The 115,239-nt window shown below is 51.2% G+C and overlaps 6 protein-coding genes across 16 annotated transcripts; 3 read left to right on the top strand and 3 right to left on the bottom strand.

Annotated features, from left to right (window-relative positions):
• Window positions 1-6,387: 6,387 nt before the first annotated feature.
• Window positions 6,388-34,893, bottom strand: CDK12 (cyclin dependent kinase 12). 3 transcript variants are annotated; one of them, XM_042787322.1, is made up of 14 exons: window positions 33,235-34,893; window positions 26,166-27,050; window positions 22,003-22,179; window positions 20,327-20,466; window positions 19,497-19,667; window positions 18,561-18,750; window positions 17,587-17,643; window positions 16,922-17,023; window positions 15,466-15,543; window positions 14,855-14,971; window positions 14,121-14,252; window positions 13,133-13,347; window positions 10,884-11,333; window positions 6,388-8,375 (listed from the first exon to the last, which is right to left on the bottom strand). In XM_042787322.1, the coding sequence occupies exons 1-14, from the start codon at window positions 34,284-34,286 to the stop codon at window positions 7,684-7,686; spliced, it is 4,458 nt and encodes a 1,485-aa protein (XP_042643256.1). In that variant the 5' UTR covers window positions 34,287-34,893; the 3' UTR covers window positions 6,388-7,683. The 3 variants fall into 3 exon arrangements, with proteins under 3 accessions (XP_042643256.1, XP_042643257.1, XP_042643258.1); XM_042787323.1 differs by having other exon boundaries at window positions 6,388-8,348; XM_042787324.1 differs by lacking the exon at window positions 6,388-8,375 and adding an exon at window positions 9,550-10,009.
• A 338-nt stretch (window positions 34,894-35,231) lies between these two features.
• Window positions 35,232-52,141, top strand: MED1 (mediator complex subunit 1). Of its 2 annotated transcripts, XM_042787386.1 has the most exons (18): window positions 35,232-35,426; window positions 37,347-37,453; window positions 38,258-38,336; window positions 38,786-38,840; window positions 38,969-39,101; window positions 39,844-39,872; window positions 40,276-40,347; window positions 40,660-40,734; window positions 41,340-41,413; window positions 41,796-41,885; window positions 42,626-42,737; window positions 43,056-43,180; window positions 43,392-43,510; window positions 44,154-44,355; window positions 44,578-44,673; window positions 44,781-44,886; window positions 45,739-45,879; window positions 46,057-52,141. In XM_042787386.1, the coding sequence occupies exons 1-18, from the start codon at window positions 35,399-35,401 to the stop codon at window positions 48,986-48,988; spliced, it is 4,575 nt and encodes a 1,524-aa protein (XP_042643320.1). In that variant the 5' UTR covers window positions 35,232-35,398; the 3' UTR covers window positions 48,989-52,141. The 2 variants fall into 2 exon arrangements, with proteins under 2 accessions (XP_042643320.1, XP_042643318.1); XM_042787384.1 differs by having other exon boundaries at window positions 45,739-52,141.
• Window positions 52,142-52,631: 490 nt separating this feature from the next.
• FBXL20 (F-box and leucine rich repeat protein 20) lies at window positions 52,632-96,683 on the top strand. Of its 2 annotated transcripts, none has more exons than XM_033006478.2 (15): window positions 52,632-52,856; window positions 69,213-69,274; window positions 77,516-77,570; window positions 79,878-79,952; window positions 82,312-82,406; window positions 82,875-82,943; window positions 83,127-83,222; window positions 84,520-84,646; window positions 86,668-86,742; window positions 88,339-88,469; window positions 89,904-89,964; window positions 90,501-90,545; window positions 91,918-91,974; window positions 93,051-93,263; window positions 94,116-96,683. In XM_033006478.2, the coding sequence occupies exons 1-15, from the start codon at window positions 52,815-52,817 to the stop codon at window positions 94,221-94,223; spliced, it is 1,311 nt and encodes a 436-aa protein (XP_032862369.2). In that variant the 5' UTR covers window positions 52,632-52,814; the 3' UTR covers window positions 94,224-96,683. The 2 variants fall into 2 exon arrangements, with proteins under 2 accessions (XP_032862369.2, XP_032862370.1); XM_033006479.2 differs by lacking the exon at window positions 52,632-52,856 and adding an exon at window positions 53,660-53,851.
• A 2,883-nt stretch (window positions 96,684-99,566) lies between these two features.
• On the bottom strand, window positions 99,567-105,266 carry LOC116959684 (transcription factor CP2-like protein 1). Its single transcript, XM_042787109.1, has 14 exons — window positions 105,235-105,266; window positions 104,955-105,106; window positions 101,890-102,225; window positions 101,703-101,809; window positions 101,461-101,613; window positions 101,119-101,229; window positions 100,952-101,040; window positions 100,808-100,862; window positions 100,582-100,675; window positions 100,400-100,490; window positions 100,203-100,282; window positions 99,977-100,122; window positions 99,757-99,808; window positions 99,567-99,689 (listed from the first exon to the last, which is right to left on the bottom strand). Exons 1-14 carry the CDS (start codon window positions 105,264-105,266, stop codon window positions 99,652-99,654), a joined length of 1,536 nt encoding a protein of 511 aa, XP_042643043.1. The 3' UTR covers window positions 99,567-99,651.
• Window positions 105,267-106,432: 1,166 nt separating this feature from the next.
• On the top strand, window positions 106,433-109,800 carry STAC2 (SH3 and cysteine rich domain 2). Of its 7 annotated transcripts, XR_006164835.1 has the most exons (12): window positions 106,433-106,557; window positions 106,948-107,140; window positions 107,262-107,359; window positions 107,738-107,819; window positions 107,923-108,002; window positions 108,102-108,171; window positions 108,268-108,323; window positions 108,594-108,691; window positions 108,806-108,857; window positions 108,975-109,112; window positions 109,262-109,457; window positions 109,631-109,800. XR_006164835.1 is itself a non-coding variant. In XM_042787513.1 (11 exons), the coding sequence occupies exons 1-11, from the start codon at window positions 106,474-106,476 to the stop codon at window positions 109,355-109,357; spliced, it is 969 nt and encodes a 322-aa protein (XP_042643447.1). In that variant the 5' UTR covers window positions 106,433-106,473; the 3' UTR covers window positions 109,358-109,800. The 7 variants fall into 7 exon arrangements, 6 of the variants coding, with proteins under 6 accessions (XP_042643447.1, XP_042643445.1, XP_042643443.1 ...); XM_042787513.1 differs by having other exon boundaries at window positions 108,271-108,323; window positions 108,669-108,691; window positions 109,262-109,800; XM_042787511.1 differs by having other exon boundaries at window positions 108,271-108,323; window positions 108,657-108,691; window positions 109,262-109,800.
• Window positions 109,801-110,800: 1,000 nt separating this feature from the next.
• On the bottom strand, window positions 110,801-113,443 carry RPL19 (ribosomal protein L19). The gene is made up of 6 exons (XM_042787507.1): window positions 113,308-113,443; window positions 112,851-112,957; window positions 112,312-112,434; window positions 111,970-112,090; window positions 111,562-111,672; window positions 110,801-110,993 (listed from the first exon to the last, which is right to left on the bottom strand). Exons 1-6 carry the CDS (start codon window positions 113,310-113,312, stop codon window positions 110,870-110,872), a joined length of 591 nt encoding a protein of 196 aa, XP_042643441.1. The 5' UTR covers window positions 113,313-113,443; the 3' UTR covers window positions 110,801-110,869.
• Window positions 113,444-115,239: the final 1,796 nt, after the last annotated feature.

The following is a 115,239-nucleotide window of genomic DNA, read 5'->3' as shown; positions in this document are numbered from 1 at the left end:
GCGCAGGGTCAGGGCCAGCACACGGCGCCCCCCCCCGCGTGACGTGCCACCAGCCGTCCCCATCGCCCCCACGCCACGGTGACATCGCAGCCGGTGGCCTGAGCACGGCGGGGGGGAACCCCCAGGGACACACCCCCCCCCCCCCAATATGTGGCCGGTGGCTTCGAGGGGTCGGGGCTCGGCCTCCACCCACCCCATTTCACACCCCCCGCGCCCGGGGGGGGGTCGTGTGTGTGTGTGTCCGTGTCCCCATCCAACGTGCCCCCCCGGGGGCAGGCAGGAGGGGCGGGGGGGCCCGCGGGGGTCCGGCGGTGGTGGCCATCCCCACGGGCTGCAGTTCACATTCCAGCGCAGGAGGCAGCTGTGCCACCCCCCCCCCCCCCCCCCCCCCTTCCGGCACGGCCCCCCCAGCGCCACTAAATATTAATGCCTGCCCTACATCGCACCGCGGCACCTGCCACGGGTGAACCCCCCACACCCCACACAGCCCCCCCCCCCCCCCCTCCCGGCTCCTCACAGGGCTGGGCAGCTGCCCTGGACCGCCCCCCCCCCCCCCCCCATCCCCAGAGCGGCCCCCCCCGCGGCTGTGCCAGAAGGTTGAGGGGGGGGATGAGCCTGAACCAGCTGTGCCCCCCCCCCCCCCCCCCCCGCCATCAGGGCTGGAGGAACAAAGCGAGGGAGGGGGCACGGGGGGGGTCACTGGGCACCAAGAGCCCCTGCGGTGGGGGAGGCTGGGGGGCAGAGGGGCTGTTGGGGATGGGGCTGGAAGGGGCTGCCCGCCCCCCCCCCCCCCAGCGACCTGGGGGTCCCAGCAGGTTCAATCAGGCAGCAAACTGGGCGTGGGGGTTTACTGGTGAACGCCACGGGGAGAGCAGCTCCCCCCCCCCTCTTCCGCCGCCGCTGCCAACTTGCAGCTGAGGACGTGCAGCTCATCACACGTGTGCCAGGAGGCACCGGGAGGGGCCGGGGGGGGGGGGGCACCTTGAGCCCCAGCCAAAAGTCCGGAGCCGAAAAGTAGGGGGTGATTGATGGCGGCGTTTGGCGGGTAAGCGCACCCCGCGGCCCAATCCTCCCACCGTCCCCAATTCCTCCCCTGCCCCTATTCAGAGATCGTGTTGTCTCATGTTGGTCCCAGAGGCACCATTAATTAAAAATACATCCAATTAAATGGCAGGTGAAAGCGCGGCAGGCGCAGGCCCTCCCCCCCTCGCCTCGGCTCAGCTGCGCCGGCGGGGAGGGCGATGGGCCGGGTCGGGGTGCGCTGCCAGGCCCCCGGCCCCGCTGCCATTCGAGGGTCCCAGCCCCGTGGGGGCACCCGCTGCGGTCCCCGGGGTGTGGTGGGTGGGTGGGTGCGGGGGGGGGGGGGGGGGGGGGGGTCACCCTGTGCCTGGGTCCCCCCTTCCCAGCTGGGCAGCACGTGGGGCCTGGCAGGAGGGGGACGGTGGTGGCAGCGGGCACGGTGGGCGGGAGGGGAACGCTCCCCAAAAATGAGACGCCCGAGGTGGATTTTCCGGGGTGCCGCCACGCATCTGGAGCCCGAGCACGCCGGGGTGAGCCAGAGAGCTGGCCTCCCCCCCCCCCCCCCTCAAGATTCGGGGGGATGCAGGAGCTGGGAGGGCTGTGCTGGATCCCCAAAATATCGGGGGGGGGGGGGGGGGGTGATGGGAGCGCTGGGATGGGGACACAGGCTGGAGCAAGGCCGGGGGGCTGCCAGGCACAGCCCAGCCCGGCTGCAGCACCCCTGGGAGGTGGCACTTTGGAGGGGGGGGATGCGACACACGGGACGTGGAAGAGGAGGGGGGGGGGGGGGGGGGGGGGGGGGGCTGGGGAACCCCCCGGGCTGCGGCGGCTTCGCTTTCCCGCTAATTGGAGATGTTAATCTCGGGCGCCTTTCCGCTCGGGGTGCTGGCAGGAGGCACCAGCTGTGCCGCGGCGCCCGCGCCGCCTTTTTAATCAAGCTGCCAGGGCAGGGAGGAGGGGGGGGGTTACGGGGAGGGGGGGGGGGGTACGGGGAGGGGGGGCTCACCGGGCCAGGTGGCCCCGTGGCACAGGGACCGTGTCACCCCGCTGCCGTCCCCCGAGGAGCGGGGAGAGGGCAGGATCCTTCCCAAAGCAGCCCCCCCAATCCCGCCCCTCCATCCCCTGGGCCCCCCCCCACCCCCCCCAGCAAAGCGGGGTGCGGCCTGGTGTCACCAACCCCAAATGCCACCAGTGCCTGTGAAACGTGTGTGTGTGTGTGTCCCCAGTCCCGCGGGGACCGGGAGGCGCTGGATCCCGTGGGATGGAAAGCACCGGGGTCCTCACACCCATCCTTCCCCCCCCCCCTTCAAAAAAACCCCAACCCCCTCCTCCATCCTCCACCCCCGGCCTCCCAACACCTCCGCAGTTTTGGGGGGTGGTTTTATCCATCCCCCCTCCCCTCCAGTTCCTTTTCAATCCTTTTATTCCCCCCCCCCCCCCAAAAAAAAAAATGCCAAGGGAAGGTGTTAACGGATTTTTGGAAGGAAACGTCTAAATTGCAAGAAAAAAACCCTTCCACGCCGACAGCCGGAGCAGCTGGAAGGACAAATATAGCCGGGGAGGAGGATGGGGGGTGTGGTGGGAGGCGGTGGCCGTGCCGAGAGCGACACCTGGTGACTGGCATACACGGACACGCGTGAACACGCGTGTGCTCGCGGGGCGAACGCACACCCCATCTCCCTGGGCCAGCCGGCGGGAGGGGAGAGCCGCAGGTGGGGAAACTGAGGCACGTGGGGAAACTGAGGCACGGCTCATCCCGCTGCCCGGCTCCGTGGATCCGCGGTGATGTGCAGCACCTTGGCGGGAAGGCTCCTCCTCCCCCTCCTCCTCCTCCTCTTCCTCTTCCTCTTCTTCCTCCTCGACCCCTTTCCAGTCCATCTCCACCGCCCAGCACGTGTCGCGGTGGATTTTCCGGGCACCAACAGCCGCCGCCCCACGGACACACGTGGAGCTCGACCACGTCGGGAACATCGAAAACGGGGGCGGGGGGCGGCCGGGGGCGGGGGGGGGACACACGTGGGAACCGGGAGATCTGTGCCCGGATCCCACGGCTCGATCCAGGCGACGGCACCGCGGGGATCGAGCGGAACCCAGCGGGGAGGAAGCCAGAAGTGGAGATTTACAGCCATTACCCCCCCCCCCCCCCCCCCCAAAAAAAAAACCCCAAACCAAACATTTGGCACAGCAGCTGCTGCCACCGAGGAAGTTCAATGCGAAAATAAATTAAAAATAGAATCCCAAGGCCCCGGTCACCTTCGGACGGGGCGGCGAAGGGGGATGCCGGAGGAATCGGGGGTCTTTGTCTGCCGGCGATGCCCCAGTGCCGAAGGGGGGGGACACATCGCTGTCCCCCCTCCCGCCCCGGGCAGGGACCAGGCGGTTGGATTTGGTGCTCAGTTGCCGGCCCGGTTTCCAGCTGCCCCGCTCGTAAATCAGGAGGAAGGCAACCGGGCCCGGTTCGGTGGCTGGGCTGGGGGGGGGGGGGGGGCTGGGGGGGGGTTCGCTCCTGCTTTCAAAGGCGAGAGGAAAGCACGCGGTGCCCCCCCCCCCGCCATCTGCACAGGGATATATTTTAAGACGTGTCAGCGGCGGGGATGCTAAACCAGGCGAAAGGAGAGTGAGAAAGCTGGGGCTGGAATTGGGGGGGGGGGGAGGCTAGGCTGCAGTGCAGGGACATCCCCCCCCCGCCCATTCACCCCCCAGCAGCACCCCCTTGCTCGGTGGGGTCACAGAAGCGGGGGATCCCCCCCGTCAAGGGGTCACTAAAAGGAGCGAGTGAGGGTCTGTCTGAGCCCCCACCCATCAGAAAGCGGCTGCTGGGGGGGGGGGGAGCAAAGGGAGCCCCCGGAGCAGGACCCCCCCCCCCTCAAATCTTGTGCCACCCCCGATCCCTCCCCTCCTCCAGTCCCCCCCCCGCCCGGGAGGAGCTGAAGCACCGGCAGAAGGGAGAGGGGTGGACGGATGGGGGGACACAGACCCTGCGCCCCAGGAGCAGGATCGGGCCCCCGAGGCACCCCGGGGGTCCTCTGCAGAGCCCAAGAGAGGGGGGGCCAGGAGCTGGGGGAAAGTTTGGGGACCAACCCCTGCCCCCCCCCACCCCCTTTCCTTCCCTGCAGCCGCCCTGCTCCAGCTCGGGCATCACCCACCCAGCCGCTCGGCAGCACCCAGCTCGGGGGGGGGGGGACACACACACACACCCCCCGAGGCTGGGGGCCCCGCTCCCAATTAGCGTGAGCTAACGAGCAGAGTGGAAGGGGGGGGGGGGGGCTTACCGAGGCTGCAGCCTCGAAGGGCAGAGGGCCGGTGATGCTGAGCCCCGGCAACTGGTGCTGAGCCAGCACCGGGATGAGGGGTATTAAAAAAAAAAAAAAAAAAAAATGTTTTTTTAAGGGAAAACACAGTTACCGTGCGATTTGCAAAGGCTACAGCGAGCAGCGCAGTAATTCAGTGCAATGGAGCAAAAGGCGATACAGTAACAGGAAATATTTAATTTTCCAATCTCCACTTTCCATTTTTATAAACTGAAAAGAAAAAATTTAATATATTACAAAATATCTGTACAGAGACAAAGGTACAACCAAAAAAAGGCGCGCTCAGTCTCAAAACGAAACTCAGGAGAGGTACAGTAAGAGTCTTACCAGACGCTTCTCTGCTGGGTAACTGGCTACAGCGTGTTAGACATTGGCATGAAACCCAAAAACGATCCGTGTGGAGGAAGAAAGGAGGGGCGAATTGCCATCTAATGACTTGTCTGTAACCTGCACCACATTTTAAATCCTTTTAAATGCAGGTTTCCCACCCCCGCCCCCCAGTAAATCCTTTTGTCTTCTTTGTACAGAGACCCTTTAAAAACAAAAAAAAAAAAAAAAAGAAAAAAGAAAAAAAAAAAAGAAAAAAAAAAAGAAAAAAAAAGAAAAAAAAAAGGAAAAAAAAAAGGAAGAAACAGGAAAAAAAAAAGGACAAAAAAAGGAAAAAAAAAAAAAAAAGAAAGAGTGAGCTGCTGGGGGGTGAGGGGGATGTGAGCAGCCCCCCAGCCCTGCGATCAGGGGGGGTCGTGTCTCAGCCTGGCTCCCTTCACCCCTGCGGGGATGGAAATCCCCTTACTGGGACCAGTTCAGAAAAGCCCCTGGAGCCGTGGCCCCCCCAGCACCCCAGCTCTGCCCCAAACCTCCCCGGGGTGCTCAGGGAGGGGTGAAAAGCACCTCCCGGCCTGGCCTGGGGGGACAGACACCATCCCCCCCCCCCCCCGAGCAAGGGACAGAAGTCTGGGACGTCTGTCCGTTGCCCCGGGTGGGACAGAGAGAGGGACAGGAGCCCCCCCCCACTGCCCCCCCCCCCCCCCCCGGGGTCCCCAGCACCTTCCCAGTCCCGGCTGCAAAATAAACGGGGGGGGTGGGGGGGCAGAGGTGACCCCGCCTTTTGCTTCACCAAAAACTGGGCCAGGTCACCCCCAAACTGTCGCAGGGCTGGGGGGGGGGGGGGGGGCACAGGCCCCGCTCGGCTGCGCGGGGATCTGCCAAATCGCAGAGCCAAGAGCTGGGCATCGGCTCCCGCGGAGGATTCAGCCCTGGCACACGACTTCTCCATCCAAATCGGACGGGCAGGGGAGGAAAAGCCACAACAACAACAACAACAAAAGCTCCACCACCGACCGGAGCTGGCAGCTGCAGGGTGGAAAGGGAAAATCTAGAAATTCAAAAAAAAAAAACACCCTCAAGAGGTGACTGGCTTATTTAGTGCACTGCATCTTACAGAACTTTTTTTTTTTTTTTTAAATCCTGCACATCAGGCCTGAACCGGCAATTAAAGAAGAGGAAAAAAAAAAACAAAAAAAACAAAAAAAACAAAAAACCAAAAAAAACCCCAAGCACCACCAACAAACCAAAACCCAACAAATTTATACTTGGAATTTCGCAAAGGGTGTCGCTCCTCGGTGCTGACTCAACACTACGAGAGCTGCTGGTCCCTGCTCGCGCAGGGCCCTCGCACTTCACCAGCACTGTGTGGACATATACATGTATATATATATATTTATTTTCTCTCCCATCCTTCCTCCCACGGCAAAGCTGCTGGGTGCAGCCGTGGGTCTGGCTGTGTAAGGCAGGTTTTTTTTCCCCAGTTAGAGAAGCACCACCTATTTAGGTGCTTTTTTTTTTTTTTGTTTTTTTTTGTTTTTCTGTTTTTGTTTTTAAATTTATCTCTCTGTATAAAAAAGAAATTAAATCAAATCCTGTTAGTAGCAAGAAGGTCTCTCGGCCCCCTGGACTCCCACCCGTTTAACACCTCAGAACACTGTCATCTCTAAAATGAAAAGAACCACCGTCTGTTTTCCATAGGAAAGGCCTACTCAGAAAAAAAGCTCATAAATATGTACCTTTGTTTTATTCATCTCTTTTGTTTAAGTCTCATTGAAATGGACAACATCGCAAGGTTCTGCGGGAGGAGAAAATTCATTGTAAATACTTCCTTGACAACAACAAAAATATATATATGCTTATAGAAATGATACATTAACGCCTGGTAAGCCTCAAGGTACTGAGATGCTGCTGGGGGAGCCCGACCGACGCGGCCGGGACACGCAACGCCCGCCCGGGGGGAACGCGGGTACAAAGGACACTCCTACCTGGCGGTGACCCCCCACCAGAAATTGTTTTTTTTTTTTTCCTTTTTTCTTTAATTAAGTGTTTCGGAAGATATGAATTACAAAGAAATATACGTATTTTCAAGGGAGGTGTTCTCTTCGGCTCTTAAAAAAAAAAAAAAAAGGAGGGAAAAAAAAAAAAAAAAAAAAGATTCCTACTGCAAAGTTCTAGCAGGAGGTACAAAACCTACAAAGCCCAAGGAGACCCTCCAGGAAAGCCGGTGGGCCAAGGCTGCTGGCCTGGCCCCGGGGCCAGCGGGACTGAGCACCAGCCTGTGCCACCCCCTGGGTCTCCCCAGCCAGGAGACCTGGCCCAGGCGCCTCTGCAAATTTAAAGTTTTTTTTTTTTTTTTTTAAAGGAAATTGGGAAAGCAAACAAAGAAACAAAAAAAAAAAAAAATTGCTTCGGGAACCAGACTCTCCCTCAGCCCTACCTGAACATTGCCCCACGCTTCCCCCACGGAGAAGCGCCGGTGCCCAGCTTGTGAAGCTTTTTTTTTTTTTTTTTTTTTTTTTTTTAAATTTCCTTCTTCCCACAGGGTTGGGTTTGTTTCATTCCTATTTATTTAAACAATTTCCCCCCCCCCCCCCAACTCTGCTGGCTCAGGGCAGAAAGCTCACCGTCTTTTGCGGTGGTGTGTGTTTTTTTTTTTTGTTTTTTGTTTTTTTTTTTCTTGTTTTTTTTCTTTCTTTTTTTTTTTTTTTTTTTTTTCTCCTTTTTTCAGTTTTGTTGGGTCACTAACCAAGCGCAAGAGGTTTTGGCCAGCGAGACGCCCAAGCGGGGACCCTACAGTAAGTCATGGGAAGGGGAGGGGAGTGGGGGGGCCCCGCCGGCAGCCTAGCAAGGAATACAAACAGGGAGCTTTGCAGCAGCTGAAATGCAAACGAGACCTTGCTCCGGCAAAGAAAAAAAAAAAAAAAAAAAAAAAAGAAAAAAAGAAAAATTACCACCCCCCCCCAAAATAATTAAAGTCATGTCACTAAAGGGGGGGAGAGGTGAGGGAGGGGGGACACCTCGCAGCTCAGTAGGGAACCCCTCGGCCCCGGCCGCCCCGCGGAGGCACTCTGCCAGCCCCACGGTACGCCTTCCCGTACGAGGGAGCCGCCTGGGTCGGGGCACCCCAGCTGGGACCTGTTCCTGCCCCGCTGGAACCGGCCGTCCCCGGTCCCAGCTCGCCGTAATTTTGAATTTTGGCCTCCGGATGTACCAGCGTGTTGTTGCTCCCCTCGGCTTTCGTGAAAGATTGCCCGACCGAGTGGACGGTGACGGGGACTCGGGCGAAGCGGAGGTCCTGGTCCCCTGGAAACTGGACAGATCCCGTGCCCTGGTAACTGCTCGTCTCCCCGAGGTGGCTCACGGAGCCCAAGAAGGTCCTGCTTTTCCCCAGAGGCTGGGCAGAGGGTTCTAGCAGAGTCTGGCCTGAATTCAGCTCCTCGGCACCAAATCCCCCCTCGGAGCCCTCGGCGCTGTAAGTCCTGGAGGAGTGGGACCTGCCGTAGTCCGCGGCTCTCGAGGGCTGGTGGTGTTCGTGCGTCGGGTGGCCGAGCGGCTCCGTCTCTTGCTGGGAAAAGAGCTGCAGCAGCGCGGCCGTCACGGCCGGGTTCAACTCTTGGGCTGCGCTGGAGAGATCGCCTTCGGAGAGGGGCGGCGGCGGCGGCGGTCCGGGGGGCTCGGGGGGTCTCTTCTCTGGTGGGAGAATGCGAGGAGGACATGCTGTGGAAGGGTTACTTCTTTTAAAGACCATCGTAAAACAGCACGCGAGCAGATATAAATGCATTTATATGAAGAAAAAAAAAAAAAAAACAAAAAAAAAAAAAACCAAACCAACCAAACGTCCTACCGAGACAGTCCGCTCTCTAGGACGCGATGGAAAAGGGGCGGAGGGGTTTAGGAGCGGGCGCCCCTCGCAAGATCAACGCACGCGGTTCAGGAACGGCTGCCCCGTCCCCCCACGCCCCCAAACACCCGGCGCCCGCTGAGGGAATTCCTGCTCTGGGATCAAACACGACAGCGCGTGTTCCCCAAAAGCGGGGTCTCCCCCAAAAAGCGGGGTCCCCCCGCCTCACTGCTCCGGGACCAGGCTTCTACGCCGCTGGAGCGTGGCCCTTGACGTACGGGTTTAGAAAACCCAGAGAAAACCAAAACCCAACCCCAAACGCACACATCCCAGCTCCCCACTGCACCCACAGCAGAGCGGAGGGAGGGGGTACACCCTCTCGTGTCCCCCCCCCCCCCCTTTGCTTCTTACCAGAGCCGGCCCCGCTTCACTTGGGTTTTGACCTTTTTTTTTTTTTTTTTTTTTTTACAAAGTACATTTCCAGCGTACAGTCCAAACCAATCTAAACCCACCAATATTTGCATGCAACGTACAGACGGTCCTGGAGCACGAGAAAATCCTTTGCCCCCCCCCCTCCCACCCACTTCTCCCCCCCCCCCCCCCCCCCCAACTCCCCCCACCCCCCAAACCAGACCTGCTCACAAGGATTTCTGTTTCCAAAGGACCCCTCCTAGCTAGAACAAAAGCACCCTTCACCCCCCCACCCCACTCCCCCTTCCCATCACCACACTCTTATTACTTTGTGTTACTGTTTTTTTTTTTTTTTTGAGGCAGCAGGAAGAACAAAGCAGGCGGGTTGGGTGGTGGGAAAGGCGAGAGCAGAGCTCTGGCCCCCCCGGCGGGGAGGACGCGATCTGCCCCCGCCGCCGCGCGCGTCGGCTTCGCTCCCGAAACCAGCCCTGACTCCTGCCGAGCAACACAACTGCACTGACTCCGTCTCGTTCATCGACACAAGGGCCGGCTAACACGGTGGTCAAAGTTATCACTGGCGATGACGTAAGAGGCCACGGACACCTTGTTTGAATCAGAGCCTCAAATCATTTGCAAAACTGGTTATTAAAAAGGTCAAACTTTATTGTGAAAACCAGTAGTCTTCCAGGACCACCCCTCCACCCGTATCAGTCAGTCCACTTTAAAACTAGATTGTATTTAAATCCAGAAAACAATCTTCAGGTAATTTTAAAGCCAAGCTGATTTGGGGACAGCATATCATTTAAAATAATTATAAACAGAGAACAATGTTATTTAATTGAATCTGCTCTACAATAACCTAGTTATCTTCCAGTACTAGGGCAGGAGAAAAAAAAAAAAAAAAAAAAAAGAAAAAAAGAAAAAAAGAGCACGATCACAACTGGCTTGTGGTGGGCGGGTGTGTTGAAGGCACGAGAACACAGCACGTTCAGCTACATTGCAGAGGAGTTGTGTATCGGGCCAAAAGAGGCTCCCTGGAGAGTCTGAGACATACTCAGGAGGCGCTTCTAGAATTGGGTGAGGTCGTCACAGGATGTTGCTAATAATTCAAAAAATCAACAGAAACAAAAGACATGGAGACATTTACACTCACCTTTGAAAAGGAAATCCAAGAGTTCACTGAATACAATCAGGTCTTTTAAACATGCCTCCTACTTGCCCTACAAGAACCAGCCCTTCGGCTCAGCTGCAGAAGTCGCTGGATTTCAGGACTCCTAAAAGTCAACTCTACGTATAGCCAGGCACACCGGAGCGGGCTGTGCAAGTTTATGTACACAACTGCCACCGTCCCTCCCTTCCAGCACTCTCCAGCATTTCAGTTCTCACGTTCTTTAAAAGCATCTCTGCATTTTTTTTTTTTTTTTTTTTTCCGAGAGGGCAGGAAGGGAACGGTGAGAGTTGGGACAAGCAACAAGATGGGAAAATCTACAGAGATTCAACGTCCTGTGCAAAAATCCTACCTGACTGTGTAAACTGACTACTAGAGTACTGGGGGAAGAACTGACCCTCCAAGTTCCCTTTCATTTTTGGGCAAAACCCAAAATCTTTAATCTTCACTGACCCATTCACAGTGGAGCACTAATGGATGTTACACGCTTTGGAGATGTGGAGTAGTGAGTATTTTCGTGTTTTGGCTTTTTGCAGTTGTTAAAGCCTCCTGAGCAGTCCAGCACTTACCGCGGGGAGTGGGTCAGTGTCTGTCTCAGGCTTGAAATCTGAGGCTTGACCACATCCTAGCACCCAGCGTCTTTCCTTCCTCCCATCCACACCCCCTGCCTCCCTCTCTCACAACGCTCCAATGTCTCGGTTCCTCCTGGCCACAGTTAAACCAGAGACACTCGTAGGGAATACTTTAATTGTTCTACCAAGTGCACGGCATCCACGATGCACAAGCAATGGTGGTGATTAATTACCTGTACTTTCCTCCGGGTGCACTGTAGGGGTTTTCCTTGGCCCCCGCTGCTCACCGCTCTTCTCCCCGTTGCTCTCCTCCAGGGTTATAACGGGCTCCTGGCTCTTCATCAGCTGACTCAGCAGAACGGCCAGCACGTTCTGCATATCTCCCTGAGCGCTGGCTGTTTCTGGAGTCGCCTGCTCCTCCGGTAGCTGGGTCTCCGTGGGTGGCTCTTCCACAGCTTCCTCCGCCGCCGCTGCCGCCTGAGACTCGTGCTGCTGCGTGGTGGCTTCTGTCAGCGCGTTGATGGACTGGTTGAGAGCCTCCAGCTGCTGCTGCATCTCTGGGTTGGAGTGCACGTTCAACAGCTGGGCCATCTGTGGGACGCTCAGATCAGTCTGGCTCTGCAGCAAGTTCAGTAGAACAGCTAGCTCGCTCTGATTCAGCTGCTGGGTGATTTCTCCAAGGCCTGCAGGAAACACAAGCGGCATCACAGGGAGGTCAGGCGAAGCTACCTCGCGTCGGTCTGCAAGCGCGACGCTGCACCTACCAATAAACACTTCTCCTCCGCGTCCCCGGGCCGGGGGGAGGCACGGGGGCTCCGGGAGGAGGATTCCGGGGGTAGTTTGCTCAGATTTCCACCATCAGCTTGGCCCCCTCCGGGCTGCGCTCAGCTCCGAGCGGCACTGCAGCAGCCCCCCGTGGTACCGCGCACACACTGCACTCGCCCAAGGCTACAGCCGGGAACCGCTCTGTTAGCCACGGAGGGAGGGTTTTTTCGCCACCCCCTCGAACCCAACCGCTGGTGATTTCGGCCCAGCTGAGCCAAACCTCCCCCCCGTCCCCAGTCCCTCGGTTCGCTACGCGAGGGCATCCCAAGAACCAGACTGGTGGACACCACCAGTTACGGCAGCAAGCCTGAGGACGCGGGGTGAAGACTGGAAACCCCCAGCCCGCTTCCGCGGCGATCGGAGCGGCCCGGCCGGCAGCAGCTCAGCCCCTCCCCAAGCTCCCTGCAGCACCCCGGGGATCTAAAGGGCTCCCTCCTGCCCTGGGAAGCAGGTTGCTCGGGATGGAGCTAAGCTGCTGTCGGGGACGGAGGAAGGGTGTGTTCCACCGACGCAGCAAAAGAAATTAGGTCAGGCAGAAGGCAATTCCTTGCTGAAAGCTGGCCTGGGATCACAGAGGACTCCGTCCTGACCTGCGAGTATCCAGGTTAGTCTAAAATACAACCCTTGAGTGGCATCACCTCCCTCTGCACCGTGCTGGAGCAGAGTCTCCCGAGTGACAAGTGACAAGGGTGTCCCTTCACACTGACACTGACCCTGCGAGTCAAACCTTTTGGGAAGAAGGGTGCAAAGGTCTGGTTTTAGAAGCTTCAAATTAAGCTCCTCTTGGCTGGTAGGCAGCTAAGAATGCGATGCTCACTTTTCTCAGCCGTTTGTTAATCCAACCACCACCTTTTGTCCATCTGCCATGTTTCACTGAACACATGGATTGTGCGTTCCCTGGAGCAAGAACTGTCTTCCTTGTTACTCGTCAGTACAACGTTTGACGCAAAGGAAGCTTTAGCCCGTAGCTGGGGTTTTATAAGGCTTCTACAGAGCAATCAGCATGGTCTGGGCAGCTTTGTGTATCTCTACATTCCCAGGAACCAAAACATCTCCCCTCCAACTATTTTCTAGACACAGGAAGGTCGGTCAGTTTTGGAAACGGTGTACAAATCCTGGCCCTGTAAGACTTTGTGACCAACTGATCTTTTCTGCAACAAGCAAAGTGCAAGAACGTACACTTGCCCACCAGCCTGTTACATCCCATGCCTAATCTTTATATAATTTGATCAACAAGATCAAGCTTCAGCTCATTTACACACCCTTTACATGGCTGCACCTTCCAGCCTATTATCTGTTACTTCGCTGGCTCAAGTGACTCAGTGACTGCTTTCATTATCCTCTGTGAAAGCACACTTCCGAACCAATAATATTAACTCATGGAACAAATTCACAGTCAGCTCATCAGTGACTTTTGAAGAGTAGCCAGAACACTCTGCAGCCGACAGTTTTCACATCAGAGGGGAAAAAAAAAAAAAAAAAAAAAAAAAGGAAAAAAGTCAAGATAGGAAGATTCTAGAATGCTTTTTCTGTAGAAATAAAGGTGAAAGAACCAGACTGGCTTGAAAATAGACATAAGCCTCCCACACCCAGACCAGAGAAGGTGGGGAGGTAACACATCAGGAGGAGCCTCTTACACCCCAGATGAGGCACTGACCTACTGCATCTCCAGCACCAGACTCTGTTTTGAGCTGGGCAGGCTGTGGGTGCACAGGACTGCTGTTGTTTTTGACAGGGTCTGTGCTTGTAACAGAGGTAGTTTCTTTCCGAGAAACTTTTGATAACGGTGGCTCCTCCACTGCAATCCCGCTTTGCCGCTGCCGTCGGCGTTTCTTGCTCCACAGCTCGTGGCAATCCTGCCAGTGAGGAAGGCTAGAAGAGAACAACACTGAGCAGTTAGGAAACAGGGAAAGAAAACCAATTTAATCCTCAAAGACCACAGAAAGTTATTAGCGCCGTTAGAGAAGCAGAGATGTTCCTCTGACTGAAACCATACTATTAAACCAAGAAGGGGCAAATCCTAGAACCAGGCTGCAGGCAAATCATTGAATTTGCACTGGGATCTCACCCCTGGACGGACTGGGGTTAGCTGCAATGCACACAAGCCCAGCTGAACGCAATTCAGCCAAGCTCTGAGAGTCCAGTGGCTTTAAGAAAGCAGCTGCCTTCAGTAACTCTGAAGGAAAGGGGACTCTCAAAAGCTGCCGCCACACTTGCACGCAAAGCGGCTTGAGTGGAGTTTTACAGGCTGCTTGACTGGAGTGGGAGAAGAGAGCTGCAGTGTGATGCTGCTCAACAGCCACTCCAAGTCAATTAAGAAGGAGCATAAATGAGTCCTTCGTGGCACAGAGCACAGGGATATGCTACATGCTACTCTTGCACATCTTCCAACAGGGTTTTAGAGCACCTTACAAGCATTAAGCTGAGCCTTATAAAACCAGCCTGTTATCAGGCAGAAAACCAACAGCACAGGAAGAGCTATTTGCTCAGCTACATGACAAAACGCAAGGGCAGAGTTGAGAAAACCACCCAGAAATCCTAACTTAATTCTGACTGAAAAAAAAAACAAAGCCAAGCCAGTGGCTCCTTCCCAAAGCTCATCAGCAGAGAGCCCGCTGCAGTGGAGGATGCCAGCTGGGACTTACTCTGGAGGTGCCATTTTGCTGAGATCAACATCCTTAAGGAAGTCACTCTGCAAAGCCTGTTCTGCTGTGCAGCGCTTGCCAGGGTCTAGCGTCAGCATGTGGTCCAGCAGGTCGAGAGCAGACGAAGGAATGCTGCGCAGAGAGTTGGAAATATGGCTGGGTTAAGGCCTTGCTCTGAACAGGGGAGAGCCCGCTCTCAGAGACACACCTCAGGCCTAAGAGAAATCCCCACAGTCAAAACTTGTTACTATGTGATGCAGCAGCTCAGACATCAACAGAGCAGGCATCAGGTATGTGGTATTTTCAGCCTAATTTTTGCCATTTATGAAGAGCAACTCTGCTACAAATCCCACAAGATTATCACACAATTATACTCTCCCCCCGGAGAGCACATCTCTGAAGTCAGACAGCCTCTGCACCGTGAGAAAGCCACACTGCCAAGTGGGCTTTCTAGGTGCAGACCCTAGCTAGAGGTGTCACGAGCGTGCAGAGGCAGGGATCCCCTCCAGCAGGCACCTGTGGCAGATCAGATATTTAGAAAGGGGACAGTGACCCCACATTCCAGCCTTCCCCAGATGGGAGAAGGCCTCCTGGAGGGGGCTGCCTGAGGCCAGAAGGGGAAAGCACTGCTTCATCTACCGGGTAGACCAAAGCCAAAGGCTAGCAGATGAGTGGCACAACATAACAGAGGACCATTACCCCCACGCGGCCACTCGTCCTCTAACAAAACTCACAAGGAGAACTCCTCACGCAGGCGCCTTCGGTATTGCTTCTTCGGTTTCATAGTGTTGAAGTAGGGCAACTTGATGACATCCGGCCACACCGCTGGACAGGGGCTCCCACAGAGCCGGCTGAGAACCAGAAAAGCAGAGAAGGCTCAGCAGGCGGAACGCAGCAAGGGGGAGAAGAGTCACCAGCCTGAAGGAAAAAGTCTCCTTTCCGAGCAACTTACTGTACCAGTAACCTAGGTCTGGGCACGCTTCAGTAAAGATTAGGGAACACTCGGGTTAGAAAGGAGGTAGGAGGAAGACGAAAAATGCTTACTTTGAGTTTAGAAGCCATCCAACACAATGGATTTTCAGTGCGAGATGTAATTTAGGTTCATGATTTCTGCACTCAACTAACCACAGCAAAGTTTACTGAGGGTGCATACATTAGCAGCCACGCACGTGACGGTAGGCATGGACACCTGAATGCCTAACTATTCCCATCTGCAGTTACAGTCGTTTGCTGGTCCCATTTTCCAGGCAGATTAGAGAAAGAGGGCTCTTCTAACACAGAGACTGTGTGCATGAGCAGTTTCTGCAGTACCTCTTCTCATAGGCATGCATGTGCAATGCTTTACCTGATTAATTCAAGCTGAGCCAGTTCCAGATTGGCTTGAAAAATAGGCTTCTTTGTAAACAGTTCCCCGAGGATACAGCTGGAAAGAGGAAAAGCAAGAGGTCATGACAGCAAACCCTTGGGATGATCGTTTGAACACTGCAGCATTTCTGTTCAGGAGCAGGTTTGCCTGAGGAGAGTTATTTGCATCAGGGCTTGTAGTTGAGAACTGACAAACTAACCTATGTGTACAGAGTCACCAATTCTACGCAGCTGGGAAATACCATTCACTAGTAGGCTGGTTAACATGTCACAGGCTTCACGCTTTAACTCTTTGCAGGGAGAGGAGGATGTGTCAATAGCATGACAAGAAAAACAGCCAGGCAGCTCATTTGCCTCCAGATCCAGCCCATTTATCTTTTCAACTTCACTGAGGGATATCTGCTGGCCCAAATTATCCTCAGCTGCCAGCAGCTTTTTGTTTGTCATTGCCAAGCACAGGATACAGCCTTGTACACACAATGTTTGTACACGCACACATTTGTCCAGCTGGAAGGGAAAGAAGAGAAGGAGGGAGGGGACAGCTCTGACTCATTCAGTCCTTAACATCTACCCTTAAGCCTTTTGACAGGAATAACAATCAGTGTCAAATATAGCTGTGGGCCAATACAGGCACCTGTCTGCTGGAACTGGGCTACCCCACTCATCTGACACAGGACACGCAACAGCAACCGGACCTCACGGCCGGAGTTTCCAGAGGTAATTATCAGGGCCTGACTGTCACAAACCTTTGCTGTTTGTGTACTAAACTCTCCTGAAAGTTTACCTGCGAATATTGCAACGGGAAGCACGCATTTTGGGAAACCCAGGCCCACTTCTGAACGCTGAATGCTCGAGAGTCTGGTTCTGAATTGCTTGGCAAAGCTTCCATCTTTGTGGCTCAACTGCCCAGACTCCTCCTGTTCATGGGACTCCCTACACTGCTAGAAACCCGAAACGTCTACTTCAAAATGTTTCTAGATTTAACTGAAGAAATAAGGTGACCAACAGAGCAACCTGAAGAGGTTACAGAAAAACTCTCTATTAGGTCATTAGACCCATACCCTGAAGGTATAACCAGCACAGAGTAAGCTCACCACCCCTTCTGATCTTTGTGGCACATCATTATCAAAGGTTGGTTGGTCTGGTTTTTAAACAGCAAGGGTGCCTTTTATGCTCTCACATGTTAATACCAATAGAAGTCTCGTTCTAGGAGTGTTTACTAAATGGTATAGCTTTCGTTAGGTGACACACACTTATTTCCCCAAAGCACAGAATTTTGAAAGTATTCATAGACTATCACAACTCGCTTTGCCTAGCTGGAGCAGCTTCAGGAAATAGCACGACTTAAAGGCTACCTTCCACTAGAACTATTCGGTTCATGTGCTGATTGATATTCACAGCCCAAACAGGACAAAAGATACAAACCAGGCACTTACCCACAGCTCCACACGTCTATGGCTGGTGTGTAACGCTCCTCACCTAGCAGCAATTCTGGAGGTCGATACCACAATGTAATGACTTTATTTGTGTATGGACGGCTGGAACGCAAGAAACAAACACAAACTGATGACAAGAGCCACAAAGCCCTTAACAAACGGTAATTTGAGCTTTCAAATGGCAGAGTTGGGCACGTAAGTAGAAGCAGGGGGCTTTCAGGTGCCTAGAATGCCACAGCACCTGCCCAAGTTAAATAAAGCCGATGGGACGTCACAGATTTTCCAGGTCTGCCTGCGTGCACAAGACAGTTAGTTGTAGGTACCCAAGACTGAACAATTCTGACCTGCAACAGGCAGCAACGGGCTGCTGTGACTGAATAGTGACTGAGCACAGAGCAAAACGTGGCCTATGGCAGGTCCATGGCAGGCAGAGAAGATGTTTTGGTTCCTTATCAGCTGGTTTGTCTAACAAAGGGCTATTAATACCAGCCAGGAGTATGTGTTCTCCAAGAGCTGGTGCTGCATTAAACCACTTAGAGTAGAAATAGTTTCTCAGGCAATGCCAGGACTTCCATGTGAAGGGACTATGTGGATACTAAGAAGGAAGGAGCTCATCCCACCTATGTAAGCCATGTCCCCCCTTCCTCCATCCCACTATGCCTCACCTCTCCTCTGAGCTGTAGAGTCGGGCGAGTCCAAAATCTGCAAGTTTGATTTGCCCACTGAAAGACAAAAAACACTCACTGGTTTGAATCCCAGCTGGGCTCCCACTCTGCAAGCAGTGAAAGGTAAGGAAATCCCCCCATGTAGTAGAAAGGCCTAACAAAGCAATGTTTGCTGCAGTTACTTTTGGATATGCCAGACTTAATTTTCCAGATCCTATTCAACGCTCCAAAGAAATGAAAAGAAAAAAAAAAAAGGCAATAATTCAGTCCCATCTCTATCACAAACCCTCCCCAAAAGGCCAATGTCTCAGAGAAATTCTTTAGATTTATATCCAGACACATGGATGCAATTATGCGCAATATTATTCTCATAAGCTCAAAGTTTTCTGATGGATATCCAGATAAAGACTTGAGAACTAATAGCTAATGAATAATTGTTATGCATTCTGTGATAAACTATGTTACTGCCAAACACTGCTATCTGTAGAAGAGAGAGCATTCACGAAGAACTGCTACTTCCTACCTTAACCCTCAACGGTTTCTCTGCATACAAGCACTTCCAATAAACAGTATTTTTGCCAAAATACCATGGAGACCAAGTGTACACAGAGACCCATTTACTTCAAGTCAACATGAAAGAAAGTTAACTGTAAGGAGCTACAAAACAGCGAGCAGAGGGCCTCACGTGGAGAGACTGCTAGCAACCTCAAGTTAAATAGGAGGTTGTTGGGGCTGCTGACCCGTGCAGCAGGAGCTGTGTTCTCAGCCAGCAGCAGCACCCAGGAAAGCCACTGCTTAATTACAACCCTTCGTCACACCCCGGATGGAAACATGCAGGGCTGCTGTGTGCCTACGGGGGATCAACACCTCCTGTTCCCCAGCATACTCAAGGTGAAGACAACTGTGTGCTCTCAGCTGACCCAGGGAGAGCAAGGGGAAGAGCTTGGACAGAATTGTATCTACTCCCAGGTTACCTGTTGTTCAGTAAGATGTTGGAGCACTTAATATCTCTATGAAGGAAATTCTTTTTGTGACAATAATCCAGACCCTCCATTAACTGTTTCATGAAAGACTTGATATGGTCCTCTGAGAAATGTACCAAGCCAGATTCTAGCAGCCCCATTAGGTCATGGTCCATGTACTCAAACACAAGGTAAAAGGCACCTGGTATAACAAAGAGAGAAATGATTTAAGAGAGGAGAGACAAAGAAAAAGGAGGAATGAAAGGAGATTCAACTGTTGAAATATTCTTTTACGTGCACTGTTGAGTGTGTTCTGTTGGTGTTTTCCCTAATGCAGCCTTGTGATATTTAGGGCTTACTGGGCATCCCAGAAGATTTTTTTTTTTCCTCAAGGGGAAGAGAAAACCCCAAATCATTTAAGTAGCCCCTCTAGTGCATCAAGCTGACATCTGAAATCAAAATATGCCCCCAAAATAAAGTCCTTTGGAATCCTGGTCACGTTTACCTATCTGTTTTTTCTTTCAAGCTAGTTTGAAGAGACTACTGCTATGCATGGCTTGAACTGACATTTGTGTTGTTCCATTCTCTCTCACAGAAGAAAAGGCCCCAAACAAAAGCAAGTAACCCTGGAGAGGTTTGCCTCCCCCTATTTTTTTTTTTTTTTTTTTAAAGGACATCTCTTCTGTGACTCTACAGAAATGCAATACAACCTTTGAAGTCCATGTCTACCTCTGCCCTGCAGTGTGACAAATCATTTTAACTGGAATCTATCCTTTGATGTAAGGCCAAATCCGGATGCCAAACTTGCTGGAGCTATCTATCAAGGAGGAATGCAAAAAAAGAAGATCTACACCAGAGTTTAGATTTTTAGTTTCACACTAAGAATAAACAAATGGAGTTGCATCACCCCCTTGGCTAAACAAAACCACACCCTGCAGCAAACGCTACCTTTGTCCTTCTTGAAATCCAGTGCATCTTGTTTGTCCGTGACAATTTCCTTCATGTTAACAACACTGCGGTGGATCAGCTGCCGAAGGATTTTGATCTCGCGGATGGCCGTGATGGGGAAGCCCTCTTTTTCGTTGTCCAGTCGCACCTTCTTGAGAGCCACCAGTTCACCTGCCAGAACGAGCCAGCGTCAAAGCCCCTGCACACATCACTGCCAACAATTCTGTGGATTTCCAGGGGGAAGCTGAAAGGAGCTGTGAGCACAGCCAACCTCCACCGAGGCAGGGCAGAGCCAGCTTTAGTTACCACCCTGCTCATTTTTGTTGAATCACTCTGTCAGAAGTTATCACACCAACAACTCATGACAGGTGACACCAGTGCTCCTAATCTGCTTCAGCAGAAAGTCACACAGGTGAACACAAACTTACCCTGGAATCCACTCCAGTCCCGTTCACCAGCTCTGCTACAATAAAGTCTGACAAAGGGACACTTAAAAAGCAGGGGTTCAGCTGGCATCTGCAGCTGCCATAGCTGCACCCCCCCCAACCCTCTGACCACACGTCAAACCGTACGCCCAGGGCACACGACTTCACAAGCAGAGGGGGCAGCAGGGCACTAACTCACAGTTTGTATTTCAGAACTTCTGTTCTTTTGCCCCTTTGGAGAACACCTGATGCAAGTGTTTACACCAGGGCAGGAACCATTTCTAGTTCTACAGGTATTCGTCATTAACCATCAACACCACTAAGGCTGGAATGGGTTTTAAGCACACCCACAATAACAAGGCCTTAAAGAACTGGAGTCAGCCTGAAGCCACCTGGCATCCTTACCTGTATCTTTGTCCTTGGCTTTGTACACCTGCCCATATGTCCCTTCTCCAATAATCCCAATGATATCAAACTTGTCCACGCAACGCTTCCCCCAGTCGCTCTCCGTCTGCCTCCTTTCCCCATACCGAGGACAACAGATTCTGAAAGAGGGAAGAGGACTGCTGGGCACCCGAGTGCTCCACCTCACCCACCACCCCGCAAACAAATGCCCACTTGACTGTTTTAAGCTGTACCCTAAAAACAAAAAGCAAAGGTCAGGCACCCTGTCTTTACACTCCTAGCAAGCGAGCGTTCAGTGGAGTGTAATGAATTATGCTATATAATCTCAGCTACTCCAGATACAGGCACTGCTATACAGGAATATTATCCTTCTATTTCATTCAGATACTAAAAGAACACTCTCACTATCAGATCTTCTCACTTTAGTTATGCATTAATCAGCTACATATGGCTAACGAGCAATACACTGTTCCTCCTGGGGAAATAAGTAGCACAAAGCGTGGGGAAGACAAGCAAAATGGATATTATGTCATCTCATTTCCACACACTTTGAGGTGGCAGAAGCATCTTGCTATAGCCTACCTGGGGCACACAGTCAGCTACACAGACTTTGAACAAATATCTCATTACATACCTTTACCTGAGAGTAGCTTGAAGGAGAACCAAACCAGTATCTTTAAAAAATACCAAAGAATTATGCTAAAGTAAGACAAAAATCAGTGTTTGGAATCTTGTGCAGAAACACTGGACGTTTGATTTTTATTTAAAACAAAGTGCAGCTAGCACTCTGTGTACAAAACGCCAAGGGCGCTTCCTCCCCTGACAGCAGCGTACATTTTGGTATCAGGGGAAGTTGTATATACCACGCAACGTGAGCAATACCTCAGTCGTGCATGAAGAAAAGGTGTGTGTCTCCTATTTGGAATAACCAATTCCTAGAAGCACCCACGAGCCTTATATAGGGATGCTCATCAGGAGGTTTCCTTGGCCTGCAGGCTACAGGCTCAATCAAAAGATGAGAGAGCTTTCAGGGCAGATGTGGCTGGAGATGGAATATGACACACTCCAGCAATTTCTACCCTTGAAAGGGCCAAAGGGGAAGACAACAGAATCTGTCACAGCTTCAGGGCAACGCCTGAACCGTAGTCTCCATTGGGTGCACAATTTACACAACCTCCTCTTCTTCCCAAACTGCTGTACTGTTAGTTCTCAAATAGATGGGGCAAGTGGCCTTCAGCTGTCACTGGCCCATATATGAAACAACCCACAGGAAATAGTTAATATACCATAAGAAAAAACAGAAATATGAACTTGTTTTCCCCGCATTTCACTTCCTTCAATAAAGACAGCACTCAGACGAGTCTGGGGACAAAAGAATTTTGATACAACTGAACTAAGTCTGGCTAAAGATTTATAAGTAAGCGCAAGTTAAGTGTTCTCCCCATCCAATAAACGGTGGGGAGGCTGCCGAGAGCTGGCAAAGCAGCTGCCAAATTCAATTTCAAAAATGATTGCCCTTTCAACAGCGCCGTCTCCACACAGCTCACAGGGCTCTTCCAGGAGCGCTGCGGCATACACCGAGACTCACAGCTCTGGAAACCTCGACTGACACCTGTGCGAAGAAACAGAAAACCTAACAACTCAAAAAAGCCAAAAGAAAAGAAAGCCAGGCTTACTTTGGTCTCTTTTTGAACGGTTGCTGAGGTGGTGTGGCTGCCTTTGGTTCCGGGGAGTCGGGAGGAGACGGGTCCCCTCCAGGGAGCTCTGGAGGGAGCGGGAGGTCCGTGAGTAAGTGTCGTGGTCTCTGCTCTCTATCTTTCTTCACAGGTTTTGGAGGAAGAATCTCTTTTGGACTAAACTCCGAAAAGTTAATACAATACAGAAGTCAGACTTCACAGCCAATTAACAAACAAAAAAGCTTACTATAGGACAACAGCTCTCTATTCGAGAGCATAAAGTTATAAGCCCGTGTTTAAGTGCCAAAATTAGCAGAGGCAAGTATAAAACAAAACCGCTTTAAATTTTACAATGATAATACATCAGGAGAGAAAAGTGTTAGGTTTTAACTGCTGTCTTCAAATAAACACACAGCTCTCTGCAACTAGAACTTGCTCCATTTGCATAAATGAGTAGTTATTCTGAGTTTCCTGTAAGACAGCTCAGGCTATCAGCCAGCACCCACTTTCTGACCCTCACTTCCTCTATTTAGTCCATTTATTGTAATGAAGTTAAATGCATGACTTGTTAGGGACCACTATAAATATGAACCCAAAATTAAATCTCTCTACATAAGTAACTTTTAACTTCTTAGCAAGGACTGAAACGTAGCACTCTAACTTGTGATAATTGCTGAGAAAACAGAAGTTGACCTTTTTTTTTTTTTTTAAAAATCAAATTACCAGTGACATCAGAATATTGGTTTAGACTGGCAAGAGTCTCATAAGCAGAATCTAATTTCTCCCTCATGTATGCAGAGGGGAGAATTCCTGGGTCTGAACAGTCACAAATTCTTCTCCGCGCAAATCTCCGCTTCACCAGGAAAAGAAAAAGATTAAGAGATACGAACAACCTTTCAAGGTTCACTTTTAGGGCAGCCAGCAGGAGATTTGCTGTTTGTCAGCATCACCAGGTCTAACGCTTCAGCACAGAGAACTCCGCATAAATGAAGTGATGAAAATAGGTCATTTTCCCGATTTTTTTTTTTTTTTTAAGACACTGCCTAATCTGCAGGGCAATCTCTTGTGAAATATAGTTAAGAAACAAGCAAGGGAATGGAGGATGCTATCCTGGCCCTGAGCTCTGACATCTGTAAGAGCCAGGGGAGCAATGTTATCCCACTGCTGAGGAGTCAGCAGGCGGCTGCAGAACTAAGCACACGTCACAGCAGCCCCGACCTCCGGAGGGAACCGCTGACGGGCGCTCCTGCCAGTGGCACGGATCCTAGAAATGCCAGAGGCCGGAGAGCTGTGTGCGCTCACCCCCCATTAACTGCAAATCCTTAATGTGCAGAGTGACACCCAGCCGGGTCACTTCGCCGAGGTGAATCCACGGTAAACCTCCAAAGAGGTTTTTCAAAGCTGGATCTAGACAGCCAGGGCCCCCCCGACCGCACGCAGGAGGCGAGAGACTTTGTTCCAACAGAGCAGATCAACGAGGCTTTGCTTTCTTTACGGCTTTCATACGTGTATTTGAAGCACTGATCTAATGGCCAGTTCTTACAGGCTGAACGTTCACCGTAACAAAAAAGCAGCTGTTTGACTTTGTGTTTAATCCACTTCTAACTGGCAATTAATTTGTTCCTGATAGTATTTAAATATCTAATATATATGCTGAGCTTGGGCCCTCTGACCTTGGCAAAAAGATTCAGCCTTTTTCCAGACACATCAAAAGACAATTTATTTGCCAGAGTCCCTGGGAAGGACGAGGGTGTGTTTGTAGGTTTAACCTGGGTGCCTGGCCTTCCAGGGGTCCTTTCTCTCCCTCTTACCAACGAGTTACCATTTCCTTGCTGACCCACTGTTATCCATGCCTAGTTATGTACAGCTTAGTTAATCGATCTGCGTATCAGCACTAGTGCTACTGGATGGCTACTCTAACTTTAATCACCCCCAGAACATTTGGACAATTCCACCAGGCATTTCTTTCAAAGTGAGGAAGTCAAACAGACCCTTCAGAGTTGCCCAAGCAGAAAAATGACAAAGTGTGAACGTCAACTGCCTAACAACGACTCCTAGGAGCTACCTCCCTCCTTCCCCTCCCCTGGAATAGCTGGAATGCGATCCGTCAGGTCTGCGTTTTTAACTGTTAGTGCTATGAACAGTCAACCAGATGCTCCCAGGAACCTACGCCACTTCCGAGCGCAACACCGAACACGTACAAAGCTTGTACCACTCGCTTCTAAACAGCTTTTCCTCTCCTCCTGCTAGGTGAGGTGACCCACGGTGCACCCCGACTGCTGTGAAGTCTAAAAGCGTTACAGACAGATTATAAATCCTGAGAGCTCGGCAAGCATCAAGAAAGGTTAAAGAGCCTCTCATCGAATGAGGCATTTTTGTACTTGGGCACTTCGAAGCACATTTCCAAACCCTACTCTTTCCACGGTCTCAGAGCTGGAGCATTCTCCCAGTCTCAGGGCATGAAAACAAAAAGTTAATCCAAAAAAAGTTTTGTTCATAAACACGAAGGCAGTTGATTATGAGTGAGCTTCTGTACAGTCAGTGCCATATGCAACTGCCACTAGCCTCAGCAAAATGAAGCAGGATTTCCCACCCTTTTATAGGGAAAAAGTAAATCTATTTACTAAGCTTAGCAACCAGCTGTACTATCACCCCCGTTCCTAACTAAGTTCATAGTGATGGCAGAGATAAAACACACTTTTACAAAACTAAGTCACACCTGGGTGGTAAAAAAAGGAACTCTAGGTGTGAACGACTGAAAAAATAAAATACAGTACTTGCAGGACAATTTCTGTGTTTGGAAATAAGGGATCAGAGCAGCAAAATCTTGCTTAGATTGGCATTTGAGTTGAGAAAAATCTGCAATCTGTTGAAAGCTACTGCTTATCACAGACACATTTAAACTAAATAGGTATTTGCTGAACAGCATTACAGAGCTTACGAAGGGCAACATAAACATGCACAAGCCTAACTTTTATGTTGATCGCAGTGACAACATTACGCTAATTTACATAGATACCAGGCCAAACCATGAAAATCAATTAAATGAATTGGAGTATGTAACACACTGTGTTCACTTAAACCACGGGGTAATTATATCAAGTCATAACTATCGTGTAACACACTAGTCATTAAAAAAACATGCTTTACTAACCAATGAGATACCTAGCACATCTTTAGCGATGCTTGGAGAGATACAGAAGTTGTTAGGGAACTACAGGCTAAGCAGATCAAGTAGAAAAAAAAAAAAATGTATCTGTGATGACCTTATGTCAACAGCCCTACAACATACTAACAGCTACAAAAGGGAAAAAAAATTCTTTTTCTTCTTCATCTCCATTTTGGATATTCTGTTCCTTTCCCTTCTTCCCCCCCACCAAAAGAAAATCCCACAGTAAGATTGTTCAGACAGTTCGCATTAGAAGCCAAGACCACTACCAGCCAAACCCAGAGCATCGAGAGCTACAATTACAGGACAGAATTAAGTCTGCATGTTTTGATTAGAAATTATAGAAAATGGAAAGTTGAAGTAGGTGTGGTTTCACTCTTTCATTTTCAAACTGTTTGGAACAAACAATACCTACTTCTTAAGCAATAAGAATTGGATTTATTATTCAATAATTAAGACAATACTTAAGTTAAACCAATGTCATTTTTTTATATATAGCCATGGCCAGCATGGTTGATGAATTTGGAACAGAAATAATTCTGGTTTGTGTTCTTGTATTGGAACTGTTAAGATCTTTCCTGTTCCTTGAGTACAGATTTTGGAGGAATTAAACAAAAAAAGCAATTTCCAAATAAGCCGGTGCAAATGGCTGCAACACAAAGGGATGCATAATTCCAGATCCATCTTTCATTACTGTAATAAATATGAACAAAGAGCGATGCGAAACTTTTACTAACCAGCATTAGAACCACAGCTAAACCTCTCTTTCTCACTGAGGTAAGATGTAACTACCTGCACAGGATCATAAAACTCTCCACATAAACCTGACAAGGCCAAAACCAGGAATGGCTGTGCAGTAATGCATTTATACCAGCGGCATAGTCCTCGGTGTGCTCTGCAGGATAAGCTAGTAACTACCAAACTAACCGAAAGAACCCGGTTATCTCAATGTTTTGTTTTTAAATGCAAATGGGATGCTCTTGTGTGACCTTACCTATCCAAGTCATCTTCCCCAACTAAAATAGGGGGGAGCGGAAGCGGAGGCAACGTTGAAGTTTTCAGGTGTGGGATAGCAGCCGTCACAGACACTTGTGTTTTTGTAGCGACTTGGACAGAGGACTGAGAGTTCACCTGAGAGGATAAAGTAGACGTCCTTGGGTGGGAAGAAGATGGCAAAGACGTTGGGGCTGAAGTAGGGACCTGAACGGGAGTCAGTTGGGATGGTGGCAAAGGTGGAACAGCAGGTGACGGAGGCAAAGGCGGCAACGGTGGAGTTGGAGGTGGTGGTGTGGTTGTCGGCAGAGGTGGAGGAGGTGATTTTATTGAGGGTAGTGGGGGTGGAATCTCCTTCTCTGCTGTGTCTGTCTCTTTTGGAGATAGGAGGTCCTCTACCACTGCTACAGGCTTCAAGTCTTTTGTTCCCGTCTGTTTTGAATCTCTAACTGGAACAGGATGTTTCCTCTCAGAGTTCTCCTCTGCCTTGATTTTTGTTGTCTCTGCAGGGGCTTTAGTCTCTGCATTCGTATACAGTAAATTAACTAATTCGGTATCTGAAGATGATTTTTCAGATTTAACAGTTTTGATGGCCTTTTTAGATTCTGTTCCAGACTCCTTAAGTTCAGCTAAGCTGTTCTCCTTTCGAGACAGGAAAACAGGCGAGCCCTTTGCCTCCTTCCCATCCACCTTGGCTGCAGCTGCTGCCGCTGCCGCTCGCTCCTTTTTCTTCCTGCTGAGTTCTGCCCCCAGACTGGAGTTCAGTGGTAGCCTTGTCGGTGATATACTGGAATGGCGACTGCGTGACCCAGACCTCTGCTTTTTACTGTGAGATGACGAGTGTCTTGAATACCCAGGACTTCGGCTTCGGGACTTCACAGACTTCCTGTGGAGAGAACAGGGAGGAGATAAATGAAACGAAGCATCTCAACCTCTGAGCTACTCACCAACATCAACAGCTCTCTCTGATAATAGTTTGAGTCCATTATTTGTCAACTAAGTTCAGAGAGTCTGTAATACCTGTCAGGAGAGACTAAAGCTACTGAAACGAGTTTCTTGACTAAGTACAAGTGTCCGGTCATCGTCCAGCCTTCCAGTGTCAGGACTACCCTCACAATCATACTGTTAAGACAGAAACGAAGGATCAAGATTGGACAAGCCTCAAGGTAAAGATGAGATCACAGATGCACACACTCAACAGAAGACTTCAGCTGAGAGGATGAGCTGGCAGTTTACAAATCTTTCACAGTAATTATGTACAACTTTAAAGGAAACAACGGATAAAATATGGCTGTCCTCATGGGAATGCCGCCTCAGGAAACATCCCACTTCAAGCTGATTTTTCCCCTGGTTCCTTTACTATCATCAGAGCTCAAATTTGCATATTGTGATTCAGGAGAAGGAAAAAAAAAAAAAACAAAACAAAACAAACCCAAACCAAACCAAAAAAAAACCCCAAAAAACAACAAACCCACCCAGGAATTTTAATTCTGTTTCAGGCTTGTCCAGAGGGTCTCAGACTTCGTCTACAACAAATGGGCTCTAAATTAGGTATATATGCAAAAATAGAAAACCACACTGAAAATCTTTGTTGTGATACAAGCAACAAGCAAGGCAGGAAGCACCTCACACTGTCAGGGTACGCATGGCAAGCGCAGGGCAAACCTAGTCAGAAGGCAGCAGTAACCACAAGGTCACTGGAGACTGGTGTGGAAACAAGATTAAAAAATAAAATGGAACTGGTACATCAAAATAACCGACAAGACGGAATTGTTTCATCCACTTGAGGAGGAAGTAGGACTTTGCAGGTTGAGACAGCATACTTTAACTGTATGTGTGGTAGGCTCTGATGGGTTCAGAAGCTGTGTGAGCCAAGAGGAAAATGAGGAAAATTTTGAGATTGGATCCGATGAATACTATAAGAGAGGCTAAGGTCAAAGTTTATTTTTACTCCATGATTTATTACACAGAACATGTCTAGTTTTGAAAATATGGGATTCTCTCAAAACAGTTCCACAGTAGTTATAAAAACACCTAATAGCAAGCAGGTTTAAACACAGTAGATGCTGGCTCACTTGTAACCATACTCAGAATGTAATTAACAAGGTCTAAACCATTCACAGCGCTCCACAAGTTAATATCATCCTGAGCCAACAAACTTTTGGAAAATAAACTGAAGAACTGAGACGGACTAATGCAAAGTTCCTCGCTAGACACCACCAGCACCTTCAAGGGTGGACAGAGCTGTGACTGCACGGGAGGCGAAGGGTCTCGCTGCACGGCGGCGTGGAGTTTACCTGAACCCTCTTCCCTTGCTATTCCAAGCACAAGCATCCTGCCCTCGCACTAGTACAACCCCAAACCTTGAGCTAACAGTGGTCAAAGAACGCTACGGCTGTAGGTAGTTCTTACCTTGAGACTTGTCAAATAAATATACAACCAGAAGGAGAAAAAGTGGCATCTGAAGTTGCTCAGCTATTTTTCTCTTCAACACAGCATTCTGTGATGGGAATGCCGCTTCAGGATTGTCTCTTTTTCCGAGGTTTCTGCTTACTGAATTAACGGTCTCGGACGCCGTTTATCACTTGGATAGCAGTTCACCTGCTGCATCCCAGCGCAGAGTTGCCAGAAGCTGAAAAAGCTGTTACGTTTTCACTACGCTCAAAGACATTTGCAGGCTAAGGAAAACATTCCTAATGAATTCTGTAGGATGTAGTTTACTGCAACCACAAATAGTTTTGGGGTTGGCATTCCCTATTACAATTCTTTCAGGATAGATTGTTTAAGATGCTGCAATACTCAGTTTCCTGCTCCCTGTCTCCCATCCTTCCCCAGGATTAACTCCCAACAGTTACTCCAATGCAACTGGGTGCAGAGCAACATTCTCAACAAGATCACCCAGGAGATCTGATTGAAAGTAAACTTCTCCAAAAGTCCAATTTTACCTTACTTTTAATAGTGCAGCCACCGAGGACACCTGCATGGACACAAGCAAAGGTAAGGTAATGCTGGAGGAAGTGCCGGGGCACACAGATGGGACCCCCTTGCACAAGGGCTGCTGCAGAAGAAGCTGCACCGCAGAACCAGCGCTTCCAAGGGCTGGGGATGACTCCCTGACCTTCCACCAGCAAATATACGTGCTCCTCTGATCCACCAGGAATGAATTCACTTACTCCCCCCCCAGTAGTCTTCCCCGCTCCACAGGCAGCACTCACGCTTTTTCTCTTCGGTTGTCTAATGATAATTACCTACAGTTATTATACAAAGAGCTGCTGTTTCTAAGCCTGTTTTCCAGCTTGGTGTTTATGGCTTCTTTGTCAGACGTGAAAAAGGCACCGCATCCAGAAGCTTGTCTGCTTTCCCAGCTCTATCAACACAACCAGTAACAGACCACGCTACAGCAAACCCTATCTCCTATCACTAGGCCATCAACAGCCCCAACACCACTGCAGCGCTTGCTGAGGGGCCATCTTCCACAGCAACACTTGCTTTTAGCACTGCTGGATATCTCAAAAAAGATGCAATAAGACAGAAGATGCACAGGCAGATTTTGCTTTCTGAAAACACTCTTTCTGTTCTCCAGAATGATCTTTCCATGGCTTTACCTGCCATCAGTTAGTTAGCACTTTTACTCCCCTTTCACACTTAACGTATATTAAGGCAACTCTCTACACCTTGCTTACATTGCTGAGATTATCAGAGATGGGTGGGGGCAATTCAGGCTCACAGGCAGTTCTTTTTCTGGATAAAAATGCTCTGGGGTTAAAAAATACCTTGTCTCTAGCACTGGAAACTGGAAATACAAGATACTAACCGTGATGACTGAACTAACACAAAGAAGTCAGAGATGATGGCTCATCTAAAAACTCAAATAAAAAAGCATTATTAAATTAATTTAACTGATACAATCAAGATTAGAACAGTCTTTGGAGGAGGGAATGCTAGAACCCTCCTGACTTCCTCCTGCTGAAAATGACCCCGGCTAATAGTCGTTAGCAGAGGTGACCCTGAATCAGCTGGCAGAACAAAGCCCCACATCTACACACTTCCACATTACCACTATACAAACTCCTAGGAACATCTACAGACGTTAAAATATTTTACCTGCTTCAAGCCACAACAGAAGTTAAGAGTACAGTAGAAACTAGTATCTGGGAAGCCTGACCACATGCCCCGTGCTCGAACTGCTCAGGAAACAAGCTCGAATAGAAGGCCAACGTTTCTTATTTATGAATGCCCAATGACCTTTTGCCGTGGCAAGGATCTGCGTACCAGTGGCCACTACTACAGCACGTGCACACACTCACACTTAGCTGCTATACTTAGCACAGAGCACAACCCACCTTCAGCATGCTGAAGGACTCTGGAATTTCTTTTTCTAGTTTTAGCTGCAATGACAACAGTTGCTATAAGGAATGGCAAGCCACATCTGTTATTTTCCCTACTGACCAAATCATCCTCATTTCCTCATAAATTGAAAGCATGTTGTTTTGCACAGCTATTTGAAATGCAAACATTCTGTAGTTTCTCCAATCACCACAGCACACTGGTGCAGTTTCCTAATGCTGTATTTTGGACGTGGAGATTAAATAAAACACAGAATGCACTAAAAAATCCCCACCTAACCGTATTGTCAGTCAGTGGAAATAACTCCATGTCCTAGAAAAGCCTGTGTTACCTCCTCTGAAGAATTTAAGCCACAGTCAGATGTTCACTGCCTAAGCGAGTGTGCCAGTTAAAGATGTTTTCTCTCCCAACCTGTTCCTGCCCCTCCACAGGAGCCAAAAGAAGAGCTCACATAGTCACTCCCTGGCTACTCTGGTGCAAAGTCAGCTGCCTCCATTTACCCCCTGGTCTGCAGCAATCAACCAAAGCTGGCTACAGTGAAGCTGGCGAGGACAGCTCAGCCCATCCACTCCTTCAGGTGAGCTCCCCAACAGCCATCAGCAGAGGGGCAGCCCCACCTTTGGCTTCTGGAGCAGGCATTTGACCATAAACTTGCACCATGTGCCTCACCGTACAGGCTTGCAAGTTCAGGGAAGCAAAACCAACAATGAATTACAACTTACAATTTGTCTAACATATGGAAAACAACATGAGAGTCCCTCTGTCCTTTTACTAGGATCACTTCAGGTAGATGTTTTCTGAAGGCACAATCCAGATTTTTTGTTTTGCTTTAAAAGAACATCACACCATCAGTAAGTTACCTGCCCAGAAAAGAGAGTAGTAGGTTATCAATTGAAGTCAGAATTCAGAACAAGACAAACGTAAGCACTAAGTAACCTTTGGAATCCATTTTGGTTTGGGGTCTAGCATTTTGCCAGTGAGTCAAAGATGCCCTTAAAAAGTTTCTTACATGGGTATGTAAGTTCAGGGAAACAGCACAAAGTGCTTCAAAGTTGCTCCCATAATTAAGATCAGGCGGAGATAACTGCCTGATTTCTCAAGTCAGAATCAACTAGCCACTTACAAAAAGAATAAGCTTCAGCTTCTTCTGGGAAGTGGAGTAACCTGGGGGGGAAAAAACATGCCTCTTTGTATATGACTCCAGTTTCCTCATGGTTCCTCCCTGGTTAGGGCTGGATATGGACATTCAACGGGTGCCATAATACACAATTGTATTATGAAGTATAAACACGTCTTCTACTACTGCATTTTTACGCTGCCAAAAGTATTAGCAAGTAACATGTAAGAGCAGTGCCACCAGGGCAAAAAGGATTGAGGGGAGGGAGCAGAAAAACATCAAGGACTACCCCTCAGAACCTCTCAGGTGTACACAGAGAAAAGAGGGCAGCGGAGAATCAGCCTGAAGGAAATTTTCACTATGCAAAATCACAGCAGAGTAAGTAGATTTTACGTAATGGCTTCCAAAAAACCCAACACACCTCTCTCACAGCAAGGACAAAGGCACTATTTCAAGCTCACTATGGAAGACAGTATCCCTGAAGTAAAGAGAAGAGCTCTAGTAACAAAGGCCAAATTCCAAAAGCCCCGGAATTGGGAACTGCTGATCACATAAATGCTTTCTGGAGGCAGCCTCTTCGCTCGCAGCTCCTGTTTGGATCAGAGGATGCAGTACAGCTAACACAGCGCAGAGCATTTCTATAGCTATTACATTCCAGGTCACATCTTAATTGCCATGGAGCTACAACCAAAACTCCACAGCACCCATGGTGACAACTGGAAACTCACTTAACATAAGCTGAAGCTTGAAAAAAAGAATCAACATCAGACTATGTATTTGTGAGTGTAACAGGATGATTAATGAACATCTGAAATAAAACACACAGAACTACCTTCAAATAACAGTTTCCTTCTGTAGCAAGGTTACTACTAAAGAAAAAAAGAGAAAATTATAATTAAACCAGAATATAGCTGGTTCCTACTTGCCCTTCCAGAATGCCCCAATTTCGGAATGGAAGCAAGAAACTCTAGTACTGAGAAAATAAAAGTTTAGGGTAGGAAGATGGAGTTTACATGTGGTCATCTAATTCAAGGGAAGAGAAAAGACAAGTCAGTTCAGAAAGAGCAAAATACACTCCAAACAAGCAACCCACCCGAAAACTGTGATCAAGTTCCCACAATGAGTAAACAGGTAAAGGCTTCCAGAAAGAGATGAAAACATTCTCCCCGGCTGAACTTCTCGCCAGGGAAGCGCATCAGATCCCACACCAGGAGCCGAGCGGCTCCGTCTCCCTCCAGAGCACAACCCTCGCCAGCAGCCTCGGCCCTTCTGCGGGGGCCACCTCCAGAGGTGGGTGTAATTTAATCCCAGGAGCTCAGTCAGCCCTAGGCCGCTGAGAGCCAACATGGACGCTGCTTACCTCCACTCCGGGAGGTGTTTCCCAAAGTGTGAACACCATTTTAAAGGGAATTGCCATGAACCCAGCCGAAGCAATTCCACACAAACCACCCTGCAGCCAAGTTAGGCCACCAGCACCACTGGCCCCACCAAGATGAGGAAGGGGGTTTAACCCCTCCCGTGCCCAGGGCCACCCCAACCACCCCCCCCCCCCCCCAGACACTTCCCCATTCCCCAGGGCAAGGAAAGCCACGCGGAGAGCACGTACCTGGCGATGGGGCTTCGGCTCACAGACCGCTTCGTGGCGAAAGGGCTGCTCGAGCGCCGTCGGCCGTAAGGGCTCGGCGACCTCCCGCTGTACGAGCCGCTGCCTCTCTCGTAGCTTGAGGAGCGCCTCCTGTTATAGGGGCTTATGGACCTCTGCCGCCGGCTGTAAGGGCTGGGCGAGCGCGTGTTCGACTGGTAAGCCACGGGCTCCTTGTAGGGTGGGCTGATGGACTGCCGGCGTGAGGAGCCGCCGGGGCTCTTCCTGTAGGGATCATAGTTACTGGATGTGTGAGAGCGGGGAGGGCTGAGGTCGTACTCCTGGATGTAGGAGGCTCCTGAGGGGCTGTCGTCCAATTTAGGGCTGTCAGACCATTTTCTGTGAGGACTTCTGGATTTCCGCTTCGGACTGTCAATTGTTTTGTAACTTTTTGGAGCATCCCTTTTCCGATGGCTTTTACTGCGCTCTTTGTGGCTGGACTTGAGCTCCCGATCCTTCCTGGATTTCTCCTTGTGCGCTTTGGCCGACCGGGACTCCTTGTTGCTACTCTTTGAGGACAGCGACTTGGGGTGCTCCTCGCTTTCGAGGAGTCTCTTGGAGGATCCCGATATTCTCTCCTTGGCGGACCCGGACCTGCTGGATGCCTCCAGGCTCTTTTCTAACTTCCTCTCTTTTTCCGCCTGTTTGCTCTTCATCAGCTCACGAATGCGTTTGTGCTGGTGGTGCCGGTGCTTCTGTATCCTCTCGCTCCTGTCCGCTTTCCTCTCCTCGTTCTCCCTCCTGTCCAGCTTGAGGGCCACATCATCCGAGAAGGTATCCGAATCCGAACTGATGTCATCATACTCCACCAGCGGCTTGATCATCGCGCCCAAGGGTGCCGCCGTCTCCTGGGCTGCCAGCGGCGACTCCTTGGAGTGCCTGGACTTATGCCTCTTGTGCCTGGAGGCCAGCCGGTGCCTCTCCTTGCTGTTCGAACTCCCGCTGCCAGGCGCGTGCTGCAAGGACCCCCCGCCGCCCCCATCCTTCTTGCCCCCATGTCTCTCCGGATTTGGCATTCCTCCTCCACTGTGCTCGAGAGAGGGGAGGGGGGCAATCCTCCAAAACCCCCAAACTTCAAACTTCCTCAGCGCCCCGCTCCTCGCACCATTCACCCCGGCCTCAGCCCTCCCTGCCGCCAACACCCCCTCCTACATGGGGAGCGGGGCAGGGAGCGCGGCCCCGCGGCGCCTGGAGGCCCCGGAGGAGGCGGAAGCGGGGGGTGGCAGGAACCGGGAGGGGAGGGGAAAGGGCACCGGCCTCACCGCCTCATCCGAGGGGCCCAGGCCCGGAGGGCAGCGCCGCCGCGGGGGCGCCCCGGGAAGGCGGGGCCTGGGCCCGCGATCCCTCCCCGTTCCCTCAGCACCGGGCGTCCCGGGCCCCGCCTCGCCGGTCCCTCAGGCGGAAGGGCCCAGGGGGCTCCGCCGCCGCCCGCACCCCCCGGCCCGCCGCCGCCCCCCGCTCACTTCCCAAAGCGAAACGGCTCCGCGTCCAAGGGGGGGCGACCCGCCAACTCTCGCGAGACCTGCCCGCCTCTCGCGAGAGCGCCTCCGCCCCACCGCCCGCCCGATCCCGCGAGACCTCGCGGAGGGGAAAAGTGTGGGGGGGGGGGGGGGGGGGGAACAACACCCCGCGCCCGTCCTCTCGCGAGAGCCGCGCCGCCGCCGCGTGAAACTTTACAGGGGCCGCTTCCCCCGCCCCCTCAACCAATCGTCACGGGGGCGCCGCCGGTTGTCGCGGCCCGCGATTCCACGGCCGCCCGGCCTGCCCCGGGGCTGCCCGCGGCCGGTAACGGGCGGTGGCGGCGCGGCCGCTTCCCGCCAGCCGCCGCGCTGGGCGGCAGCGGGGAGGGCTGAGGGGAAGGAGGGGGGCGGAGCCTGCCGCCTCGCGCCCCGCCCGCTCCGCCCGCCCTCTCGCGAGATCCGCCCACTGTCTCGCGAGAGGGCGGGGGGGGGGCGCAGCCGCGGCCGGAGGGATGGCGGCGGCCGCCGCCGTGTGAGGCCGGAGCGCAGCGGCCCGGCCGCGGCTGTCCCCGTCCCCGTCCCCGTCCCCGTCCCCGTCCTCCCGCAGCCCCGCTCCCGCCCCGACGTGACGCCGGCCCGTCGCGGGCCGCCCCGTCCCCGCCCGCGGCATGAAGGCGGCGCCGGGCGGCGCCGAGGGTGAGTGCCGCCGGAGGGGCGCGGCGGGCGCTCGGGCTTCCCGCCGGCCCCGTGAGGGGACGGGCGGCGTTGGGGGGGGGGGGGGCCCGGCGGCTCCGAGGCACCGGCGCGGTGGTCTCCCCGAAAAGCAGTGGACGGGCAGTGGCCCGGCGGGGGGGGGGGGGGGGGCATCCCGCGGCCGGGGGCAGCTTCTCCGGCGCCGTGACTCGCTCCCCCGGCCGGGCCTCTGGGGCTTGGTGCTGGCTGTGGGGTGGTTCGGTTTTGGAAGGAAATAAAGTCGAATATTCCCCTGAGGATCCAACTTTGCTGAGATTTGGCAGGAAGCTCCCTGTCCTTTGGCTTAGCGGGGTCTGATCAATGTACAGAAATACCTGGAGGGATGAGGTAACGCAGAGGGAGCCTGGCTCATTTTGGGGGTGAACCAGAGGCCATGGGCTCACACGGAAAGGTAGGAAGCTCCACCTGAGAATCAGGAAACACTTTTTCACTTAGAAGGCTTCCAGAGGTGTGGTGGAGTCTCCATCTTTGGAAATGTCCCGAAGCCATCTGGACATTTCCTGGCTTGGGCAGGGAACTTGGACCAGGTTGATGTCCAGGGGTCCCTTCCAGCCTCAACCACTCTGTGATTCTAACCTAGCTGAGAGGTATAAAGTGCCTGAAAACATCTAACAAACATTCATTTATTCCTGACGCTTGGATTTAGTGGGGTCAGTGTTAGGTCCGTGAACTGTACGTGCATCAGTAATGAAAACAAACCCTTGACATTTTGCAGGTGAGGGCTTCCAGGGTTGCATGCTGTGGCAGTTAAAATGTCATAGACATCTGTTTGCCTTGGACCCACGAGTGCCAGTGACAGGATTTATTTTGGCAGTGATGTCCGCTAGGATTTTTTGACAAATGCAAGTGTAGAAAAAGCTGTGTCTTAACAAGAAACCCCAAAATTATAGTGCTCCTGACACCTGTGTTTTCCTTGTGCATATGTCTGACTAGATAGGGAAAAAATGAACCATTTAATCTTGAAACTTTTTTAGCTAAACCGTCCAACAATAGGTTTTTTACTTAGTCAAAAATCCTGTATTCCTCCTTTTTTCTCATTGGAGGGACATTATTCATAACAGTGAAACTTTCTAAAATATACAGAAGTCAGCTTGTAGAACCACAGGTAGTAGCAGGGAGCCTGTGAGATATAAGTGTTTTGTAAAGGCTGAGTAGGTTCTAGGCAGGTGGAGATCCATGACCCTTCCAGTCATCTACTGCTTCATTATCTCGCAGTGGACGGGGCTGTGCCCTGGCTCTGGACCAGCACTGGGGAGACACCAGCCCTCAGGTTTCAAGCTAGTGTGAGGTAGGAGTGTGCCTGATCAGAGAATTGGTGACAACTGGCAATTGGACTGATTTGGTTGGGGTTTCCGGTGATGGAAGAGTCCGCAAAGGTCTTTATTGTACAAGAGGATGCTGAGTTGGAAGAGTGAACAGTGAAGGGGAATCTAGGAAACGAAGCTTAACCTCTCTTCTTTAATAGAATGTTTTCTACTCTAGCTGTTTCCTGTCCCAGGAAGCTTCATCTTTAGACCATGCCATTGTATCTTCAAACTGTGCCCTGATATACTCCTGTCATGCCAGAACTTGATCTGGTGGGCCCATGTTACTCACAGACCATGTAGAATAGGAGCTGGGCTTTTCCCAACAGGCCTGTAGGCATTTTATGGTCCTTTAGGTTTTGATGGCTTGTGATATATCTTTAACATTTGCTTAACCTTAAGGTCTAGGTCGCAGAGATAAATCCGCAGTAAATAAGTTTTTTGAAATCCTGTTTAGCTTAAAGGTGTAAAGTGTTTTCATTACAACTGCCAAGCTGTTTTATTTGTAAAACTTCAAATATTGTCTTGTTCTTTCTTCTGAATACTCCCCTGTCTGCAGAAACAGAGAAGCTGAATAAGATGAGTACCCTCTTAGAAAGACTCCATGCAAAGTACAACCAAAACAGACCTTGGACAGAAACCATGAAGTTAGTCCGTCAAGTCATGGTGAGAATTGTTGGGATCTCAGCAGGAGGGTTTCTGAAGTTTGCTAATAATTTTGCTGTTGGTTTGTTAGATCTCTGCAAAGTGCTTTCCCTTTTGTTCAAGCCTTGCCTTCCTCCTGGGCCAGTGTTGTTGAGGCGTGCTGGTTGTCACATCCCGCAGCGTGCAGGGGAGGCCGTACCCTCTCTGTCTCGTGAGCCTTTGCCTTAATTACAGCCTCCCCCTCGACAGCCCACTTGACACGGGGCAGTTGTCAGCTCGGCGCCAGGAAAAGGGTCAAACGTGTGGTTTCAGCCAGTGCTGAGAAGCCCAAACTGTTCTGCCACTTGCTGTTTCGGGATGTTGCGTTTTGTAAAGCAACTTGCTCTCCCCGTTCAGCGATACTCAAAACTTGGCGCTGACTTAGTCAAACAGGGGTTTGAAATATTGATCTCTGGGTGGGGGGAAGGAGGAGCAGGAGACAGGAGAGAGCGACATCAAAGGCTTCGGCATATATTTTGATGTTAAAAATTTGCCTGTCTCATTATTTTTCTGTTGTCTCTTATATAACTCTTAGCTTATGCCTATTAAAAAGTTACTACAGTCTGTTCTTCCAGATGAGCGAGTTGCTTAAAAGAAAATAAATCAATTCCAACCCTACTTTTGTTACCTGCTTCCAAAACATACTGAGGATGTAATTTGGGGATGAAATCTAATCTGCTTTTAATTACCTAAATAAACCTCACTTGACTGATCAAATGTTGCAATAATACCTTCTTACTGAGTGATACAGAAAAAGGATGGTTTTTTTTCTTCTTTCTGACTAAGGAAAAGCGAGTTGTGATGAACTCTGGGGGGCACCAACATCTGGTGAGCTGTTTGGAGACATTGCAGAAAGCGTTAAAAGGTTGGTACATTCTGTGTGTGCACTTTACAAGCTGCTTAACAGTGATACGCTACGGAAATACTCCAGATTGTAAAAGCAGGCAAGGATGTTGCAGGCACGTGTCTCACTGCGTTCCTAGTGCGTGTGTGCTCACATTTACATAAGCACGCTCAGCTCAGTGCCGGGCAGCACCACTCGGGATTGCCTGTGTCACTTTGTTGTAAATGCCTGTACCTGAATTCCTCTTGCAGAAGAAAATCCATTCTCTATTTGCAGTTCTGAGGACATTTGGTTTTCTCTATGCAAATTGTTTTGCCTATATTTTGAGTACAGATAATGTTTCGCGTGTGAAGGTGTGAGCAGACATGGGAGAGAGTAACTAGTTGACATCGGATTTAATGCTGATGTCTTATTCCTACGGAAATGTCAAATCATTTCACTAATCCTTGTTTTTTGCTCTCTCCATCTAGTATCTTCTCTGCCTGCCATGACAGATCGCTTAGAGTCCATAGCTAGACAAAATGGGTAGGTCCTCTCCTTTATTTTACATCAAAGGCTTTTCCTGTTTATCTGTACACATCGCAATCTCGCTGCTGGTTTGATTGTTTTTTGTGTGCACCTCATAGCAATTTTTGTTTTGTTTTGTATGTAAGCCTTGGATCTCACCTTAGTGCAAATGGCACTGAATGTTACATCACTTCAGACATGTTCTATGTGGAAGTCCAGTTAGATCCTGCAGGGCTGCTCTGTGATGTCAAGGTGGCTCACCATGGAGAAAACCCCGTGGTATGTATTACTGACAAATATGAGGGTAATGCCTTTGTGTTTTTGGAACTGCCATTTTGGGTCCCTTTTGTTTGAGCAGAGCAAATGGATTATATTTAATGTTCACGTAGACCTAGCGTTACCCCTTTGCTGCTTGTTCTAGTGGAAAGTAAAAGCCTCCATGGAGTAGTCCATTTTTGGGGGTTAATCTGATCGATGTAGTGTACACGTGCAAGGACCGTTTTACTGATGGTCTCTCTTTTTGAGTGGTTTTATAACTGGCAAGATTATTTGAGGAAGTTACCGCTGTGTTTCTGAGAATTTTATTTCTGGAGGAAGGGTGGGGAAATTAATCTTACAAAACTTAGATCTGTGAATGGAAAATACTAAAACATGGAATGCTGAAAGAAAATGACTTTACAGTCTTTCCCTACATTGACCTAGCCAGTCTTCTGAAAACAGACCATTTTTAACATCTCTCTATAAGATCATAGGTTTTCAACCTAAGGCTTCACAACTTGAAAAGTTTATTTCAAATCAGTCATTTAAGAGGGAAGAGTGTTGCTTGAATTTGTCCCAGAGGGGGTTGAGGAGCAGAACTAGAACCATAGCAATGTGTGTAGTTGTGAGCATTGTGTTGCTTCTCATGAAAAGCTGATGCTCAGAAATTTTACTGTCCTAATATTTTACAGTTGCTGTGCTGCACAAAGACTGAAATTGCTGCATTCGACATTGATATCGTTCTATGTTCTTTCCTTTTCAGAGTTGTCCAGAATTGGTACAGCATCTGAGGTGAGCAACGTGAGTTGTTTGTAGCATTTTCTGACAGGCTTCTCTTTGCAGTATTGATCTGATGCTATTTTATGTCTGGAAATGCAAAATATTTCACAAATGTTCCTTCCCCATAAAGGCTCTCTACTTCTCCAGGGGATTTTCTGGCCTTGGTTCAGATACTTCTGATTCTGACTGCTGTGCATGGTATCCTTGAAGCCACAGCACAGCATTCATCAGAATTGTTAAAGCTGGGTCATTTAAAGAACACTTTTTGTAGCTTTCATGTAGCAAAAGTATTTACTCAAGTGACTTAGTGTTTGTATTACTAGTTGTATAATAGTGTTTGTATTAATTGAATTTAAAACAAAGCCTTATCTGCTACAAATCTGAATATGTTACTTTTTCTCCCTCTTCCTTTCAGAGAGAAAAATTTTGATGAATTTTCAAAGCATCTAAGGGGACTTGTGAATCTGTATAAGTTGCCAGGAGACAAGTAAGTCTAGAATATGTATTATATTTACTTACAACCACATATGTAAAGTTAAACAAATCCACAAGCCTTTAGTTCTGTGCTTAAATTTTCATTGTGTGTGATCCTACTGACTTCATCACCATGGCTTGCGTGTGCACACAGTGGGTAGGGAGGATTTAATGTGATGTGGGAATGCAGAATGAAGAGTTACAATTTCTAAATGCTCGATCTGATGGCAAGTACTGCAGCTGGTCAGCCAGCAGTTGTGAATTGGATTTCATTGCACAGTTCTTTTCAATTTTTCTTATGTTTTTTGTTTGTTTGTTTCCCCAGCAAACTTAAAACTAAAATGTACTTAGCTCTGCAGTCCTTAGAGCTGGATCTCTCAAAAATGGCAGGGATGTATTGGTAAGGACATCTGTATGGATTGTTGTTTGTTGTTGGTTTGTTTTTACTTAATAACGCCGCATCATGTTGGCTGATTCTGATCATGCCAAGTGTTGTATATCCAGGACGTGTCACATCAGTGCCTGTATAGTCTGACATTATTGCTAAGAAGTACAATGCTGAGGCTATAGAAGGCCTGTGCTAGCAGGGGAATGAATGGTGTGTGTATACATATATATATAGAGAGAAATCGGAGCTTTCTGAGCAGTTCCTTTTTAACTGCAGAATTTAACTGAGATAAAGTCTGAAAGGTAGAAAGTTTGTAACTAGATGGATTAATGGTAGCGTGTTTGTGCTGGTTTTGGCTGGGATAGAAAGAAATTGATACAGTAAGAAATTGAGAAACATTTGACCATTTTTCACTGCTGAAGATGCAGTGGATCCATGCTGTAGAGAGTAAAGTAGCTTTTGTTTTGCCCATAACAGTGTGCAGTTTAGGATCGCTACCTCTGCGTGACCAATAAGCGTGTGTTTTGAGCTAAAATCTTAGACTGCCATCAGCACATGAATTTTGGCTTCGGGTATGGCTCCGGCTTGTTACAGACCTGTGATTGCCTCTCTTGCAGGCAAGCCACCAATGCAAATCCCCTCGACAAGATTCTTCATGGCAGTGTTGGCTATCTCACCCCCAGGAGCGGAGGTATATTTGATTAACACTTAAAAAAGAAAAGAATAAAAATTACTTTGTTCAGGGTCCCCTTTATGGACGTTAGCTTCACGTTAACTGATTGCAGTAATGGAAAATGCTGATCAAACTGACAGTGGGACAAGGTGGTTGAGTATTTGTAAGTCCCACGTGATCCAGAAAGCCAGCTTTTCTTTACAAAGCTGCACACGGTAGTTTTATGGCAGATGGCCATGCCTGTGTCTTTGACAGCAGAGAAACAATTCTTTCAAGGTTCACCAGCAGCTCTGCACAGCATGTGCTGTTACAGTGCAAGTATTGTGTGGTGACAGGGGTTAATAATGATCGGGTTAACTTGCATCGTCAGGATGCCTGTTCAAAAGCTTCTCTTCCACAGGTCTTCTGATGAATCTCAAGTATTATGTCTCGCCCTATGATTTATTTGAAGATGGCACTGGAGCCTCCGTTATTTTGCATGAGAACAATGGTAGGTTGGCTTCAGAAGCTGGTGTGGACTACTACTGCTTGAAGGAGAGAAGAAAGCAGAACTTCAACAGTTTAGCTCCCCTCTGCTGTGACTCTGTAATAGAGGAAAGTCGTAGGTTGGCTTACAGAGGACACGGGTTTGATAAGCCCCTGTGCACTTGCTGGCTCGGTTGCCCATCTTCTCAAACCTCGTGGCTGTTCTGGAGTTGAACTGGACTGCTACCAGGGGTGACAGGGTGATGGTCTGCAGACAGAGCCTTTTTCCTTAGGGCGAATTTCATCATTAACTTGGGATTTATTTTATTGTGGGAATACTTAAGTGTCTGCCATCTTACTGGAAGATTATTTTTTTCTGCATGTACACAGACATCTGTCTCTCACTAAAATGACAAATCCACCAATTAAAATTGAGTCTGGTCGTGGGAAAGAAGAGCATGAAATTGTCCAAAACCATTGTTTGTTTAGCTGTGTAAAGAGCATATTACAAACTTGCAAATGTATTTGGAAAATATTTTAAGTATTATGCTATTGGTCTACCTTGCAAGAGGAAACAGAGCATTAGCTAGCATAACTAGTTTGGCTGTAGTCCATTTAGGGATAAAGGTGAACGCTGAAAACTGTGTCTTGTAGAGGAAGTAAGATATTTCTACCATAGTGATATTTAATTCATAAAACTTGCATTGTTTTTTTTTTTTTCCATCAGTGTGTGTTGTTGGTTTATTTTCTTGCCTCCTCTTGCAGTTCCTCGGTCTTTGGGTATGAATGTGTCGGTGACAGTTGAGGGAACCATGGCGATGTACAAACTTCCAATTGCACCACTGATTATGGGCTCTCATCCAGTTGACAGCAAAGGGTAAGCGAAGGACGTGCCTGCCAGGCCTTTCTCAGCAGCCTTGTTTAAGTGCAAATTCAACACTGAGTCCTCTGTTGAAGTCAGAGACATGACTACATGACGTCACAGCGTTATCCAAAGCACTCATCTGTTGTCTTTAAGCCAAGAAATACGTGTTTCAGGCGTGTGACGTGCTTCTGAGGGGTGTCTTAATTTTCCAGAACGTATAACAATTTGCTTGTGTTTGAGCAAACAGTAAATGGTATGTCTGGTGCTCATAGCAGAAGCCAGAGTGATGCCCTACATTTAATAAGATCTCGTGTTAACCCGATATTTCAGAACGCCGTCTTTCTCGTCAATCACCAGTGCCAACAGTGTGGATTTACCAGCTTGTTTCTTCCTGAAATTCCCTCGTCCCATTCCAGTGTCTCGAGCTTTCATTCAGAAACTTCAGGGCTGCACAGGTGGGTTGCGGATCGGTCAGACAGATACTCCCTAGGTTTTTATTAATAAATTGCTGCTGATTTTTAAAGTGTGCCAGAAAAGTTGCTCAAAGTTTTGTGCTATTTTCGGTAAAGCCTGGGTAAGTTTCTTTTACTAGATAGTAACACCTTCTCTGCCCCACGATCTCTTCCTGGCTCCCCGGTGCTATCATTCTCTGCTATCTTCCCTCAGGTATTCCATTGTTCGATACGTCACCGACGTTTGTACCTTTGTATGAGTTGATCACACAGTTTGAATTATCCAAGGAGGCTGATCCTCTACCTTTAAACCACAATATGCGCTTCTATGCAGTAAGTATGTTGTTACAGCCAGGGCGTTACACTTGTAGATGACCAGTTGGGGTTTTCCAGCTCTTTCAGGTATCTTTCAAGTAGGATAAAGGAAAATGGTACAGCATTTATTCATAGGCAAAAGCTGTGCTATCCAGGGATTAGAGTTCAGATACAGACATGACCACAGTAATTAGGAGAATTAGAAAATGAAAAATGTATTGTTGTTGAAGTGCAGCTGCAGGGATGACAGTAGGGGTATGGGACTTGAGCCTTCCCAAGTTCTGTCCCTTCCTCTTGTTCGGACTGTGACGTGTGGCTGAATGAATCGCATCACTTTGGGAGAAATCTTAGTTCTTAAATTTGTCAACGATAGATCTCCCGTTGACTTCAGAGGATTTCTCCCTTCCTCAGAAGGGATGCTGTACTGTATGAAACTGGTTTAAGGGGGACGCTGAGTACTGTTTGGCAGTACTACTCCTGCGGAGCCAAAATTGTGTTTTGCTTGTTCAGCTTGGAAGGAAAGCATCTTATTTGCTTGCCATTTTCAGCCAGAAAGGGGGCTTGGCGTCACTTGGGTCTGGGGCCTGCTCTTTCCTTCCTGGATGTCTGTTATTGCCTTGTACCCAGCAGTAATTGGAGTAAAGCAGGAATTGTTTGTCAGGCTCTTCCAGGACAGCAGCACTGTTACTTTCTGAACAAAGATGCTCCTCTCCCAGATGGAAGAAGTCTTCAAGGAACTCTGATTAGTAAAATCGCCTTCCAGCACCCTGGGCGGGTTCCTCTCATCCTCAATTTGATCCGGCATCAGGTGGCGTACAACACTCTGATCGGCAGCTGCGTCAAGCGAACAGTTTTGAAAGAAGGTGGGTACTGCATCAAGTGGCATATCATGTGTGGGTAATAAGAAACCCTGGGTAATTTTCCCAGCTGTAGGAGTAAGAAATGAGGCCTATGCTGCTTTTCTTTTCTTTTTTCGCCACCCTGCCCCTTTATTTTTTTTTTTTTCCTTCTGTATGGGGGTATTGAGCTGGTGCCTCTGGTTTGTCTCCTGTATTCCCTAATTTAACACTTCCCATGACTTTCAGATTCTCCGGGGATCCTGCAGTTTGAAGTTTGTCCTCTCTCTGACTCCTGTTTTAGTGTATCCTTCCAGCATCCTGTGAATGACTCCCTGGTGTGTGGTAAGTGGGCTTGGTAAAAGCACGAGCGTGTTTATGGGAAGGCAGGCAGGGTTTTTTTTCACTGTAGCCAGGATCTTGATCTCTTCCAAACACCTTCTCTCTTTTAGTGGTAATGGATGTGCAAGACTCCACTCATGTGAACTGTAAGCTGTACAAAGGGCTCTCCGATGCTCTTATCTGTACAGATGATTTCATTGCCAAAGTTGTTCAAAGGTAAGCTGGATTTTTTGTGCCTCCCTGCACTCCAAACCATATAGATGAACTCTGTGCCTATCTGTTGTTTATCCTGGCAGTTTTGGAGCCATTCTGTCTGTGGGTGAGTTTTGGTAGTGGTTGTTGGGAAGAGAGGAAAGCTTGGAGCCCTCTTGAAAATTCCATTCTGGGCGTTGAGCCACAGCTGCTTGGTTTTGAGTGCGTGTCCGAGGTGCCTGCCTGTAAATGCCTTCCCCTGCAGTTGGTTGCTTGTTAAGGCTTGTAAAATATGGAAGAGCTCCCCTGCAGTTCATCATTTACCCAGGCCTTTTATCAAGGTTCCTCTGCCCCAGCCACCGTTCAGAACACCGCAGAGTGTTAGCAGGGCACAGCACAGACCTTTTGAGCGAGAATAGCAGTTTTTTCTTTCAGAACATTAGAGGCTTGTCCTCGAGCAGAATGTGGCACTATCATAGATTTTTACAGGGTTGCAGGAAATTAGATTTGCCAGGCTTAGGCAAAGGTGTTTTCTGGCAGAATGAGTAACAACCCAGGTTGCGTTCTGTGCTTTTACTACAAGATCATGATCTGTCAGTTATTAGTTATTAGAGTTAATTGATTGATTAATTCTCCCTTTGTGCTTGCAGGGCAATGCATAAAGGCACAGTTGTCTCGTGGCTAGACAAACGTGATGGGATAAGTGTAAATACAAGCAGAACAGGAGGGCATTTACAGTGCCTGCACCTGTTGCTCTCTTGTGCCCAAGAGCCATACTGCTTGCTTTATGTCTGATGAAGTTGTTAAAACGTCTTCAGTGAACCTTGCTACAGGGCAGCAAAATGCATGCTAAACCCTTTGTCTTATGTCTTGTAGGTGTATGTCCATTCCTGTCACCATGAGAGCAATTCGTAGAAAAGCAGAAACGATTCAAGCAGACACACCAGCCTTGTCCCTCATTGCAGAGACAGTAGAAGATATGGTGAAGAAAAATCTTCCCCCAGCCAGCAGCCCAGGGTATGGCATGACCACAGGCAGCAACCCAATGAGTGGTACCACTACCCCAACAAACACTTTTCCTGGGGGGCCCATCACTACTTTGTTTAACATGAGCATAAGCATGAAAGAGAGGCATGACTCGGTGGGCCATGGGGAGGACTTCAGCAAAGTGTCTCAGAACCCTATTCTCACTAGTTTGTTGCAGATCACAGGGAATGTGGGGTCTACCATTGGCTCAAGTCCAACCCCTCCCCATCACACACCACCACCAGTATCCTCACCAGCAAGCAACACCAAGAACCACCCCATGCTCATGAACCTTCTTAAAGAGAATGCCCCTCAGGATTTCTCCACTCTGTATGGGAGCAGCCCTCTCGAAAGGCAGAACTCTTCCTCTGGCTCCCCCAGAATGGAAATGGGCCCTGGGGGGAATAAGCAAAAGAAAAAAAAATCCCGCATGCCGGCCGACAAGCCCAAGCATCAGACTGAGGATGATTTCCAGAGGGAGCTCTTTTCAATGGATGTTGACTCCCAGAATCCCATTTTTGATGTCAACATGACTGCAGATACCCTGGACACCCCTCATATTACTCCAGCACCCAGCCAATGCAGCACTCCTCCTACTACATACCCGCAGCCTATACCTCACTCGCAGCCCAGTATTCAGAGAATGGTTCGACTGTCTAGTTCGGACAGCATCGGAGCCGATGTCACTGATATCCTTTCAGATATAGCCGAGGAGGCTTCCAAGCTGCCCACCACTAATGAGGACTGTCCACCCATTGGTACTCCAGTAAGAGACTCTTCTAGTTCAGGACATTCACAAAGTGCCCTCTTTGACCCAGATGTTTTTCAGACGAACAATAGCGAGAACCCATACACAGATCCAGCAGACCTGATAGCAGACGCTGCTGTGAGCCCCAACAGCGATTCTTCAAACCATTTTTTCCCAGATGGAGTAGATTTCAACCCTGACTTGCTGAACAGTCAGAGTCAAAGTGGCTTTGGGGAGGAGTACTTTGATGAGAGTAGTCAGAGTGGAGACACAGATGATTTCAAGGGCTATGCGTCCCAGGCTCTCCCTCCTTTGGGGGTGCAAGTCTTGGGGGCTGATGGGGGGGAAAACAAATTTAAGGGGAGCAATCAGTCCGATACGGTAGATTTTAGTATTATTGCAGCAGCAAGCAAAGCACTGGGGTCCTCTGACATCATGGAGCATCACAGCGGAGGTCAGAGCCCTTTACTGAATACAGGGGATTTAGGAAAAGAAAAGTCTCAGAAACGGGTAAAGGAAGGCAATGGTTCTGGAAGTAACATGGCAGGTCCTGGGATAGACGGGAAGCCAGGGAAGCGCAGCCGGACGCCATCCAGTGATGGCAAAAGTAAAGAGAAACTTCCAAAGCGGAAGAAGCAGGAGACAGATGGGAAATCTCCATCTCACAGTTCATCAAACAGGCCTTTCACGCCACCAGCAAGCACGGGTGGGTCCAAATCTCCTGGGAGTTCAGGCAGATCTCAGACTCCTCCCGGTGTAGCTACTCCTCCTATTCCAAAAATAACCATTCAGATCCCAAAAGGAACAGTGACTGTTGGCAAACCGTCTTCACATGGCCAGTATACAAGTAGCGGCTCTGTCACCTCCTCCAGCAGCAAAAGCCATCATAGCCATTCTTCCTCCTCCTCCTCTTCTTCCTCCTCTTCAACCTCAGGCAAAATTAAAAGCAGCAAATCAGAAGGGTCTTCTGGCTCGAAGATGAGCAGCAGCCTTTACTCAAGCCAAGGCGGCTCAAGTTCAGGTCAGTCCAAAAGCTCAGCTCAGTCGGTGGGAAAGCCTGGATCCTCCCCCATCACCAAACATGGCCTCAGCAGCGGGTCTGGAAGTACCAAGATGAAACCTCAAGGAAAGCCATCATCACTTATGAACCCTTCCATGAGTAAACCAAACATCTCTCCATCTCATTCGAGACCCTCGGGAGGTTCTGACAAGCTTGCTTCTCCCATGAAACCTGTCCCAGGTACTCCCCCATCATCTAAAGCAAAGTCACCTATCAGTTCAGGTTCTGGGGGCTCCCACATGTCTGGGACTGGATCAAGCTCCAGTATGAAATCGTCTTCAGGAATGGGATCCTCTGGGTCCATGTCACAGAAACCACCTCCTTCATCAAATTCTTCGACAGCCTCTTCATCTTCCTTTTCATCTAGTGGGTCTTCCATGTCTTCATCTCAAAACCAGCATGGAAGTTCCAAAGGCAAGTCTCCAAGCAGAAACAAGAAGCCATCTCTGACTGCAGTCATAGACAAACTTAAACATGGGGTTGTCACTAGCGGGCCTGGTGGAGATGACCCAATGGATGGACAGATGGGGCCAAGTTCCAATTCCTCAAGCCATACTATGTCCTCCAAACACAATATGTCCGGAGGTGAGTTCCAGGGCAAACGTGAGAAGAGTGACAAAGAGAAATCTAAAGTCTCTGTTTCTGGAGGATCTGTTGACTCTTCCAAGAAGACTTCAGATTCCAAAAACGTTGGAAGCACTGGAGTGGCCAAAATTATCATCAGCAAACATGATGGTGGTTCCCCTAGCATTAAAGCCAAAGTAACTTTGCAGAAGCCTGGGGAAGGAGGTGGGGATAGCCTAAGGCCTCAGATGGCTTCTTCCAAAAGCTATGGGTCCCCTCTAATCAGTGGATCTACTCCAAAACACGAACGCTGCTCTCCCAGCCACAGTAAGTCACCAGCATACACTCCCCAAAACATAGACAGTGAGAGTGAGTCGGGCTCTTCCATAGCAGAGAAATCCTACCAGAACAGCCCCAGCTCTGACGATGGCATTAGGCCTTTGCCTGAATATAGCTCAGAAAAACATAAGAAGCACAAAAAAGAAAAGAAAAAAGTGAAAGACAAAGACCGGGACAGAGATCGCGATCGGGATAAAGACCGTGACAAGAAGAAATCTCACAGCATGAAGCCAGAGAGCTGGTCCAAGTCCCCAATTTCGGCTGAGCAGTCTCTCTCCATGACGAGCAGCGCTATCCTTTCGGCTGAGCGACCGTCCCGGGCTAGCCCGGAGTTTCTGATCGGGGAAGAAGATGATGATCTAATGGATGTTGCTCTAATTGGCAATTAATTTTCTCAGTGTCTTTAAAAGATGAGCTGTATGCAGGACCTGCGGGTCCTAGAGGTTGAAAGAAAGGAACCGTTCGTTGCAAACCTGCCACGCTGATTTTACGGGGTGTGCTTGAAGAGAAAAAAAAAAAAAAAAAAAAGTATTTCCAAGGATCTCCAAAGTCCGAACAGAAAGTGTGAGTGCCAGCAGCTCGTTCGGCAAGCCAGGTTCCTGACTGTGGCCTTCCTCCCGCAGACACTTACACTCATTCTTAATTTATAAGTATTAATGGTCCCATTAGAGTTAATGGGTGTAAAGCTAAGTATGTGTGTAAGTGTGGGAGCAGCCCCCAAACTGGTGCAAACCGAAACAGGCTGTCCTGGGAGAGCCCGAGTTCCTCTGCCCCCCTCCCCATTCAGAACAAGTTGCTTTTGTATTTAGGAAGTTTTAAACTAATTATTTTAGGGCATGTTTTAGGGTTGGGTTTTATTCTTTTTAAAAGGGTGGTTGAAAGCAAAAAAAAAAAAAAACAAAAACGTTTTTTAATTTATTTTTGTGGCATTTCTTCATTCAATGCCTGTTGGAGTGCGGTGCTGAGGAGCTTTGTCTTCCTCTGATTGATACGAGCTGCTCCGCAGAATCGGGCACTGTGTTCTGATGGGTGCCAGCAGTTTATTCCTGGTCACGGTGATGAAGGATTGCTGTCTTATGTTTGACTTCCCTTTCGTTTTGGCTATTTATTTATGTCCGTATCCGAATGCCTTGTGCTGTTTATTTTCACGCAACCTGTTGTAACTGGAGGATGCAGAGCCCGAAGGGACGTGGGAATTTGGGTAGAGCGCGTGGATTTGGGCGACTCTGCCCCCGTGCAGCCGCTGTAGCTTTGGGGAAGTTGGTGAGATGCTGGCACGCGTTGGAGCAAATCTAAATTGCAAAGGGACTCTGCTGTCTGCATCTGAGCGTTGCTTCCTCGGAAGCCTTAGCAAACAGAGCTTCCCCCGAATCCCCTGGTGCTGCATTTGTCAAGCGATGGACTGGAAGCCGCGCGCGCCCCAGTCCTGCGAACGCTTTAGAGCCGTGCTTAATTTATCCACTACGAACACTTCCATTTGTGTCCATAGAACAGCTCGTGTGCATTCACGGTTTAAAAACGGGCCTTGTTTTCTCAGTCTCTTCCCGTTGCTGAGCCCTTCAGGGTTTCATTTGGGTTTTTGCTTTTTTTTTTTTTTTTTTTTAACTTGCAGCGCGCCTCTCGGATAGTAATTGCGGTAATGCACCCAAGCATTGCCTTCTCTCTCTGGGAGGTGTTAGCCTGGCAGTGAGTCAGCCGTGTCCTGGTGTCAGCACTGACACTGCTGGAAAAACAGCCCCTGACTGGTTCATCTGGGATAGGAGTTCCAGCAGAAGCGGCGATTTCCTTAAAAGATGGATTTTCCCCTTTTGGCTGGAACTAAGAGCATGACTCAGGCATCCTCTGCGGTCTTATCTTGTGGTCCCTGAAAGGAAAAGAGACTCAGGAGGGTGTTTTATTTTTAAAAGCAGTTAAATCTGATTCACTGAAGAGGAATGTGGGAAATCAAGAGTTCTGCAAACAAATCTCCTTTTGAATTACGTCCCGAGCAGAATCCCGCTCCCGTTGGATTTTGCTGTTGGCTCCTGGAGGCCAGGATTTCCCACGGGGGGGATGAGATTATACTTCACGTTTGGGGATGCAATCTGAGAAGATATCAAGGATTTAAATTTCTTTTAAACCACAGAGATTTCCAATCCTGTTTATGGTCTGACCCCAGTGATACCCCAGGCAAGCTGTTTCTTTTCCGGCGCATTCAAAGCCGGAGCAAGGCCGATGTTTTTTCAGTAGGGTGGTGACTATTCAGTTAATTACAGGGATTCTCCAACTCTTCCTCCTGCCTTCAGCTTAAATCCAGGGCTCCTGCAGCATGTGGGAGCCGTGAATTTCTCCACGGGCCCCCCAGGCTCTAGAGATCTCTCCCTTGTATTTTCCACCCTTCACCCTTCGCTCCTTGTCTGCGTACCGTAACTCCCCCCTCCCCAGTGCTCCCATCCTCATGAGCTGAGATCATGGGAAAACGGTAAATAAAGTCTAAAGCTGGAGCAATTGACGTTATCTTGCGCAGCATCAGAATCCTTTGACTGTGGGGTGTCTGTGAAGAGGATGTAAGAAATGCACTGCCAGATGAATTTGTCTCGAGACCCTGCTACCGCGGCTGCATCTCGGAGATGGCGCCTGTGCAGACTCCGGAAGGTTGTCATCTGTTTTTCTTTCTGCCCCTCTTTTTTTTTTTTTTTTTGAAAGTTGTTTTCTTTTACAAAAGCCCTTCGATCTGTTCGGGGTTGTGTGAAGGCTTAAACAGCCTTCAAAAAGAAGCGCTCTTGAATCAGGGCTGGGGATTTCATGGGACGGATTGCTGGACTTGTCCTTAACCAGAGTCGTGTTTTACCGCTACGCAGCAGTAAAAGTTGGAAGGAAATACCGTTCAGCTTCGTAATTAACACCAAAAAAAAATGCATTTTAAAGGAAAGAGCTGCACACGTTTCCTCTCTGCTCGCCCAAGACCAAAGTTCAATATCCTAAATTCCTCCTGCGGAAGGTGGGCATCGCCGTCGCCCACAGAAATCGAGGGAACAAAGTCTCCCCCGGCCGCTGCCGGAGCCGCCAGTCCCGGGCCGCGGGGCACCAGTTTTAAAGCTTTTCGCCCCATTTTGGTGCGCTGTCCTCTTCCCCTTTGTGTGATACAAATCATGAGAAAGAGACCGGAGCCGCTTCCATGGCCGTGCTGAGATGAGGTACACCACTACGCAGACGTTTTGACCTGTAAATGCTTGGTCTCTGACAAATGTTTTATTTTTAAAATATTTTTGCTTATTCTCGACAATTATTTTACATCTTTCAGTATTGGAAAGATAAAAGGTGTAAACGAAATAAAGCCAAACCTTTTAATCTCAGGTGGTGAAGTGTACATGGAGATTAAAAGAAAATGGTTCTTTCCTAAATGGTCGTGATGTAAATACCTGTCTGGAAATTGGCTTTTTTTTGTAAATACCCCCAGCTCCTTTTGCATTCTTTTTGGATGTAGAGTGGACTTTCAACTTTTTTGGAAATATTGCAAAGAACATGTTTATTTACATGCAAATAAATCTCTTTGGTACAAAGGCGTCTCGGGTCTCTGGAAGCGGGGGGGTGGGGGGGCGGCGGGGATCCCCGCCACGCTTGATTTTCCCGCGGGAATGACATCACCGTGACGCTCCGCCAGCGCGGCCCGTGATTGGTCGAGCTCTGCGGCCTCCCGGAAGCGAGCGGAGGGGGGGGGGACGACACCCCCCACCGCCACCACCCCGGGACCCCCAATCCCCGCAGCGGCTCCGGGGGGGAGGGGGGGGGGGTGGCGCGCCCACAGCCGCCGGTGTCGCGGGAGAAAACGGGGGGGCCCCTCGCAGCCACCACCCCCCCCCCCGCCCCACCTCCGGTGGCACCGGGGGGACGATGGGGGCGGCTTGCGGGGTAGGTGGGGGCGGAGGGGGAACGCGCCCCCCCCCCCCCCCCCCCCCCCCCCCGTGTGTGTGTCCGTGTGTCCGTCCGCTCCGCTCCCCGCCGCCGCGCGCGCGCCCGGCGCTGGCCAATGAGCGCGCGCGTTGCTGGCAGGTGCGGAGTGTTTTTGTTTTGGGTTGAAGTTGAGGCCGGAGGAGACGCGGCGGCGGCGGCGGGCGGAGGCCGCGGAGCCCCGGTACCCCCTGCCCTCCTCCCTCCGCCGGCCTTCCTCCCGCCCCCCCACCTCCTCCTCCTCCTCCTCCTCTTCCTCCTCCTTCCCCCCCCCCCGGCCTCGCCATGCGCAGGGAGATGAACGGGGTCACTAAGAGCCGCTTTGAGGTGAGGCCCCGGGGCTGCGGCCGCCCGGCCCCGCTGAGCAGACGTGGGGGGGGGCGGGGGGGAGGCGGTGTGGGTCGCCGTGGGTCGTGTCTTCGCCCCCACCCCACGCGGGCCAACCCGTCATTGCGGCCCTGGGGAAAAGCGGGGTGGGGGGGGCGCTGTATGAATGGGGGTGGGGGGGTAGGGTAGGGGCTCGGCCCTGCACACACCCCCCCCCCCCCCCGCTTCTTGAGGGAGACGGCGGTGGTGGTGTGAAACTTCTTCCCCCCTCCCCTACAGTTTAGATTGTTTTGCCCCAATTTACATCTGGCAGCGTTGCCCCGTCGGCTGTGAACCACCCCCCACCCCCCCACCCCGAGGGGGGGGAGGGTGCGGGGGGGGGGTGGGGGGCAGGGCTGCTGCCAACGTGTTGCTGCGAGGGGGGGGAGCGCTGGGAGGGGAGTTGGGGATGGGGGAAATGGAGCCTGGAAACCACGGCGGGCTGGGGGGGGGGGTGGGGGGTGGCCCCGGCGAGGCTTCTTTTTGGGCAGTAGCCGGGAAAAAAATTTGATTACGGAGAGGTGGGGGATGGAGGGGACGGAAGGAGCAGAGGGTAAACAATAAGATCTATTCAAAGACTGGGGCACAAAGCAGGCTGCGGAGCCAGGGCCGCTTCCAGCCCGGCATTGTTGTAACAGCTGGCTTCCCCGGGGCGGGGGGGGGGGGAAGGGGAATGGTGGTGGGGCTGCCCGGCTTTGCTTCTCATCGCTGTGAGAGGCGGCTGGGGAGGATGAAAATACCTGCCCGGTCCTTCTCTCGGCCGCCCGGCTTGTGGTCTGTGCCAGGACAACGTGGGAAGAAAAGAACCCGGAATGGTAAAGATGTGGCAGTGTCCCCCCTTCCTAGAGAGGGGACGCCAGCAAAGGAAACTGCTGGCTGTTGGTAACCTGGAGGGTGGCTGGTTCCACCGAGAACAGCGTTAATTCCCCAGAAAACTGGCTCTGGAGTTGAGAAAGGTGCAGAAAATAATGGTTTTGTAATGCTGCGCGTGAAATTATTTTCTTCCTCTGTCAAATTCCTATCAGCTGCTGTAAATAAGTAGCAGCGTATCTGTTTAGAATGGTTTCAGGTTAAATAGTGTTATAATAGTCGTGTTTCTGTAGCGTCCAAGTGATTAAAAACATTGAACTAAACCTGGGAACTTGGAAAGAGAAGGCTGCATGCGTAACGTGTTTTATCCGGGGTTATTGTTTTTACTGTTCTAGTCTGTTCTTGGCTGCACAGATTTTTTAATTTTTTTTCCGAGAGGGTTTTTTTTTATTACTGCGGAGTGGCTGGTTGCAGAGCAGCATAAAGAATAAAAACATGCTGGTAGCAGTCTTCTGTGGGGAAATGTCTTCTCATATGGCAACAACCAATTTTGCTTGCTTAGCCTTTGTCTTGAAATACTAGAGTTCATTCCAGTATTGGAAGAGCTTTTCATCGGGGTTGTACCAAAACAAGACTAGCCCAATTCATTGTGGAGGAGTGGGGAAGAGTTTTGGTTTGGGTGGGGTTTGCATGTTACTTTCTTCCTGTAGTGAAAAATGGACAAGTGGAAAATAAGCAAAATGCTCAAAGAGTATTTGAGGTCAAAATGAAATTCTTTTTCACTTTATATTTGTACAGGAAGAGTCAGTGTCTTATAGAAGGGATTACTCTGAGCTACAAGAAGTGCCTTTAAACATTATCCCATTTCTTGGATATGTGTTGGTTAGTAAATCGAGGGCAGGGTTTTATTAGCCCTAGCATTGATTATCTCTGACCCACTCACCTGTATATCCTGGAAGGGACAACTTCTTTTGCTTGAAATACATGTTTTTTTTAGCGAGAGTGGTTTGGTCTGGAAAGCTTCTAAAACATTAGTGTATTCACACTTACAGATAGATCTGTTTTTCAGAGGGGAAGTATGGGTAGAAATTTTAGCCATACTTTCTAGAAAACAGTTCATAATGTTTCTGCTTTAAAAGTAAAATTCCTATTCACTGACAAGAACGTGCCTTTTAGTGTAATAGTTCATATTTAATGTGACATAAGGACAATTATGCAAAAATGTGTTGAGTCTGGAAGCTGCTATTCAGAATTGTTGAATATTGTAAGATCAACGAAGACAGCACGGGGTTGAATGCTTGGTGATTAGTACTCCTCCTACATAGCCCTCTGCGTTACCTCCGGATTAGACATGGAGCTGACTGCCGTGGTAGTTTTCCTGACTGAGGGGTGGTAAGCAGGGCCTTTGAGTCTGGAGTCTTATCCTGGGGAAAAAATAGCTTGATGCAGGGTTGTGAGTAATGTATATTGTGTCTGTTTCAGACTTTAAATAACAAGTGAATTATTGAGGGGGAGTTTGGTGCGGGTTTTCAGACTTAGTTTATTGTCTTTTGTTAAGCCACGTAAACAGATTCCTGAGCTATTGTTGTTGGGTAATTTTAAAATCCAATCTAGATTGGATTTAATAATAATTTCTTCTTACTGTAGTAATAAAATATGGTAATGGAATATGGACTAAGCTTCTTAAATTTGACTTGCATATGGGTTTCTGGTACGTATGTGTAGCCAGCCGTCTGTTCCAGGAAGAATAGAACTCTTTCTTTTAAATGGAAGAATGAACTCTGGCATGCCCAGCCAAATGAGTATATTCTAAATAAGTCCCTTTATAGGAGGTGTGGCCACCACAGAGAAAATAACCACTTGCTGCAGCAAAGCAAACAAAAAGGGAAAACATTACCCAGATTGACTCCTAATTTTCTGTGGTGTCGGTTTAATATGGAACATGCCCTGACAGATTACAGTCCTGGCTTATATTTGGGGTTTCTGTGCTTCCTGTCGTACCTAATACGCAACGCCTGATGAACTGCAGCTGAGTAATAGCGAAGAGGAGGGGATCTCCTCTCCCGATGCTTTTGGCTGACTGGTGCTCTACTCTCGGAGAGCGTTTGCCATCCAGAGGCCCTAGTTCTCATCGCTTCTTTAATCTGTTTCATCCGCGCTCTTCTGGCCTGGGATGTCATCTGGAGACCAAGTGTCTTAGGCTCGCTTTCACTCGCTCGCCGCTCTCACTAACACGTCGTCAAAAAACAAACAGCATCTAGGGCAGGGCGCTCCTCGGGGCTTTCTGGTTTTCAGAGCGGAGTGGATGTGGTCGGGCGGCACCGCTCTGCGATGGTTAACGCTTACGTAGACGCATGCACAGGGCTGAAAGAGAGCATCTGGCACAAAACTACCTGCCTACGGTCAGGTGCAGAGTTTTATACGAAACAGGGGCTTCCTCGGTGTTAGAGCAACCGTGGGACAAGTTGTGGACAGACTCCTGGCTCTTAACCTTTCCCCGCACAGGGATCTCTTGCTCTGCAGTGTCTTGTGTCCCATTGAGCTGCGTTGTCAGGCTTAAATAATTATAGTTGCTTTTTTTTTTCCAGACTGTGAGCAATACATGTAGTCTCCTCTACATCCTTAAACAAAAACAACAAAAGAAAACAAAATAAAAGCACCATCCTTTCCAGCTTCCTCAGGGAGTCTTCAAAACCTCCAATTAGTAGGAGTTGATTCTGGCTGTAAAGCATTTATGGGCCAGTTTGTCCCATTAAATAAAATGTGAACACCAGGGATATATCTGAGAAACGAGCGTGTGTACAAGCCTTGCGAGCACCTTCAGCCAGACAGTTGCATCAATCCAGAGCATTTCACAGCACTTCTCTCATCGTAGGATTCAGGATCCTCGGTGCGAGGAAATTCTGACTCTTCCTGTGCTAGTGGCCTCTGTAATTCCTAGGTCTTGCTTGAATTTAGAGCTGCCGTGAAACAAGGTAAGCTGAAAGCAAAACAAGAAACTTAGAATGCTTCAAAATCGAGTTGCCTTCTAATAATTAATCCTGTCTGCATTCAGAAAGCTGAATTGAATAATCTCAGTTACCCTCATCCCCTTTTTGAATCGGCTGAGTTCGGGGCTCTTAAATGCCTCTTCCTCGTTTCAGGGTTGCTTGGCTTTACGGTTTAGAGCTAATCCTTTTGGGGTTGCCTTTGTTCCCCTTGCCGGCCTGCTCCTGTGCTTCTTCCTATCCTGGTTAGGGCTTTGTTATTTCAGGCAGCGGAGGTTGTGTAAACAGAGGGACACAAACAAAGCGGGCAGGGAGTATCGATAACTCTTTGCAGCCCACAGTGTCTCTTCTTGCTGTTTTCTAGCAGAAACTTGCAAACACTGCTGTTACACTTACCGTGGCATTTCATTTTTATATGGCAAGAGAAACTGTTGCTGACATACACAGTGAAGACATGAGGTAGTGCAGTTGAATCCAAACAGTTTTATTTTGGCAGGTATCTAATAATGTGGCTCATAAGTAATGAGAAACACTGTCAAAATAAAAAAATAGAGATTTGGGGGGGTGTTAAAGCTGATGGCTTTTACATACTTGTTCACTCCCCCCACCCCCATTTTTATTTTCTTTCTTTATTTTGGTGTTATCTCATGCCACACTTAACATGAAATGCTTTTTAAGCCAGCACTTTTTTTTTTTTTTTTTTTTGGCATACGAATAATAAAATGTTACTTTATTGTGTACAGAGTGGTTGTTTAAACATTAAGATGATAAGACATGTAAACTATCACTCAGGTTTCACACCCTCACGGTGCTGGTCCTGTGCTCCGTACTCTAGTAGAGGAAGGAGGAATTCAGCAGGGTTTGGAAGCAAAAGTCAGATTGGTTGTGCAAAAGATACGGGGCCCAGGCTACAGAGAGACTGGGAAGGATTAAACAGGCAGGTGGCTTTTGGCTGGATGAGGGGGCAATGGGGCGAGAGCTCCCTTGCTCTCAATTTCTCCTTTGCAATCTGTGTGCTGTACTTTGCTGTGCAGGCACCGTACAGACAAGCTGCCAAAAGCCAAAGGAGGCACAGTGCGGGGGAACAGGGTAATTCTAAAATTGACCAATAAAGGTATTTCAGAAAGCACTTCTGCTTGCTTTTCTTTTGCATCTTTTTGTTAAACCGGCACTGGGGGAGGTTTCGGTCTCCCAGCTCTTTCACCTTGTAGTCTTTGTACTAGGCAGCCACAAGCACATCCCTGCCATAATTAGGTAGAGCAACAGCTTTACAAGCGTTGGATTATGTGTGTGCTTTGACCTTAGCCCGTGTCACCCGAGACTCCAAGCTTGTGGTGTAAAATTTTTATTTATTTTTTTTTTATTTTCCCCCCCAAATGGGATTCTCTTCTTCCTCTGCAAGGACTTGTTCTTCCTAGTTGGGCAGCGGTGGGAATGCTGGCCCTGGCAAACAGTGATTTCAGCAGGAAATAGAAATGCCAGAAACCCTGTATTTTCTCCCCTGTCCGTTGCTGACGCTCGTGTGGTGAAGTGTTGGGGCAGCGCCCCGGCAGGACTCGTCCCTGCTTTGCCCTGAGCCGCGCGTTGTGTCTGGGCTTTGGGCTGCGTGTGGCACCGGCGGGGGCTTTCCTTGCAGGTTCCCCGAGGTGAACGGTGCCAAACCGGGGGGGGGGGGGGGGGGTTCCCCAAGGGGGGGTTCTCAGCGAGAGGCCCGTCCCTGCGTGGGCTGTGTCCGTTGCGGCGAGCCCGCGTGCACGGGTATGTCTCACCGGACTTTAGTTACCATTATCAATTAGGGCCTGGGGTGGCTCGGGTGGTTGTTTTCACAGCTGGAATGCCTTGCCGTGCGTTGGCGCTTGGTTCGTAGCGCGATGAGAGGCAGCCGGGCGGCTGTCCCGGCCTCCTCGGTGCGGTGTGACACGGCTGCGTGGAGGGGCCCCCGTCGCCGCGCGGCTGGCGGTTGCGTGGGCCTGGCTCATCCAGCCGTTTGGCTTTCGGATTGACCGTCCTCTTGCGTGTGACAAACTCGCCCCGGGCCTGTCACGCCTCAGCTCAGGTAGGGTTTTTCTGGGATACCGTCGTTTGACTTTTAAGTATATAAGCCAATAATACCGTCATCATCTCTTAGATAAGAGCTGAATACAAACCCAGTGATGAAAAAAAAACTTATGGCCGGTAAAGTAGAACTGTAGGCTTTGGAGAAGAGCAGAACTGTGAGAAAGTTGTTTATCGAAGCGGCATATTTGAATTGTGATGAGCCTGGATATGTACTTGGAGAGCTAGAGAAGTCTCAGTTTTGACCTGAAAATATCAAACCATGTCTCTGGTTTTGGGTTTGGTTCTTTTTTTTTTTCTTTCTTTTCTTTTTTTTTTTTTTCTTTTCTTTTTTTTTTTTTTTTTTTCAAATCCATTCAAAGGGTATTTGTAGCAAACACCTACCCTGCTAAAATGAGCTTCTAAAAGGAAAAAAATAAATAGTGATAGTGGGTGTTTTATAGCAGAGTCCATGGCCATAGGCTGTGTCCCTGTGAAGTCAGGAAGTCTTTGTCTTCTTTATACTCTCCTTCTTTGTTGGTCTTGGATGTTGTTTTTATGGTCAACGGTGTATATTTAAAACTTTGACGGGTACGTGTGAGAAAGTAGCATAATTTTAAATCAAATATCTGTAACAGGTCATAAAATACCCAGATGACCACTCGTAGGATGCTGAGGTTTTTAATGGAGCTAAAAAAAGTAGATGCCCAAAACCAGCTTTGATGCCAGCGTGTGTGGTATTTTTGCTCCTCACTGCTTTCCCTGTCTACTTAAGATATAATGCCAACTAACTTTGACCTCTGCAGTTCTTGGACGTGCGAGCTATCGCTGACGTTTTTGGAGGGTGTATTTCATTCAGCACCAGGTACAACTTCTGGAAAAGACAAAGCTGATTAACTGCAAGCCTCTCTCCCCAGGCGGGACTGCCTGGTGGGAGCTACTGGGATGTGCAGCTCCCGCAGCCCGCGTCGGCTGGGAGAGGTCAGGTAGCTAAAACGCTGAGAAGAGCCAGTGCTCGGTGGTGTCTTTTAAATTGCGATTCAAAAAGGGACACAGCGAGCTTTTAGGTGTAGTTGTGGGATGCTTTGTTTGTGGAAAACTGTCTCGGAGCCAAGACTGGGATAGAAGAACAAACCAGATGAACAAAAAGCGTATGAACGTTCCCTTTTGGTATCTGACAGCAGTTTCTAGTTTTTTAAAAAGATAGGATATAGCACATGTGCTATTTCCAGTTGAAATGGTATTTCTGAAATCTGAAGGAGTTTTCTAGTATCTCACCTGCACGTCTGACTTTGAAGTTTTACTTTTTGAATGCAACACCATGACCTTGTATATTTGCACGTAAATCACCTGATGAATTTCTTCTCCGCGGCAGTTTCTGCGCTACCCTGCTACGTCAGAGGTGTGTGCAGCAGACAGTTCTTTATCATGGGCTTGATTTCTATAGGGCTTTACTGATCTTTTGTTCAGCCTCGTGCTTTTAGCATTGCTGATTCAAAACAACAACAAAAAAAAGGCTATTTATCTAACTTTGTGACTGAATGCAGAATAGAGTCAGGCTGCACGGAAAGGCAGCTCATCTGTACCCCAGCAGAAATTTAAGCTTTTCCAAAGCAACGACCAGCAGATGAGGCAGAAGTGATCTGACGGTGCATGCGGAGTAATTTGCTTATTGAGCTATTTTTAGGAATATTGAGCCTATAACAAGGCTTTTCAGCCAGGATCTGTTTCGCCTGGGTTCTGCACTGCTTAGTCACGATTCGGTTTGAGCAGAGCCCTGGTCGGGAGCCCGCCTGGCGCCCGTGGCTCGGCGCGTAGCGGGGGGAGGCCGGAGCATCCCGACTGCCAACGATGGAGCTTGTCACAGCAGCGGCTGCATTCGACAGACAGCCATTTTCCATGGAGACTTAACAGAGATTAAACTGGATGTTTGTTGTTTTGTTGTTTTGTTTTGGTTTTTTTTTTTAAAAAAAAAGTGCCTGTGTAGCTAAAGGCTAGAAGGAAAATTCACCCACTCTGAACTGCTTGTGGATGTAAACAACTTTATGCTCTGCACCGTGTCCTCTTAAGAGCCTTGTATTTCACTGTCACTTCTCTGTGACTTATCTCTGCAGTGTAATTTTTTTTTTTTTTTGCCTCCAGTAAGGCAGCTGAGCCTGCTTAGGCTCCTGCTCAGATCCTGTACTGGGGAGGGGGCACTTCTGAACCGATGCTTGATGCATGTTGGTTATGTTGGGGTTATTTGAGCCCTGTAGCAGTAGTAGATTTTTTTTTTTTCCCCAAATGAACAGAACTAGAGGTGTTAGGATATATTGACAGTGTTTGTAAGAAGATGCTTCAAAGCTTTGCTGAGCTTTTCCAAAGGAAACACAGAATGAATTCCACGTTTCTCTTGGTTTGTGTTTTACACTCAGCTTTCTTTACTAGACCGGAGTTGTGTGCTATGAGCTCGGTTTGGCGTGTGTCTTGTCTTGTTTCAGCGACTCTGTACTGAGCTTGTTCATCTCCTCCATATGGACCATAGCAGATAAGTGATATAAATACTACCGGTAATACTAGATTTTTTGGATGTGAGCCAGCAGCTGAATAGCAGAAGAACCCCTCACAGGACATCTCTGACTCGTCAGGATTTAAATTCTTTGAAATGAATTTGCACAGATGTTTCATTTGTTTCATTTCAGAACAGCAAAAGACTCATTATAGCTCTGAAGGTTAATCTCCAAAGTGTCATGATGATACAGATTGGGTGGGGATGCAAACTGACAAAATATGCCAGCTACATATGTAATCCTTAATTTATGACGGCAACTGTTGGTTCCCCACCTTTCCTAGTTTAAAAACAGTTTCCAGAATGCATTATTTACTCTCTAATAATTGCAGCCTGTTTTCTGTCTTGGTTTTAATTGCTTAATTTCCTGTGGTTATACGCAATTGTGGAGGGTCTGGCCAGCATTTGCTTGTGGACCAGGGACAGTGAGCTCTAGGTCTAAACAACAGCTAAAATGTCATCCTTAGCACACGGTTACCTTTTTCGTTTCTCTTTGTAAGGCTGCCACAAGAAGTTTGTTTTACACCACTTCTGTTAAACAAAAGTTGCAGTATTTTAAAATTATAATATTACTAATACTTCATAGATTTGAAGAGGGTATGCTTTTAAAGTCCGTTCAGTATTGTTTATTTTGCATTAAGTTTGCTTTATATTGGGACATGAAACAGTTTATTGGCTGTGTTTGTACTTTCAGAAAAGTTCATAGTTTTCATTTCCTGCTGCCCACCTACATGAATGCGTCTCTATTGTTTGGTTGCTTGTTTTTCATACTGAAAATGGATGTCCATCTTTTTGTTTTCCCTCCCTCGGCAGCGTCCTGACCGTGTCCTGGGCCATGGCAGTGTGCGCTGCGTTTGGTTCCTGCTGCTTGGGCTGTTTCAGATTTTCAGTCTGCGTTCTCAAGGGGCTGGCTGTGCCAGGCCGGGTGTTATTTTTCACCTGAGTGAACATTAAGTGGATAACTGTGGGTCTAAGGTGTAAGGACTGATTGGAGTGCCTTTGCTAGCCTTGTAGCCGCTGATTCTGTAAAGCTCCAAATAAGCTTCATCCCTCTTTCTCCATTGAGCTTTGAATTTTCCGCTTCAGAAGGAAAATGTTTGAGTTCAAAGTCTGCATCTAGGCTAACGCTCTGTGCTCAGTTGTTGGCTTTGGCACTGATGCTTCTAAAGTTAAGCCCCGTCTGATTTTTATATATTTTTAAGACCAACCATCCCCCTCCCCGTGCTGATGCCAGATGCAGTCTCAGTTGAAAACCAGCTGTGTTTGCCGGCAGTGCGGTAAATACTTCCACCCCAGCTGATGTGTGCAGCAGCTGTACGACGCTGCCGGCTCGCCGGTGTGAACCTTGCATCAAGTACAAACATGGACAATTACTTGATATCCTGCTAATGCTGATGGACGCGTGTTTCTTGTCCAACAGAACAAACCACTCTTCATTTCTTCAGCACTCTTCAGGGCAATACAGGCCTTGAAGGTCCCCGCCCCTGTGCGTGGCCGTGTTCGTGTCCAGGTAAAAGAGCACAGAGGGGGCTGGTGCTCCTTTCCTCCTCGGTGCCCGTAACAATATAGATTTTTGTGCAGAAACAAGCTCTGCCAACAGTCCGATTGAAAGCGAGTGGCTCCTTGTGAGCACCCTTGAAACTTGATGCCAGTAAATGCCCTCGTGTTTGCTGACAAAGCTGGATTTTGGTGGCGCTGGGATGGGCCGGTTCGGGCTCCGAAGTTCCAGCATCTTGGAGCGTGTGTTTGTATAACTTTGAGATGCGCCTTAATTGCAGACCACCCATGTACGCTGCAGATCGGCTCTGTCCTTTTTCTGCTTCTTGTCTCTTCAGTGGGAAAGTTTTGTGGAACAAAATGTTGGGAAAATTGATGGTGTTTTTTCAGTGTCTGCTGTCGTATAGGCAAGGCAGTCCGGTATGTCTTTATGTCTAAACTGCACTTTATTGAAAAAACCCCTGCTGCTGTTCTAGTGGAAAGTCTTTTTGGTATGTCAGATGAGTAAACTGTTGTTCTCTTAAAAATGCAGCCAGTAACTTAAGAATTGCTTACAGAGGGTAGTTTTGAGCATCTAGGGTAATATAAAATAAATGTGCTTTGTATTCTGTACGTTAATATCCCTAATTACTTCCAGTAAATTGTAAATGTTGAAATAACGCATTTAGAAACTTCTCAAGTGTATTTTTCCAAACACAAAAAAGTGAAAAACAAAACTGTTGTTCCCCGCAGGAGCACCCCTCCAGCCCTTCCCCAACAATAAAATCAAAACCATTGCCAGATGTGACATTTACAGGAAAGCATTGCCCCCTCCCTCTGCCAGCCCGGCCCGCAGAGGAGCTCTGCAGCCAAGAGCCTGCTCAGAGCCGGGGTCCCGAGCAGCTCTCGGGGAGTTTTTCCGGCCCTCTAATCTGGGAAAGACAACTTGGTGCCAGTGTGTGTTTGGAGACTTTGTGGAACTTGGAGCACAGGGAACGTCAACTGTTCTGGAAGCAAAGATTTAAATTTTGCAGAAACTGTTGAATAAACACTCTCCTCGCTGGAGCGGCTTTTACTTGCTGCTGTGAAATAAGTCGGTCAGCCTGATATCGAGACCTCCCTATTAATACAGCAACTTTTTCTCAGGTGGAAACTTCTAAAAGGTAGCAAAATGCATATTGTGTGTGGATTTCCTGAGGGGAGCTGAGGCGGTACCGCCTTCTGCATTAACCTCTGCCAGGGACACACACACGTCTGTGCCGTGCAGTGGGGAGCAGTTGCGCAGCCCGTCCAGGAACACGGCCGCTGAATCAGTCCAGTATGTGGCCACCTCATTTACATGCTAAATCTTGACCATATCCCTTCCCTCCGGGCAGGATGGCTAGTGTGGCACCAGACCTGAAAGAGAGAACCAAGACAAGTCTCCATGCTTGTATGGCTTCTGAAGCTTGGTCCACGACAGTGCAAGACTTGCTCAAGGGCTAAATGAATGGCTGCAATAATGACACAATGCCCTACTTTATATTTTAACTCAAATAATGCGTGCCTGCTAAGAGTTGCTTCACTTGGAGCTTGCCTCAGCTGTTGTTCGCATCCCTTTTTGCATGTGTGATGAGTACAGCACACATGTAGGCTTCGTGTGCGGGGACACTCGTAATTATACGCTGCCCTCCGCTGCACGCTCGGCTGCGGAGGGCTGTCACCTCGATCCTGTGCTGGTGTCACACAGGTGACCCAGTTTGGGTGGCCGTGCCCTGTAATGAGTGGCTGACACGACCAGTGCCTGAATAGCAACTCTGTCTTCTGCACGGTTAGCAGTGCCTCGCAGCGGGTAAAGCTGTTTATTAGCCCTGCACGGAGCGCTTAGGCTGCTGCAGGGCTGTGCGACCGGGTGAACTGAGCCGGTCTTACAGAACCTGTAATATTCTGAAAGGCAAGGGAAGAATGATTAAAACAAATGAAATTAAAACAAAACATGTTGTGCTAAGTGACTTCGGTGTAAGGCTGCGAGAACGGTGTCTTTTGATTGTTTTTGTCCGTTTGTTTCCATAAACTGGCTGGATTTGGGTGCTTCTGGGTGACCGCGCGCTGGCGAGAAGCACAGCCGTGCCCGTAAATACATCCTGGGACACACCAGTTTTCTGTCTTTTGGGTTATAATCTCTGGGCTTCAGTTAGTGGGGGTGAGAACTTGAATTCAGGGGACAACTAGTGAGTTCCTGTGGATCACTAGAGGATGGATGATCCTTGTCCTCACTGCTAGCTCCTCTGGCCATCTACTCTTAAAAAACCGTGGCAAAACAGGCCCCTCTGGGTGCGCCCACCAAATGCAGAATGCACCAGATTATTCTGAGCTGGGAGCCAAATAGTTACAATTCTCCTTTCATTGAATAATAAATGTAAAAGGTGTATTAACATTTGAATCGGTTTGCGAGATAAAGGGTTGATTTATGGATTAAGTCCCTCCTGTTTTGTCGTTTCTGTGAGCTTACAAAGTTGATGCTGACCACTGGGGTCACAATTAGATAGAAGATCCTGTTTGTTCTCACTTTTAGGCCCCTGTTGGAATAGAGGGAGTATTTCCATGTGCAGTGCTGTTGAAGTGTGCATATGCAAAATACCTCGCGGATTGTAAAATGTCTTTCTGTGTGAAGTATAAAACTGCTAGCAGACACATGCCCTGGGAAACTCTGCAGGTTCTGCCCATTTTCTAGCTTTGGTAGAAGAGCTGGGCAATACAATATTTGCAGGCAAATTAAATTATCCTAACTGAACAGTGACCAAATCCTGTGCGTGCTCTGGCACTGCATAGCTCCAGCTGCCCAGGGCAGCAAAGCCATCGCTTCCACTATCTGTAGATGTTGCTCCGAAGACCAATAAGAGATTTATAGTAAAACAGCTAGAAAATGCAGCACATTCTATTATAAACTTTGTCCAGCTCTGGTGTTTTGGCAGGACATGTTTTCCTTTTCCTTATAGCAGATTATAGCAACCTATACTAATTTAATTCAAGTTTTGCAGTCAAGTATCAGCATCCATGGTGTTTGTTCTCGATTTAGCCCTTTTGTTTTAGCTAGGAAAGGCTGTTTCAAAAGAGAGTAGTGTACTGCTGGTCTGCCTTCATCTGGACAGGTAGAAGAGTAAGAGAAGTTTCCTTTCCCCTCTTCCATTTCTTCTGTGTGAGGGATGTGGCTTCACATAGCAGCAAACGTGATGCTTTGTGGAAGACTCTGTTTTACACAGATTGCAAAATTTACATACAAGAAAGATACGTTTTTCTGTATCCTGTCAAGAATAACTTACTCTGCTGAGTAACACCTGGTAGTAAAGGATGTTGAGAGGTGCTAGGAAAGGCAAACTTACGTAATTTCTTTTTTTTCCCTATAAGTAATTTCAGAAGCCTGAAAGTCTAGAATAGCCTCTAACATTTTTTCAGACTAATTTTACTTCTGTATGGATTTGCCAGAAAGTCAACATGTCCATTTATATATTTAACTAGTTATACATGCTGCCATGACTTAGCGATGTATCCCAAATCCAGCCTGTTTTCACCCAGCCTTTGTCATCTGAGCACTAAGTTTTGAACTAAGGCTTGAGAAAATAGCTGTGGTGATGCACCCTGGCCCTTGCCAGCCTTCCAGTGGAGGGGCAATTCCAGAGCCAAGGTCCTCCCACTGAGCACATCCTGCCTCACCCTGTCACGTTTAAATCCAAGGACTTTTTCAGTAAGACAAAAACCAACTGTTCCTTTAAGTGTAGTACTGGTCAAAGGACAGCTTCTACAGAAAAAGCAGTTTAAGGCTTTGATTTGCACTGGAATCAAGATAAGCTTTTTTGACTGTGCAATGTAATAAGCAGAAGTCAGGAAGTTACCTGTGTTTTTCACAGAGCTGTTTGTGAGCGTGCTTGGTGTACGAGCTCAGCTGACAGCAGGCAGAGACTGTTGCCTGCATTCTCACAGTAAAACTTGAATTCAGACAAAGCCTTGTTGCCAATGCAGATGAGACGCAGAAAACTGGCTGGCTGCTTCTGGAATCTCTATTTTAATACTTCCTGCCCCTTGCCTGTCCTCTTCAAGTCTGGTTCCTTTTCGGAAGTCTCTTACTGCTGTTTGATTTGCTCCTTTAATTTCTCTCACTCTTTTTTTTTTTGTGAGGGGGGTGGAGAGTGCTGGTTCAGATGTAAAATTCTGGCCTGGACAATAATGGGAGAGAGGATAGATCTGCCCGTTTGCTATTGTCCTTGTAACTGGGGGAAGAAATCCTAGACTCATTTTCCCATGAATAATTCCTCTGCATTTCTGCTTCATTAGAGCTTTCTCCAGAATTTCCTTAATTTCCCAGCTGATCAGCTAAGCTGTCTAATGAGACGATCCGGTCCCAGAATGCGCGCGAGCTCCTTTCACAGCCTCGCAGCGTCTGCCCGGACCCGCTGTGGCACTCCGCCGCTCTCTGCCAGGCGTCACATAGCACTGGTGACCCAGCCTGAACGTGGTCCTGGACTTGAGGAGATGCTCTTCTGCCCTAGTCTCTGAGGGAACAGACTTCACAGGATTTGCGTTCGCTGGGGAAATGGCAAAACTTCCATTTTAATTATCTGCAAAATGGGCTGAGTAGTTGCCTGTCTAGTGGACCGTTTAGGACTTGCTAACTTGTGATGTCTTCTGGTGGGAAGTGATAAAAGCGTCTGTGGGGGGAAAACAACACTTCTCTGCTGTGTGACATTTTGGGAGAGAATGCTGGAGAGTTCGTGTCCCACTTCAGCATCATGCTTCAGTATCTTGAGATAATTAAAAAGCAAACTGTGATTTAGAAGCACAGATTTTAAGTTTGACTGACTCTAAAAGCATTGTTTTTTGTGTTCTCTTGCAATGGTGGCATTATTCTGTTGTCAGTTTGTTATCACTGACTGGAGGGTATTAAAAAGCTACTTAGAGGCAGCACGCTAGCTTTTCCTGTTAAGCTATGATGGTTTCTTTGGTAGGTGACAGGGTTGGATTGATGCTCAGATACAGAATATTTGCTGTTTGGAGAAGCTGTTGTCTGGTAGTGAGGCCTACCGTACAGCTTCATAAGCCACTGAGATCTTACTTTCCTTTTTTAACTCTTAATCTGATCCTCTGCCACTTAAGTGACCTAGCTGATGCTGGTTTTATTTGCTTTGCAAAATAAATACAGCTGAATTGATTCAGACCACTTAATCAACTGATTAGAATCAGCTTTTTCAGACTGTAATTTCAGCAGCAGTTTTTGCCAGGTATGTAGCTCAGGAAGAGCAGCTCCTAGTTGTTTCAGAGGTTAAAGAGAAAGTTTATTAATGAAATTAAAGCTCATTCTCGTTGTTCACTGCTTTGTTTTTGGAAATGTTGAAAGCATGCTTCTAAATGGAGCCAGGCATCACTGCTCAGCAGTCTTAGTTCACAGATCACTCTAATCATTCCTCCCACAGGTGTAAGTGTGTGGAGGTTGTTTGTTTTTTTTTCACCGTGGCAGGACAATACCAAGTCTTTTAAATATACGTAGATACTTCTCAAGAAACACATGAGGCTTTGCTCTGTGTTTTTCTTAGGACTCATTTGAAAATAGAAGTTTCATTCGTACAGCTAGTGAGATTATTTTAGCTGGTCCAAAAGTCCATTTCAGATTTGTCAATTGTTGGCCACTGTGATAATGCACAGGAGACAACAAACAGCTCTGGCTTCTTTGCCTTGAAAGAACACAGTGTTTTCCCAGAACCATCTCTCTCGTGATGCAGCACTAAAGATCAAGTCTCCCTTTAAACCACGTTTCACCATTTAAAGAAAATACTGTTTGCCCCTAAGCTGTTAAGGGCTGCTGTCAAACAATTTTCAGCGAAAATGATACGGGCACTGTAATACTTTGTCGCTGGGCTCCTGTTCACCAGCAGTCTGCATCTTTCTCTGTTAGGGAAACCATTCCTGCCATGCCTGCATCGTCAGCCTCCATTTGTTGGATGTTGGGGCTGCTTAATCACTCCTGTCAGCCCTTCCCTCCAACCCCTTTGCCATATGCTGCTTTGATGCGTAGTTACACTTCACGGTTTTAAAGTGCCTGTGCTTTGGTGTACCTTCACAGAGCTGGAAGCCCGTAGTAATGCTGTAGGTGATCTCTTCTATAGTCAGTGCCAGCAGAAACGTGCGCCCTAATGATCATTTGCTTTAATAGATAAGTTTAAAAAGCTCAGTTTATATTAAATCTACCCATCCACAGAGTGTTCTTGGACCATTTTTTAAACTATATTGGATATAATATTCTATCTAACCGTGATCCAATCCAGGAGTTTGAAAGCTTGAGCACAAAGTTTATCTTTTGAGAATTTATTGGGCCAGATGTCTCTCTCGAAATGGCCTCGTTAACCAGCAACTTCTTCCCTAGAGTAAAGTAGGTTTTGTTTCCTTAATGAAAATATATGGCTAAATTGTTTAAATTGTTTTTGTTTACAGATGTTCTCAAACAATGATGAAGCTGTGATCAACAAAAAACTTCCAAAAGAGCTGCTGCTTCGGTAAGCCTCCTTTCAGTTTGTAAGCTTGGAGACTGGTGTGTGTATTGTTATTTGCAGCCAGTAGCTGATTTTGCTGGTATGCTCATAAACCATGAGCTTGCTTTGGGTCACTTATAAAGCCATAGACAAACAGAAGCAGATCAAAGGCCCGCATCAGCGGCCATTTATGATAAATATTATTAGGTTTTTGGTTTTCAAACTGTTAAATTAATTCCCTGGTTGCCTGTTTTGTAGATGGAAGAACTGTAGGGCTAAACAAGTCCTTACGCAAATACATGGTGAGTATGGGCTAATGCACAGAACAGGATTCTGCCTCTCTGTAAAGTGTTCCATTTAAAAAACTTCAGTTCCTCTGCTCCAGTTATGCTCGAGCAGACTTTGTCCTGTTCCTCGTCAATGAGAGACAGATGTTGAGCACCTGGCAGGATGAGCCTGTTGGCAAAGATCAAACAGACCCGACTTTGCGGATCTCAGTCGACAACTCTGCCCTCTCCCTGTGCTCCCTTCCATGTGCACGCACGTCTGTGCCTTTTGAAGTTTGCCTCCCCCCGTGCACGAGCAGCGTGATGATGTGTGTGCGATGGTACCTCAGTCGTCGCGGTTTGGCATCTTGAAGTAAAGTCATGTTCATCGGTGCTTTAAGCTGAGATGCCAGACTGTAAATGGTGAAGGCAATTGCAGGTGGCAGCTTGAATTATTAACACGAACAAAATTCTTACGCTGCAAGAAACTGTGTAGTACTGTCAACACTCAGTGGCAATAAAAAAGTCTGGGGAGAGGAGCTCTGACACAGGAAACTGCTTCTAGCTCACTTGTGAGATAAATGAATAGAAAAGTCTGCTATCTTTTCTTTTGACTGCACTGCCTCCTCTGTTCTCTGTAATGGTATCTCCAATCTGATTCAGTTTCCTTTATTCCAGTATTATTCATCCAAAAGCGAGAGGTATGGCTTCTGGAGCCCTCCTTGGTAATAGTGTGGGTTTGGTTTTTAAGCCTGGTATACTGGAGAAGGATTGTTCATGCCGTGCAGAGATTGCTGTGTAAAAATCAGCCTGCAGTACCTGGAAGAGACAAGCGACCTGTGGGAGGAGCAGGATGGAGTAACAGACACCATAGGATGCCCTAGCCCCGATGAGTTTGCACAGTTTCTTGCAGGTGACAGCAGTTGTCTTCACTCAGCACTTGCCCTGAACCATTGGTATGGATGTGTTGCAGCAAAAGGGGATTTTGAAGAGTCAGAAAAATGTTTCTCTGGGTTTTCTGAGAGGGGGATTCTTTTTCTGATGGGAGCAAGTAGGTACTGGTACTGCAAATGCAACAAAAACAGGATTTGCCCTTGTGGTAAGGTGACATGACACAGGTAGGCTGGGAACAGGTTGTGAGGAGCACTGACATGTGAGGCACAGGGAAAGCAGGGAGTCTGATAGGGGGGAAAAAATTGGGGAATGGCATTTAATTGAGGTTTTGCGTGGACTTCAGGAGAGGAGGTGTGTGGTCACTGCGCTCCCGAGGAGCGGGACCTTGATTAGAGCATGGCTGAGCTTTCTGGTAGATCAAAGCAGAACGATCCTGACTGGGACCAATAAGCACATCTTGGTCTGTAGGAGGTAGCTGGTGTTGAGGAACGTGGCCAGACAATTGGAGAAGGATTTGTGGTAAGTACAAGGGAAGGTCCTGCACCAAGCAGGGAGTTGCGTCAGTGCGAGCCACAGTGTGGCCGAGTTCTCAGCAGCACGCGCGCTTCTGCCCTGCAGAAACGTTTTTGTCTTCTGTCTCTTGATATCACTAATCATCCTAACCTGCTGTAGAACAGAGCAAGTGTTCAGGATTGTGTGGAATCTAGGAGAAATCAGGAAACTTCAGTTTATAAATGTTAAAGTTCATAAGTAATGATTTTGAGAGTTGGAATTCACTGTTAGCATACTGTGAAAATTAATTAGTGTGGATTGACAGTGCAGCCTTTGAAAGAGAAACTTGGATGCGTTTATCTGCAGGAATCTCCTGTAAATGAGTGTCACTGTCTACAAGACAAAGACTTATGTGTTTAAGCAGTGCTACTGTGTAATGTCTTGTTCTCTGGTTTGTTCATTCTGCGGATGGCATTGATGTCTCATGTATGTGGTTGCAAAGTGGAAAGCTGTACTTGAGCAAAATAAAGAGTAGGAGGATATAAAAGGGGTGAACGGCAGCCTTTGTCACACCCCAAGATACAGAAATGTGCAACTCCAGTAATGCTTTTGTCTGGGAGGATGGGGTGGAGGTGTAAAGTGCTCTGGAGGCTGTCCTCGGAAATCTCTCCTTTAAACGTGTCCGTGATTCAGTTGTCATGTCACGTTGTGCCCCACCACGCTGCTGGTAACGGTGGTGCTTCTCCTGCGTTTCCCCGAGAGCAGGACTTGAACAAAGCTGTCCTGCAGCACGTGGGTAGAGAGATGTCGTGGTTTAGGCCTGATTGGCAGCCAACCACAATGCAGCACCTCTCTCTTCCTTCCCCTCCGGCAATGAGAAGGGACAGAGAGCCAGGCTTGGGGTTCAAGATAGGACTGGGATGGGGGAAAATCCCCCTTTTATGATCACGAGCAAAAGGCAGACTTGTTAGGGGAAGAAAAAAAGAACATACATTTATTACAGACACTAACAACACATAACAGAGTAGGACAGTGAGAAGCATTGCCACATCTTGAGAACACCTTCCCCCCACCCCTCCCTTCTCCCCGGGCTCAGCTCTGCTCCCGATATCTCTACCTCCTCCCCCAGTGGCGCAGGGGCAGGGAATGGGGGGTGCAGGCAGTGCTGCCACTTCCTTCATGTTCGGTGAGGGGAGTGTCCAAAACTTGTTACCCCCTGCTCCATCGTGGTCCCCCTCTCACAGCAGACAGTCCTCCACAAACTTTCTCCGACTTGAATTCCTCCCACGGGCCGCAGCGTTCCCCACACTGCTCCGTCATGGGTCACTAACTTCCTCCGACTGGATTCCCTCCCACGGCTGCAGCCCTTCCCGAGCTGCTCCGGCGTGGGACACCCCCGCATGCTGCAATCCTCCCAGCGCTGAATTACAGCAGTGGGGCTGCCTTTTCCCATGAGACCCCGGCCTTCTTCAGGCACAGCACCTTGATTATGCCAAGCAGAAGCCACAGGCCATAAATCAGTTTCTGCTCCACCGTAGATCTCCATGGGTGGCAGGGGGGGGCCGCCCTGCTGTCTCCCCACAGGATACAGGGGGGTCTCTGCTCCGGCACACCTCCCCCCTCCTTCCTTCCTCCGTTCCTCCACTGACCTTGGTGTTCATGCAGCTGCAGCAACTCCTCACCAGTCCCACTGCCCGTCACCACGTCCCTTCTTAAATATGTTATCGCAGAGGTGCAGCTGATGGGCTCAATTTCCCAAACAGAAGTGGAGCTGACGTGGAGCTGGGGGAGCTTCGAGAAGCTTCTCACAGGGGGCCGCCCCGCTAGCCCCCTCCCCTGCCACCAAAAAACCCCACCACTCCCTCAACCCAGGACAAGAGATCAGCTGATGGGTCACAAATCCTTGTCCTGATACTGCCGTACCCGCTTCAGCTTTGTCCCCTGCCAGCTGCGTTTCTGGGAGCTTACACCTTTATACGTGAATATACCTTTACACATTCCTTTGCTCCCAGCTCATCCTTGGGCAGCACCTGGCTCGGTGACTTCGTGGTCCGTGGTGGCTCTGGCCGGGGCCGTTTCCCCAGAGGGGCATCGTGTCCCTGTTTCCCTGCGCCGGCATTAGTGACACCCCGTTGAAAAGGTGCATTCATTCTTTGAGGGCTGCCTGCCAGTCGCTTGCTGCCTGCGAGCCAAACCCCGACCACAAGCCTGGATTTTCTGGGGCAGTGGTGGTCTCTGCTGGTTTCCTGAAGAAGGTTTCCTCTCAGCGTGACGCGGGGCTGCCGAACAGCTTACGCTGGGCAGGGTGGAAGGGACCGGGCTGCGGGAGCTCGTCTTTTCCGTATTGGTTCATGGGCAGGTCAAGCAGTTTTCAGTTCTCTCCTGGCGTAAGCAGCTTTTACTCCATGCCGTCTCCTGCTGCCTGCTTAGCCCATTTTCAGCACATCCAGTCACTGGCACTGGCTTTGCCATCTGACCTTCAAGCCCCATGTTGATTTTTTTTTTTTTTTTTTCCTCGGGAGCTTGAGTTCTGCTCGGGACAAAGAAGCAACAGAGCGTGTGGGGGGACCGGTGAGTTGGCAGCAAGGTTGTCGTTTCTTTCCTCCTGGCCAGCTCGTTGGCGTCAAACAAGTATGGAGCAAAATTTAACTTGAAGGGTGGGCCACTGACATAAATTGGTGTTGATAATTTTAAAAGGCTAAAGGTCTAAGCTTGCTCACCTCAAAGCCCGCAGCATCCAGGGATTTCATTAGTCTTGACCCTAATCTAATTAGGATGTCAGTGGGAAAGTGAGTAGTCCTCGAAAACCCTGAGTGGATTAAGAGGTTGAAACCTGAAAAATGCTCTAACCTCAGTGTGTTTTAGCTAAATTGCCCAGTACTGAACTGTTCAGGCAAAGTCCTGAATGTAGGGAGTTATTTTGCAGTAAAACAACTTAACCTGCTGCAATACCAGACTTATTTAATTCCTGTTTGGAATACTCAGTCTGCCTTCACCTGTGACCACTGTTTGGTGATGAAGTTATTGCTGTGGATTATTTTCTTACTGTCAACTCTGAAGAGTAAAAAGATTGATGTAAGAGTACAGCAGTCAGCCGTGAGCAAGACAGAAGTCCTGTGTGTTGGATGTAAAAATAAACATCCCAGCTTTTCGATCTGTTAAGGCAGAATTGGGAAAACCATTATTCGTGTAGTACTGGTCAGTCTGCTGCTACTTACTCTTCTCTGCTTTTTCTCACCAGATGAACCGAATCTGACCAGTGCAGCAGATATTTTCTAAGGGTTTGGTGCTTTGGAACAATTCCAGGCCGATGACCCCTCTCTCGTGTTCCTCTATTACTGAGAGAGAGTCTGGAGCTGACGAGCTGAGCTGCATCGAAATTACCTGTCAGCCCAGTATGTCATTGTTGTCACGTCCGGTTTTAATTGAGCCATAGGGTATTAGCAAGGATGCATATTATTTCAAGTGAACATCTGGATTACCTTTGCTTTATTTTATATTGTGCAGGCTGCTGGAGAGACCCAGCGTTTATGACCTGTACTGTACTCCTGTTGGAAGATGACCACTGCTCAATTGTTGCTTAGCAATATGGGCAGCTTGTTTGTGGGTTTTGGGGTTTGTTTTGTTGGTTTGCTTTTTTTTTTTTTTAATGTTCCCAGCAATGCCTTGGAGAAGGAAAAAGCTTGTCTTCGAGGCTGCATTAGAAAACTTAGCTGGCATCATTGTGCCTGCAAGACTTTAACTGTGCTCCTGCTGTTCTCTCCAGTTCACGTGAAGGGTTGTAGTTGGAGCCAATTCTGAAATGACCAAAATGTACAACAAAGCAGTGACTGCTGCCGAAACAGTCTGATTCCACTGAGTCATTGGCTAATATTCTTGAACAAATGCAAGAGCAGTTCAGAAAACACTAAAAAAATGCTCTTAAGCTTTTCAGAGCCAAAGTCTCCGAGTTAGCCAAGGGAACTCCTGACGAAGCTCAGCAATGTTGACCTCGGAGGTGAGAGGGGCGAGTGTTTTGCTGTGTTGACATCCCTTTTACTGTGTGGGTAGACCAGGAAGGGAGGAGCAGGAAGTAGAAAAGAATTTGGCAAAGGCCTAATAGCCCTGATAGAGGGATGAGGTGGTTATTAATAGCCTGGGATTTCCACGGAGAAAGCAATTTTCATTAAAATATAGAAAGCTCGTCTAGTTATTGACCTAGCCGCTGTTCCCATGAAGTTTGATGGTTTTTTGCTCCTACAATGGGAATCTAGGGTGAAAGTAGGAATTTTCCCTAGCTTCTATATTTCCCTAGGCTTTCCTTGTATTGTTGTACACTGACGTTGTGCTGAATAAATCCTCAGTGCTCACATGCATGCACGAATAAATGGCATTTAATTTGAGGGGAAGACTTGCCTGTAAGCAGTGAGTGTGGAACCGCTTCTGAAATCTCTGAGTTCCCAAAACAGTGTTACGGTACAGTGCATGTCAGCTCTTTTCCAGCCCTTTACTGCGTACATCTCAGCATGTCACTGTACATTTTGTCTCATGGTCAGATGCACAAGGAGCAGATAAGAAGTATCTTGAATCTGGGAGTATCTTTGGGCACTTTAGAAACACAGGAGAGCCTGTGGCTCTTTATTCTGCCATACCCTGACTTAACTGAACATTTGACTGTTAAGCTGCCTGATACCTGTAAGCATCTGTGTTTTGATAAATAATCTGCATTCATCCTCTACCACCAATGTCCCCTTCTCTTCCACCAACACCGATGTTTCTAAAGTGCTTTTTATATACCTGCTGGTCGAGAAACCTTGATCGTGTAATTGTTGTATCATCGCAGCCTTGCTTGTGTCCTCCCCTGAAATTTGAAAATCTGGGATTTGCTATTTGTATGTAGCAACATGGAAGTGCGTGGGTGTCAGTGAAGGCATGTGGCACGTACAAAACTTAGTGTCAGTAGCAGAGGCCTGGATAACCCCTGATTGTTTATCTCTAGGACAACATGCAGTTTATCTGTGTGCACACGGTGTTTGTTTATTGTTCTCGGCACCTCTTCCCCCAGCTTTATCAGTACCTGTGCTATTTATTCAAATGTATTCTTTGTACATATCTGGGGAGGTGAGTACATCATATAGCTTGCTTGGTTTCATATGAGAGTTTCAGTAACGCATTGGTACAGGGTGTTTTGAGTTTCAAAGTCACACAAAAAGAACACGCTGCCAGCAACATCATCTCATTTCTGAGTCGCTCCCAACACCGGCAGGTCTGCTGAGAACAGAGGAAGGCTTTGGTACACCTCCCCGGCCCCTCGGTCTTGTGGGGAGATGACTCAAGTGTTGCAGGTATCCAAGCGATTGCTAATCTGGGTATATACTGTTCTCTTGAGAAAGTCTGGAGGTTTTTGCCCCAGCAGACTTGTATTTGTTCTCAGAATTTCTCCTGGACAGCCATGTCTGAGTATTTTATAAAGTAGTGTATAGGATTGGAACAAATTTGCTTGCCCCATACCTTTAATGCTTGGACCTGAGAACGTTTGCCTTCTCTTTCTGGCAGTCTCCAGGTTTAAAGTACTAAAGCATATGTGCAAGTGTTTTCTTGTAGTCAAACACTCGATTTATCTTTGTAAAAACACTTCATCCTATGGTTTTATAATTGCTATCAAAGAGAATGAGACCCTACCGTCTTTCTACTGTCCACTTGACCTCTGTTTTGTGGCATATGATTGTTTGAATAACCACAAATGGTAAAATGACAATGTTGATATATTGGTGCAGATTTGGGAGCTTTAAATGGGCTTGGTACTTCCTGCATTCACAGATGGGGGTGTATATGCCCCAGAAAAGTACGGACGTCTTAGTGTAGCATTGCAAAGTATTACTAATTCCTTTATCCCAATAAATAGGACAGCAACATCAGGGTGTTGGCCTGAACACTGGGGTGTGCCCTGGCAGAGGAATGACATACCACAGAGGAGTGACCGCATCAGCTTAATCCTAAACACGTCTCTCCTAGACCTTGTACCGACACAAATCATCTGGCTGCGCAAGTTGCTTTGCAGTGTCGCAGAGCAAAATACTCCTCCCACCTCCACCTTACCAGCACTTCACGTTTAGCACAGCTGTGTGAAAAATAAGAAATAATCCACACACTGAAATCGGGCTGTGACGTCGTTTTGATCTATTAACTGTTAATTATTCCACTGCCCACTTTTGGAGAGCTGTTGCTGCAGGTGTTTTTGCTGAGCAGAGGTGCTGAGCACAGCGATGCTCCTGGGTCAAACAGGAGCCAAGACAGCCCAAGATGACTGTTTGTCCTGCCATATCCTGACTTAACGTTTGACTATGAAGCTGCACAATACCTGTAAGCGCCTGTTTTGATAAATAATCATTCTGTTTGCTGTCAGTACGTGTTACAAGGTGTGAGATTAATATTTCACAGTGGCTCAGTATCGGTGTTTTGCTTTCATTTGCTAACTGCTAGGTCTGCGCTTCTTTTCACAGTTCAGCTTTCAGCTGCATTACAAAGAAGTTTTGCTGTCTCCAGTCCTTTTTTTTTTTATTTCCTTTGTTTTCCATGTTCTCTTTGTTTTAAATGTAGATAACCAATACGGTATCTTTTATTTCTGTTACAGAATTTTCTCTTTCCTGGATGTGGTCACTCTGTGTCGTTGCGCTCAAGTTTCCAGGGTAAGAACCTTCCTCCTTGCTGGTGGGTTTTAACAGTTGGTTGAATTTGGGTGACAATCCTCTGGCTCCAGCCATCCCTAGCATGTCAGACCGGGAGGATTTGTACCAGGGAGCTTTTGTGCAACTCAGCTATTGTTGTTTAGTGTCCCGTATTAACACCACAATACCAGAAACTTCTGATGGCACCAGCGAAGGGGGGCTCAAAGCTTGAATACCATTTGGGTGGTGTCCCGGGCCCTGAGCAGGTTACGAAGGGGAGGTGGCTGACTTTTTGCCCAAGGACTCTTCAGTCAGCCTGGGTTTTAGAGGAGGCCTGCGCTGATGAAAACATCAAACTTGGATGGGTCTAAAATGGCATCTTGTGTTTTTTGGTGGAGATACGGAAATTTTGACTCACAGAGATGCTGCACGGTCAAGGAAAGTTTACTTTCCTACTTGGACGTAGTTGAAGTAAGCATGGAAGAAAAAAAAATGAGTGTCTGTGTTGTTTAGGGTTGGGTTTTTCCTTAAGGAGCTCATAGTTTTGTGGGCTTCAGCTAATGAAATCCAGCTTGGATTATTTGCTTGAGAAAACGCCTCCAAGTGCAGGTCCAGTTCTGAAGAGCTACCAGATTTATTTAGATACTTTATCCTGCCATTATCTAATAAGACACGTGGCGGAAGCGTTACTGCAGCAGGAGTGGAAGGCTGGTTACAGGGGGGGGTGGTTGCAGAGGTGTTCACCGTACCGGCAGAGCCGGTGCTGAGTGTCACCTGTACAAAACTGATCAATCTTGGCTTCCGACTTGCACCATAACTTGTTCCATTATTCAGAGTACATCAGAATAAAAAGGAGTATGCTTAAACATTTTTAATTGCGTTAAGAAATATCCTGTGTGAGATCTAGCCATTACAGTTACCTTCCCATGTTCTGTCGGTAACACAGGTCTCCTAGGGAAGGATCTTCCAGCCGAAATTCACCGCTCCAGCAGAACAGTACTGACCAAAATGGGCTGTCAGAGATACTTGCCAATGTCCAGGTGTACTCCCATTTTTGGCTCTTGCTCCTACTTACAGTCCACAGGGCATTAGAGAACATATTAGTCATTATGGGACACAGCAGGTATTGTGAAGGACTAAAGTACCTGTGCAGAGCTCCAGAAAGGCTCTGTGTATTGTTCCCTACATTACACGTTAAAGTATGCCGTGTTGAAACTTGCATCCCCTGGTGCGTTTCTTTTCCACTGGAGCTATTACTTTTCTCATGGCGATAACTAGACCTTAAAACAAGTGTCAGCAGTGAGATTTAAAATGCAGGAAATCAATTAGTGCTTACAGTTCATTTGGCAGTTCCACGTCTCTATGTGGCTTGCACAAAAACTAGTGTATTGTGATTGAGGAGTAGTTTAGCGCATGTGATAGATGTATAAAAATATGCCTATATACATATACATGCACTCTTTCGTAATGGTGGACTCATTATGAGATCTGGTTGCTTACTTCGGTTATGTAATTAAAACTTTGAGTACAGTACTGTATTGACAACCTTTTTGATTCATTAAGGGCAGAATTACTAACTTTCAGTTCCTGGTTTTCAGTTGTAGCATGAACCACGTGAGATTTATTTATTTCTTTAATTTTTAATTGTTTAAAACCAAACCCAAAACAAACAAACAAACCAAAGGGAACCAAACACTTAAGCCAGAGGTAGTGACGGCTCCGGCAGCGGCGCTGTCTCTGGGCAGCGTTTGGCACTTCCCCACCCGTGGGACGCAGCACCCCGTGCTCCCAGCTCTGGACCTGCCTCGGACGCCTCTTTCTGCTGGAGGCCAGAGCGCCGGGGGGGGGGGGGGGACACACGAGGTGACACCCTCCCCTGCCGCTTAGGGGACCTCACCGCGGGGTCCTCCATCCCCACGTAGAGACCTGCTGTAGGGTCTCCCCCCGGGGGCTCGCCCCCGCCTCCTCCAGCTTCGCCTGGGTCCAGCGAGCATCCTCGAAAGGCCGTGGTTTAGCTGGCGATGCCGCAGAGGGAGCGATTAGATTCCAGCCAGGACCGTGAAGATGCCCACGCTCCGGCGCCGCCTCCTGTCCTGGGCTCAGCCCCGACCCCTCCGGGCGCCGCGGGCTGGGCTGCGGGGGTGAGGGGACTCTCGCCCGAGCAGGCGATTTCGGGTAACTGCACCGTTTTCCTTGTTGGCTGTAATCACTCGTTGCTTTTGCACCCGAGGCAGACTGTTGTTTCTAAAAGGAACAAACTGTAACTAGGTCCCCGCTGGCGGATTTTTTCGTATTAACAACACATTTACATTTTTTCCCCTGATAAAGGCATGGAATGTTCTGGCCCTGGATGGCAGTAACTGGCAGCGAATTGACCTGTTTGATTTCCAGAGGGATATTGAGGTATAATTAAGTGACATACAAACCCATTTTTCTTGTTAAAATGTAATTACAGCCTAGAATGGATTAATACTCCCAGCGTAACCCTTTTTACCTTCCCTGGAGATAGAAATCATTAATTTCAGTTCTTCTTAGCTTCAGGGAGCCTTTTAAAGTCTTGGCAATCCATTCAGCTTTTGAAAATGGACAGAATTATATATCTATATCAAGACTTAAAGGTAGTACTAGAAGGAAGGTATTTTTAGGTGTGTTCTGAAAACAGAAATAAAAATAGGTAAGTTCTTGTGGAAAACTACTGCTTCCGTACAGCAGAATTGAGGCTACTTTTCCTTTCTCTCAAAGAAACGTTAGCATGGCACTGACTCAGACCATTAAGACTGAATATCTTTTGAAACATGGCCTGCAATATGTCTATCCTTCCCTGACTAATGTAAGAAATTGAAATGTAAGGGAAGGTGATTGAGTGGGACGAGGTCAAAATTGTTCCTAAAAGATGCAGCTTTGGAAATGCTTCGTTGTAGCTGTTCTAAATCTGTTACATGTGGACCACTTGGCGCTGATGGGAATGGATGCTGTTGTCGTGCTGTTCTTAAAATTAGAATTGCATTAATTAGGAAAAGGGACGAGAAAAAAACCCTTAAGTTTCTTATCAGAATGTTATATCCTCTTTAAAACATGTTGGAGGAGGGAGAGAGGGAGTGTATAATTTTAACTCATTACAGACAGAGGCATAAACCAGATGATGACTGAACCTTCACACCTTGTGGGAAATACATTATCTGTGGAGGAAAGAGTTAAAATAATCTCTTTCTGCCAGCTGGGTAGGTGAGCAGCTGAGACCCAGGGATAGAGGAGCAGGCCCCTGGTACTGTGACTTGTCCCTGCTTGCAGGGGTCCGAGTGCCTGAGGCTTCTTGAAGGAAGTAGACGGTGTGATCTTTGTTCTTGATAATGAATCCTTTACCTCTTGACGTGCCTTCGAAGCCCTGGACCCATGTAATTGTTTACTCTCACAGTGGCGGAGCAAAGCTAGCGGTGGTGCCTGGCCTCTGGAGGCGGCGGGCAGCGTGGACAGAGCTGCCCAGCCCTGCTGCTGCCGTTGGTCTGTGCAGGAGGGAGAGAGGCAGGAGTGCTGTGAATACAAACGAGGCTTTTCTCATTCTTGAGTGGTTTGTGCACGCTTTTAATGTCTCTTTGTTCTCCGTCACCACTCTGTACATCAAACGCATGTTCTCGCATCAGCACGGACTTCCCCTTTCAAAACAAAATGCTTGAATAGGTTGTACCTAACCCAAAAGTACCTGCTCGACTTCCTGATGTCCTGAATGTTGTTTGCTTTGAAGGAATGTAAATTCATCAGTTGATGTAAATTCTATATATAAACGTGTCTGAGTCCTCTAATTCAAGCGTATGAATTCATCAGCTTGCTAGAGGAATTGCAAAGTCAGGCGGGCTGTTTCAGATTCCCCAGCCCTTCCACTCGGACGTGCGGGTCGAGCTTCACCCTGGGGCAGGGGCTGCTCCCGCCCCCCAGCAAGCGGCCAGATGTCACCAAAAGCTCCTGCAGAGACCCAGTTAAGCTGGTGTCCCTTGTTGGATTGTGGTATTACACTGCACCAAGCCTGATGCTTCTTTTTCCAGTCCAAAAAAAAAAAAAAAAATTAGAATATCTTCATCATTGTAGAGGTCTTAAATGCCAACTAGTACTTGAAGGGCCGAGTGATGTTCCTAGTCTGTGGTGAACAATCACATCGACTAAAGTGGAAGGGAAGGTTTTTTTGAATTTCTGGACGCTGTTACAAATATTCTCTCAATGGTTTTTGCACTTCATGCACAGTGAGAAATAGCAGGGTAAAAGCTAGCTTGTAGTGGGGTCTTTGGAGGCTTTCGCTGATTACAGATTTGAAATTAATAAAGCATTTTTCTAGATCTCTTGAACACAAATGTTTGAATCCCTTTTTCTGTGAGAATAAAACTCGTGGGCTGGTTCTGCCTCATCTCTATTTTGAATAGAAATTTAAGTATATCCATATATAGTACATTGACTGTACTGATTTGTAAATCTTACTGCCCATGCTGTAGCAATGGCATTGCTGCTTTCACCTTTCTGGGGCAGTCTGTACTGGAAGTTCTTCAGTCGTCAGCCTGAGCGGCTTTAGGTAATTGGTCCTTGTCTCTCCATCTTCAGAAGCTGAATAATTCTCCCTCTCCCTGCCTTAGATTTTTATCGTGGCGTTTTTGTTTTCTTAGCACTGTTTTACCTAGAATAACAAACTGTTGTTAATCTGCAAAATTTTGAATTCAGCTTTTTGATTGATCAGGTGACTTCTGGATTTTAATGTAATTCTTTCTGTGTCCGACAGGGCCGAGTAGTTGAGAATATTTCTAAAAGATGTGGGGGTTTCTTGCGGAAGTTAAGCCTGCGTGGCTGTCTAGGAGTGGGAGACAATGCATTAAGGTAGTGGTGTGGCTTCTTTCTGCTCTTAAATGTGATGTAAAGAATGATTCCGTTTCTACAACCACAGAGGGTTGGAAAAATTTATGAACACTTTAGAGCCAAGATCTTTAGCCTGCGTGTCTTAACTTAAAATGTTGAGAGCAGTAACATATAAGCCTTTTCAATTTATCATTTTTTAACTTCACACAGTAGCCATTTTTCTCATTTCTCATTAAAATAAGGCCAGCTGCTGCTGGAGGCTAAGTAGTAATTGGCACTGAATTACAACCTTTTGCCTTTAGGCTGGGAAATCCCGAGGCAAGACGTGGGGCAACATAAATTTCTTATTTTATTTATTTACTTATTTATTTTGTTTGAGACAAATTTTGTAAAATTGTATCTGATGTATTACGGTTAAAACAAATGCCGTAAAATATCTGGAAGCCTATTGCCTGAAAAATACTGTGTTTTCCCTTTCCTTTAATAAAGGACATTTGCACAGAACTGCAGAAATATTGAAGTACTGAACCTAAATGGCTGTACCAAGATCACAGATGCGTGAGTAAAATTCTTTTCTCTGTTTGCTCTGCCATCCCCTCTTCTATGTGCACCATGTTATATTCTCCATCCCTTTTTTTTTTTTTTTTTTTTAAAGGAATCTGCTGTGCATACAGTAAACAATATAGTGTATATGACCGAATAAATCTATTGCATGAGTGTGTCTTGTATGCTCTCTTTCAGTACGTGTACCAGCCTCAGTAAGTTCTGCTCTAAACTCAGGCACCTTGATCTGGCTTCCTGCACTTCCATAACCAACCTGTCTCTGAAAGCACTGAGGTAGGAGTCAGCAACTTTGGCGTTTGCCGGTTGATTCCAGACGCTGCGACCCACCACTGCCCCGTGTGCCTCCTGCCTTGGAGGAGGCTGACGTAGGCTGAGGTGTAGCTGTCGTTAGAGTTCTGGCCTTCCCCAGCAGAGCTCAACATTCACACGTTGTGCCTCCTGGCTTGTCGAGGCAGAGGAGGACTCAGTAAAACCTGCCCTCGACATTGTTTGTATCCATCCTGATGGCTGTTAGCAGTAGAATAAGCATGATATTCTATTAAAGTCTCAGAGGGACTTGGGGGGCCACAAAAGTCTTGATCTGCCTTTTTAAAATGCTCATTTGCTAACAGTCAACTTCTTCATTGTAAGTGTACCATCGCGTACCTAGCAATTGTTTACGTAGCTAGATGGTGAACACCAGCATGTGACTATTTGTCTTTTTAAACTGCTTAGGAGACATATAACTGCTTAAATCCGCTAAATGGAATTGCCAAGTAATCTAGAAAAGGAAGGGACAGACAGACATTGGTGGGAAGATATTGGGACAGAGAAAAGGAGGCAAAAAAAAAACACTAAAGGTAACAATAGAGGCCAAGCTATTAAAAAAAAAAATAATAATTCAAGTGATATGCCAGTGGAAAAAAAAAAGAAAATATAGGAAAGCAGTATCATGGGGAAAAAATACTGGATGATGAATCTAGACACCAGAAGAAAGCACAGATTTTGAAAGAACACATGAATGATTAAATTGGTTTTGTAGCTACATTAAAACACTTTGAGCCTGGTTTTTCCTTCCCTCGAGGGTCTTCATCCTTGTCTCCGATTTCACATGGTCAGATTTGTGCTGCAGCTGTCTTGCATACACGATAGCATGTGTATATCTTCCTAATTACAAATCACACTTGAGTGTTGCTCCTACTGGCAGCTATTTGCAAACGCAAAGTTACACCTGGAAAGTTAGAAGCAGCATGGCAGAAATGGGCCCAGTTTTTGGTTTTCGTTGCGGGTGGTTTGCCTGTATTCAGATCCAGAAAGCCCGTGGTGCCTGTCCTTGTAGAGGAGCTGGGAGGTGTCCAAGATGAGATCACTTGGTCATCTTTTACTCTGTTAATGCCCTGCATTAGAGCTCCTGATACTGCCTCCGGAGGGCTCTCCACATCTGGAGGTGTGGGACAAAAGTGCTCCCCGTGGGTGTGTGGGGTGCGGGTCTACACCTGTGCTCGCGTGGGTTCCAGAAATGGGAATTGAAGCAGGATTCCTTTCCAAATCGAAACCAAGTTTCCACACGCTTTTCCTTTCACCTCCAAAGTGAGGGATGCCCACTGCTGGAACAGCTGAACATCTCCTGGTGCGACCAAGTGACTAAGGATGGCATCCAGGCTCTGGTGAGAGGCTGTGGTGGACTCAAAGCGCTGTTTCTGAAAGGCTGCACGCAGGTACGGCTCTGTGGAGAGTGCTCAGCTTGAGTAACAGCTGGCTTATTTCTGCTCTAGCTGGAAGTATGGGGATGAAGCACTGTGGATTTTTCTATTTCCAGAAATGTTACGTTACTGAAATTACTCACAATCTGTCTGTTGGAGATTAACTGCTTTTATTGAAATTCTTTAATAGCTTTGAGCTCAGCATGAATAGTGGGACAGTGAACTAATTGCATATCTAGCTGTAGAATCATTCTTCTTTTTGGTTTTTTTTCCCCATCAGGAGCATATTGAGCAAACTTTTTTAGAGGAGATAACTGTTATTCGTGGCTAGACCCATCCGTTTCTGAGGGCTCTGAAAATTTTAGAAAGCATGACAGTACTTTCATCTGCGCTGGTGATAGAATTTCCTCTGCGTGTCGTTTGGATCTTTAGGTAGTCCAAGAGAGTCACAGTGTGTGTGACTCCTTAAAAGGCATCTCTGCGGCCAGTCAGGAGCACAGTACTGTTCCCTCAAGAATTTCATTCAGCTTTTGGGCTGTAGCAGTGTATTTTGAAGAGTCTGCAGAGACTGTGGTGCTTGTACTGTGCAATATGTAAATGGTGCACTAACGGAGGATTTGCCCCCCTTGTTATACTTCGTTATTTGGAATTACTTCCTTTAATCTTTCTTTACTGTCTTACCTGGTGAATCATTGAAAAGTTTAATATGTCAGATACTTCCCTGTATTACAACTTTACTAAGGAATTATATCAATTATGAACTGGGGTGTGAGGAACTTCCACCTTGAGCATGACTCTCTTAATGAGCAAGAGTTCCTTGCAAAACTACTTCACAAAGAACGTGGGGACTAGTTCTGATTTTATTCCAGTAGGCCAGAGTCTTTTTAATACAGACAGGTAGGCTAGAAAGGAGCAAATGCGTATCTCAGAATCTTGTCTTTGAAAAAGGAGAATAAAACTGATCCCAGGGGAGTTGAAACATGTAACCCAGAGACTCCCGAGAGCTAAAGAGCCTCGATGTAGGCGTGGAAAATGATCTCTGATCTGTTAGGTCCTTGTACCTGAACACGGACGGTCCTGATTTGTTTTGGGTTTGTTGTGGTTTTTTTTTTGTTTGTTTTGTTTTGGCTTTCCCCTTGGGGATAGGGATTCCTTAAGTATGAGTCAATAAGTGCCATTTTTGTCTCTGCTGTGTATAGATAAACAGCTATATGTTTTTATTTTGCAAAAAGCATATTTCTCCTGTGCATGGACACAGAAGGTCCTGACAGGTTATTATGATAAGCAAAGCAATAACACACTGGTTATGTGCACAAAGCAGTAATACCCTTGTGTGCACGAAAAAGCCCAGCTGTAAGGGCTATAGTCAGTAGTTTTTCTAAATTTATACCACTGTTGGATTTTTAATACGTGAGATGGGTATACATGGCTGTAAAAATGACTTGATTAAAGATATAACAATCTCAGCCTATTTTGAGAATTCAGGTCATAGAAACAGCTTGAGTTTCTAGTAATTTATGGAGTCGTGAGTAATATTGATGGCAATACATCCTTGTTATCAATTACTTACCATCTGTTCTTATAGATTTAAGAATAGCAGGCTTTTTTATCATCAGAAAGCAACCTGGATATGTTTGTGCTCCTCACATTGAAATAAGACTTTTTTTTTTTTTAAGAGTTCCAGTATTGCAATATAAAACTAGTGCTACTTAAAGGCCTTCATAGTGAAGCATTTCCTTAATTCCCGTAAACAATTTCTGATTTACTTGCTTTGTTAATTATGCACGTTTGATCGGATCAGCTTTTCTTTAAATTAGTAACTTAGTGTTGTGTGTCTTTGAACTCTGTTCCTGAGATGATAAGAAAAAAAAAAAAAAGGCATGCACTTTACTGTTGTGTATTTTGAGAGTGCAGTGCATTGCCCTCCTCCCCCATAGGTATCCAAACCACAGATGCTTTATTGTTCTCAGAGCTTTATTTTTAAGATTGCTTCGAATATTAACAGATTGCTTCAGTCTCTAAATTTTTCTTTCCAGCTTGAGGATGAAGCTCTGAAATACATTGGTGCACATTGTCCCGAATTGGTGACTTTAAACCTTCAAACATGCTTAGTAAGTAAAGCTTCCTATGATTTCCCAGCTCAGCCATCATTGTGCATTTAGAGGCCATCTCTGAGCAGAACCGTGCAGAATGTGCTCCATCCCAGAAACGTCGTCATCTGTGCAGACAGGGCAATTGTAAATTTACGAGACTTTTAAAAATAGTTGATGAAAACCAGCTTTTTTTGGTAGCATTCAGTAATGCTGAATAAACCCCCAAAACAGTGTCATAGCATTCACTATGTCAGATTTGTTTGTCTCTTTGCCCTGCCCACGGGGCTTCTAAACTCATTTGCAGGACTAGCTGGAAAAATTCTTTCCAGCAGGCTGGAGTGTTTGTGTGGTGATCTAGCCAGGCGGTTCCTCTGCTCGCTTTATGAAATCAAACCAAGAAGTGCAATTTCCCTGCACAGAAGGGCTCTAAACCAGTTACTCTGCGGTGCCAAAAATGTATATTTCTGCCAAAAAAGAAATTGGAGCGGGCTCTTTTTACATACCGTCGCGCGGTTAGTCTGATGCAGTGAGTAACTGGACAGTCTCGTCCTTTCCCACCCAAGTGGGCAAGGCCTTGGGGGGCTGCAGGGCCGTCCTCACCCTGTCCTGTTGAAGGAGTAGCCTCACCAGGTACCGGCCTGGTGCCCATCCATCTGAGGCTGGGTGCTTGTGGGGGAGAGGCAAACAGGCAGAAGGGAGAAGGAAACTAATCAGGTTTTTGATCGCCTTAGCTGAAAATACCGAGTTCTACTCAGTTTCTGTGTCATCTCGCTCCAGAACTCGGGCTTGCCAGCCCACAGACTTGCTCTCTGCTGTTTTAAAAGAAGCCACGCCAATCCCTAGGTTGGTGCTTTTCTGTGGGAATCGAGGCTGGCTGTGAAAATGCAGAACCTGAGGGTGAAGCGGGGTTTAACCCGCTCCTCCAGCACGCTCGGCCTCTGCCGCCTCTTGCCCCTCTCTCCCTGGTCCCCCCTCGCCCTTGATCCCGTGCGGCTCCTGGGCACAGCCACGCCGAGTCCCAGCCCCCCGTGCTTACGTGGGGAAATCTCGGGGGCAGATTTGTGCCACGTGGGGCTGGAGGGACCCCCTGCGCCCGGGGACGCGGCGGCTCGATGGAGCTGCTGTGCCGCGGCGTGAATTTTAACGTGGTTTCAGCCCTGAGCCCGCCTCTCACAGTTCCCGTTTTGGTCCCGAACCACTGAAGTGTGTTTTCAGAAGGCTGTTTGTGAAAACAACCTGCTGCTTATTTTGTGGGTGACTCTGCTAGGTGCTTTCTTGTCTTGAGTTTCAGCCAAGGAGGTTTTTACAAGCAGGGGCTGCGGAGGAAGGCAGGAGACTGAGTCTAAGCCTGCTGCTGCCGTGCCTTCCCCCCTCGCTCGGAGACGTTTCCGTGCATGTGGAATCACTTTCCGACTGTTTACAAGTCACTTCGGTGCGGCTTATCCTGTTTCAGCTGCTCCAGCGAAATATTTGAATGTGGTTTGGGGTTGAAAGAGGCAGTAACTCGCCCTTAGTTAAGTGCCTGGTTGGAAGCCTGAGAAGGGAAGTTTGCAGTGCCTTGCGCCTCCACCTACGTCGTTACGGCTTGTGATGATGTTGTTGTTTTTCTCGTAGCAAATAACAGATGATGGTCTCATTACAATATGCAGAGGATGCCACAAGTTGCAATCCTTGTGTGCTTCAGGCTGCTCTAACATTACAGATGCCATCTTGAATGCCCTGGGACAGAACTGCCCGCGGCTCAGGTAAGCCTTCACCGCAGAGCGACCCGTTGCGTGTCGAGCGAAGGATCTCGGTGACGTGGTTCCTCTAGGATTTTTGAGCCATTTTAGACTCCGAAGGCCTTTCTGAAAGGGCGCTTCTGATCACTGAGCTTTTTTCCAGGCGTTTGCTGTGGGGTGACTGCAGTTTTGCCCAAACTCCTGGTCTCTAAACTTGCGCAAGTGAAACGGTGGTAAAAGAGCTCCGTGCCGTGGTGGTGTGCCCTGCCAATAGACTGGCTTAGCAGCAGTCTCCTTTTACACCATTGTGCATCTACTTTTGTTCTTCTGTGAAAAACAGTTGAGGTTAGGTTACTTTTGTATTGAGAACTGAAAACACATTTAAACAACATTGTTTTCTCTTGACATGTGATATTAACAGGGTTTTCACGATGATTTTGTAGCAGGTGGAATTTGTGCAAACTTTCACTCTGCTTGACAGAGTGGGCTTCCAGCGACAGCTCTGCAGGTGCTTTCCTTTTTTATTATTTTTTAAGACCTTTTTTTATTAGGACAAGTTTCTTCAGGAAGACTTCACTATAATTCAGGAAATGGCCAGGTGCAGAAAGAGGAGACAGTTTTATTATCTGACATCTGTAACAGCTGAGTGGCCTGTATTAAATGGCATAAAATACATGTCTTCCAGGGGAAAACAAAACAGAACTGTTTTCTGTGATATCCCATTTAAAGAATTATGGGTGCAAAGTGCAGCATACAGGTGTATGGGAACCAGTTTTGAAAGCGGAAGGTAAAACATAATTTAGGTTCCAAACGGTTTCTGTGTTTATGTTCAGCTTCAGCTGCAGCTTTCCAGTGTTAAGCTCCATATGGTAAAATGTGTAATGCACTTTGGCTTCCTTTTTTATAAAGGTAGATAAATCTGTTAACACTGTGAAGGGAACCTCTGTAGGGCTGCAGTAACCGTCTGCCAGAAAGTTTATCTGTTGCCACACAAACAAGGAGTTCACCTCTTAGAAAACGTGGGGCTCTTCTATCGCAGCATTGAACGTTTATCCTCTAATGCTCGTCTGCCAGGCTGTGGTGGATTACACCCCTTTCCACGAGGAGCTCTGTGTTTGGGGTGGAAGCCAGAGGAGCTCACTCGGGGAGGTTGTGGAGTGTCCAGCAGTGAAGGTTTTTAAGAGCACCTTAGTCCAGCATTTGTCAGATTAGACCTCCCTGCCTCGCGGCGGGGTACGGGCGGGATGACCCTTGGAATTCCCTTTTAGCCTGACTTCTTTTTTTCTTTCCCTGTGACCTACACTCAGGTATAGAGGGTGGATGCTCTGTGCAAATTATCCTCTCAGAGAGCACAGCCTAAACCGGGTCAGACTTTTCTGGGTTGCTGGAAGCTTTTAATGAAACACTCTGAAAAGCAAAATGACTCCACCATGGTTATTATAAATTCTTTCTGTGCAGAATATTAGAAGTTGCAAGGTGTTCTCAACTAACAGATGTGGGCTTTACCACTCTAGCTAGGGTAAGTGCTCATTTCCACTTTTTCATCAAGTATCTTTTCTTTTCATGGTAGATACGAACAAACAGTAGCTCTCTCTTGAATGTAGATTTTTGTAATGCCTTTGATCTTGAAGTTTGAGTGGAAGCTAAATTGCAAAAATTAGGTTGTGTGTAATCTTTGGCATTGTCCTGACCCACACATCTAGGACAGTGTGCATCCAAACTACATGAAATGTTAAATACTTGGGAGTTACAAACTCTACTGTTTGTTTTTCTAGATTAATCTGTGTTGTGTACAAGTGACCCTGAATATAACTTCCTTTACTTTCTATGAATAAAAAACCCTCTGTGCCTTTAAATGAGTGAAATTGCTAGACTTCCTTCACTGTACTTGGTGCTCTTTGTAAAGAAGCCGCAAACTTTCCTTCCAGCCATGATGTTTCATGGAGGAAAAAAACCTTCATTTTAAAAAAGAACTGTCTTTATTGCATTTGTGTTTATATTTGCTGTCTGAACTTTGCACTTAGTTTGTGCGTTTGGTCTTCTGTTTGCTCCTAGAACTGCCATGAGCTTGAAAAAATGGACCTGGAAGAGTGTGTCCAGGTAGGAGGTGCCACTTCTGCCTGTTTCTCTTTTAGCACAGTCACAGCAGTGTGGAAAAAATGGTGAAAAAGCAGTAGATTGTCTCCAGAAGAGAAATTGATGTAGAGTCCTGAGCGGGAAGATCAGATGTATTTGGATAAGAAAATGCTGCTTTTGTGGTTTGAGCCTTTGGTCATTTTTCACAGTAATGACCGCTGCTGTAAATAATGAAAAGTCTTTAATAGTCATAGAGGTGTCCTGAAGGCCACGTCGCAGACGTGTGAACTGTGACCCCCGGCACGAGATAAAGTCCCAGAGTAAGATCTCTGCACCCGAGGGGAGGTTTGTGCTGCGGTCGTTGCTGGAAATACTGGAAGCTGCCTCTGTTTTGAAAGCACCTAGCCAGATTGTTTGAACGGCAGTGATTTTTGTAGAGGACGTGGCAGCAACCTGAAACAAAACGGAGGGGCCCGTGCTCCCGCCTTCCTCGGAGGGGGTGGGCTGTAGCGTGGGGAGTCTCCCCGCCCTGCGCTGCTGCCGTCCCCCTCGCCTGGAGGGGGGGTCTCGTATGTGCCTACACGCTGTTCTGCAGGGTGGGGGGGGAGTGCCATAACCTGATAACCATTTCAAGGGAACACTTACAGGGAAAGGGTTGAATTGACTCAGGATGCCGTGAAAAATCTCCAGCCCCGAGGATAGGTTTGAAATCAGCTCGGAGAGTAGGATTTTGCTTCCTGCCATGAGAGCGGCGTGACCCCGCTCTTCTGTACTCCCTGATGTTTACAGGGCAGAAATTCGGGAGATCACAAGGGGAAATGACAGTAGTCCAGACAGGAAGTGATTGAAAGTTAACCCAAAAAAGGAAGAAGGAAAATCAGGCTGTGTCCTTGGACCGACTGCGTCGGTCAAAGACAGCCCAGCAAGTTCCCTTCTGAATGTTTTTAGATTAGGAAGCTGTTGTGTTCAGTCTCTCTCTTCCTGAATAGAGAGGAACAATTGGGCGGTCCACCGAGCTGTCGGAAGGGGATTTTGAACACCTCTTGTGGTTTCGGAGACAAACATTTAGGAGACATTGTGGTGCTGAAGAGGTCTGCTCACGTGCTTCTCTTAATTGTGAGCGTATTTCACGAGCTACTTAAGGAAGTTCAAAAAACCAGCAGTACCTCTGCCCTAGCAGTCCTTTAAGGATGTGAGTTGGTTTCTAAAAGGGAGGGGAAGAATCCGTACGTGGGAAATTTGGTCGTGAAGGAGGTAAATTTCTGCGGGGTTCAGGAGAGTGACTGTGGGGAGCACTGTCTTGGATTAGGCAGAGGTATGCAGCTTTTCTTTTGGGGGAGGTGAGGGAAGTCCCTGTGCAAAGCACCGGTGTGAAAACGCTTTTTCTTTTTTCCAGATAACAGACAGTACACTAATTCAGCTTTCCATACACTGTCCACGGCTTCAGGTTCTGGTGAGTATTATAAGTGAGACTTTCAGCATTTTCTTTCTGTAAACAAAGGGATTTTAAGCACAGCCTGTGGGGATTTGTCTCTGACTTCGTAGACATGTTGCGAAGGCTTGGAAGAATTCCGCTAGAAACTTGACCCTGCAGAACCTATTGTCCCTCCCCTACTGCTAGCATGAGTCGTATGCCAGGCACCCACAGCTGCCTGAAAATGAATTCTAGAACTCTGGCTTCTCCTGGTACCAGCCTCTGGCTGTCCTCAGCAAGCCCAGCAGAATCTGTCTACGCCCCGGGCTGTCTGTCCAGCTGCAGGAGAGGAGACCACAGCCCTTCCCACCTGTAGTATGGAGCTGGGCAGCTGGGACCCGGAAAGCAGCGTTCCCCTTGATCGAAATTCCTGGGAATTCAGTCCCGCTCTCCTCTCCGTCCCCGTGTGTCCTGCTCCACTGTCATCGTGAGGAAACCTGTCCCGGGAGGCGTGGGGGGATGCGCTCAGTGGGCTCTCCCGCACGCTCTGCCCCTCGGCACCGCACCGGGCTGCTGCCATCTCCCAGCTGAAGCCCCACGTCCCCCTTGACAACTTCTAAGATGCAGCCCCCCCCCAGCCCTCCCCAGCCCAGAAAACGCACCAAGTAGGTGACGTTGTATTTCTGCTGGTTCTCAGCCCCTGCTGCAGGGTCCTTCCCGCGCTGTCTAAGGCCGTGGATTTTACAAAAGTGGTTTCTTTGATAGCAGAGACACTTATTCCGTGTCTGTGCCGTCCCGTCTCCTGGCTCCTCTTCCAGCAGCTGCCTCCCCCGCTGCGCTTCGGCCGTGAGTTTTTCCCCCTTGCAGGCACGTTAGTCACGGGAGGCCCACGGAGCCCGGGGTCTGAAACTCAGCAGTGGCCCCAGTGCAAGGCGGGAGCACAGACCCAGCAAAAAAAAAAAAAAAAACAAAAAAAAACAGTATGGCAAACCAGTCCAAACCTCTGAAATGTGGGGGCATCTTCTCTCCTGTCCCGCAGTGCCCCCCACCCCGGCAGGGTGTTGGCTTCTGTTTGCCAACAGCAGGGGCTGCTAACTTGCTCTCTTTGGGTGCAGAGTTTGTCCCACTGCGAGCTGATCACGGACGATGGGATCCGTCACTTGGGAAACGGCGCCTGCGCACACGACCGCTTGGAGGTGATCGAGCTGGACAACTGCCCTCTGATCACGGACGCCTCCCTGGAGCACCTGAAAAGCTGCCACAGCTTGGAGAGGATAGAACTGTACGACTGCCAGCAAATCACGCGGGCAGGGATCAAGAGACTCAGGGTAAAAAAAAAAAAAAAACCACAATTCAAACCCCGCTAAGGCTGTGACTCCGAACGCTTCATCCAGTGGGGAGGAGGGAGGGCTGAGGTTTCAGATTCCTCATGATACAGTGCTCGTTCTTAAAAGTAGTGTGAGAACCATCGATGAATTTAATAGCTGTCGTGCACCCGGAGGATTGGATGGGGACGGACGCTAGCTGGTAGGGAGGAGAGAGAATTACTGTGTTCACTGAGCAGCAGCAGAAAGGAACAGAGGAGACCCAGCGTGCCGGCGCTCGTCCGTGACTCTGCTCCTCTGCAGAGCTCGTGCCACAGCGGAGGGGTGGGGTGGCACCTCCTCCCCACTACTCTACACACTCCGCGTGGATTGTGCTGCCCTTTCTAGTGACATTTCCCTGTGACTAGCTCGGGCTAATCCCGTAACAGGGTCAGGCTGGGTGGCCTGGAGGGGCCGGGGCCACTGCCGCCGGCTGCGGGTCGCCGGCGCGCTGGGTGCCCTCCCGAGCCTCTCTCTCCATCAGCAAAGGAGGAGCCATGCTCACGTTTGCAAAGAGAAACACAGATTTGTCGTTAGATGTTGCTCTGCTCCCCACAGCTACCCCGGGATTAACGGGGAGGAACGGGCATCGGGTTTTTTCAGTCCCTGTAACTCGTGTTTTCTGGTAACAGAGAACTTGCTAAGCCCCAGTCTGGGGAGGGGAAACCACGCTGGGGGAAAACGGAAAGCGTTCGACTCTAGCTTTTATGTGTTTGTAGCCTGAAGACAAGTAAGGCAGGCCTCTTGCAGCTTCTCTTTGACTCTTGCGCTGCCGCTGTCCTTACCACTTTACACTTTTTTTTTTTGTCTTTTCAGACCCACTTACCCAACATTAAAGTCCACGCCTACTTCGCGCCTGTGACTCCCCCTCCTTCGGTCGGAGGCAGCAGACAACGCTTCTGCAGATGTTGCATCATCCTATGACACTGGAAGTGGTCATCCTTGCAAACTGAGTATTTAATTACACTTGTAGAATTACGGTGGACACCAGTATCTTCAAGGAAAGCGATACCAGTGTCGTTTGCAAGGGCCAGCGAGCCGGGCTGCGGTGCCGGGCCCCTGGAGCCACCCACACACGTACATACACACCCCCACCTGCTCCAGCAAACTGATGAACTCTGCAGGCTGGGAGCTGGAGCTGTGTTGGCTTTTTTCTGTAGGTGGATTGGTATAATTCTGAACCATTCCTACTGGGCATGCTCAGATGAAATCATTGCGGTAAGGAGGGGAGGTTTTTGCGAACCCAGAGCGACTCTTGCTGCTGTTGAGGTTGGAACAGTAACTGAAACCCTTTGAAATGGGGAGAGGGGGGAGAGGGAAGGAACATGCTTTAACCCTGCATCCATTGTCCAGAAGGAAAAAAAAAAAAAAAAAACAAAAAAAAACACACAACAAAAAAACCCAACAAACCTGAAAATCCCAACAAGTTTTGTGTCCGTTTTTCAGTGAGGGAATGAAACAGCAGCCGTTGAGACACGATTTACTTGTGCTTCTCTACTTCCCGTTCCCTGCTGACCACCCTGAGCATGCTCACCTTGAAGGTTCATCTGTTTCTTCTGTGTTCTGTAGCGCCCAGCTCAGAGGCTTCCTAGGTTGTTGTGGTATAGCTTGAGATCTGTAACGTCAGGCTCAATTTTTTTTTACCCTCCCCACATCCTGCTTTTTTTTTTACAGATTTCTAATTCAGTAATTTTTTTTTTTTTTTTGAGATTTACCAACCGAAAGTTAGGAATCAATTTAAATTTTAAAAAGTACTTTTTACCATTAGAAGCCTGAGCCTGTCATGATTTTTAAATAGCAAGCGAGCTGCACTCCAGGCTAGGCTCCTGTGGGCCTCTTGGCCTGTTCCTGTCAGCGATTGGGCATCCGCATTTGTTCTGCATTTCAGGTTTTATCCCCGTGGCAAGAAAATAACTCTTGATACAGGGAAAAAGTTACAGTCTCTGCTCCAGCGACTGTAAGTTCCCTATTCCTCCTGTCCTGTCCCTTGGACCCTCCATCCTGCCCCCAAGGAAAAGCAAAGTAGAATCTGTTTGCTTGTTGCCCTGATCAAGAAATAAAGACTCACTAGTGGGAGCGGGAGGAGCAGCCGGCCTGGACGTGCGCCCTCGGTTCTTGCCCGGTGTTCGCACGCCGAGGCGCGAGCGCTGGGTGACCTCCCTGACTTTTGCATCTCCCGCAGGTAAGTCTCTTGCCCTGGAGGAGGAGCCGTCCGGACGAAGAGGGGGGGGGTTTGCTGTGCGCCAGGCCTTTCCTGCTCTCGGGGTGTTCCGAGCAGCCCGTTTTGAGGCGTTTCAGGGCAAGATTAGCCCGGGCACCTCCCGGTTCGGCGTCGCTGGCGGCTCCGGAGTGCCCGGTGTGAAGCACGGGAGCAGGAGGGCCCACGCCAGCGGGGTTTAACGGGGCAGGACCTGGTGGAACTCCCGAGGGGTCGGCGGCAGACGAGCGGTCGCGCTCCGCCGGCACCCCGGGACGGGGCTGGGGGGGGAGCCCCCTGTTTTCGGGTTGCTTCCCCCCTGGCTGAGAGGAGCGAGTCTGTAATCCTCGGAGCTGGCAGCAGCTGAGGGGGTGGTGCTTCACCCCCGTGCTGAAGGGTGGGGGCAGAGCGGGGTGCGGCGGGGGGGAGCGGCTGCTTTGGGGGGTTCGCGCTGAGGACAGCGCGTCGGGTCCCCCCCTCTCTGAGCTCTCGGGGCAGGCAGAGGGGTCGCCTGGTACCACCGAAGCTCCGTCCCCTTCACCTACAGCCTCAATTTCCCCAACCCATCTGTATATGCTTAGCAAAGCCCGGCAGCTGCGCAGTCTGCTGGGAGGGAGCCCGGCCCGCTGGGTTTAAAAGGATACTGTCAATTCCTTTCCTGTAGATCGCTTTTAATCCGTTATATTTATTCAAATCCCCTTTAGCGCTGTGGATTCTCTCTCTCCCTCCTCGTCGAGCGTGTTCCCATACTTCATTTGCAGAGCTCCCTTCTCGGATTTTCAGGGTGGCAGAAGATAATGGTGCTTCCCGTGGTGACGGACTGAGCGGGCGGGTGCGCCCGGGGCAGCACCCGGCAATCACAGGATTTGCCCAACTCTGGGAAGAAACACTTTGTTTAGTTTATACCGTGGCAGGGGAGAGCTGAAATGGATTTGCAAGCCAGGGCGTATGGTTGGCTGACTGATTTCTTTGTAACAGAGCAGAGTTTTTTCAAGGGAAAACTCCAGAATACAGAACCCAAAGCTTTTTTTTTTTTTTTTTTTTTTTTTTTCTCTCCTCCAAACAGGGTGACAGCATTAAGGTAGCTCAAACCTACTTGACAGTGTCCTTTTAAGTCAATTATCCGTCTTCAAATGGACTCTTCCTTATGTTTGTATTTATAAATACCAATAAACACCATTTTCCAAGCCGTGTCTTACTAGAGGAATACCTTTATAGAACAAAAAATCACCCCCCTCCTGCACGTGGTGGCCGGGGGCTGGGGGTGCTGGTTGGGGGCTGGGGGGGTGCTGGGTGCTGGGACGAGCCCTGGGCGGCTGCGGGGGGCACGGGGCGCCAGTGCTGGAAAGTCTTTTGTCGGGTGGTTTTGAGGGGGTGAGGGACGCAAAACCACGGCTCCGCTGAAAGGCTCAGCGACCGAAAAAGTGAAATTGGAAAGTTCCTGCTTGTGCCAAAAGCCCTTTCCCAACCCCGGCCCAGCAGGATCCGGCCCCTCGGGCTCTCGCCCCAAGCCCTTTCCTTGCCCTTGCCTGAAACGGGTGGGAGCAGAGGCCGGGTGCTGGCACCACCCCCCCAAAAAGGGGATTTTGTCCCCCGTTTCAGCACTTCACCCCCTGCCCTGGCCTCGACGTGAACGGCCCCGGACAACCTGAGCTGGAGCTGCCGCGGTCGGGCAGGGACGGGCTGAGAAGAGGCCAAACACAACCAGAACTGGGGCTTCCCCGGGCTCCCGAGAGCCGCCAGCAGCGAATCTGCTCCCAGGGCTGGGACTGCTCCCCCCGGGGACGTGGCAGGTGTAACACGCTGTCACGGCGGTTACGGAAAAAAAAAACGCTTTAAAGAATTCCCATTTTCTAAGCATCATTGTCATTTCCTTTTTTTTTTTTATTATTATTGTTATTTTTTTTAATTTTACTCTGGATGTGTTGTTCATGGCTGGCCCATGGTGTCATGGGTTTTGGGTGGGTTGGTTTGTTTCGGTTTGGTTTTTTTTTTGTCTTTTTGGTGGGGTGGGAGATCAGTATGACAAGGTTCTTCACTACAGTGCCCTAAAAAGAAGGTTTAAAACATTTTGGCCTCTTCCCATGAAGGATTGTGCGGTCAGGGGGGTTGGCTTGGGTGGGGATTTTTTTTTTCTGTTTTGCCTTGTTTTGTGGCACCCAAGCGACCTGGCTGAGGTTTCTGTTCTCTCTCTCCTGAAGTGCCCAGCTCCGCTCCAGGGTGCCGAGGTCCCTGTGCTGCAGCACGGGGCTGAAAAAACGGGGTGTCGGAGGAGAACCCCCCCCCCTTTCCTCTTTCATTCACAGCTTCAGCCCCGGCCCCCCACCCCCCAGGGACCCCCCCGGGCCCGGCCGAGCGCTCGGTGTCACCGGGGGTCCGGGACGGGGGGAACATCTCAGTGCTGGGGTCACCTCTGCCAGCCCCCCCGGCACGTGCGGGGAGAGGGACGGCTCCGCGGGGCCGGCGGTGCTACCTGCTCCCCAGCTTTACCTGTGGTTGTTTTGTTTTGGTTTTTTTTTTAAGAAATGAGGAAATACAGCCCCTGGTGCCAGCCAGCCCCTGCCCCGGGAGGGCACCCGGGCTGCCCGGGGCGGGGGGCTGTGGAGATGCCACCCTCTGCCACCAGCCCCCCCCCCCCCCCAGCATCCTGCCTTTCCCCGGGGTTCTCGGTGCTGCAGCCACGAACCTTCCTCCACCCCTGAACCCCCAGCCGAGCTCACCTGGGCTTTCCCCCCCGCCAGGCCCCGGCTCTTAACTCAACCTCTGCAAAAACGGGATTATTCCCCCTCCTCCATGCAACCCCCCCCCAGCGTTCAACGTTCGCAGCCTCCAGCTCCGTCCCCATCTCGCTGTGTGGGACCCGGGGGGGGGGGGGGGGGGTGGGGGGCTGCAGTGCCCCCCAGACCCCCGTGCTGGGGGACAGGGCTGCCTGCCTTGGTATTTTTAACACATTTTTAAACTCGGATGGGCTCGCGGTATCTGTTCAGTCTGATGTACCGGACAGGTGAGCTGGAACCTTGTCATACGCTCCCTTGATTATATGTATTATAGAGAGATCTGTAAAATATTATTTTAATGATATTGTAATCTGTGCTTCCCTTGACGCTGCGTGGATATAATGATGCCATTAACTAAAAGTAAATATATATATATATGTAGTGAAGTTGTCCCTTGCCTGTGGGATGCCGTACGTGGTCCCCGTGGGGCACCGGGGGTCCGGGTGGGAAGGGGCTCGTGGGACCCGGCTCCCCTCGGGGGTGACGGTTCTGGGGAGGGTCGTGGGCGTTTCCTTTTCCTGCACCCACCCGCGGTGGGGCCACGGGCCCGTGTCTGTCCCTGCCCTCCCCTCGCTGCGTTTGCCAACTCCCTGATCTCGGACCCTCCCCGGGACACGTCCCAGCGCCCTCCCCGCTTCTCCCCAGCAGCCCCCCGGCTCCTCTCGGTCCCCCTCCCTCCTCTCCGGGGAAATCTGCCGCCGGCTTGTTTATCCCAAACCCGACCTTCACCCTGCGAGTTGTTTCCTCTCCCCACGGCGTCCCCCGGCTCTGCCCTCTGTGCCAGCACCAGCCGGTGCTTGGGGGAAGGACTCGCCGGTAAAAAATGACCCGTTCCCCAACCAAAAGGCAGAAATGGGGCTTTACTGGGTTTTGTCTGTGCCACGGCCGGCTCCATCCCGGCGGGGTGGGACAGGACCTGCTCTGCCCCAGCTTCCTCCTCGCTGTCCCAAGGGCTGCCGGGCTCCCACCGAGGCCCCACTCCCCAACCCAGCCCAGGGGTTTCTCGAGGCCGTGGGGCTGCTCCCACCCCACAGCGGGTGCAGGACCCCCAGGACCCCTCACCCAAACCCCCAGCAAGGCGCCGCAGGGACGAGGCCGTGCTCGGGGCTGGCTCCCTCCACCCTTTAATACAAAAACGGGGCCGAGGCGACGGGGCGGCGGCGGGGACGCCGGTGCCACCAGCCAGGCTGGGACCCCGTCCCCTCGCCCCCTCCCCACAAGGGGCCGGGGGAGCCTGGCAGGGACGGCAAGCTGTGTCTGGGGACTGTGCCAGCCTCGGGGTCCCGTCTCCATCCCGGCACAGCTCGGTGGGGGTATCTCCCTTCCCGGGGGTGACGCAGCGCCGGGGGGGGGGGGCGGAGGCGGGGGGGTCCGGGTCCTACCGCAGCACCAGGTCGTACCCCTCGGGGCCGCGCGCTGCCCGGAGACGTGGCTCAGCCGGGGCCATCGCCCCCCTGCCCGCAGCCCCTGGCCACCGCGTTACCTTTGCCGATGGCCACCGCGAAGCACGTCTCGTCCAGGAGGTTCCTGATCATCTGTGGGGTGAGGGGAGGGGCAGGGGGTGAGGAGGAGGCTGCGTGTCCCAGCCCGGACCCCCGTCCCGCTGCAGCGAGGGGGACCCACGGGGGGCTGAGCCTCGCTGGGAGCAGGTTGGGGACCCTGAGGGGCCGGGATGGCTGCGGGGTCCAGCAGCTGGTCCTCACCGCATCGCTGACGAGGATGTGGATGCCGGAGGGTCCCTGCCGGGACAGGCGCAGGATTTGGCCCTCCGGGAGCCGCAGCAGCTCAGACAGCTTCCCGCTGAGCTCGGCCACCGTCAGCTCCTCCAGCTGCACCTCCTGGTACAGCCCTGGGGACGCGATGGGGACAGGGACGGGGCGCTGAGCCTGGACCCTCCGTCCCTGCGCTGCCCCGCGCCCACCCACGTACCTGAGCATCCCTCCTCCGCGCCCTCGGCCCCGCCGGCGCGTTCCCACGACACGTAGAGGGTCAGCAGGGGCCGCGGGGACCTGCGGAGGCAGAAGAGGGATCCCGGGGCGGGGGGGGGTGGGGGGGTGGGGGGGTGCAGGATCCTGTCAGGCATCGCGGGGGCTCCCGGGAGTCCCCCGAAAGGCGTCGGAGCCCACCTGCCCGTCAGCGCGTTGCAGAGGCGGATGCCGTCGGGGGCTCCGCAGATCTGGATCAGGTCCCTGCGGGAGAGCTTCAGCAGGTCGGCGCCTGCGGAAAAGGGGGGGTGGGGGGGGAAGGGGGGGTGTCACAGCCACAGGGGCCGGCTCTGACCCCCCTCCCCGGCCCGACGCTGCCTCACCCGCGAAGTTGGCGAAGACCCGGGCGTAGGCGGAGAAGCGGCGCTTGTGCAGCCACTGCTGCGTCTCCAGGGGGGATGCGCAGGGGCTCAGCGCCTGCGGGCAGCGGGATGGGAGCCTCAGCCGGGGCACGAACCGAGCGGGGACGTTCTCAGCCCAGCCAGCCTCTCTCGGGGGGGTTTGGGGGGGGGGATATAGGGGTGCCCCAGGCTGCGGTGGCACCCTCACCTCGGCAGGACTCCCCACGGGGCTCTCGGCAGCGCAGGCGGGCGACACACACACCCTGCGGGGAGTGGGGCTGGGGCTGAGTGGGGGACCCCAGCAGCAGGCGGGGGGGCAGTGGCCCCCCCCCGCGCCCCCCCCCCCATTTACCTCTCGAGGCTCAGCAGCTTGAAGGGGTGAGGAGACGGCAGCCCCGGGGGGCTGGGGGGGGCACCCAGCGCATCCGGCCATGGGGCACACTGTGGAGGGAGGGAGGGGGTCAGGGGGTCAGGGGCACCCCGGCCCTCAGAGGGGGGGGTGCCAGGGCCGGCTCCCACCTCGGCCAGCACGGTGGTCTCGTAGGCCGGCTGGAATTTCTGCCGCTCCGGCGCCGGCTGCTTCTCCACCTTCTCCCGATCCGTTTTCTGCTTCCTATCGGCCCCTTTGGGCTGCGCCGGGGGCCGTGAGCGCGACTGACGGGGACCCCGGACCCCCGGGGTGCTCAGACACCCCCCGCTCCTCCACACCCCCCCCCTACACCCACCCCTGCACACCCACACGCACCCAGAGCCTGGTCCATCCAGCCCCACACTCAGATTGGGATTTGCCAGGAACTGGGAGGGGGACACAGTGGTCACCCTGGGGTCACTGGTGTGTCTCCCCCCCCCACCCCCCAATACCTTGAACACCTTGACGAGGCAGCTGGCGGAGTGGAGGTGCTTGGGGGGGTCCCCCTTGCCCCCCACCCCGAAGGTGTCGATCTGGATGCGGAAGGGGACACCTTTCTCCCCCCCGTTCTTCCGCAGCGTGAACTCGGTGCTGGTGCAGTGAACCTGCGAGGGGACAGCGGGGTTGGGGGCGGCTGCTGTGACCACCCCCCCCCCCCGAGCCCCCTCCCGAGCCCCCCCGGCCTGGCTCCCACCTGCACAAAGACAGCCGTCCGCCTCGAAGGGTCCCAGAGGAACTCCACCGTGTTGAGCAGCGTGGGGTGGATTTGGGGCTCGAGGATGCCGATGGAAAGCGGGAGGTCTGCAGGAAGGGGGGTGAGCACGGCCACTCCCCCCCCGCCCCCCCCCCCCGGCCCCCCCCAGCCCCCCGCCCGCACTCACCGATGTCGAGGATGCGATCGCCCGGGCGGCTGCACCGCCAGCCCTCCAGCTGCTGCTGCGCCGAGTGCTGCAGCCGCCGGTCGTGGAAGGCCACCCGCACCACGCTCTGCGCCGCAGGATCAGGCCCACGGCCACGGCCCCGAGCCCACCGAGAGACAGGATGGACTGGGCTGAACTGGGGCTGGACCTGGAGCTGAGCTGGGACTGGACCTGGGGCTGGACTGGGGATGGACCTGGGGCTGGACTTGGGGCTGAGCTGGGACTGGACCTGGGGCTGGACCTGAGGCTGAACTGGGACTGAACTGGGGCTGAGCTGGGACTGGACCTGGGGCTGAACTGGGGCTGGACCTGGGGCTGAACTGGGACTGAACTGGGACTGAATTGGGGCTGGACCTGGGGCTGGACCCGGGCTGAACTGGGGCTGAGCTGGGACTGGACCTGGGGCTGAACTGGGGCTGGACCTGGGGCTGAACTGGGACTGAACTGGGGCTGAACTGGGACTGAATTGGGGCTGGACCTGGGGCTGGACCCGGGCTGAACTGGGACTGGACCTGGGGTTGAACTGGGACTGGACCTGGGGCTGAACTGGGGCTGGACCTGGAGCTGAGCTGGGGCTGGACCTGGGGCTGGACTGGGGCTGGACCTGGGGCTGGACTTGCGGCTGAACTGGGGCTGAACTGGGACTGAACTGGGGCTGAACTGGGACTGAATTGGGGCTGGACCTGGGGCTGGACCCGGGCTGAACTGGGACTGGACCTGGGGCTGAACTGGGGCTGAACTGGGACTGAATTGGGGCTGGACCTGGGGCTGGACCCGGGCTGAACTGGGACTGGACCTGGGGTTGAACTGGGACTGGACCTGGGGCTGAACTGGGGCTGGACCTGGAGCTGAGCTGGGGCTGGACCTGGGGCTGGACTGGGGATGGACCTGGGGCTGGACTTGCGGCTGAACTGGGGCTGAACTGGGACTGGACCTGGGGCTGGACCTGAGGCTGAACTGGGACTGAACTGGGGCTGAGCTGGGACTGGACCTGGGGCTGAGCTGGGGCTGGACCTGGGGCTGAACTGGGACTGAACTGGGGCTGAACTGGGACTGAATTGGGGCTGGACCTGGGGCTGGACCCGGGCTGAACTGGGACTGGACCTGGGGTTGAACTGGGACTGGACCTGGGGCTGAACTGGGGCTGGACCTGGAGCTGAGCTGGGGCTGGACCTGGAGCTGAGCTGGGGATGGACCTGGGGCTGGACTTGCGGCTGAACTGGGGCTGAACTGGGACTGGACCTGGGGCTGAACTGGGACTGAACTGGGGCTGAACTGGGACTGAATTGGGGCTGGACCTGGGGCTGGACCCGGGCTGAACTGGGACTGGACCTGGGGTTGAACTGGGACTGGACCTGGGGCTGAACTGGGGCTGGACCTGGAGCTGAGCTGGGGCTGGACCTGGGGCTGGACTGGGGCTGGACCTGGGGCTGGACTTGCGGCTGAACTGGGGCTGAACTGGGACTGAACTGGGGCTGAACTGGGACTGAATTGGGGCTGGACCTGGGGCTGGACCCGGGCTGAACTGGGACTGGACCTGGGGCTGAACTGGGGCTGAACTGGGACTGAATTGGGGCTGGACCTGGGGCTGGACCCGGGCTGAACTGGGACTGGACCTGGGGTTGAACTGGGACTGGACCTGGGGCTGAACTGGGGCTGGACCTGGAGCTGAGCTGGGGCTGGACCTGGGGCTGGACTGGGGATGGACCTGGGGCTGGACTTGCGGCTGAACTGGGGCTGAACTGGGACTGGACCTGGGGCTGGACCTGAGGCTGAACTGGGACTGAACTGGGGCTGAGCTGGGACTGAATTGGGGCTGGACCTGGGGCTGGACCCGGGCTGAACTGGGACTGGACCTGGGGCTGAACTGGGGCTGAACTGGGACTGAATTGGGGCTGGACCTGGGGCTGGACCCGGGCTGAACTGGGACTGGACCTGGGGTTGAACTGGGACTGGACCTGGGGCTGAACTGGGGCTGGACCTGGAGCTGAGCTGGGGCTGGACCTGGGGCTGGACTGGGGATGGACCTGGGGCTGGACTTGCGGCTGAACTGGGGCTGAACTGGGACTGGACCTGGGGCTGGACCTGAGGCTGAACTGGGACTGAACTGGGGCTGAGCTGGGACTGGACCTGGGGCTGAGCTGGGGCTGGACCTGGGGCTGAACTGGGACTGAACTGGGGCTGAACTGGGACTGAATTGGGGCTGGACCTGGGGCTGGACCCGGGCTGAACTGGGACTGGACCTGGGGTTGAACTGGGACTGGACCTGGGGCTGAACTGGGGCTGGACCTGGAGCTGAGCTGGGGCTGGACCTGGAGCTGAGCTGGGGATGGACCTGGGGCTGGACTTGCGGCTGAACTGGGGCTGAACTGGGACTGGACCTGGGGCTGAACTGGGACTGAACTGGGGCTGAACTGGGACTGAATTGGGGCTGGACCTGGGGCTGGACCCGGGCTGAACTGGGACTGGACCTGGGGTTGAACTGGGACTGGACCTGGGGCTGAACTGGGGCTGGACCTGGAGCTGAGCTGGGGCTGGACCTGGGGCTGGACTGGGGCTGGACCTGGGGCTGGACTTGCGGCTGAACTGGGGCTGAACTGGGACTGAACTGGGGCTGAACTGGGACTGAATTGGGGCTGGACCTGGGGCTGGACCCGGGCTGAACTGGGACTGGACCTGGGGCTGAACTGGGGCTGAACTGGGACTGAACTGGGGCTGAACTGGGGCTGAACTGGGGCTGAACTGGGACTTACAGTCAGAGCTTCGCCCCAGGGTGTGCCCCAAGGCCTCACCCCAGGTTTTGAGGGGGGGGGGGGGGGGCTCCCCCATCTCACCTTGAGCATCCTCCATCCCCCCCCGCTGGGGTCGGCCCGGGGGTTCCCCATCATGCGGATCTCATACGACTGCCCTGCTTGGGGGGGGGGGGCAAATGTGGGCGCTGAGACCCCAGCTGGGTCCCACCCCCCCCCCTTGGGGTGCCCCCATCAATCCACCCCCCCTTCCCCCCCCCCCCCCCCAAAACTCACCCTGGTTGAGGTAGGTGAGGGTCTCCTCGTGGTGCCGGACGGCGGGAGAAGTGGGGGCGCAGAGCAGGTACTGGAAAGCCGGGGGGGTGGGCTGCGGGGGCGAGATGCCGCTGGGTTCCTCCTGCTTCAGGTAAGGCAGAACGGGGGGGTCCCTATGGGAAATAACAACACACACACACACACACACACACCCCCCCGAGGGTGGGCGCTCAGTTGTGCCTCAGTTTCCCCAAATGCAAGAGATGTTTTAGGGTTTTGGGGGAGGGGGGGGTGTTTGTACCTGAGCAGCCCAGAGCTGGAAATGGGGTACATCTCCCCAGGACTGGACCAGTGATGGTCCGGTTGGCCATGCCAGAAAAGCAGGGGGGGGGGGGGGGAGTGTGCGTGTCCAAAATGGGGATGGGGGGGGGGTCACGCACAGACACACACAGAGGGTGACAGTAGGGAGGGACAGGTTGGTGCCCCCCCACTTTTATAGGAGAAGGGAGGGGTGGGGAGAGCGGGGTTGGCCCAGTTGGGCCCAGCTGGGTCCAGTTTGGGGGAGGGAGTTGACAGTAAATAGGGGGGGCGGGGGGCGGGGGGGGCACCTTGTGTTATCAATACAAACTGGGGGGGGGGACACACACAGACAGACAGACACGCAGGGCTGCTCCCGGGGGGGCTCCAGCCGGCCGGTTCCCGGGGGGGGGGGGGTGTGGGGGGGTGTGGGGGTGTCCCCAACCATGTCCCCTTGTCCCAGCCCTGCCAAGGACATCTGCCCCCCCCCCCCCGGCCCCCCCCCCCAGTCATCCCAGTCCGCCCTGTCCAGGGCAAGAAGCCAAACCCGCCCTGTGCCAGCCCGCGCGGCCCCCGCTGCATTCTAATTCCTCTAATTTCACGTAGATTTGGCTCAAAAAAAAAGGAGGGGGGGTGTGTGTGTGTGTGTGTTTGGTTGTGTAGAGCACTTAAACACCCCCCCCCCGGGTGTCTGGGGGGAGGTTATGGGGTGTCGGGGGGGGGGTATGAGTGCTGCCCCCCCTCCCCTTGGGTGTCGGGGGAGAAGGGAGTGTCAAGGGGGGATGTTCATAGGTGCTGCCCCCCCCCCCCAGGGTGCAAATGAGGGGGGGGGGGGGCATGAGCGCTGACCCCCACCGGAATATGGGGGGGGGGGGAATGGGTGCTGCCCCCTAAGTGTTAGTGGGGGGGTCCCTGGGTGCTGCCCCCCCCCAAGCTGTCAATGGGGGGGGGGTCCTCCCTTGCCCCCCCATATTCGATGCTTGATGTTTGGGGGGGGGAAGGCCCGCCCCACGGGGTCCGGCAGCCAATGGGCAGCCAAAGATTAGCATATCTCTCCATTACCCCCCCCACACACACACACCCGGAGGGGAGGGGCCGGCGGCAGTTTGAGCGCGGTGTTGTCGCGACCGGGTCGCGGCGCTGTCGCGACAGCGGCGGCCGGAGGAGGGGGGGAGGGAGGAGGAGGAGGAGGAGGAGGAGGAGGAGGAGGAGGAGGAAGGGGGGGGGGGGGCGTGGCGGGTGGATGACGGAGTCGCCCGGGGAGTGCGAGTCGGCGGCCCCCCCCGAGCCCCCCCCCGCCGGCCCCGGGGCCGGGCACGGCAGCAAGGTACGGTGGTACGGCGGGGGGGGGGGGGGGTGAGTGGGCACCGGGGGGCGGGGGGGGGGGGTGCACCGGGAGGGGGGGTGTCAGTGTTCACCGGGGGGGTGACGGGGCACTCCGCCCCGGGCGCTCTCAGCCGCTTTTGGGGTGTTGCTGGCCCAGCCCGGGGGGGTTCAGCCCCTGCCCCCCCCCCCCCCCCCCCGGCTGACCGGTGCTGGTGCAGCGGGGGTGGCAGCGGGGGGGCCCCCTCCCGGGGTCCCCGCCATCCCTGAGAGAGGGGGGGTGGGTGGGTGTGGTGTCTCTACCACCCTTTGGGGGGCCCTCCCGGGGTTATTGTCACCCCTGGGGGGGGGTCCCTGCCACCCCGCGGCGGGGGGGGGGGTGTCCCTCCGGCAGATGCAGCGGTTGAAGCGGTCCCTGTCCCTCCGGACGCTGCTGCGGAGCAAGAGCGTGGAGAACCTCTTCCCGCGGCCGGGCGGGGGGGTGCAGGGCCCCGGGCCCCCCCCGTCCCCCCCCCGGACACACGGCTTCCAGCAGTACGTCTTCAAGAAGCATTGTCCGTGCGAGCTGTGCCGGCAGCTCATCGCAGGTGGGTGCTGGGGGGGGGTGTGTGTGTGTGTGTGTGCTGCAGGGGGGGTGTAGGGTGGTGCAGGGATGGGTTTGGGGGGGCTGCCCTTGGCTGTGACCCCCCCCCCCCCGCTACCTTGCAGGCAACTCGCGGCAGGGCCTGCGGTGCAAGGCGTGCAAGGCCGGCGTGCACCTCTGGTGCTCCGAGGGGATCTCGCACCAGCAGTGCCCTGGCAAGACGGTAAGTGCTTGGGGGGGGGGGGCCACACACACACACACCCCCACCCCACCCCCAGGCCTGCCAGCCTCCCCCCAAACCCCCCTGACACAGCCCTGGCCCCCCCGGAGTGGGGAGGGGGCTGCGGGCAGCGGGGCGCATGGCTGCACACGCGTGTGCGCTGGCGTGCGTGCCCGCGGGCACGTGTGAGCGCAGAGATGGGGGGGGGGGTGTGTGTGTGCAAGCAAACCCCCCCCGCCCCCCCGCTGTGCACAAGGGGCTCCCCAGCCCCGGGGGCACACTCAGTCCCAGCAGCGCCCCAGCTCTGCCCCCTCCCACCCCCCCCCCCCCCCCAGATGTTGGACACCCCCTTTTTCCCAAAACCTCTCTTTTTTCCCCCAGGCCACCTCTTTCCGCCGCAATTTCAGCTCGCCCCTGCTGCTGCCGGAGCAGGGGGGCTCCACACAAAGTGAGCCCCCCCCAGGTGAGTGCCCGGCCCACAGGTCCTGTGGGGTACACCTTCTCCTTGGGGTGCAGGCTGGGCTGGGGGGGCCCTGACACCCCCCCATTGCCCCCCCCCACCCCAGACCCTGTGTACGAGGCGCTGCGGTTCGGCACCTCCCTGGCACACGGCGCCGGCCCCACGGAGCTGCCCCCCAGCACCCAGGTACCCCCCAGAACTGGAGTTGGGGCACTGGGGGGGGTCGGTGTGGGTGTGGGGACCCCCCCCCTCCCCACCCACCCCCCAGCCCTCCCTCTGCTCTAGGGTGACAAAGCGGCAGCTGAGGAGGAGAGCGGGGACCCCCCGAGCAGCTTGGGGAGCCCCAGCACCGGCGGTGAGGGGGTGGCATTGAGGTGGGGGGGGGCCGGGGGGGGGCATAGTGGGGAGCTGACTCTGTCCCCCCGTCTGTCTGTCCGTCTGTCTGTCTCAGCAGTTGTCACCCCAGCAGAGAGGGACGGGGTGGAGGAGAAGAGCCCTGGGCAGCAGGTGGGGGTTGGGGGGGGGGCAGGATGGGGGTGAAGGGTGGGGACTTGGGGGGGCTTGGGTGATGTGTGGGGGGGGGGGGGGTGGGAAGAGGGCTAGGGCTGGGGGGCAGAGGGATGGGGTGTTGGAAGGGGGCTGGGGGGGCAGAGGGATGGTGCTGGGGGGGGGGCTGTGGGGGAGCCATGGGGCTGGGGGGGTGGCCGTGGGGCTGGAGGGGGCTATGGGGCTGGGGGGGGGGGGGGGGCCGTGGGGCAGGGCTGGCTGTGTCCACAGGCTGCCCCAGGGCCGGCGCGGTGGGACGGGGCCCCCATGTTCTCCTACGTGGCTCTCTACAAGTTTGTGCCCCAGGAGCACCAGGACCTGGCACTGCAGTGAGTCGGGGGGCGGGGGACGGGACGGGACCCCACTGGAGACCGTGGGGGGGGGGGGGGAACAGCCCCAGGCTGCTGCCCCACACCTCCCTCCTTCCCCCCCCCCCCCCCCAGGCCAGGGGACAGGGTGACGCTGGTGGACGACTCCAACGAGGACTGGTGGAAGGTCAGAGGGGGCTATTGGGGGGGGGGGGGGGCCCACTCGTGTCGCTGCCGGGACGGTCACTGGTGCAGTGAGCGGGGGGGGGGGGCGGGTCTCAGCCACCCCCCTCGGTCGCCGCAGGGCAAGGTGGGCGACCGGCTGGGCTTCTTCCCGGCCAACTTCGTGCAGCGCGTCCGTCCCGGGGAGAGCGTGTGGAGGAGCCGCCGGGCCGTGCCGGGGGACCGGGGGCAGGGGCGCCTGAGCCTCCGCCAGAACCAGGTACGGGGGGGCTGGGGACACACACCCCCCCCTTGGTGGTGCCAGCAGCCCTGGGGTGCACCGAGCTGAGCCCGGCCTCAGCGAGGTGACGGCCTCAGCGCCGTGCCCCACGGCACCACCCCTCTTGTCCGTCCGTCCGTCTGTCCCAGATCTGCGTCGGCGTGGGCAGGACCCAGGGTCTCGTCCGGGTGACCAGCGGGAGGAAACGGGGGCTGGTCCCCGCCGAGGCGTTGACTGAGATATGAGGAACACACACACACACACCCCCCGTCCCCCCCGAAATCCCAGCGTGTGTGTGGGTGTCCCCCCAAAAATCACCGCACCTCAGGAAACCCCGTCCAGGCGGTACTTAACACCCCCCCCCACTCCTGTCCCCCGTGTCCCCACACTGGCAGGGGCCAGACCCCGAGGGATGGGGACACGGGGGGTGGCCCCCCCAGCCCCACCCGGGTGACACTGCCCACAGACGGGGCACCCCCGCGGCTGCTCCTGACACCCCCCCCCCCCCCCCCCCGCAGCCTGTGTGGACACAGCGTGTGTGCAAACCCCTGTGCGTGGAGCCAGACACGCCTGCATCTGTGCACTAACACACGCGTGTGCAGCCCCACACATGCGTGTGACACCCCCCCCCCCCCCCCAGTTCCGGGGTGCTGCTGCCCCAATTCCTAAATTAAAACGCTCGCGGTGTCGGTGCCACCGGGTCCTTTTTCTGCGTCAGCTGGGTAAAAGGGGGGGGGGGCAGGTGGGGGCGGGGCATGTTGTGTGTGTCCCCACCCCGTCCCCTTGTCTGGGTGCTGTCCCCGTGGGGTGCCATGTGCCACCCACCCGTGGACACTCGTTTCTGGTGGCGTGAGTCACGCCGGTGTGGTGAGTCACCGGCAGTGGAGGGGGCACTGGGGCGGTGGGGGGGGCATGGGGGGGGGTCACACAGTGGGGGACAGCCCCTCCAGCCCTGCGCCCAGGTGGGCTCGTCACCCGTGGGGTGAGGTGGGAGGGTCTCAGCTGTGTTTCCCAGGGGTGGGGACACCCCCTTCCCACCCCATAAAAGACTCAGGGATGGTGCAGTTTTGAGGGGGGGGGAGGGTCCCCAGCATGGGGGTGGGCAGCACCCACAGGGTGGGTTTGGGGAAGAGCTGCCTTGGTGTCCTGGGGGAGCTCCCCCCCTCCCCAAAAGCTTCCCTGCTCAGCTCTGGCCTGAGCTCAGTGCAGGGGGGGGGCATGGGTGCTGTTCCTGGGGGCACCCCCAGTCAGAAGCCCCTCCTGGGGCTGTACCCCCAACTCTGGGCGTCTCAGCACCATTTTCTTGAGGACACCCCCCCCACCCCAAGGCCACCGTCGCCGGGCCTGGCTCAACCCCATCAGGTCACCCCCAGCCTCAGCTGGGAAATTGGGGTGGGGGGTTTGGCCACCAAAGGGAGGCCTAGGGCTCTGTGCCCACCCCCAGCCCGGCTCAGCCACCTCCCCTCCGGGCACGGTGACTTTCTGGGGTGTTTGAGGTCCTGCTAACCTTCCTGGGGGGCGGGGGGGGGGATTCAGGTCCCCCCAAACCCTCCTGCAGTGGGAGCCATCCCCTCCAGCTGCAGACGGTGCTGAGCAGGGACGTGCCCCAGTCCAGCACCTCGCCTGGGACCCCAGCGCCAGAGTGGGGAGGGGCAGCCCCTTCCCAGCAGCGAGCGAGCAGGCGGGGAGACCCTGGGGGGTTTTTTTTTAATTGAACTGGATGGCGAATGCTATGTACACACGAGAGAAGCCCGCCTTTACTTCTTGGTCTCCTCCTCCTTGGAGAGGGTCTTGATGATCTCCTCCTTCTTGGCTTGCAGGCGTTCCTCGCGGCGCTTCCGAGCCTCCTTGGTCTTGGACCGGCGAGCCTCGGCCTGGTCACTGTGAGAGGGGAAAGAGTTTGTGAACGCGGAGGGATCGCCTGGAGGAAGCCTTCATCCCCGGCCTCCTCTTGCTCGCCAGGAGCCACCAAACCAGCTGCGGCAGCGAGTTTTGCTCCAGCGCCCGCAGCTCTCACTGGTTCCCAGCGGTGCTGGGGGGGGGGGGGGGGTCCCAGCTCTGGCCGAGAAGCTGCGACCCCGGTGCCGGGCACTGCCCCGGGTCGCCCACCCTTCCTGGAGCCCGCGGGTGAGGTGGTGGCTCCTTCACCAAGCCAAATCCCTCGGCTCCCCCGCCGTGTCGGCCGTTTACCGACCGGGTTACGGCCGCAGGAGCAGCCATCGCCTCCGGCGCCCGCCGCGCTCTGCCGGGATGACGTTACTCCTCTGCTTCCAGCCAGCTCTACCCAGTTTGGGGTTGATTCCTCACCAGGGCTCCAGATAGAGCCACCAGTGACAGAAGCCACCTGGAATTACCTGCCGGCAGTTGTTTAACAAAAAAAAAAAAAAAAAAAAAAAAAAAAAAGACTCCACAACCCACACGAGTGAAGCTTAAGCTTCGCGGCACTTACGCCAAGAGCTTCTTGCGAGCTTTGTCTGCCTTGAGCTTGTGGATGTGCTCCATCAGGATCCGCTTGTTCTTGAACACGTTACCCTTGACCTTCAGGTACAGGCTGTGATACCTGACGGAGCAGAACGGAACGGACTGTAAACGAGACTGCCTGGGACATCGAAACACTGCACAGCTTCCCGCAGCCCTCCTGGCACAGAGCACCAGGGTCACCCGGAGGCTCTTCCCTCCTCTGAGCAGGCAGAGAACCGCCGGGATTTCTCTGGAGCTGCTCTCCGGTGCTGTGTGTGCTGGAGGGGGGATTGATTTCCATCAATCCGCACACCGAGGAGCTGGCTGCAGGAGCTGCATGCAGCAAGGAAGCGTGTGGGCACGCGACCCAAAGCTGGACGTGGCGCGGCGGGCTTACATGTGGCGGTCGATCTTCTTGGACTCCCTGTATCTGCGGAGCAGGCGCCTCAGAATTCGCATCCTCCTCATCCAGGTCACCTTCTCGGGCATTCGAGCATTGGCCGTACCCTTTCTCTTACCTAGCGAGGGAAAACAGGATGAGAACGAGGCCAAATTTCTGCAAGTTGAGCAACATGCTTTTGCTGGAGTGTTTAATGCTTTACTTCAGGAAGAAAGCTATTAACATACAAACTGTATTTTTTAGGCCCTGCCACGAGACTCTTGGAGGTTGTTGCTCGTTATAAGCTTGTGGGGGAATCACGTGCCATGAAAACAGACGTTTCGGGGAGCCAGCACTTACCGATGCCCATGTGCCGGCCCTTCCGGCGGGCCAAGGTGTTCTTCCTGCATCGGGCACGAGAGTGAACGGTCACGGGTTTGCGGATGATCAGACCATCCTTAATCAACTTCCTGATCTGCTGACCTATGGGAAGAAACACCTCACGGGCAACGAGGGGATGCGCCAAGCGAGTTCAGACTCCCATCCAGCTTGTACAAAAGAGATCCCGCGCAAAGGACAAGGCAGACCTTCCCCCAAAGGCCCCTCGTGTTGCTGCAGTTGCTCTTTTTTTTTTCCCCCCTCCCATCTCTCCCTCACTAGTCGTCTCGAACACCACGTACTAAACCCACTACCACCAACTGGCACCTCGTTTTCCTCAGTGCACCGGGGAGCTTTGTAAACGCTGCCGATGGGCTCGTTTCCGCTCTGAAGCGCAAACCGGTCGCTCAAGCACCAGGATCCTCCCGAAGCCCACCTCCTTGGCAGAAAAAAAAATCCTCTCCCCGCATCCCTGACGCGTCCCTTTTCCGCAGGGCAGCACAAGCCCGGCGCTGACTTACGCGAGTTCGCGTTGGCAATCTCGTTGGTCTCGTTGGGATCCAGCCAGACCTTCTTTTTGCCGCAGCGCAGGACGCTGGAGGCCAGCCTCTTCTGGAGCCGGAGCATACTGCGGACAGCCCCGCACAGCGCTCAGCACCGCGCTCAGCACCGCGCCAGCCCCCCGCGGCCCGGCCGGAGCTGCCGGGGAACGGGGGAGCAGCGATACCCCCCCCCCCCCCCCCCGGGGCTCCCCTCAGCGCGACCCCCGGCCGCCATTTCGCCCCCTCCCCAGCGCGCGGCCCAACCGCCATTTTCCCACACACACGCCACCCCCGCTCCCTCCAAGGCCTGAGGAGGCGGCGATCGCCTCACCGGGCCCGGGGCGCTCCCGGGAAGCCCCCTCACTCTTGGGGGGAAGCCCCCCCATCACCCCCGTTCCCGCCGGGGGGGGGGGGGCGGCGGAGCGCGGCCCCTCACCTCATGGCGGCGGCCGGGCGGAGAGGAAGAGGCGGCGGGCCCGGCCGCGCCCACTGCCAGCGCCGCGGGGAGCGGCACGTACCACCCCGCGCCCGCCCCGCTCCGTCCCTGCGGCCCGAAACGCGGCGAGAGAAACACGCGCGGCGGGACTGCGGGTGGGGAGAGTGGCGTGGGAGCCCGAGCCCCCTCGGGAAGTGGGAAAAGAGACGCGTTTCCCGCCTTTTCCCTCCTTGCCGCCCCCCCCGCTCCTCGCCGCAGGGTGGTACAGCCCGCGCCGGCGCTGCTGGGGGAAGGCCTGGCGGGCTCGGCGCATGCGCGGTGGCGGCTGTGGGCGGTGCGGGGGCGGGAGGTGGACGGGGAGCGCTGTGGGGAGCGCTGTGGGGAGCGCTGTGGGGAGCGCTGTGGGGAGATGTCCCCTCCCTGCCGATGGGGAGCCGGGATCTCGGATCCTGCTTTCTTTCCGCTGTGGATCAAGTCCCGCCTCTTCTGCAGCGGTTGGGTCAGGGTGCTGCTGAGAAGTTGGGGGAAATTCACGTTTTCCCCGGGAATAACCTCGATAGGAGTGCTGACAGGGCCGCAGTGAGGGCTGGCGTTGGCGGAGGGCCTTTTACCTTCCTAGTATTTTGCTGTTGAAGATAAGCCGAGGTCTGGGCGTATCTGCAGCACCGTGTTGCAGCTGGAAAACCGAGGCACAAACAGCCTGAATGATGTTTCGTGCCTCCCCCAGCCAGAAGCGCTTTCCCAGAAAACGCCGTAGCGAGGCTCAAAATGGGCCCAGTGGCAACTGGTGTCCCTCGTGTCAGAGAAATGGCCCAGGAAAGCACTGGGAATACGTTGAGGAGTTCCTAGAAGGGGGATGCTTGTAAAATAGTAACATCTAGATTGTAAGCGGCCTTAGAACACAGGGGTTTCTCCGCGACTGCATTCCTACCTTAAAGCTAACTCGTCCGGCGAAAATGTTGCGTTTTAACCACCCAAATGTTAAATAGTGCCCAAATTCATCGTTTTGCAGCGCTTCTTTTCCTTCCTTCCTTTCAACCGCTGAAGGTTGTGAGTGGCTGGAGAGCGAAAGCCCCCAAAGGCGCCTCGTTAAAACACCCGAGACAAGATGCTAACAGTTCCTTTTGAATCTGGCGGCCGTAGCACAGTCAACATATGGCGTGAGAAGAGGAGCCGATGGCAACAGATTTTTGGTTCATTTTGAGAGAAAAACACAGATAAACACAGGCTTTTGCTGTTTAAAAACTGACTCATCATTTTCATAAAACAAACAGCAAAATCTGGAGGCTCCTGAGGCAGGAGAGTGGTTGGGTTTTAATTACCCGCCCGGGAGGGGCTCTGGGGGTTTTGCTGCTGGAAATTAAAGCTTTAGCCCAGTTGCGTGGGCTGGGGACAGGAGGGTGCGTGTGTCCCGTGGGGGTGTGTGTTGTCGTTCCACACCCCCCCCCCCCCCAGAGCCCTGTGGAAGTGTCACCCTGTGCTTCCCAGGGGGGCAGGGGTGAAGAGACCGACCTGGCCCCAAATTGGAGGGGGGGTTTCAGGCCGGGTGACCCCCCCCCGGGAGGGGCCGTGCTCCTGGCAGCAGCGGGGGGGGGGCTCCGGCAGCTGGAGGGGGGAGATGTCGTGATTGCGTTATGCTCCCACGCAGCTGCCTGGGGGTGATGTGCTCGCCCTCCGCCCCCCCGCTGCCTCCCCAAAACATCCTCGTCACCACCCCCTGCTCCCCCCCACTGACCCCCCCGAGGGGGGTGTGTGTTTCAGCTCCCACCTCCTGGTGAGGTGGGTGAAGCAGGACTCCGGCAGGCTTTGGTGGAGGGGGGTGTCAGTTTTTCTATTTGAATGAACCAAAAATCTGTTGCCGTCGGCTCCTCTTCTCGCACGAGGTGGGCACGGTTGGGGGTCCGGGGTTGTGTCCCAGGGTGGGGTCGGTGG

The sequence above is a fragment of the Tyto alba genome, unplaced genomic scaffold, assembly GCF_018691265.1.
Source record: "Tyto alba isolate M040663 unplaced genomic scaffold, T.alba_DEE_v4.0 Super-Scaffold_12, whole genome shotgun sequence".
NCBI classification, from domain to species: domain Eukaryota; kingdom Metazoa; phylum Chordata; class Aves; order Strigiformes; family Tytonidae; genus Tyto; species Tyto alba.
Note: the sequence above shows the minus strand (reverse complement) of the source record. Positions and strands in the feature narration are given on the sequence as shown.

What these genes read in the sequence shown, in the direction of transcription:
- CDK12 (XM_042787322.1), bottom strand. Translation starts at nt 34,286, where the DNA reads ATGCCAAATCCGGAGAGACATGGGGGCAAGAAGGATGGGGGCGGCGGG. An exon ending in GGATTTCAAGAAGGACAAAG is followed by an intron (nt 18,751 to 19,496) that starts GTAGCGTTTGCT and finishes TTGTTATACCAG; the next exon opens with GTGCCTTTTACCTTGTGTTT. An exon ending in CTGCGTGAGGAGTTCTCCTT is followed by an intron (nt 14,253 to 14,854) that starts GTGAGTTTTGTT and finishes CTCTCTGCGCAG; the next exon opens with CATTCCTTCGTCTGCTCTCG.
- MED1 (XM_042787384.1), top strand. Translation starts at nt 35,399, where the DNA reads ATGAAGGCGGCGCCGGGCGGCGCCGAGG. An exon ending in TCTCACCCCCAGGAGCGGAG is followed by an intron (nt 41,414 to 41,795) that starts GTATATTTGATT and finishes TCTCTTCCACAG; the next exon opens with GTCTTCTGATGAATCTCAAG. An exon ending in CATCCAGTTGACAGCAAAGG is followed by an intron (nt 42,738 to 43,055) that starts GTAAGCGAAGGA and finishes CCGATATTTCAG; the next exon opens with AACGCCGTCTTTCTCGTCAA.
- FBXL20 (XM_033006478.2), top strand. Translation starts at nt 52,815, where the DNA reads ATGCGCAGGGAGATGAACGGGGTCACTAAGAGCCGCTTTGAG. An exon ending in TCACTAAGAGCCGCTTTGAG is followed by an intron (nt 52,857 to 69,212) that starts GTGAGGCCCCGG and finishes TTTTGTTTACAG; the next exon opens with ATGTTCTCAAACAATGATGA. An exon ending in CAGGGATCAAGAGACTCAGG is followed by an intron (nt 93,264 to 94,115) that starts GTAAAAAAAAAA and finishes TTGTCTTTTCAG; the next exon opens with ACCCACTTACCCAACATTAA.
- LOC116959684 (XM_042787109.1), bottom strand. Translation starts at nt 105,266, where the DNA reads ATGTACCCCATTTCCAGCTCTGGGCTGCTCAG. An exon ending in CCTCACCTACCTCAACCAGG is followed by an intron (nt 102,226 to 104,954) that starts GTGAGTTTTGGG and finishes GTCCAGCCCCAG; the next exon opens with TTCAGCCCCAGGTCCAGTCC. An exon ending in GCCTCGTCAAGGTGTTCAAG is followed by an intron (nt 101,230 to 101,460) that starts GTATTGGGGGGT and finishes CCCCCGGCGCAG; the next exon opens with CCCAAAGGGGCCGATAGGAA.
- STAC2 (XM_042787508.1), top strand. Translation starts at nt 106,474, where the DNA reads ATGACGGAGTCGCCCGGGGAGTGCGAGTCGGCGGCCCCCCCCGAGCCC. An exon ending in AGAAGAGCCCTGGGCAGCAG is followed by an intron (nt 108,324 to 108,593) that starts GTGGGGGTTGGG and finishes CTGTGTCCACAG; the next exon opens with GCTGCCCCAGGGCCGGCGCG. An exon ending in TGAGCCTCCGCCAGAACCAG is followed by an intron (nt 109,113 to 109,261) that starts GTACGGGGGGGC and finishes CGTCTGTCCCAG; the next exon opens with ATCTGCGTCGGCGTGGGCAG.
- RPL19 (XM_042787507.1), bottom strand. An exon ending in AAGAAGATCGACCGCCACAT is followed by an intron (nt 111,673 to 111,969) that starts GTAAGCCCGCCG and finishes CTGCTCCGTCAG; the next exon opens with GTATCACAGCCTGTACCTGA. An exon ending in GCTCGCAAGAAGCTCTTGGC is followed by an intron (nt 110,994 to 111,561) that starts GTAAGTGCCGCG and finishes CCCCTCTCACAG; the next exon opens with TGACCAGGCCGAGGCTCGCC.